We start from the raw sequence: 118,889 nt of genomic DNA, 5'->3' as shown, positions 1-118,889 counted from the left end.
CTGAAAAGGAAGCTGGTTTCCTCTGCCCAGTGTACATACCAATCCCAATACACCCCATTTCCTTAAACAGATCTTTAATGTGGGAAGACAGTTAAAAAAAAAAAAATCTCATCTCTATTGTGAGAATGGCAACTGGAGGTCATTGTTGTGAACACAAATCTGGGAACTCCAGGGTGGCATTTCTATAGCCACCTTCCTGTCTCAACCGGCAGGACATGGTTCTCCTTGCATATGTCACAGCTGGGGTTTTTGACCTGCTTCCAATTAGCAATGAGACTTGTAAGGTATCATGGAGCTGCTTGGTGAGAATTATCCCGCTGCCATTTGTCTGCATCAATGACCTTTAGGATCTCCTGCACCATGGAGAAGGGAATTTTTCATTGGCACGGTGAAGTGAGTCTTCCCTAACATTTTCCTCCAACGTAGCCATGGTATAGACCTAAACCTTTTTAATAAACCTTCCCACTGAGCTTAACTAAACTACACATCTGCTCTAAAAGGGGAATTCTGGTGACAGGGATCTGGCTGACATTAGTAGTTGGTACTTCAGAAAAGTCAGCCCAATACAGGCCACTAAAGTAACACAGATGACCAATTTTTCTGTTGTAATGGACTCTGTTCCTTCTGTCCTCACAAAAAAAGCAGCTGCAAAGAGGGCCTCCTTTCCTCCAAGGCAGTCATGACCTAGGGCAGGGACACAAATTCTATACATCTTCCAAGGGAGAGCCTAATCTTGTACCCTCATCTGCCTCACCCTCTAAGGGACAATGGTAGAATTTCTAGAGAAGCCTCTAGCCTTAGGACAGAGCTAGACTTGGGCAGCCCCAACTCTTACCCTATTCTTCACAGGGAGACCCTTGCAGGAGTCCTTGTGTTTTCCTAACCAGCAATCTCAAGAGGGAAAGAGCAGGGAATGTCCATAACAATGTCTATAATCTAGGGATTCACCTTGGAGCAAGTACCAAGCCAAAGGGATAGTGACCCGAGCTCCTGGAGGCATCTGTCTCTGGTACTCTAATCAAAATCAGCTTCCTGGTTTCTGGAAACCAAGATGATTTGACAGATGGCCATCTTCTTGGGATTTTTTTCTTATCCCCCTCAGTACCGGGGATCAAACCCAGGGCCTTCTTGCACATGCTAGTCAAGTCCTCTACCACTGACCTCTTGGGATTTTAGAAAATTCTGGAACATGGCTACTAAAGGTTCTCTATGCCTTTCCTTCCACTGCCCACCCTCTAATAGCACTCAAGTGAAAAATATTTTTGTTATTAAGAACAGGGAAGGCCACTAGATGGTAATGTCCAGAGATGCCTGCTTTATTTCTTACTAGGTGATTGCGTTTCAGGCTGGCAACATCAAATAGTCTAATCACCAACTAATTTTGTACTTCTGAACTACAAATAAACAATCCAATTTAGCAAGGAACACTGTCAACAGCTTATGGGTGGGTTGTGGGGTTTTCCAAATAAATTGTTTTGGTTGGCAGATGGCAGAGTTGAGTCAAGGGTAAGGCCTTGGACTGTTTAAAGGCTCTGACACCTGACTGAGATAGGCTAAACCCCTGTGAATCCCTGGGCCAAAGTCTCTCACCCCAAATGTTTCCCCTTTTGTGGCCAGTTCCACTCAAACAAAAGGGCAAGTTACCTAGTCTTAGCAAAGGGTACCCATGGCCTACTTTTAGTTGACACGCCCTCTGTCCTCCCTCCTGCCTGAGAACACAGCTTCTTCTGAAGGTTCTTAAAGACAAGCTAGATTTCTAGTAAATTCTTGCTTTTCAGTTCTGCTTTGAAAAGAAAAGGGAGTGACAGGAAAAGGATGCAGATGCCTCAGCAAAGATCCAGTGGCCTCAGGCACAGAGCTGGGCCAGAGATCTGTGCAGCTGAGCATGGCTCCTCTAAGAACTCAGGGCCAAGTTTCTTGGAAAGATATCAAGGAGAAAAATTCAAGAACAAAATTCCGAGAAAGTAGAAGCTGTCTGTATGAGCAGGCAAAAACCTGGAGAAGGTCAAGACCAAGGAAGAAAGAGATAAAAGGAAGGAATGCAAAACTCTAATCATATGGTAGGAGCTCAATAAAACTAAGCAATTATATGAATCATTATCTTAGCTACTTGTTTTCTCACCAAAAAAACCCCACACGCTTCGTTTCAGATTTGGGAGTCCCCTGCCCAAGAACCCACTGATAAGCTGCTGTTTCTCCCTCAGACCAAGAAAGACTATATCTACGTTCCCTATAAAAGGATACTCTCCCCAACAGCTCTGAGCTGATGTCCGCTGAGGCCACGCCCTTTCTCCGCTCCACCAGCATGTGCGTGTGCATGTGGAGCAGCTCCCTTCTGGCTGTTTTGTGTGTGTGCTGACTCCAGAGCCAGAACCCCAATTCGATGTCTCTGCATGCTTATTGTGCAGAATACCCTGAACAATCCTTCACCAAAAGCTAGTGACCTGGAGAGAGTGCTGCAGTCCCAGTTCTGGCCCGGTTATGCCATCCCTGTGAATGCCAGGCAGAATCTCCAAATATGGCAGATTCTGCTGCTGCTGTGAGGATGTGCACCCTTGGGTGCTAGTGAGGAGTTAATGCAGAAACAAGGCACCACAGAGAGGTTGGAAATTTGGGTTGTGTGATTTAGGACCTGCTGGAAAAGTCCAAGGGCAGAGGGGAAGAAGGGGAGGAGGAGGAGAATGAGTCTTAAATAAGGTCTCAAGAGGCTGGAGACCCACTAGATGGGCTCTGGCTTGAGCTTTTCTGCTAGGAAGTCATTCACAAAGGCCTCCACAATGGCAGGGGTGATCTCCTCCACGTCCATCACATACTTGGCCCGGGCTGACATGTCCAGAATGGTGAGCAAAGGGGCAGCTTCAGGCAGGTTGGTGTAATCTCGCAGGGAGTCAGTCATGTCATCCTGGAAGTCACCAGAGGGGAGAGAAAACCAGTAAGTTTTAAAAAGAAGTCCTCTGGGCCCCGTCTCCCCAGACTGCATGGAATGGGACAATTCCATCATCCTGAAGAGCAGGCTCCCCTCAAGGAGAGATGGGTTCTTAGCATAGGCAGCAGGAGACCGTGCCCTGTTGTGGGGAGACCACTTCAAAAAATTCCCTCAGATCCCCCAAACCACCAAGCAAATCATCTTTATTAGCATGAAAGCAACTCTGGTTATATCTTCTGCTTTTTAAAAATGTGATGTCTTTTGGTTGCTTATTTTTGCAAGCAACTCTCAATTACTTGCTAACTCTACTGTGGCTTATCTGAGGCCATCTGAACTTCAATTCTGGAAAGTTTTTAAACAGAAACAACTCACTACCCCCCAACCCATGGTTTCAAAGAAGGCAGGAGGCACATAGCTGGCCAACTCTAAACATAGCTTCGCAAGCACCAAGGTTACGCTGCTTCACTGTATTTGTTTGAGAAGGACATGGACACTTTCTTGTGCATTCCCAGCAGCTGTGCGGGTGAACTTCCCTCATATCAGATACTGCCTGGTTCAAATATAAAGGCAAACACAAATCCAAAGACAAGAAAAAGGTTTTGTCAGGGAGCAACCATTTAAGGTTACCTTTCATGACACTGACCCCCATGAGGTAGATAACAGTCAATGGACTTTACATACCCATCCTGAAGTCATTTCCCTACAAAATGCACAATATTCTAAACCCAATGAAAAAGACAGACACTGTTATGGTTTGGATATGAGGTGTCCCCCAAAAGCTCATGTATGAGACAACGCAAGAAGGTTTAGAGGAGAAATTATTGGATCACGAGAGCCTTAACCCAATTAGTGAATTAATTCCCTGATGGGATTAACTGGGTGGTAACTGAAGGTGGGTAGGGTGCAGCTAGAGGAGGTGGGCATTGGGGGCATGACTATGGGGTGTATATATTGTATCCGGCAAGTGGAGTCTCTCTATGCTTCTTGATCACCATGTGAACCACTTCCCTCTGCCACACTCTTCCACCATGATGTTCTGCCTCACCTTAAGCCCCATGGAATGGAGCCTGCTCTCTATGGATTGAGACCTCTGAAACCATGAGCCCCCGAAAAAACTTTACATCCTAAAATTTTTCTTGTTGGATCTTTTTAGTTAAAGTATCAAAAAAACTGACTAAAACAAACATTTTACAGAAAAGGGGCTTGGATTATTCTTGGTCTTAGATGGAGGTGAGCAGGAAGCATAAAGTTTATGACTCACTGATTTCTTTTTTTAATATTTATTTTTTAGTTGTACTTGGATGCAATACCTTTATTTTATTTATTTTTATGTGGTGCTGAGGATCGAACCCAGGGCTTTGCACATGCTAGGCGAGCACTCTACCGCTGAGCCACAACCCCAGCCCATGACTCACTGATTTCTAAGACAAAAATAAAATTCATGTATCCATGGCAAATCTTTAGGTAGACTATTAGTGAGATGATCTTTCCTGCCCCCTAAAACACCATGCACTTCCCAGCAATGCTGTATGATTCAATTTCTCAAGCACACTTCCCCCAATTCAGGCCCTTAATGTGAGTTAGTAAAAAGTCTTCATGATAAATAAAGGGAGACACCTGGACAAATAATTTATGTCTCATTCCCATTAGGAGGCCGTCACAAGCCAAGCGTTCCACTGCTTGCCCTCCCTGGATCCCTCCAATCAAACCACATGGATGAATTTTAATGTCCACCAGGGTTTCAGAGGGGATAACTTTTGCCTGCCACAGGGATATGATTGAGACAGAGTTCTGGGCTCAGTCAATGCTGGATGTTCCATCTTCCTCTGCCTGGCCCCCTTCCTTCCATGCTGCCTTGCTTCTGAGCCTAAGGACAGAGAACTGGAACCTGGAAAGCCCAAAAGGCCAGAAGCCCACGTGAAATGCACAGGAAGAACATGCAGCCAGGTGGGGACAAAAGCAGCAGATGACACAGATGCCTCTGTCCAGTTTTCCGGTCCAGGGAGCCTCCTCCCTCGGGGCATGAGCAGGCCCATTTGTCAGAACACATGGACAGAAAGAGGAAGAGCACTGTTCTTGGAGTCGCGGTAATCTCATTTCAGTTCCCTCCCTCTGCTACCTACTTCCTATGTGACCCTGGCAAGAACTTTCAGCCCAGGTCCTAGCCCCTGTCAAATGTATTTAACAAAATGGATTTGACAGAGGTTCCTAACACATGGAGCTTCTGTGAGGGTAAACCAAAGTCCAGCAACCCCAGCCCTGCTCAGAGAGAGCCCAGGGAGCAGTTTCAGGGCAGCCCTTCATCTGGCTGGAGCCTTACTTTCTTCCTCTGTGAGCCAGGACGATGATTATGTTCCCAGGCAGAGAGGTGAGGTACAAAGGAAACAAGCAGGTGAAGCACTTGGCCCAGTGCCTGGGTTTCCGCAAAGGCCCCTTTTCAGCCACTTTCTAAAGCCCCGCCCCACAGGGGCTCAGCCCTTTCTGTTCTGCACCCATCTTTTCTTTGGAGCCATTCTGTGGGGTTAGAGTTTAATAAATGCAGAGCAGCCTCGCTGGGCGCTTTGTGTGCAGCGCTAGTGAGCCCCAGGGCCTGTGAACCCTCTTTGTTCCTTTCCATCCCAGGGTTGGGCAGGGCAGGGCCACTTGAGCTGCCTGCGAGGGGCCCTCTAGGGCCTGCAGGGGCAGCTATTGAGGAAGTGATGAATGGGTGGCTCAGGGTGTCTGGCTGCTGCCTGTCTTCTCCAGCCTCTCCTGGGATCCAAACAGCGTGAAATGAGCGTGTGGGCTCCTACCAACTAGAGGTACAGATGGGTGAACGAAGGAGGCAGGGGTAGTCTAACCAAGTGTCAATGACTTTTTCAGGGGTCACCGGGGTGGGATGCCGTGAGCATGCGCAGAAGGGGATCCTGTGGGATAGACGCCTGCGCACCGCGCACGCGCACATGTCCATCTTACTGAACGCAGCGGCTAGCGGGTTGGAGGTTCCCTCCTCTCCAGGGCTCCCTTCTAACCCTGGGAAAAGTTCCCTGTTGGTCCAAACTGTGGGGGCCTTCAAGGGCCAGGCCTTGGTTGAAAGGGATTGGGGATGACAACAGTTTCCAAACTTGACCCTCTTCCTGGGCTGGCTGGTAACTAACTGTATTCCCAACTACGGCCAAAACCAGAATCCCAGTAAAGAGCTAAGCTCATTTTGCAGGCTGGTGCAGAGAACCTAAACCAATCCACACTTTATAAAGCACCCAGGGCATGGTTCTGACCAAGCACCACTGGAGAGAGGGTGGATCGTGAAAGTTTTTGGCGGCTGTTCTCCCCAGCAACCTGTGTGGCAGCGGCCCTGAGAGGGCTTGGTACTGTTGCAAAAAGGAGGGGAAAAGGAAGCAGCAGGGGTAGGAAATGGTTTTCCATGTCTAATGACATGTCTTTTCTTCCACATTGGTCTGTGGCATAATCAGCTTGGTCCCTGAGGTCCCCTCAAACTTCCTAGAGGCCACTATTACTCACATCCTAAAAGTCTCCAGCTAAGAGAGCCAGGGCCATATCCTCTCTCCACACTTACCTCCCCAGCCACAAAGAATAGAAGTGGTGCCTCCTCCTCTTTGGCTTTGTACTTGGCGATGATCTTCTCAGCTATTGGCTGAATCAGTTGTTTGGCTGCTTCGGATTCTCCATCATCCTCAGAATCTGTGATGGGGGGGAAAAAGAAACAACAAACTCTGGCTTGTCACCTACCACCCCCAAAGGCCTGGGGAGCTAGAGAAACACCCATCTAAACAGCCTCTGAATGGAAAAGAACCTCCTCTTAGACATAAATATAACTTTCCGTGTGCATGAGTGGGCCTACACACACGCACACACGTATGCACGCACACACACACACATGTACTAGCAGCAAAGCAGACTTGAACAGAGCTCTACCGCGCAGGGCTCACCAGGAACAACTAGCCTCACTGAGTGGCACAATGCCCCAGCCAGAAAATGCTTTTCACTGAATTCTTTTTTTTTTAAGCCTTTTTTTCCTTCTTATTTTTTATACCTTTATTTTATTAATTTATTTGTATGCGATGCTGAGGATCAAACCCAAGGTCTCTCGTGTACAAGGCGAGCGCTCTACCGCTGAGCCACAACCCCAGCTCCTTCACTGAATTCTTTAAAAGCTGGGTTTCCTCTAAGCCAGGACCTGAAGTATCTGGTAGTTTTCTTCTCAAAGAACCAGAAGCCATGACCTGAGACCTCCAGCTTCCCAGTGAAAATGGCAGAAGTGGTGGTCCAGTTGAGGTTGAGGACTGTGATTTCTTAGTGGTTTCATGGTGCTGGGGTGAGGATACCACAGCTGCTGTGATGCCACCTCCACAGCGAACAGCCAGACTCTCCTGGAAGGGGAAGACTGGCTACATGGGAGAACACAGACTGGAAGTGGCCATGTAGAGGGTCCCAGGGCTCAAGCTGCTGAAACCTGTAGCCAAGAGCAAAGGCAGCATCCCCAAGTGACAAAAGTAGGCTCCAGTGGTGGAGAGATTCCATTCATACATGCTATACCACATGATAAGTTTGTGGTGTGCAGAGAGAGCAGGACACACTCTGGATCTCCATTTAGTTTGCTTTGCCTCTCTATGACCCTTTCCACATTGCTGCAGATGGTCCTGAGGTTCCTAATTCTTCCTGGGTTCAGAATTGTTTTCTAACTGGCCACAGATGTTGTGTGTATGCCTGCAGCAGGCCCTTTTCCAAGGCCACCTCTCTCCAGGGGGGCACCATCCCCACAACTCAGACCCAGGCTACAAGTCAGTTGGCTTAAGAATTCCTTCAGGTCTGCTTATTGGCTTCCCTCCTGGGAGCCCCTAAACCAGACTTCAGAGAATTGGGAGGATGAGGAATATACTCCCTGACCCTTGGAAGCAGATATGGCACATCTCAGCCATGTCCTAATATGGCAGTTCATCTGAAGGGGAGCAACAAGTCCTTAGGCCGAGGGGAAGGTGGCTCTTGGCCAGCAGTTGCTTAGTTTGCAAAAGCGACCTGGGTCATCCCAAAAGGCTGCAGAGACCTCACGTGAATGTTTCTCTGCCTCTTGCCCAGGCTGAGCACAGCACCCAAATGAGAGTTGCAGTTGGCTACAGGGAAAAGAGAGAGCCAAGAACACTGCCCTGGGCTGGCTCTAACAGCCTCTGGCTGTTAGCAGTTCCTCAGAGCACAGAGGAACACAGAAGCAGGTGGGAGTGAGCCAGGCTCAAGGGGGCCCAGCCTCCTGCAGCTGCAGTGCAGACAGCCCCGCCTCTTTCTTAGGGGGTGGGAGTAGGGGCATCCTCCTGGCCTGACCTATTCTGCCCAGCTGGCAGCCCAAGCAGCTAGGGAGGAAGGCACAGCAGCCGGTCCTAGACCACCTCCCACAGGGGAAGAGCCATGAATAAATCATTGGGGTCAAAAGCAAGGCTGGTAGGGAGAGACAAAGGCCTGGGCTCAGCCTGGGGCAGCAAAGAGGCTTCAGGGACAGGCACCACCCCCAGTGAGATCCATTCTGGCCCATCTCCCTCTGTCCCGCCACTGAGCTCCATACCTACAAAAAGGACGAGGCAGGGCCCCTCGTTGAGCTGCACAGCGTTGGAGTCAGAGAGCTCCAGCACGGGTTTGGGGTGCCACGGAAACTCCCTGCAGTCCTCATCATTGAGCACCTCCACCCGTCCCTGCCGGGTGATCACCTCCCCCTGTGGGTCCAACACAATGAGCGTGGGGATGCCTGCAAGAGAGAGAGAGAGACAGGGTTCACACTAGCTTGGCCACTGGCCTGTGAGAGGAGGTGTGTCTGGAGACACAAGACAGTCTCAGAGTTAAGAATCTGGGTCCCCAAGCTGGAAAGCCTCAGGCCGAATCTGGGGTCAGCCACTAAATAGCTACAGAACTCCTGTGGTTCTGCCTGGAACCTCTCCATAAAACGCTGACAAGTCACTAGTCTGTCTGGGCCTCAGTGTCCTCAGCTGCAATGTGGTAAAGGTGTTGTAGTTCCTACCTTTTCTGGTTCCATCAAGAACATTTAAAGAATTAGGCACATGCCCTAGGGAGGAGCTCAGTGGTGGAGTGCTTCCCTGGCACACACAAGGCCCTGGGTTCAACCTCCAGCACCGCAAAACAGAGGCAAAAATATTAGTACAGGGTCTTGGCACATCAGAGCAGCTGATCATTGGTGGCATCCTAAAGTGATCCTAATGGCACAGGAGTCCTCCGCACGTGCAGGGAGTCTAAAGCTGACCAAGATGATGTAAGAACTCACACCCGCTCCCACATGGCACCCCTGCCATAGACGCACACGCGGCACTAAGCAACAGATGGAGCAGACTCCTCACATGGGAGGGGGTGGGGGGGATGGGGGGGTGGCGCACCACAGTGAGCAGGGGAGGAGCCTTTGGCCAAGGCTGTAGCCATACAAGTGAGGGAGGAAGAGAAGCCATACTGCCAGCCCTGGCCTTTTGTGGCCCCCACTCTCCAGTCCCAGCCCTGCTACCTGTGGAGGCTCTGATACATGGTCTGAGAGAGACAGTCCCCAGAGGGAGCAGGGCATGGGAGTCTTGGGCTGGAATAAGAAATGCATTTCAGGGGCTCTGGTTGTGGCTCAGTGGAACAGTGCTTGCCTAGCATGTAGGAGGCCCTGGGTTCGAGTCTCAACACCACATATAAATAAATAAAATAAAGGTCCATTTACAACTAAAATAAATATATGTATATTTTAAAAAAATAAATGTATTGCAGTTCATCGGCAACCACCACCACCACCCCCCGCCCCCCCCCCAACACACACACAAAGCCTCAAGTGAACACTTAGAGAAAACCCATCCTGAGTTACGGTCACCTCTAAGTTTGCCACTACCCCCATTCTCCTCCAGCCGGGGCTACCCCCACCAACCACAGAGCCAGCCTTGGCCCTGTCCTTTGGGGACATGTGTCTCTCCATTGGCAGTTGGTCCCCTCTCCTTTGGAGCTATCCAGGTGCCTCTCCTCCACGGCAGACCAGAGCTTGAATTTTATATGAAAGCCAGAGCAATTTAATATTTATAGATTGCAAAGTATTTGGTCAGTAATTTGCTCCACTGACATTTTACTTCTCTATGGGGGGAACACCGAAGTACCAGAAATGTGGCCTTCGTGCTTTGTAACCTGCGGCGGCAGCCAGCCCAGCGGGCATGCAGCGCTGGGCCCATCTTCAAAAGGAATAAACCAAACCATTATGTTCGTAACTATTAGAAGAAGTGGCTGGGTGTGTTAGGGGAGAGGTCCAGAGAGAAACGGGCTCCTGAGGACTGCCATTCCCATCACATCACACACACAAACAGCGGCTCCTCAGGGACTTTGAAGATGCACTGGTGATGAAGAGGACTCCTGAGCATGAGTCCAGGCATTTCCAGCCTCATACTGTTAGCTGTGCTTTCCCCTCGAGGCTGGGCCCCATGTCAGGTGTGTCTTCATCCCTGGGGATCAGGACCTGGACTTGAGTCAGAGGCCTGAAGGGGGGCCCAGGGCTGTGGGCTACTTGGGGCTAGCCAGCTACAGATGAGTCTTCCACTTTGCCACACTGCAATCTCAAAAAAGCTTTGGCTTTTAATCAAGCTAGTGTGTTTCTGAAATCAGGCGGTTATAAGCACTGGGTCACACCAGAGCTATCCACGGCTATGATTAGACACAGCAGCTGGCCAGTTCGTAGCCTGCACTCAAGATGCAGAGCTGGTCTGCGGAGCACAGGCAGGCACAGAGAATGGAGAAAGAAGGAGAAAAGGGAAGATTGCTGGTCAAGCAGGCCAATTCCCGGGTCAGAGCCTCAGACTCTCTGAGGGACTATGGTAAGGGGCCTTCTTTGTTATCATAGCCGCAGTCTCTTGGGTCCACACCCATGAGGATCAAAAGCACAGAGCTCCAGCTGGTTCCACCAAGGGCCAGATCCTCTGGGCCTGGGTCTCCCCACCTCTTCCCCTTGGCTATGCACAAGCAAAATCCCCTCTTCATGTTGGTAATTAGAGCACGAAAGCCTGTGTCTAAAAACCCTAGACAATGAGGTACACAGGAACAAGACAGTGTCAGGCATGTGACTGCAGTACATAAACAGAAACTCAGTAAAATATCTATAGTCAGATTCTGACCCAGAGAAACCCCTGTGTTTGGCACATGGATGGGGAAAAGTCCACGCCCACTGTGCCTGGCTGGTCCCCTTCAACTGACCCCTGGTTTTGGCCCTATAGCCAGAAGAGTGTGCTTTCCTCTGATGCTGAATCAGAGGTCTAGAAAAGGGAACTCGCCTGTATGGATGTCTGCTCTATGCCAGGCAGGACACAGATGCTACCTCACTTAATCATCATAACAGGTGACTGCAGGGAGCACCACTATCCCTGCCTTATGGATAGTCAAGTGGCCTACCACTGTCACCCAGCTAATCAGTGGTCTTGCTGGGACAGGAACCCTGTCTGCCTGTTGCAAAAGCTGCAGTTCTCTGTCAGGCCACTGCCTTTGCTGAGGATTCTTCTAGCACCTGAATGGGGACTCTCCTAACTAGGACCAGGAAGAGCCCCTGTAGAAGCAGCTTCGCGTACCACCTTCTTCCCTCCTGTCTTCCTTCCAAAGCAGTAGGGAAAGAGGCTGAAATTGCTTCTCCATCATGCAGTCCCTGAAGTAGGTTCTCTAAAGTCAAGACTTCTCAAGAGGAAGTAAGACAACACCTCAACAGGAACTTACAAGGAATGGCAAACTTCTAATTGATGGCATTAAACAAAACATCTTCCATACCATCAAGGAGCTTCTTGCAAGGGAATGAAAAATGGACATTAGCTAGGGCTTGTTGTTCCCAGCCTGGATGGCTGGAATGTTGAGGGAAATGACAGTTGAGACTCTAAGCAAGATCAGGCAAGTCCTTTAATTTCTTTGAGCCTCATTTCCACAGCTATCAAATGCAGATAATGGCATAATCCTGTCTTAATTGTTGTGGGGAGGAATAAACAAGATTTAAATGTAAAAATATTTCTAGCAGATTATCATGTATATAGTAAGTGCTCCATTAAGTATTGGCTATTACTGTAAATCAGTTCATTTTTTAAAACGCCATCTCTAAACTGATGATTTGAGAAGTGGAGGTGTAGAGGACTGGTGCCTTGTTCTACTGAAAGCAAAAAACCCTTAGGCTGGGCTGGGAAAGTTAGCTGAATAACAGAAGAGAGACAATGTCAATACTACAGCAAGAGTGCCAGGAATAGGATGTGAGAGCGATCTGGCTGCGACATCCGTCACCCCATTGATCACCAGGGTTGATTCGGCTGATCTGGCTGGCTAGGTGGGTGTCCCTTTCCTCCCTCACCACTCCATGTGCGTCCCTCCCAAAGCTGTGTACTCAGTCGAAGAGGACGACCTTCCCCTATAGAGGAGGACCGTTCTTCGGTCAAGGGTATATGAGTAGCTGCGCTCCCCTGCTAGAACCTCCAAACAAGCTCTCAAGAGTCCCAGGAACAGTGATGCCTGTCATGCATGGGGTTGGTGCTCTTTTATTTGTGTCAACTCAAACTTAAGTTTCAGGCTTAGAACAAACAGATTATCTTCCTAGAGAGGGCTCAGGTCCAAGCTCCTAGCCTTAGGGAGCTGGGCTGGACCTCAAGCGGTTCCTAAGGAGCCTTCCCATTATCTCCCTCAAATCACAGAGAAGCCTGTAATCCCAGTACTTGGGAAGCTGTGGCAGGAGGATGGCAAGTTTAAGGCCAGCCTCAGCAACTTCATGAGATCCTGTCTCAAAAAATATAAAGGGCTGGGGATGAAGATCAGTGGTAGAACACCTCAGTGTTCAATCCTCAGTACAACCAGGTGCGTGTGGGGGGAGAAACACAAAGAAGGAACAATGAGGCCTATGAAACCAGCTCATTCATTCCTCATGGGAGGAGCCTATTTGTGACTATTTAGAACAATCTTGAAGCTAAGTGTACTGAGACTATTTTTCTATTGCTAAAGAGATAGAGTTTGTGGAGGTGACGGGGCAAAAAAATTGAAATCATCCGGAACCTTGGGGAGAGGGAGAAAGACACACAGGATTGCAACCCAGGTTTCTTTGCATCTGGATGGCAGCATGACCTGAGGGTACTTGGAATAATTCCCCCAAGATTTCTTGGGGTTCGGAGGAGAAATCAACAGAAAAGCAGATGCTAAGACAGGAAGCATGGGTTAGGGCACATGGCAGGGAAAAATACTATGTGATCATGAAAACAGTCATTATAAAGACTGTAGCAACATGGAAATGGTTTGTAACATATTGTAAGGAAAACATGCTACCTGTACATTACAATTGCAAATAAGTACCTGTGTGTACTGACAGAGACCAAAAGAACTCAGAAAAGTGGAAACAGTTATGCTAGCAAGGCAGAAGAGTGGGCCAGATGAGCTGTATATATATTTGGGTTTTCTTTTTTGTTTTGTCATACTGGGGATCAAAACCAGGGCCTGGCACACACAAGGCAAGCTTAGGTTTTCTTATATGGTATCATGATGCATGGATTAACATAGAATGAAAAATCAGAACTGAAGGGCAGCAGGGTTGGATAAGAATGAAATACAAGCCCATGACTTAGCCATATCATTGACAGTTGTTTGCCAGATCCTTTTTCCTCTCCTCTTACTGGTTCCCCCAAACTTTCCCTTATTTAGAGAGCTAAGGAGGGGAAGAAAGCAGCTGGTTTGGGCGAAACTCAGAGAAACCCACAAGAGGTTCCAGGGATGGTTCTGAACATGCTTGAACTGGGCCAGCAGGTCCAAAAGCTGCTCAGGGAGGTGCCTGTGCCAGGAGACAGGCATGAACAATTCAGAAAAAAATCTAGAAACAACCAACTGCCCATTAGCAGTGGAGCAGATAAATCAACTGGTACATTCATATAATGGAACACTTTCCAGAACTGAAAATAAATGAACTAGATATAAAGGTCAACAGGAGTAAGTCTTGAAAACACACTGGTAAGTGAGAAAAGCAAGTTGCAAGACGATATTTCAGCATGACAGCATTTTAAGCATGCTCCTAAACGACACACCAAGCAAAACTATATATTATTCATGGATTCATATATATGCAGGAAAAATGTGGAAACAGCTTGTGAAGTTACACATTAAATGTATGGCAGTGTTTCCCCAGGGAAGAGGAAAGAGAAAGAAGGAGAATAAAAGGACCCTCCCCTTTGTCTGTAATGCTCCCATTCATTTGTGTTTTCTTTATATCACTTTCGGATGCTGCAGACTGAACACAGGGCCAGGAGCCCATTTGTTTATATTTTAAATACCTGAGCAAAAATGTCCATAGGGGGGTGGAGGCCCATGGGTGTTTATTACAGTATTCTCTGCCCTTACTTGCCTTTTTCTGTGTTCTCACAATTAAACACGACATACAAAATAGAACACCAAGGCCGCTGAGTAGTTTCCCGGGCTGCCCCCAACATGCTCTCAGCAGCTGACAGGGCCAGTTCTAGACAGGCCGCACCAGCCCTTTGAATACTGAGATTTAGCTTAAAAAAAAAAAAATCCCAGAATCGGCAGCTTGCCTTCTACTGATAGAAAAAAGAAAGAAAGAAAGAAAGAAATCTAAGTTCCAAATGTGTCCTTTTTATATCTACAGATTTTTGCTTCAAATCCATTTTTTTTAAAGGGCAAGAAAGAGGGCAAAAGGAAGGGAGAGAGGAGAAAGGAGGGAAATAGAAGGAAAGGAAAAAAGAAAGGGAGAAGAAAGAGTGGAGGAGAAGAAGGATGGAGCAAGAAAAAAAGAGAAACTGAAAACTCAATGCTAGGGCAGCAAAGGGCCCTCACCCTGTGGCCTCTCAGCCACTAGGCCAAAGCCGCTGGCCTGGTGGCCCTCCCCTCAGGCTGTTTGCTGGCCAGAGGCTATTCTGCCAGGGGCAGGGGTGGACAGGCATCTCTCGAGACCCTGCACAGCCCTTAGGCTGCCTGTCCTCCCAAAGGCTAGGGGCAAGGGACAGGGAGAGGGGAACAAAACCAGTTAGAGCCCCTAGCCCAAGAGAGAAGGGACACTAAGCCTCTGAGCTGCAAAGAACAGGGTGTTCTCTGACAGCCCAGGATTACTTAGACAATTGCTAATGGGATTTGCCCTTTGCCAAGTGTGTCTAAATGGTTTCCTTAGAAAGGCATTTTTAAACAGCTTATAAGGCCACAAACTCCCCAGTCTGCATAAAACCCTGGGAGTTGAGAGGCCCTAGACCCAGGGGAAGCCAGCTATGCCCATAATACAAAGGAAATGAATAGAAACTAAATGCCAGGTCCTCGGTGAGCTCAGGTAGCCCTGTGAAGACCACCAGTTCACACAGCCTGGGCTAGGTCCACAACACCCAAGACAGTCACAGCAACCAGTCAGCTGGCAGCGGCAAGGCATTTGTGCCATCCAACCAGGGGCAAACTCAACCAGCAAGGTAGCAAGACCCTGTCTTAAAATGAAATATAAAATGGGCTGGGGGTGTAGCCAGTTGTAAAGTCTCCTGGGTTCAATCCCCAGTACCAAAACAAAAACAGAAAGCATAATGGTAAGTGAAGAGAGAAAGAAGTGGAATGAGAGCCCCACGCACACAGGAAGAGTCACACAGGAAGCAGGCGCTCACCCAGGGACAGCCCTGTGTGATCTGCTGAAGACTGGACACTCACAGAGCCAGAAGCCTGCTACGAGTGTGTTTGTACATGTGTACACGCACGTGTGCATTTACATCTAAACATGAAGTTATAAGCACAGAGTTACACAAAAGCTCAGAAATATTCAGATTCAATAAAAAAAACCTGACAATTTTGTGATCCTAGAATAGAGTATGAAAGAAAACAGCTCCTTCAAGGCCGAAGGTATTCAGAGCTAGACTGCAGACCTGTAGGCATCCACAGAGGCCAAGCAACATCCAGTGGAGGGATGGTGCATCCTGTAGGGGGAGCTGCCAGCTTCTAAGACCAGAGAGAGCAGTGACACCAGTTAAACCAGGGCTCTGAAGGTGAGAGGAGCAACCTAATTGAGAGCAAGGACATGGCACTATAAACAGGCTGTGGGTTGGGCAGGAAAGCTGGTTACTTGCAAACTTGATGCACTGAGAAGATTCTTTCAAAGAGTTGGAATAATCTTAAGTGGGCATCTTTCAAACCTAGGAAGATCTAGAATTAAGTTTAGAAAATATCAAACTCATTTATGTTTTTATATATCAAAAAATCCAAGCACATTTAGTATATAATTCAAGATTTAGGGGCTGGGGATGTGGCTCAAGCGGTAGCGTGCTCGCCTGGCATGCGTGCGGCCCGGGTTCGATCCTCAGCAGCACCACATACCAACAAAGATGTTGTGTCCGCCGAGAACTAAAAAATAAATATTAAAAATTCTCTCTCTCTATCTGTCTCTCTCCTCTCTCACTCTCTCTTTAAAAAAAAAAAAAGATTTAGATTTAATTAAGAGAATGTGGTCTGTTATAGTAACAGGTTCATCCTAGGATTCCAAATATTAAAATACATTATCGAGAACTTGATGCAAACTTGTGTTTTGTTTTGTTTGGAAGTTGAACCTAGGGTGCTTAAACACTAAATCACCTCTCCAGTCCTTTATATTTTTTACTTTGTTTTTTATTTTGAGACAGAATCTCACTGAGTTGCTTAGGACCTTGCTAAGTTGCTGAGACTGACTTTGAACTTGTGATCCTCCTACCTCAGCCTCGTGAGCCAATGGAATTGTAGGAGTGAACTCTGCAGACTTGAGATTTTTAAGTTGGACCCTGTGACAGTAATTCTACATTTAAGATAACCTAAGAATCATCATATTTATGACTAATTTACTGGAGTGACTAGATGGACTCAAACACCAAAGAACATTTTGTTTGTCCTTCAATTAAATATTTTTAAGAGATTTAAGTATATAAATCAGTTAGAAATGTGTAAAGGAGTAAACTCGAAGTTTGTAAATGGGTTCAACAGATCCCTAACAAGAAGCTACTATAATTTCCTAAATATATACATATAATTAAAAATTCAAAAGCCAGGTGGAGTGACAAGTGCCTTCATCCCAGCCAGCTACTTAGGAGGCTGAGCCGGTAAGGTTACTTGAGCCCAGGAGTGCAAAACCAGCCTGAGCAACACAGCAAAACCCAAAATCAAGGGGGCGGAAGGGAAGTGGAGTCCTGACTGATAGGGCTGGTCCCTTGTGAGGAGAAGAGACATCAAAGCTCTCTTCTGCCATAAGGACACAGGGAGAAGCTGGCTATCTGCAAGGCAGGAAGAAAACTCTCACCAGGACACAAATCTACCATCATCTTATCTTGGTTCTCCAGCCTCAAGACTGTGAGAAATAAAGTCTTATTTAAGCTGCCCAGTGTGTGGTCTTTTGTCCTAGCAGCCCTAGCAGACTGAGCTAGTCGCTTAGTGGGTGATGATTGTTGTTGTTTTGTTTTGTTTTATGGCTAAGATAGATCCGAGTATATCATGAGGTGAAAAGGAGCTGGAGGAGGGGCTGGAGTGTGGCTCAGTAGTAGAGGACCTACCTACATGTGTGAGGCCCTGGGTTCAATCTCTAGCACTATACAAGCGGGGTGGGGAGAAAAAATGGAAGAGACGAAGAGCAAGAAACTAGAACAAAGGTGGAGGCTTGGAGAGTAAGGATGAGACTGCGAATGAGGAGAGGGGGTAGGGCTGTTCAGAGACATGGAACCTGATGAAGTTACAGGAAAGTTTCATGGCACAGGGGGACACTCGGGGAATTCAGGAGAGCTACCCATACTGCCACTAATACAGGTCTGCTGAGGAAAGGGGCTAGAAGAGAAAGAAGGGAAAAGATCGAGGGGAAGGATGTGATGGCTATGGGACCTCTGTTGGTGGTCACAGGTAAGTTTCCAGCTGGCTGCTCTGCATCCCTGGACCCCGGTCCAGCCTGTGCAGGGCTGTAGAGGCACGTTCTCAGCAGCCCTGCGGCCCACTTCAGGCTGCTTTGGTGACTAGTGGGATGAAAGCTTGCCTGAACTTGTACTTGTGAGAAGAAGGCTTCTGAATGGTAAGATCAATGTGAAACACTGCACAAGAACTTAATGACAACCTGTGCTTCACTGGGAAACCAGCTGCGTAAGCCTCATGGATGACAGACTCCCACCTGTCCCATCTCACATGCCCTTATGTAGGTGACAATGTGAGGCTGCGAGGAGCAGAAGCAGGGAGTATGGCCTCCTCCCCTCTCCATAGGGCAGGACTGTGTGAGGCTAGACAACCTGGCAGCAGAGCCCTGAGCTCCAGTGTGTCCATCAGAATTATCAGTGGATGACCTGACTATGAGATTTCTCTTCCAGTCTATAAATGTCAAAATGGTCAAGTCCAAGGATGCCTCAGGCTTTCTGTGATATTTCTGTGATACGGCCTCATCAGCCTTATCTCTGCTCTGCCCCAACAGCAAACCTCAGGCTTTCCTGAGGTATCAGTGTGGGGCAAAAAGTAAGCACATTACAAATATTTGTCCAAAGGTTTATTTTGACTTTTGTCTCTAATGTCCCAAACCCTTCATCTAACCCCACCTATTCTATAAGGCCCTGCTCTATAACTACCCTGTCCGGGAAGTCTTCCTGGATTAGTAGCTCTAAAGCCAGGGTTTCCTCTGAACCTTATTCTATTAAATGCTGCCGTGAGGAAACAAGGGGCAGGCAACACTGTGCCAGGGAGAAGTTAGAAGCCAGAGAATGAGGAATTAGGAGGTGGGGAGTTGGAAAAGTAGATATTTCCAAGCTGAAGAGAGATTATCACAGATGGCAGGGGATGGACATCATAGAGTCGGCAGACCAGAAAAAGGAAGGGTCCAATATGAGGCTGGGCTGCAAAGAACACTCATGGCTGGAGCTGGGTTCCAGAGGAATCTGACATTCTTTCAGTGTAGCTGTCTGGCTGCTGCTTGCCTAAGGACCAGGTCTTTCCAGATCAGCTTTGTGATCCTTACCTAAGGGTTCCTTGTAGTCTTGGACCACGTATGTACTTCTCATCCTTACGCTGCCAGGGCCTAAGACTGCACCAAATGAATGAGCCTCTGAAATTCATCCCTGTATTCTCTTCCTCCTCCACTGTGGCCACCTGCTTCCTGCCTATCTGAGCCACCCCTAACAACCATGGCTCCTATGTCCACAATATGTGCACGCTGACCACTGAGAATCAGAGGGAGAGTTCAGCTGAGTTTCTAGGGTCTAGCGCAAAAAAGAATTGTGGCCCATAATGAAATTTGAAGTATACAAAAGATCTTAAAATAAGTAAGTAAGTAACTAAGTAAATAAATAAATCCCAAAACCTGGGGCTGGAGTGTAGTTTAGAGGTAGAGAGTGTTTTTAGCATGCCCAAGACCCTGGGTTCAAATGCCAATCCCCAGTACCAAAAACCCAAATGAAACAGAATAAAACCAAAACTACCACCTGCTTAAGCTTAGCTTTTACTGGGTGCTCTAGGATAATTTCTTGAGAATAAATTCCTATAAGTGGGATTTATAAATCAAGGCTATCAAACTGCTTTAAAAAAGTAACTTAAGGGTACAAGTCATTTTCAAGGCTGTTGATATATATTGCCAAATTGCTCTCCAAATTTATATCCCTATAAATCTCTTGATTTATATCCCTACTAGCCATCTGCTATCTTTCCCTACACTGGGATTAGATTATCATTTTTAGGGGGTGGTTCTTTGCAAATGTGATAGATGCAAATTTAGTGTTCTCATCTGTAAATCATGAAATTATGCTGAATATTTTTCACATCCATACTGACAATGTATATAGGGTAAGTTGTCTGCTTCATATCTTATATTTTCTACTAAATTGTCTGTCTTTTAAAACTGGTATCTGGAGAAAGCGCTTCCTTTATGAAAGAATATGGATTCTTTGCCATACATGTTACTAATATTGTTGGTTGCCTTTGTTTCAACATTATTATATTCTAAAGTTTATCTTCTTTAGGTGATAAAATAAAAATTTTCCTTCTATTCCTCTCTGCGTTAGCCAACAAATATTTGTAATGTGCTTACCTTTTGCCCCACACTGAAATATTCCCATTTTACTGAACAAAGAGAGGTTAAGTAACCTGATCAAAGTCATTGTAGTGGGGCTGGGATGTTGGTGGCCTACAATAAGGTGGTGGTAATAAATGTGGGAAGAAATAAGACAGAAAACAATATCCTAGGAGAAGATCCAGAGTGCCCACACCTGGCAGGAGAAGGAAAATTGACAATCTTGGCCTATCTTTGAGATGCCTCTGGGAGAGTATATTCCAAGGCTCAACCACATCACAGAATCATATTTTTTGCCTACTAGTACACACACCCACACACATAGCTGGAAGGGGAAGAACAGAGGCCAGATTGTGGTTGAGGAGCCTCTGTTAGGGAGTCAGAGGAGGCCACACATGGGAGATACCTGCTGGTATGTACAGGCAATGGGGATTTGAAAAATCCCAGGGTTGTCCCATTATTACTGAAAGGCCAAGATGGAAAATCCATGGTTAGCAGAAGAGGCAGGGCACAGGTGCTCTTGGATAAGGCTCTAGGAGACAACAAAGTCTTGGTAACACTTAGGAAAGATTTGGGTCATACCCAACCTACTGGTGAGTCTCACTGTAGCCAGGGAAGGAGCACTTCAAGTCACAAGCCAGAATAGAGGCTGAGGCTCAGCCACGTGGAATGTGCTGGCTGTGCAGTTAAAAAAAGACAGTCACATCTCCATTTTAGGAAAATTGCAGAGTCACTTTGAGGGTGAAGAACTGAATCCTGCAGGCATAAAGAACAAAGCACAACCCCCATGTAATTTTGGGATGGGTGATGGGAATGGAACCTAGGGCCTGAAACATGCTAGACAAGCTTTCTGCCACTGAGCAACACAACCAACTCCTAGTTTAATTCTTACACTTGCCAAGTAAGTACTTCACTAAGAAAAAGTAAAGTACTGAACGAAGTATATTCGTTCTGCTGAAGAATGAGAAGGAGTTGTTAGTATAATAAAGAATAGAAATACAGTTTGTTTCTCTCACAGTCTTTTTTTGGGGGGCGGGGGTGGACACCATGAATTAAATTCAGAGGTGCTTAACCACTGAGCCACAGTCCTTTCAGTTTTTATTGTGAGAAAGGGTCTTGCTAAATTGCAGAGGCTGGCTCCTGTCTCAGCCTCCCAAGTTACTGGATTACCAGCACGTGCCACCATACCTGGCAAATAATCATTATTTCTGAAAATCACTATGATTAGTACCTGAAGTCCTGGTTCTAGACACTCTCAAGCAATTTCCTTACCCAAAAGGTTATTACCCACCACTCAGCCCCACCATGATGCTTCAGGAATTGTGAGAAGCGCTTTATGTATATTACATATTCATGCTCTAAACAATTTATCATTCCCACTTTTCAGAAGAGGAAACTGAAGCTCAAGAACTCTGAGTGTTGGAACTAAAGGTCACTCTCTGTCACACACTAGTCTGTTTGACAGTAAAACCTCATTGTTTTGGCCTTGTCATTTGGGAGCATGTGTTCCGCGGCCCACCTATGTTTGAAGCCACTATGTCAGAAAGTGAGAAGTAACTGTCTCACCAGGACAAGTACTTAAATCCACACCAAGTAATTTTTAAGATGGCGAAGAATATGAACATTCCTGGAAATAAAGGTTTGTTTTCTGCTAAAGGGAAAAGGATGTGCGCTGGGGCTGTAGCTCAGTGGTAGAACACTTGCCTAGCATATGTGAGTCCCTGGGTTTGATCCTCAGAACCATATAAAAATAAATAAATGGAATAAAGGCATTGTTAAAAAAAATCTTAAAAAAAAAAAAGGAAAGGGATGTGGTGAACTTAGAGGGCCAATGGGCCTTGGTTGCCATCTAAGGAGCCACATGGAGTAGGGGCCTGGGATGCCTACCTTGGATTCCATATAGCCGGTTCAGGCGCGACCTCCGGGCCTCATCAGTGTAGGGGACAGCAAGCCAGGGCATCTCACTGAAGTACTGTTTGAATGATTCTTCTGACCTGCAGAGAGACACCCATGGAGAACAAGGTCCTATTATCCAGAATACACCTCCATTCAGTCCTCCCCACCCATTACAGAGTTGTGCCTGAAGCCCCTATAGGGCTGGGGTTCATGACATCATGCTGCTTGGACACCAGGCAATGGGAATGTCTGGTTTTACCCATTCTGTGTTCACCAAGAAGCAAATGCCTCCACACAGCACAAACTGAAGCGCCATCCTGGCCACTGCAACATCCCCCTTGCTCGTATCCTACCAATTATGCTCATGCCTAGATGTTCATTTTCAACCCAGACAGGTCTTACTATTCCAGGGAGCTCAGACATACACAGCTATTGTATTCCCTGTGATATTTCTACTCTGCATAGGGAACCGTGATGTGTACAAGACCACAATTTAAAACAAAGCATACACCTGTGAGTCCACGTTTAAGAAATTCTAGGGAAGACAAAACTACTCAAGTGATAGTGGGTACATCCGAGGTTTCCTGGAGCTGGAATTTGGGGATGAGGACTGATTGATAAGAGCCACAAAGGAATCTTTTGAGTGATGGAGACATTCTGTATCTTAACTTTGACGATGCGATTATATAGGTAAATATATTTGGCAAAACTCACTGAATTGTGTACCTTAAAGGTATTCATTTTATTGTGTAGAAACTATACTTCAATAAAAGTATTGTTGCTTAAAGTTTTTTAAAAAGGCTCGGGCTGGGGATGTGGCTCAAGCGGTAGCGCGCCATGCCTGGCATGCGTGCGGCCCGGGTTCGATCCTCAGCACCACATACCAACAAAGATGTTGTGTCCGCCGAGAACTAAAAAAATAAATATTAAAAATTCTCTCTCTCTCTCTCTCTCCTCTCTCACTCTCTCTTTAAAAAAAAATAAATAAATAAAAAGGGACTGCTCCGCCTGACATGCCTTTAGGCTTGCCCCCACTCTACGCATTGAGACAGGGAGCTGTGGAGAGGAACCGTGGGCCATTAGGACAAGCATGGGATAGTGCGGTGCCAAGTTACATAACAATGTGCAAAAGGCCTTCCGCGTGCCATCCTGAGAGACAGAAGTGCCTGGGAACCCAGGCTGAACAGGGCTGGAATTCTGAGTTGAAGGAAGCTTGGTGATGCGAGACATGGGAAAGAGAAGCAGAGGAAATTGAGGCTAAAAGGACCTGAACTTGCTCTGTCTTTCTTGCTTTTGTGATTCAAACAGCCCCCAGACAGAGTGCATAACCGGGGCTAAGAAAATGACTGCATGTGCACCAAGACAGCCGTCACATCCCATCAGGCGCTGGCTCTCTTCCATCCTCCCCACTCTGTATCTTTTCCTCACAATCTAGAAAGCTGTTTGAACAAATTGGAAAACAAATCCAAATCCCAAATGGCCCAGGTCTGGATTGGGATGTGCCCCAGTGTTCACAGCAAGAAGAGGTTTTTCTCGGTTCCCTTCAGACAATTATAGGAGCAAATGTGAAATGTATCTATCTGGCCCTCTGCCAAAAGTGCCAGATATGCCTTCCCCAAGTGCTGCCTCCACTCCTACAGCAAGGAAGTAAGAAGTGTAAGGTGAAAGAAATGGATACTAACCACCTCAGGAAAGGGAAGCAGCACCACCCTGCACAGGCATGCCTCACCTGTCTGCGCTAACGAAGATGATCTCAAATTTCTGGCCGGCCTCCTTAATCTTCCGGTAGGATTCCACCAGCACCCGTGTGAGGCTTCGGCAGGGTGGGCACTGAAAGAAAAGAGCAGGACCTTGCTGTGCCATCAGAGGAGGACCCAAGTGGGATTGGGACACAAAAGAAGTGGAACTGAGCTTGCTCCTCTTCATGAACCAACATTCAGCACACAAGGGCCCCCTGCTCCGTAGTGAGCCAGCAGGCAGTGGTTAGAACAGTCCCCTTGGAAACCCTTAAAGGCTCATGTGAATGGGTTAAGGAGAATATTCTTTCAGATCAATCAAAAGAAGTCATTATGGGGGCTAGGGATTTAGCTCAGTGGTAAAGTGTTTACCTAGCTCGCACAAGGCCATGGGTTCTATAGCCAGCACTGAAAAAAAAATTTTTTTTAAAGTTAGTTTCTTGCTGCTATTATCATTTACAACTTTAAGCACTAATTGCATGCCAACACTGCATCAGGAGCAGGAGAAGACAAGAAGGCCAGAGATTTCCTGCCAGAGCAGACACCCCCAGATGCCAACCACAGCTAAGCTCAGTGGTGACATCAGCGCTCCTATTTGTCTGGACTTAGGGGGGGACCAACCACTCACCCAGTGTGCGGAGAAATAGACTCCCACGTGAGACCCCTCCAGGCTGCTGCTCTCCAGGGACTGCCCATTATTTCTAAGTAAGGGCCCTGCGATGACTTCCCTGAAGGGCTTAGGTCCCCACGGGAATTCCAGACCTGAAAAAGCAACAGATGGCAATGTTAAGACTCCTCCTTATGGTGAGGGGCCCAGGATCCATTGAGCTGCAGGCAGGACAACTTCACCATCAAATGCTATCTGTTAACACAGCCATGGGATATGCAACTCACAGGAAACAAAAGAACTCATCCACTACCTGTGGGGCAACAGCTCCCAAGCCTGCATGGGGCCACCTCTGGATACAGAAGCAAGGCTCAGGACAAAACTGAGCAGACTCCCCAGGTAATTCTGATGGTGGGGCAGGGCTGCGAATCCCTGCCTTAGGCGTTAACCACAAATTGATGCAATCTAAATCCTAGCATCTCAGGCATTCTCAATGCTGACCACATGTTAAAATCTACTGGGGAATTTAAAAATATAATGCTCCGGGGCCCCATCCCCAGAGAATCTGATTATATTGGTCTGGGTTGGAGCTAAAGGAACCAAGTGAGAATTTAAGTCTAATAAAAGGAAAGATTATAACCCACCCAACCCAGATGGTCAACATTCTGATAACACTTAAGGTCCCGGTGGAAGAGTAAATAATATGCTCTCAATTCTATAGAAAAATATGTTCTTACAGGGTGGTCTGTGGCCCACTGCCTCAAAATTGCCTGAGGGATCCAGGACTAGAGGGAGAAGTATAGACCAGTTTTAAAAAATGCAGGTGGCCAAGCCCACCCTGAAATAAAATGAAAATCTCTGGGGAGCCAGGCTTGGTGGTGCATGCCTATATTCCCAGTGACTCTGGAGGCTGAGGGAGGAGGATTGCAAATTCAAGGCCAGCCTCAACAATTTAGCACCCCCCCCCCTCCAAGGATGTGGCTCAGTGTCTAAGTGCTCCTGGGTTCAACCCTTCTAACCAAAATAAAACCAAAAACAAAACAAAAAAACCTCTTGATTCCAATCTTTGGGGTGTATGTGAGCATGTATATGTGTACGTGCAAGTGTGTTTAAATCTTCACTGCAACACAGATAGCAATGAAACCATGGTGAGAAAGGTTGAGCATCCCTAACCTGAAATTTTAAACTGAGTCCTTTTTTTTTTTTTTTTTGGTACTAGGGATTGAATCCAGGGGTGCTTAACCATTGAGCCACATCCCCAGCCCTTTTTGGTGTTTTATTCAAAGATGGTCCCACCGAGTTGCTTAGGGCCTTGCTATGTTGCTGAGGCTGGCTTTGAACTCTCGACCCTCCTGCCTCAGCCTCCAGAGCTGCTGGGATTATAGGCATGCGCCACCTTGTCCGGAGAGTCATTTTAGTGCTCAAAAAGTTTTAAGATTCCAGAGTATTTCAGAGTGTTGGACTAAGAATATTCAACTGGTAAAGTCTGTGCAAATATTTCAAAATATAAAAAATTCTGAAATCTGAAACATTTCTGCTCCCAAGCATTTCAGATGAGGGATACTCAATCTATCTTTAAATTGTGTGAGAGAGAGGGGCTGAGGTTGTGGCTCAGCGGTAGAGCTAGCACGTGCAAGGCACTGGGTTCAATCCTCAGCACCACACATAAAAGTAAATAAATAAAATAAAGGTATTGTGTCCATCTACCAAAAAAAAAAAAAATTGGGAGAGAGAAAGGCCCCTTTAGTCTGCCTCTGATTGTGAAGGTAACAGCTGCTGCTGAGAGAAGCACTGGAAAGCCGGGTGTGGTGGTGTAGGCCTGTTATCCTAGTTACTTGGGAGGCTGAGACAGGAGGGTGAAAAGTTAGAAGGTGGCATGGGCAACTTAGCGAGACCCTGTCTCAAAATAAAAAATAGAAATGACCAGGAAGGTAGCCATCCCCAGGGTGGCAAAAAAGAGAAAGGAAGGGAAGAAAAGAAAAGAAATAGCACAAGAGGTCAGTATCTTGGTTTTTGCTGCTTTTCAACAGCCTCCTTAGACTTCAAAGCTGAACTTTCTTTTCCAGATTCCAACTCCTTCAGCCCATGAATTAAAGTCCCCTAGAGGGACATTCTTATCCCTTTAAAAACCTTAACTATGACCTACAAAATACCATAATTTCATCAAGACAATGTTCTCTAGCCACTTACACATATTTACTAGCATTCTCTATACCAAGGAGGAGGGGGCTAGGGCAGGGGAAGGAGTGGGAGTCGAGTCATAAGTGCGGATAGACAGGCTGAAGCTTCACCTTCTGGGTCATCGCGGATCACCAGGAGCCCATTTCTGCACACAACCTTCCCAGTGGTGGCATCTAGGAATATTAGCGATGGAATGTTGGAAATTCGGTATTTGTTCCAAAGTTTAAGCTGTAAAAAGAAAAATAAAAGGTCGGGGTTAAATCCAAGCCAGATTAATTGCAGAGTTCTTTTGAGACCCTCGGGAGATGAGTGAGAAAATCACTAAAGTGTAAATAAAGAAATAACTGGGCTAAAGCAGGATGCTGGGCATAAAGGGACACTGACTACAATCCCCATGCTCCCGCGTGGTAGATACACAGCAGGAGAACCCAGACCCCTCCCAGGCTCAAGCTGTGACAGAGGATGATGGAGGACCAGGCTTCTCCTCTCCTGGCTCTCCCACAGGCACATTCTCTGAAACGCATGGTCATGAAGATGGATGACATGTGTTTGACACAATCAGACCTCCACCAGGTGGTTAAGCAAGGAAGCGAAGCTTCTCCACCCACCAGCAGCCAATCGATCCCCTGCTTTCCCATTCTGCGGTGTCCCCTTGGCCCCATGGAAGAGGGACATCTTTTCCAACAAGAGCAAGTGGTTCAAATATGCCCCTCATCCCCTCATCCCCTCACCAGACCTGCTGCTACAGATGTGTGCCATTTGGCCTACCACACACAGGGCAGCGATATCCCATACCAGCCCCAACCTACAGCTCTAGTTGCCACTCCAAACAACCTTGGGGCTGCTGGCAGACTGTTCACGTTGGCTGTGCAAACTGTCAGAAGCCCTGGGTCTAGGAGGGATGAAGCTGAGAAAACCTGAACATAACAGCCCAGGCGGGAAGCCAGATATGTGTGGCCCATGTTTGCTCACTGCCATGGGTGAGAACCGTTCTAGGTGGGCCTGGGTATTCTGAAACTTAACTGCCAAGCCCCCAAAGCAAGACCATTAAATAAAAATGTTGGGCTGGTAACACATCTCCAGAGAGGAAAAAAATGAAGGAAGATAGGAGGTTAACTGCTTGGGCACTGGAGGAACAGGACCCGGATGTGACACAGGATAACAGGCATCAGAAGGCAGACTGCAGGCAGCAGAGGGAAAGGCACATGTGGCCATGATTGTCCCCCCTCCCCAACGGAGTACTGGGGGTGACTGAACCCAGGGCCTTGCACATGCTAGGCAAGTGCTCTACCACTGAGCTCCCCAGCCCCCCACCAGTTCTTTTTAGTTTAATTTTGAGATGGGGTCTCGGTTAAGTTGCCCAGGCTGGCCTCAGTGTTGTGATCCTTCTGTCTTAGCCTCTGGGATTATAGGCGTGCCAAGAAACATTAGGCTTCCCTGTCCGTAAAAGACCCACATCTTGGCAGGAGAGGTTGTGGGACCCCACCTCAAACTGGGTGGGCCCTGCTTGCGGCTGCCTGTTTTTCCCAGCCCCACATTTCCGGTGGGTTCACAAAACAGCCTCTGCAGAGACAGTTTCAATGACTGATACTACATCATTCCGGAGAAACCTGATCCTGGGCTAACATTCTGAAGAGATTGGACAACAAGCAAGCATCCTGCCCCTGGGATCAGCTTCCTTAAGTTTGCTGTGCACGTATCCAGCCAGGAAGGTAGGGAGGAAAAAAGAAAAGAAGGAAGAAAGGGGGAAAAAGAGAGAAAAGCAAAGTTAAAATGACTGATGTTTTTGTTTTTTTGGTTTAAAAAGTAATTCGTGTGTGTGTGCGTGCGTGTGTGTGTGTGTGTGTGTGAGAGAGAGAGAGAGAGAGAGAGTCAGGGGGAATAATTTCTGGAAAAAACTGGGAAAGCCAGCAAAACACAAAAACAAAAGTAAAAAATGACCATGATTCACCATTTAGGAAAGTTTAGACATTTTACATTTCCACCAGTAGCCAATGAGACAGCCTACTTCCTAGTACCCTCACCAACATTATCACTGACAATAGTTTTCCAATTTTTATTCTTATTTTTAAAAATCTTTTAGTTATACATGGACACAATATCTTTATTTTTATTTTTTTTTTAATGTGGTGTTGAGGATCGAACCCAGGATCTCTCACTTGCGAGGTGAGCACTCTACCACTGAGCCACAATCCCAGCCCCAGTTTTCCAATTTTTTTTTTTAAGAGAGAGTGAGAGAGGAGAGAGAGAGAGAGAGAGAGAGAGAGAGAGAGAGAGAGAGAGAGAATTTTTTTATTTATTTTTTAGTTCTTGGCGGACACAACATCTTTGTTGGTATGTGGTGCTGAGGATCGAACCCGGGTCGCACCATGCCAGGCGAGCGCGCTACCTCTTGAGCCACATCCCCAGCCCCAGTTTTCCAATTTTTAAAAAAAATTTTTAAAAATTGTCAATGGACCTTTATTTTATGTATTTATATGTGGTGCTCAGACTTGAATTCAGTGCCTCACACATGCTAGGAAAGTGTTCTTCCACTGAGCTACAACCCCAGCCCTAGTTTTCCAATTTGAGGCTGGCCTTGAACTTGCGATTGATCCTGCCTCAGCCTCAGCCTCCTGAAGGCTGGGATTATAGGCATCCACTGCCACACCTGCTGAGAGGATATTTTAAAGGTAGGATAACATGTGTTGACTGGGATAATCTAGGAGAGAGAGAGAATAAAATTGAAGAGAAAGAGAATGGAAAGAACAAAGTCCGTGAATGGGCAAAGCAGTGTGATCTGGGTCATAAATGGGAAGGTGGGGTTGTAGAAACAGCCCATTTTAAAAATTTATACTCTGACTTCAAAGCAGTTTTTTTATCTGAATAGAAAGTCTTGCTATTTCTAAGTAAAGATACCTCTACTTTTTCTTTTCAATGGTCACACCATTTATTTCCTTTTTTTAAAGAACTATAATGGCTGGAACTTCCAGAACAGTGTTTAGTAGCCAGCATCTTTATCTTCCTACCTGACTATAATGCACATATCTCAACGATCTCACCAGCAAATATAATATTAGTCATTGGTTTGAGATAGATATTCTTTAACATGTTAAGAAAATATTCTTCCATAACTTTTTGACCAAAACTTGAATCAGGATTGTGTGACTATATTATGATGATGATCATGATGATGACAACGATGATGTCTAAATTGCTGAGACTAGCCTTGAATTTGCAATCCTCCTGCCTCAGCCTCCAGAGTCATCAGGCATACAGGCGTGTACCACCACAGCTGGCTTATTTTAACCTGTTGTAGTATTTTTCATTAGCAGCTCTTCTAAGGTTAAAGTATCCTTGCCTTCTTAGAAGAAATCCTCCTTGGTGTTGGTCCTGTGTATACTGTTAAGGACCATTAGGATCATATCTTTTCTGGGCATAGGGGTTCCCCCAAGCAAATGGCACCTTAAAACGAGACTCTTTTTGGGTTAACTAGACTGTTCCCTAAAGTAAACTCCAGCCTGTGAGCCTTAAAGAAATAGGACTGGATATAGGTCAGTGGTAGATCATGTGCTTAGGATGCATGAGGAGGTCGTGGGCCCCATCCTCAGCACCAAAAAACAAACTAACCAACAAAAATAATAACAAGAACCACCAAAAAAAGAATTGGTGGTGGGTCTTTGCTTCCTGGGCAGCCCAGCCTCTCTGACGCTCAGTAGAGATGTCCCACCCCAACAGAAGCTAGATAATGAGGAACTCAAATTACTCTGGGTTCTTCATGTAGAAAAAAAGAATTTTAACATCTTTCTCTGCCTTGCTGCAAACCACCACAGATATATCATTGCTCTCAGAATCCACCTTGAGGATCTAAGAATTTATAACTTCTGTGGCCCTCACTTTCCCTAGGGATCCTGTCCCCTTTCTTTCTCATGGGGACTCAGGAAGACAGCAGGTCTTGGCTTGTATTTTACACGGTCATCATTGGATCTTTGTTTCCAAGTAAAGGGCCACTGGTTTAGAGTAAAAAATAACAATTGCTTCTAAACTCGCCTGACACTGAAAAGTCAATCTTTTTATAGACTAGCCCATCATGGTCTAATTTTATACGATTGTGATTTATTTAGGAACTAGTGTCATTCATCAGTGAGCTGTATCTATCTGTGGATGGGCATGGACCATCTTTCTCAGGCTGTAGCATCAAGACTACTTGGTTCTAAAACAGTGTGGAAGGTTCAGGAATAATCATTCCAACCTTATTGATCTTGATACCTGAATCAGGATCTGATTCTTAGGCTTGAAAAGTCATCAGGCCTGTGCTGAGGGTTCCCTCATGCTGCCTGAAAATAAGCAAAGTCTGAGTTTAAAGAAATGAATTATTGTGCTGGGGCTGGGGCTGGGGCTCAGTGACAGAACACTTGCCTAGCATGTGTGAGGCACTGGGTTTGATCCTTAGCACCGCACACAAAAATAAATAAAATAAAGGCATGCTGGCCGTCTACAAATACAAAAAAAAAAAAAAAAATTTTTAAAGAATATAAGAAATGAATTCTTTGTGTCTTCATGTGCTTGATACCTCAAATGTTCCAAAAAAGCCTCTGAAGATAACCTTTTTGGGTCACTTGAGGATAAAAGCTAAGGGTCTTTTCACCAGGGAAAATACACATACCAAAAAAGTCTGTGTGTAATTTCACAGAGCTCATGAATCCCTTAAAGCCTGTTAGCAGAACCTGCCTGATCATGGGAGGTCTATGGGCCCCAGATAAAGATTCCCTTGTCTTAAGGGTTTATTTCAGTGCAGACCTTGACCTTATCTCCATGGGGAGAACTACATTATTGATTCATCTTTATTCCTGCCATTAAAATCTCCTCCAACAGAATTTCTCATAAAACTTGGAATGGAATCACCATTTGACCAGCTATCTCACTTCTTGGTTTATACCCAAAGGACTTAAAATCATCATATTACAGTGACGCAGCCACATCAATGTATAGCAGTTCAACTCACAAGAGCTAAACTATGGAACCAACCTAGGTGCCCTTCAACAAATGAATGGATAAAGAAACTGTGGTATATATACACAGTGGAATATTACACAGCCTTAAAGAAGAGTGAAATAATGGCATTTACAGGTGAATTGATGGAGCTGGAGAATATCATGCTAAGTGAAATAAACCAATCCCAAAAAACCAAAGGCTGAATGTTTTCTCTGATATGTGGATGCTAATTCACAATGGGCAGGGGGGTTATGGAAGACTAGAGGTACTTTAGGTAGGGAGGAAGGAGGGAAGGGGAGTAGGTATGGGGGTAGGAAGGATAGGAGAATGAATCAGACATTGTTACCCTATGTACATATATGACTATATAACTGGTGGGATTGTCCACATTGTGTATAACCAGAAGAATGAGAAATTATTTATACTCCATTATATATAATGCATCAAAGTGCATTCAACTGTCATGTATAACTTACTAAAACACATTTTTAAAAATTAAAATTAATTAATTTTTTAAAAAGACATTGTCCCAGGGGCTGGGATTGTGGCTCAGCGATAGAGCGCTTGCCTAGCGCATGTAGGGCCCTAGGTTCAATCCTTAGCACTACATAAAAAATAAATAAAAATAAATTGTGTCCAACTACAACTAAAAAATAAATATCTTAAAAAAAAGACATTGTCCTGGATACAAAATTTTAAAAAAATCTCCAATAGAATCAGCATTTATAACTTATCTTACTATGTAGGATAATGGAGTTATGAACAGCAGATGATAAAAGCCCATTATCCTGCTGCTGCTGGAGTCTTCGACTCCTTCAGCACTGATTAAAGCTTAAGGAATCTAACCCACCTTTGTCTTCAAGGTGAGCACTCCCAAACCACTCAGGGCTGAAGGCTAACTGCACTTTTTTAAAAAGCATTCCCAAGAAATAAGTTCAAGTTTGCTTTTGGTTTGGGGGGTTGATTTTTGGTTTTGTTTTTCCTTCATTTTGTTTTTACTGTGTTTTGCAGCACTGAGGACTAGAACCCAGGGCCTTCTGCATGCAGTGCAAACAGTAGGCAAAAGCCCCATCACTGAGCTACACTGCCAGCCATTTTCTTAGAGCATTTAATCATCAGTGCTTCATCCTCTTACAAGTGCTTCCCAGGGAGAAAATACGGTAATGTAGAAAAAGAAACTGGCTTCGGAGAGGCTGGGCTGACATCTTGGCCCTGCACCTTATTAAATGTCAGCAGAGGACATGGGAACAGGCTCTGGGCAGGTCAGGTCTTGCTGTGAGCACAGTCATGCCCACACTGCAAGATGAATATGAGACTGGAAGGAGGTGAAGTGTGTTAGAGACACTCGAAAAGCACTGCCACACAGGGGACGAATCATTAATACTGGAATCTGATTTATGCTTATTACCCCCTTGTCTTGTCAGCATCCTCTTCAAAAAATGTTTCCCTGTCAACTTTATTTTACAGTTAATCAATCAACTGTATAGTTACTAGGCTGTAAATGAAACTACTCAGAGAATGGGGATTTCCTTCTACAGCAAATGATATTTTGCCACAAGAACTGTCTACAGCATAGAGCGATTAGGTCCTGTTTATGTGATTGGTTTGCCAGTCTCCTCCTTTCTTTACATGCCCTGCCCACTCTCATGTCTAGATTTCTGATTTAATTTATTCTTGTATTTACTTTTGAGACAGGTTCTCACTATGTTTCTCAGGCTGATCATGAACTTCTGGGGCTCTAGGGAATTCCTGCCACAGCCCCCTGAGTAGCTGAGACCCGATAGGCACGTGCCACCAAGCCGGGCTGGAAAAAAACTTTTTTTTAATTACCTCTGTGGATTTTGCTTTTCACACTACTTAAGGGATCCCTGGCACTGCATCTGATTCTGAAAGGAATTCCTACTTGGATGACGAAGTGTGAAATACAGTCCAGTCTGGTGCAAAGGAGCGTGGGAGGAAGAAGGAGCTGAGTCAGGCGCCTCCTTGCCCTGCTGTCTTTGAACCAGGAGATTGGATTGGGGGCAAGAGCTCACATTCCACTGTGTGTCAAGAGATTTTTTTTTTAAAGGTCAGTGGCGACTTGAGCACTTAAAAAGCTACACTGACTGTCACTGCTGCTATTGGGAGAGCCCAAGTGACTTTTACATCCAATATTTGAGCTCTCTTCAGAGACTGTTCTGGGGGGAAAAAATCCACTCACAGTTCATTTCGATGACATCTTCAACCCTCTTCTTCCATAGCTACCCAAATGTCAAGTGACTCCAACATAATATGCCACAGCAAAACCCAACACCCAGAAATGTAAGTATTCCTCAGGAGTTCGATAAATTCAGAAGCAAGGCAACAAAGATGAAATAGGAAAGAAACAAAGAGGAGACAATATGAGCTCGACTTGGCAGAAATCAAAAAGGATGACAGAATGAGCTATCCAGTTACTTGAAAGTTCCTGTTCCTGGGCTTGACGGCTGGCTCCGCCTCTGGATCCAAGGCTGTGGTTGGAACTATCATCCTAGGAGCACTAGCCAGAAATGCTTTTATAGTGACCCAGAAAACAATCAAGCGAATATCACAAGGGACAGAATTGGGAACTGGTAAACTGTAAAAATGCAAATGAGAAAAACCAGCTAAACTGAAACCCTGGAGGGATCAGTCAGCACCCGCAGATACCACAGGGAAATACAACCTGGTGATTTCTGAGAAGTCCCAGCTCACAGGGCAACACAGGACCCGCCTCTCAAGCTACAGATTGCATCTTGCACTTGACCTAGGGGCTAAGCTTTTAGTTCTCAGCAGCTGCTGCAAATCTGTGGGGTGAAGCCAAAGCTAACACAGATGGAAGATTAATCAGCAAACTCCTTGCCCAGGTCAGCTGAACCTTCTCAGGCACTTTGCTCCTGGCCCTTCCACCCTGTGCTGACCACAATCAAGACCACCTTTTCTATGAGCAGCATAAAAAACAGATCCAGAGAAGTGTCCCCATCTTTCCTAACCAAACATGACCAAATCCTATTGTAAATACAGTCTGAGAGAAAAAAATTCCACTTGTCCCCACCCCCAGTGTCAAGGGAATATATACCCTGAGTGTTACTTAGCATAAGCTAAGACTGCTTGGGCCTAAGTCGGCTCCAGACACTTAGTAGTTGATTTTAAGCAAGCTACCTTACTTCTCTCTTGGTTCCTCCATCTGTAAAATGGGGGTAACGGAACCTACACCTCACTGGGCCATTGTGAAGATTAGAGGAGTTATATTAAATGTTTAAGAATAAGGCCTGACACAGACTAGGTACAATATGACATATATGTTAGTTGCTATTATTACCAGCAATTATAATTATTGTTACTGGTATCCCAGCACCATCTACTAAGTGCTCCCATAGGAGTTTGTCCTCATATCTCGAGTTCAGACCCAATTTTTGACCCCTTTGCTCTTGAGGCATGATTCCAAGTGTGTGATTTGGCCTATTATTGTCATTTTCACAGCCTGGTAGAGCAGTTGGCCCAGCACAGTGCTCAGCATGTTATGCATTCAACAAGTGATGGGTGAATGAATAGAGGAAGGAAAGAATAGAAGGAAAGGAGGGAGGGAGGGAGGGAACATTGTCCTGGGTCAGTTAGACTGACTAAGCAATCAAGTTCAGTTTTCTAAATGGCTTCTTCACTACCAAGTCTCCTCCTAGTTCCTTAGGGGCCCAGAATTTATTTATTTCTTTAATTCCCTCTTTCCCCCACCTCCCACCTTCCTCTCCAGCTTTTAGCAGTACTGGGAACTTGATGGCTGGCTCCATCTCTGGGAACTGGACCCAGAGGCTCACAACCACTGAGCTTCATACACTCCCAGTTCTTTTTTAATTTAATTTTTATTTAAAAATTTTTTTTGTAATTGTAGATGGACAGAATGCCTTTATTTTTATGTGGTGCTAAGGATTGAACCCAGTGCCTCACACATGCCAGGCAAGTGCTCTACCACTGAGCTACAGCCCCAATCCTCCTTTTTATTTTTTGAGACAGGGTCTTGCTAATCTGCTGAGACTGGCCTTCAACTTGTGATCCTGCTGCCTTGGTCTCCCAAGTTGCTGAAATTACAGGTGTGTGCCACCATGCTGGGCCAGAACGTTCTTTAAATTGCAGAATAAAGGATTCAATACAGTTGTTCTTCTCTTTTAATCTGATGGTGCCTTTGACCTCTGTGTGCTACTCACTTTCCCATCTTTCCTTTGCCCAGAGTTGTCACAAAACAAACCATGTGAGGCCAAGAAAAAGATGCAGGTGGGCTGGGCCCAGCCAGTCAGAACCACTACCAGCCTATGAGAATTCAAAGAGCTCCTAATGGATTTGCAATGATGACACCGGATTTTTATAGCTCGTTCAGACCTACGCCCCCAAGGGTCACAAGACTGTGAGGTTTAGAATATAACATGTCTACTCTGCTTCCTGCAGACATCAGGCATTAAACATGCCATAAGCCCTTCTTCTGGGTCCTCTCTGCTACTGTATTAAAAAGAAAAGACTGGGTGGATGAGACATTAAACATTTATTCTTCATTCCTTTAAGTCACAGTGAGTTTTCTAACTGATTTACAGTTGACTTGGATAAGCTGTGCAATCCAATAGGGCTTTATTAAATTGTGATTTACTTAATACACTCTAATCAAAGTGCTGCGTGGAGGCAGGGAAGGTTCAGGTATGTGGGTGGTGAAACACCGTGCCTGCCTTCAGGACCCACAGAGTTTATAAGTGGAAGATGGTTAAAAAGATCAATTTTGTTTTGTCTATTTTACCAGAGCAAATAAAAATATGGAGCTACAACTATACACACACAGGCACAATATAAGGCAGAGCTGCCAATTGCCAGAAGAGGCAAACAAAGAGGGCAGGAAGGGAGACTGGCTCCATTCTAGTGTGGTGACTGTGCCAGGAAGGGCTCTGCATGCTGAACCAACACTCTGCCCGTTTCCAACCATATGACCACCTGAATTCTAAACAGGGGCAGCCGCCAGGACCAACAGCTCAGCACAGAGTTTGGTCCTCCTTCAGCCAAACAGTTAGTCGGTGCTCTGCTGGATGGCAGTGTGCTGTTGTCAAGTGGTCAGGAATGTGGTTCTGGAGCCCGACGGCCTGGGCTCAAATCCTGACTGTACTGTATACCAGCTGAGTGACCTGAAGCCAGTTACATCACCTCTCAGGGCCTCAGTTTCCTCATGAGTAAAATGAGGATAACAGCACTACCTCACACGGTCAGTGTGAGAACTAACTGGGCAAACGTGCAACATTTAGAGTACTGTTTGGTACACAATAAGTGTTCGATAAATGCCAGAAATAACGATGATATGGGGCTGGGAGTGTAGCTCTGTGGTAGAGTGCTTGTCTAGCATGCAAGGGGCCCTGGGTTCAATCCCCAACACTGCAAAAAGAAAGGAAAGAAAAAAAAAAGAAGAAAACAAAACAGGAAGACGATGATCCCTCAAGAAAATATCTCCATTTCTCCTTGGCCATAAGTGGAAAAATATGATGTCCCATATCATCTTTATTTAGGCCCCTTGTCCAGCTACACATTCCCATTTCCAAGGGAAATGACCTCTGGGGCCTTGTGTCCAAGTGGAACTCGTCTAGATAGAGATACCAGAAGACAACCCTGCTCACCTCAGCCTGGTGTGTAGGGACTTCTTCTTAAGGCCTTGCTGTGCTTGCAAGGTACTCTTTTACAACAGAAATCATTTTGCTGCTAGTGCAAGAGACAGAGATCTGATAGGCTACTTTTGTCCCCTTGTCCAAGGTGGATGTCTAACCTCCGCAGCTGCCAGCCTTCCCCACACCTCACTGGTTCATACAAGCTTCCATCTTCATGTGTCCCTCCAAAGTACTCACAGATGCCCTGATGACTCCCAGGATAAAGGGCTGCACACTATGCCTCCCGGATTGAACACAAAACCACCACTGTCCCCTAAGGCCTTGCTTCAAGAGGATCACTGTGTTCTGGCAGCCCCCAATCCTCCACTGTATGGAGGCAGGAAGTAGAGGGCAGGGGTGAGAGCACAGGCCATGGGCGATGGCTCTGGTCGGAATCCTGGGCTCTGACATTTTGGGCAAATGCCTTACCCTCCCCAAGCCTCACACTCTTCAGCTGCATCTGGTACCATGGTCCCCACCTCCTAGATTATTGGAGACTTATTGATACAAAGGTAGTGTTTAGACCTGTCCCTGGCACACAGTGGGCACCACAGTGCCTTTGCACACTTTAGATCAGGGAGCCCGTGCTAGGGCAATGAGTGCTGCTGGCTGCAAGAGCACTGAGGACACAGCATTTGACTATGGTGCCATTGGTACCTTGGCAGGGGGTGGGGGTCAGCATAATCCACCCAAAGAAAAACAAACTATTCTGAGAGACTTACTGTCAGAGGGTAAGGAAAGGAAGGGGAACGCTGAGGAGTCTCCTTCCCCAGCTCCGGCTTTGAGAGGGGCAAAAGCACAAACAGGACAAAACTACAATCCTTCCAACATGGCCCTGAGTTCATCCCAGAGAGGCAGATTCTTTCTGAGCTGGTATCCAGTCCAAGGATCCTTCTTTCTCAAAATAAGAGCTAGGCTGAGCATGATGGCATACCATTCCCAGTGACTTGGGAGGCTGAGGCAGGAGAATTTCAAGTTTAAGGCCAGCCTGAGATATTTAGTGAGACCCTGTCTCAAAATAAAAAATAAAAAGGGATAGGGATGTAGTTCAGTGGTAAAGTACCCCTGGGTTCAATCCCCAGTACACAAAGACACACACACACACACACACACAAATTAGCTAAAACTCCATTAAGATGCAGTCCCTAGTTCTAACTACAACCCCCTAAAATACAGGGGTTACCTGAACCATGCAGGCAGACTCAAGGAGGTAGAAAATGAAGCAGTGCTTCATGAGGCTTGGAGGCTGTCAGCTTTATGACCCTGGTGGTGAAGGCCACAGTGGGATACTGCTGAGGATGGAGTGTGAACATGGGAAAGAGGCTGTATTCCAAGTGCAACCAGCATTAGACGCCAAGAAGAAGGAACTAAAGAAACTAAGGCATTTCTGAGACCTGGGCCCTCCTGGCCTCCTTCTCGGGAGTCACAAGAAAAGCAACTAGGCCACTAAACTTCCTTTCAGAAAACAACACCTTCACCTTCAGACTGGCTCCCAGCAACAAGAACAATTAAACATTATGAGATGTTAAGGCCGGTGGGCAATGTCTACAAATACAAAGATAGACGTGTACAAGGTTTCTTCCCACATTTCCAAAAGTGCAGAAATACAAAACCTCTCTGAATTACTCCAGTACACGGCTGGCTTGGAGAGCCCCAGGTCCCCAACACTTGGAATTCGTTATCGTTTGTAACCCCCATTAAGGAGATTCATTTACTAAGCCATGTGACTTCCTGCCTAAATGACTCAATGAGCCGGGAGATGAGCAGTTTGTTGGGAGTACAAAGCAGCATATGGCTGCCAGGTTCTTCCCGGCCAGCACCGCAGATGAGGGAAAGGCTGCCGGGTTTCCCCACGCTGCAGTTCTCACAAGCTGACGGAAGGATTTCCTATAGCCCATCTGGTATCAAAACCTCCACTGGGCAGAGTGGTTTGGAAAAGAGAGGGGGTGGCTTGTAATAACAGACTGTAGAGGGGGGAAGCTCTCAAGAAGTGGCTTGCAGTTTTCATATGAGAGGGGGAGAAGGAGCCACAGTCGAGTGAGTCTGAAATCTGAGAGACGTGTCCCAGCCCCAAAGGCAATAACTTCTACTGGGGGATAGGGTTTCTGTGCCTTATGTCGCTGGTCACTGTGGATTCTTCTGCAGTTATAAGCGGGAAAGAGTTCAAGTTTGCCCAAGTTCATTCTAAATAGTGCTGTTCCTCCTCCCCTCCACTGGGTACTGCTGAACCCAGGGGCACACTACCACTGAGCTGTATCCCCAGCCCTTTTTACTAAAGGTTTCCCTAAGTTACTGAGGTTGGCCTTGAACTTGTAGCCCTCCTGCCTAGGCCTCCGGAGTCCCTGGGATGACAGGTATGCACCAGTGTACCACGCTGAGTTGCGCCTTTTTGCTTGAACACTGGGACCTTGATCTAAAATCCTTTTTGAGAGATGTGTTACCAAACAAGCTCAACCCAGAATGCCAAGGTCATTTCAATTCTGAGTGTTTTCACACCAGATCTTTATAGGACTTTCAAGGTTAAAACAAAACAGAAAGGCAGAAAGGAAGCCTAGGAATGATGAAGGGAGAGTGCCATGCCTTGTAGATTCAGGGGGATCTGCTGGAAAATGTGCTTGTCCAGGCAGCAGTATGGCCCACCTTGACTCTCCTTAGTTGAAAGGCGGTAGATGCTACCAATTTACCCCAACCAACCTATACGCCATGGCTCAGTCCTACATATAAGGTAATTAAATTTGGGAACTGCCTACAGCTGATGAAGGAGCTTGCAAGAAATGCGCCAACAAGTTTTCTCTGTCGTTTTTTTTTTTTTTTTTAATAGGAAAAGAAAATAATACCAAGAAACTCAAGAAACTTTTTTCATCTAAAAACAGACACTCCCACCCCAAAACAGTATTAATGCAAGTTCCCTAGGACAGGACCACAGGGCTTCCCTAGCCTTGTCAGTTCTGGCTGAGCAGGCGAGCCATGGCTCCAATGTTCCACCAACTCTCAAACTCAGCACTTGAAGGACACGCCCAGCATGGCCTCTCTGCTCGCCATAGAACCCCCAGTCCCTGGTGCTGCAGTGAAAAGGTCCAATGAGAAAAAGGCCAAAGGAATGAACCACAGAGACAGGGGAGTTTCTAGATGGATTCCACCAGGTGGAGGGCAAGGCAGCATTCCACCCTTCCAGAATCCTGCGGTCATCATCCTTATAGGCCTTACAGGTGGTGGGTCCTCGGTGGACGCCCTGATGATGCCCTCAGGCCGACAGAATCTGCTTGCTCTACCAGCGCCTGGGGAGTGAGCAAGCCTCTGTTGCGTTTTCACACATTCATCCTCCTTCCTCAACAGCCACTTGGTAAGTTGCTATCCAGAAAAGAAATCAGGCAAATAGTCTCCAAACACTGTGCAGCTTCCAGTAGATCCGGAATGTGATTGCGTAACGCCTACTAAACCAAATGCCATAAATTACAAATCAGCAGGCTGAGCTTTTCCATGTCCACTCTCCAGAATGAAAATAAGAGCAGGAAATGTGGTTTGGGAGAGTGGCAGCAATGTTTATCACTTCAGCGCCATCCGTACCTGTTCCACTGTGCAGCCATTAGCACTCAGCACAGCACTCTTTCCAATTTCCTACTTGGTGGTTATTTCATCGGGGTTTTTGTACCAGAGCCCCTACCCCGCCCTCCCCGCATAGAAAGTTCTGTTTCTTGGCAGAACTTTCTGAGCGCCCAGTTATCAACCCCTTGTTACCACTTTCCTGCTTCAGGAAGTCCCCACTGAGCCTGGGCCAAATGACAAGGAGAGGAAAGGAAACATTTACAATGATGTGAGAAATTCCCAGTCTGGAAAAAAAAAAAGATCAAAGAGGATAGTCATGAGGGAGCCTGGCACATGAAGGCCCTCCATGAATTGGACTGGATTGGTCCAAGACAAGTAGTGTCACCTCACTGGAAATCCAGCAAACCAGGAGCCTCCTCAGCTCTGAAAACAGCATCAGCCATGCTGCGAGGGGCCAGCTGTGTCCTGAGTGAAAGGAATCCCATCCCGTACTAAGGAGCTGAGATTGCCACGTACTAAGATGCCTTTATATAGAAATGGACTGTGGCTTGCAGTCCCCTCCACCAGCTCTTGAAATGAAAGGATTCCACAGCACAATGAAATAAGTAACAGCAGGGAGAAAGAGAGAGGGAGGTAAATTGTTTGGAAAGCAGAAGACAGGGTGGAAAAGATGAAATTCAAGACAGATGTGTGAGAGCCACAAACACATGTCCTTAAATTTAAGCATCCAAGTGATTTATGTAGAATAAGGGGAAAAAAGAACTACATTTCAATATAGAAATATAGCTAAATAAAGCTGTTATAAAACAGGTGAGTGGAGAATCCAAGATGAAACGCTAGTAATCAAGCAGAGATTCTCTGAGGTCCCTGTCACTCTCAACAGGATGTCAACCACCAACGATTTATTTTCAATTACTGAGTAGTGATTTTTTATCTCCAAAAGGTACTGCTACTGTATAACACTGGCAAAATGTGACAAACAGTAGCATTTACCAGGTTCCTGCCTAGCCCTTAAGAGAAAATAAAGCAGGAAATTTAGATGGGTGTTTCCACTGAAACACAAAAGTCCAAGGCTCTAGCCGGAAAGACATTTATTTTTACAGTGCAGTATTAATATGTGTTGTTTCACTTCTAAACAGCTAAGCTCAAAGGGGCCACTACACAATTGGTTCCAAATGCCTCACACTGAGAAAAAACACAGGCCGCCTGCTTCGCTGGTTTAAATGCTCTCAGTTTGAAACTTTGGAAGGTGATAAGAAAGAGGAAAACGGCAGAAATGCCCCCCGCCATGCTAGGATGCGGCTAGAGAAATGGGGTGAAGAAGAGTCCAAGGACATAACATAAGGGGTGGGAGGATGACTGAGTTTTCCTGGATAGGTCAAGTGCCACATTTCAGGACAGTGCTCAGCAAAACATCAGGATCCAAGAATGTGCCTGGTCATTGTCATTAATAGGCATTTAATGAATATCCCAAGCCCACCAAGTGTTTGTATTCGCCTTCAGGGAGGAAGACTTTGGTAAATACCCAAACCTGCTTCCTCTTTGGTCAGTCCACCTGGGTTGCTGTCTCTGCCCCACCTGCATCCCCTACAAAAATGAGCCTAGGGCGATGCTTCCTCCATGGGCTCCAGTCTTAGATGACAGGTGATCAGAGCAGGTATGAACACTCGACACTAAGACCAATCACACTCTTTACTGGGAATTGGACTTGGAGTCAGTCAGATCAGATGTACAAGTATGTTACCAGAGGGCGCCATATTAATCCTGCCAGCCCTTGGGGTGGCTAGAGGCCCCTCTCCCTGCAAGTTCTTGGCCTCTGCAGGCTAGTTTTATCCCTGAAAACAAAAAATGATTATTTCCTAAGTGTGACAGGGATGTCAACAAGGTAGAGGGTGCTGAGGGTGAAGGTGGAGACCAAGCACTCAGTAAAGGGCGGGAAAAGGAGTAGTGTTGTTGGTCCAAGGACAAACAGAGCTGAGAGAGACAGGGAAACAGAGGAGGGGCAGTGTAAAGACACCAGAGAGACAGAGGTCAGAAAGAAGCAAATAAGAGAAACTGTGTAGCCCCGAAGAGGATGGGAGAGTCTTGCTTCTGAAATTCCACTTCTGGTCCCAGCTGTACTCCATTTCCTGAAGTTGGATGTCCATGGGATTAATGACTGTACTCTGAGAATCTGACCAAATCTAGTTATGCCAGCTTGAGTGAATATCTGTTCCTTGTAAACAACTCCTAACTAAGACAGATGTGTGGGTATGTCTGTGCACGGAGTATCCATGCTTACCATGAAACTCTTCCTGCTTAAAACATGAGCAAATAATAAAGAAAAATTACATGACACTCTGAATCTTTTCAAATTCCTTCCTCATAGACAGCAGCCCCTCTTATCTGCAGGGGATATGTTCTAAGACCCTTCTCCCAGTAGATGCCTGAAACCAAGGACAGTACCAAACTTTATATATACTGTTTTTTAATATATACATACATAAATTTAATGCCTTTTCCATCTTAATGAAGCACTCATCATGATACAACATGATACAACATGATACACTCATCCATGATACAATAATCCAGCTGATAATAAAGGCAGCTACAAAGTGACTAATGGGAGGGTAGCATATACAATGTGGATACATGGGCAAAAGAATGATTCACATTTCACGTGGAATGGAGTTGGAGACAGTGCAAGATTTCATTACATTATTCAGAACAAAACTCAATTTAAAACTTACAAATTATTTATTTCTATAACTATCCATGCAATATTCTCAAATTTTAGCTACCTAAAACCATAGAAAACAGAAGTTCAGATAAAGGAGGAACTACTGTGTCACTCTTCTATCCTCATCACAGAACCCTGGGGTCACAAGAAGGAAACTCTTTCTCATGCTAGGGATGCACAGATTGGTGCAAGACAACTTGCCTAAGATGACAGAACAAATTAGTCCCAGGGCCTCTTTTCTCCCTGCCAACCACCAGTCCTGGAAATTAGTACTTCTTAAATATAAACCTAAAATATAGCATATATTTCATATGCATGCAGATATGAGATAAATCAATCTGCTTCTCTGGCTTATGAGTCCAAGGAAAGTGGTTGTGAACAAACTGCCAAATTCACCAAGAAAAGCCACTTTTAGTGAGTTCCCATAATGCACCTCTCTCACCAGAAGGCTTTGCACTCTCTACCTCCAGGGGTGCCCCTGAACTCAATCAGTAAGGAAGAAATTCTGAGGTTTCCTTCACAGACAAGATGAATGGCTACTTTAAAAAAAAAAAAATCAAAATCCCATGTCTTCTACAGCACATTCCAAGAGTATTTTTTTCCTGTTGTTGAAATTTGAATCCAGGGCCTTGCACCCCCAGTCTAGCACATCCCTGAAGTAAGACAGCACATAGGATATTCAGCAGCAGACACAGCAAGTTTCCCAACTTTAGTGTTAAATACAGATCACAGACACTACTAGACCAGGTGTGCCAGCACTTTCCTGTGTGCTGGTTTCTGAAAGCCACTGGTGTCACAGGACTTAAATGGCAGGGTGTACTTTGCAAGACTGCAATGAGACTTTCTCCTCTAGAACAGAAGTGTCCCAGTGAATCAGACCTTGAATATGCCACTAATGGCTTGCTTAGGAAACTTGAACTGCTGAGGCCTTCTGAACAGTAACCACACACAAATGAGTTCTCCATAAGGAGCCCGGACTTTCTGGGACAGGCTGGCCATTTTAAAGAGCACAATAATCCTATCAACTTTTAGCAGAACCGAACTGTTAAATGTCAACACATTTCAAACTGGTCTCCAGACCACCCATAGAAGAGTCTTGTGTCCAAAAGCAGGGAAATTCAGTTGAGTAGCTGGGTTCCGGCATGTTTGAGCCCTCTTCTTGGCTAAGCAACAGTAAGACCCAGCGTTCGCCTGGCTGAGATGAGGTGGCCAGCAGAAGGGCTGAGGCAAGCTCTGTCTGCTCCCCCACCAGCAGCCTCAGGCTGCAGAGGAGAAAACGCTCAGAAAGCAAGTAGGGAGCAAAAAGGGAGGATGGGGGTCACTATGGAGGCCCACCACATCCCCCAGTCACCATGAAGGCAGGCTGGCTGGAGGGCAGAATGGTGAAGCTGGCCATGCTGTGATGCCACTTCACTTCCCTGAGAAAGTTACTTGCCTGCTAGGCTTGCTGTGAGGATTCAACCAGAGGCGAAATCCAGATGACTTCTTCTATGACCATATTAACCCAACTCTGTCATTCACCTATACCACAAATCTGTGCCCCCAGCTCTGCTCTTACAAATTCTGCTTTAAATACTTACTATATATTTTTTTTTTGAAAAGAAATTTTACACCGCTATAAAGAATTGTTTTCCCTAAATAGAGGGTGTCAAAATAAAAATAAGAAAGACCAAATAATGGGCAGAGTGCTTGCCTACCCCTGGGTTCAATCCTGGGTACTACTGGGGGGAAAGACCAAACAATGATTAAACATGATCTAGCCTTCCTGCCTGAAGACTCTGGAGTCTGCTTTCTCTATTGAAAAGGAGGTTGGCAAATTTTCCCAAGGTTTAAAGATGGAGCACTGCATCAAAACTTTCTTCTGATAAAACCAGAGACTTGGAAATGGAGAATGGAAAAAAACATGATGTAGCTCAGTCAGGGGCGCCAATCTCAGTAACAGTCCGGACACCTTACATTCCTGAGGCTCTGTGCCAACGGAGGCAGTGGTGAGAAAAGGGAACAGGAACCCAGAGAGCAGGCTTACACCTGGACAGCAACCAGCAGGCTCTTTGCCAAGGAGATGCTGCTGGCTCAGTGTGAGTTTTCCTGCCATCTGTGCATCCCAGCCCCTCCTCCCCACAAGCCCCATCACAGGGAACCCGCCTCAGCCATGGCCAGGGGTGTCACCCTCATGGAACATCATAAACTCACCACTGACAAGAAAGTAGGCTGCTCTTTGCCCAGGATCCCTCCTGCCAATAGCTGTGTCTTGCTCCCCGAACTCATCTTAGTTGTCTCTCTAACCTTTCTACCCCCAGATAAAGTCATAAGGGATATGTTGACAGACTTATATCTGAATGTCTGCACTGATGTCCAGAAAATTTGAACTGGGGGGACCCACTTGCTTTCCTTACCTGGCTCCCAGAGCTGAGAGTTAAGAGTTATCTTTGAATCTGGGGTTGGGGTCCCTGAAAGTGTGAAGCAGAAAGTAGGGATGATGCAGAAAGAAGAAGGGAGGGACCGATCACTGTCTGCTCCCTGAGGCAGCCCTGGCCAAAGAATGGGAGTAAATGCCCATGAATAGCTGGGATTATGCTCATGCCAAACCAAATATACCCACTCTTTCAAAGGATGCCTGCAGTTGTCTCCAGCACAAATTGCAAATTGTAAGAAAAGAGTTTCAACAACAATATTTAATGCAGTTATTTCTGCAGGAACCATCTATATCAGAATCTCCTGGGCTGATGCAGATTTCTGGACCCCACCAAATCTGATTGCCTGGGGATGAGGCTTGAAAAATATAAAGTATAAGAGAGTTCCCCGGTAACTATCATGCCTATTGACATTTGAGCCACATAAGCACTTTCCCACATGGTGCCCCTTCATAAATATGCTTCCCACTCCCAGGTATGTAGATCTCAGGTCTGACATACCTTCCTTAGGGGGGAGACTTCTCTGCCCACTGCCTGCTCTCAAGTCCTGACCAGGTCACTCACTAGATGTACAAGTTCTGCTATATTTCTGTCATAGGGCTTATCCCAATTTCCATCATAAACTGTATTTGTGTGACTTGTCAAATAATGTGTCTTCCCCACTGGAGTTAGGTGAGGGCAGGGGATCCTTTGCTCACGGGTGTACCCCAGCTTCCAACACAGTGTCTGGCACTAAGAAGGCTTGTGGTAAAAATAAAGGCTTGTGCCAAGCACAGTGGCACATGCCTGTAATCCCAGCAACTCAGGAGGCTGAGGCAGGAGGATGGCAAATTCAAAGCCAACCTCAGCAAAAGTAAGGCGCTAAGCAACTCAGGGGGACCCTGTCTCTAAAAAACATCTAAAATAGGGCTGGGGATGTGGCTCAGTGGTCCAGTAGCCCTGAGTTCAATCCCTGGTACCAAATAACAACAACAACAATAATAATGGTTTGTGCAGGTTCTTGAAATTTCTCGTAATGGCAGGTACTGGGAAGGGAGACCTTGCTGTTGATATTTTTTAGTTACACAGATTTTGAATGTTCTCATCTGCTCACCCTGGTAGAGTTTTAAGAGTTTAAAATGTTTCATATACTAACAGAATAAGAAAGAGGCAGCCCCTCAATCTCCTGGGTCTGATTTTGCCTAATGAGCTACAGGACACCTATGCTCAGGGTAATGAGCAGAAAGAAGGGTCTGCTCTCTACTCAATCAGAGATATCTTCTCAAAGGCTACTAAGAACTTGCCTGCTACTTCGGGATTTAAACATGGGTAAAATGTTCCCCAGATCCCATAAGTTCTACTTATAAATATATTTGTTGAAAAGTTTTGTTTGAATTAGTACAGCTCAATCGTGCTCTCTCTCTCTCCCTCCTTCCCTCCTCCCTCCCTCCCTCCCTCCCTCTCTCTAAAAATATGCCCCAGAAGGAAGCAATCCTTCCATTCTTCAACAAGTATAGGCCTGGTCCCATCTGATCCACCTCCATTTCTGGCAGCCGAATACCCACAAATGTTTAGCTCTGCCATGGGATATGTAGAATAAATTAAGTTTAGGGGGAAAAATCATAAAACAAGCCTTTGCGTCTCAAGACTCTGTGTACCTTGGCAGGGGGAATGTGTGTGTTACAACAAATCCTATCCAGCGTGCCAGAGAACTCAATCAAAACCAGAGAAACGATTCCTGTCATAGGAGACGGGCTGCTCCAGAGCAGCCCTCTAGGGGAGATGGAGATAAGGAGCCCAATCACGCCTTGCATCTGCCAAAATTCTTCTCCATGATGGCTAAGGCAAGAAAAGACCTAAAACCCCAAATAAAAGGAGATGGTCATCCCAAAGTCAGGGCTTGTGCATAGACAAAACAAACATAAAACCCCAGTAGAAAGCCTTCTCACTGAGGTCTTGCCTCTGGAACTCTGATTGAATGTATTCTAGGGGGATAAGAATCTTAAATCACTGTAGGTCAAGCTCTAGAATGGCTCTTAAAGCATGGCTCCACTAGTCTCGCTAAGTGCAGTCTTTCACTAGAAATTCCCATTTCCATGGCTGAGCTTGCTCTGCATCTGGATGGCCAGTCCATCTGAATGCAACTAGACTTAACTAGTCTACAAAGCTTATTATCCACTTATTATCCACAGGAGAGAGAGACTTGACTAGTGAGACTGGCTTACCCTTGGTCAAAGAGGGACCAGATAGTACCGAGTTTTTCAGGTCAATGTTTTATAGGGAGACAGGCCACCTTATTCCCTGTGGTACTTTTTACCACTCTGGAGAAATCCACTAGAAACATCAGATTACCTGTGGCTTTTGTGGACCTTTGCTTTCTCAGGCAGGGAAAGGTCACAGGCCACAGGCATGAACTCACTCGGGCTGCTGAGGGGCATTCAGAGCCTGTGTTGTGTAAGTCTAGACAGTCACAATCAAATGCTATCCCCAGGGAGCAGATTCAGATTAAAACAGGCTTCCATTCTGGTCTCCTCTGAAATTTGTTCCTAGTGATCTAATAACTGGAGCTCCTTTTAGATGAGCTGAGCACTTGCTACTCAACAACAACAACAAACCGAGAAGGTCTTCTTTTACTATACATGATGCAACTTAGGGGACATAAGAACTTGCTAATTAACTGATGTCCAAAGGCTATTAGCTTTGGGAGTGATAGTACAGCTACTCCCAGGTTAAAGTTAATACTTTTTGTTAATGCTTCTCAGTTTTCGTTTGCTTTTAATTAATTTGTAAATTAAGAAACAATTCCAAATGATAAGCTATTTCCTTAATTACCATCACAAATAGTTTATCTTAGAGAGCTTACCAGGTTCCAGGATCAAAACTGGGTAGGTAAAGGATGTGGTGAGGGTTTTCTTGCTTGGTCAAGGTGAGAGAAGTGAGAGAAGCCACATTTGGGGAAGAATGCTTTAAGAATATGCTCCCAGCTTGGTGCAATAATGTACACTTGTAATTACAGTTACCTGGGAAGCTGATGTGAGAGGATTGCAAGTTCAAGGCAAGTCTGGGCAACTGAACAAGACCCTGCCTCAAAATAAGATGAAAAGGGCTGGTGCTGCAGCTCAGTGGTATGGTGTTTGCCTAGTATTTATGAGGCTCTGGGTTCAATCCCCTGGACCTAATAATAATAATAATAATAATAATAATAATAAAAGAATATGCTTCCAGATCATCTATAATATATGCATACTTTAAGGTGGAACTACAGGGGGTTGAATATCATACTAACCACTCCTGAAAGCAGTCTTACTAAATTTCTCTTTGGTGGAATGCCATCAGAGCCCATCAATGGTTATCTTAAAAAAATTACAAAAAATTATGTTATTGACGGCATCACTCTATAGACCATACAAATTCCTTTGTATGTAGGTTTCTGGAAGAAATATCCATGCTTATTTCATTTTATCTTGCAGATACTGGGAACTGTGAAACAGATAGGTTTCCTTTTCTTTCCCACTGACTACTAGGAAGCTGTTATGGTTTAGATCTGGAATGTTCCCTAAAGGCTGTTCTGTTAAAGACTTGGTCTCAGTTTTGGTGTCGTAGGGAGGTGATAGAAATTTTAAGGGGTAGAACCTAGTGGGAGGTTCTAAGCCAATGGTGGTGTGACCCTGGAAGGGTTTTTTCCTCTCTTGTGAGTCCTGGTCATGAAGTGAGTGGCTCTACCCACCACACACTCCCCACCATGATGGGCCTAAACACAATGGGACCTACCAGCACGGACGGAAACTTCCAAAACTGAACCAAAATAAATCTTTTCTCTTTACAAGTTGACTTATAAGGTGTTCCCCGCCCCCTACCTACTCTCTACACCGGATCTCAAGTGTTTGTTATAGGAACAGAAACTCATGCAAAATTTTACTTCTATGTAGTAGGTGTATGTGTCACATGATCTTCTGGCTACTTCTATTTTTGTCTTTGTAATCTTATTTCATTTCTCCTAGTTCCTTTTTTTTTGGCTTAACTTCAATTTATTTTATCCTGAACACTTTATGCTCCCTTGTAAGTCAGCTTTTTTGAACATGGATTGGAACAGGTAGGCGCATATTCTATTTCTAGAGGAAACCTTAGTGCGCTTGACCTGAAATAAGGCTTCCCCCATCTGATCCCCAGCACCCGCAACAAATATCAAACTACCGTCAGTAGGCTATACTATAATCCCAGCTACTTGAGACCAAGGTGCAGGCAGGTGGACCATAAGGTCAATGCCAGCTTGGACAATTTAGTTACAAATAAAAATAAAAAATGCAAAGGGCTGAGATGTAGAACACCTTGGGTTCAATCTCCGGTATCACAAAACAATAACAATAATAAATTACTGTGAAACTCCTACTTTTCAAGGATATTCTAAAAACATTGAGCATAAAAGCAGTGGCTAAATCAACAGTTACTGCCTTTCCAAATACTGCCAGGGTCATCAAAATATGGCACTGGACAATGCTCTTCTTATGTGGAATTATTTCTCTAAACCTAATGGAGAGATTTTTTAGGTGGCACAAGTTGTTTAAAAAAAATTATATATATATATATATATATTTTTTTTTTTTTTATTTTGGTTCAGATGGACACAACACAATGCATTTTATTTTTATGTGGTGCTGAGGATTGAACCTGGTCCCGCCCGTGCCAGGCGAGCGCTCTACCGATGAGCCACAATCCCAGCCCCACGAGTTCTTAACTGAATAAAACAGTGGGGATCTTGGTCCCTTTGTAATTTTCTTTTGGTCCTTGAAATTACTTTAGGGGAAACTTCTTAGTCTGATGTCAATGAATGATTAGCATTTCTCTAATACCTGTTCATCTTCCTTTAAATTTAAGCAAATTTATGAATCTTGATTTTAAAAATGAGTGTATTTAAAGAACAATGTTAAGTAAACAATGGCACAGTTGTCATCCTTCCATGACAAAAATCACAAAGGTGACACTGGAATGATGGAGCTATGGAAAATATAGGTGCAGTGAAGACTTTAAGCTCCCCTCTCTGTCCCATACCCACCCATAAGCAGGCAGGGGCTGGAATCTCTGAGTCTATCTACTCTACTTTGAGTGCCCTGACATGAACGAAATGGACACCTTGTCCTCCGAGGAAGAACTGATGAAATGATCAGGTTTAAAAGCTACCTCAACTTTTAATTTAAACTTGGGAGAGGTTTTGTTTTTTGTTTTTTTAGAAAAGGTTTATTTTGGCTCAGGTTTAGAGATTTCAGAGCCTGATAAGTTGGCCTGTTTCTCAGAGCCTGTGACAGCCCATCCTTGTGGGAGCCTGGGGAGGAGCCAAACCCTTCACCTCATGGCCAAGAAGTAAAAGAGAGAGAAAGGAAGGAACCAGGGTCCCATGATCCTCTTCAAGGGCACAGGAAGAGTATTTTGCCAAGAAAATTTGCCACTCAAGACATAAACCAGGTTATTTCAGGAAATACTTTCAGATCTAGTTTCCTTTCCACTTACAGTTTTAAAATGAAGTCTTCTTACTCTGACCTCAAAACTGTATTTAATGGAACCTATTAGATGTATCTGTCCAAGCTGACTAATAGTTGAAAGTTGTCATTTGGAAATGGGATAAAGAGTCACTCCCTAAATACACCAAAGGAGTTAAGACCAGAAATACTGGAGAGATTCCTCCAGAGGTCATTTGGAGTTTAGGGGAATTTTTCGTTTGGGTTTTCTCCTAGTTTTAATTGCTTATAAGAGCTCCTAAATGTCAAGTAAAGCACAACAACAACAAATGTGAAAAGTTAACTTCCCCAAGATGTTTATTCAAAAGAAAAAAAAAATTGGTTCTCTGCAACTCTTCTGCAGGAGGGGATTAAAACTAGATAATATTCTGTATGAAAAAGAAAGGAAAACCCAAATTACTCCAGTACAAAATAACAGCTGCACCAAACAGCCCGCCAGAGAAGGAACTTATCTGCTTAGTCACAATCTGTTTCACGGATCCCAGATCTGCTGGGGCCAAATCACAGTCAGTCCCACTCCTGTCAGAAGTGATTAAATGGGCCATCAAAATCAAACTCAGACTGCTTCTTTCTACTTGAAAGGCCTGCCCCTCTGCTCCTCCCAGTCATCCTTTAATGATCCTCCCACAGGGTACTTTGCTTTTTTCACAGATTACTAAGCAACAGACAAAACTAAGCAAATTAACAGAGTGAGGGAAGATAAGGAATTCCACTCTGTTCCTGACACGTTTCCTCTGGTCACGGCTAACCCCAAGACCCAGAGCCTTAGACCATTCCTGTGTGTACAGAAAGGATAGGGTCCAACCCAGATAGGCACTGGTCGCTTTGACAATAAAGAAGGCAAAAGATAAATAAGAAACTAATGAAAGGGTTATTTCTTTCAACAGAATTGTGACTGTTTTATACAGACTGACTTCAGAACTTCATAAACATTTTATTCATTAGAAGAATAAAAATAACAAAAAGTATGAGGGAAAAGGCAAATCCTAAAGCCAAGTGGGAACAGAAACATATGAACCGAACCGTATACGGCAATTATTACGTACCTTCCAATAAAGAGTAGTTCAAGTGATTTTGGGGTACAATTCTGACTATCCATTCTTCCTGGGATATACTCAAAGGACAAAAAGAACTAAAAGAAATCTTGAATTTTTCATAGTAGCTTTGTTGTTGGCAGGATATGAGGGTCGGACAAGGTTCTTGTCATGGGACAAGAGGAACACAACACAAAATGGGATGCTGGTTCTGAATTAAAAATCTCTGGATAAAGTTAAGATTTTTAAAAATATTTAGATTTTTTTTTGATACTGGGGATTGAATAGCCACATCCCCAGCCCTATTTTGTATATTTATTTAGAGACAGGGTCTCACTGAATTGCTTAGCACCTCGCTTTTGCTGAGGCTGGCTTTGAACTTGAAATCCTCCTGCCTCAGCCTCCTGAACTGCTGGGATTATAGGCATGTGCCATGGTATCTGGCAAAATATTTAGATCTCTTAGCTCTTTCTACTGAAACTTCCCAGAGCAGTGACATACTTATCAGTGAGCACACTTCGTGCCCGTATTTTGGTTTCTAAATACCATTTCTCCATCAAAAGTAGGCAGGTTTTCTTAATGAAAGAGCTGATTCCAAGATTGGGGACAGGACAAGCTCAACCTGCACATCTCACCCTACACCAGAAAAGCAAGGAAATAATGAAGACAGTTGGGAACAAGTTAAAAGGACTCAAGATCCATTCTGAAAAAGGCTCCCATTTACCAATTTTAGGTTATTAGAACATTAAAATATAATGAAGTTGATCTACTAAAGCAATTGAACTTTTTTTTTTTTTTGAGAGAGAGAGAGAATATCTTTTTTGTAGATGGACACAACACAATGCCTTTATTTTTAATGTGGTGCTGAGAATCGAACCCGGGTCCCGCCCGTGCTAGGGGAGCGCTCTACCGCTGAGCCACAATCCCAGCCCTGCAATTGAATTTTTAAATATGAGTCCAAAGTGATACTAAAAAAAGAAGGGAGTACAAGGGGCTCTTGGTTTTGTTTTGTAAAAGAATGACAGCTGGTAAATATGAAGAGGGGCAAGAATTTTAAGATCAATGTCCCACAATAATCCATGTAAAAACATATTTGGGCAAGGATCATTAACATAGCAATTAATGCTAAAACCACTGAGCAATAAGTTATTAGGAATAGAATATTCATACAGTCCAAAGTATCATACTGTTTATTTCTTATCCATGACAAAGGAGAAAATACCTTTATGAAACAGAGAAATCTGGCAGACATTACCTTGACCAAGTCTTTCAACTATACATCATCAATAATGGGATAGAAAAATTATGTGCCTCATGGTGAGACACAATATCACCTTTTAGTATTCTGGACAATTATTTGACCTGAATCTAATCACAATGGAACAATTTAACAAATTCAGATTCTAGAAAATTCTACAAGACAACTGACCTACACTCTTTGTGGATCATTGTTAAATTTCATGGGTATGGGGCTGAGGATATAGTTCAGTTAGTAGAATGCTTGCCTCACATGCACAGGCCCTGAGTTCAATCCCTGGCACCACAAAAAAAAAAAAAAAAAAAAAAAAGTCATGGATACAAAAAAGGATATTGTTCTTAAAGGGAATACCTTGTTCTTAGGGGACACACTGCAATGTTTAGGAGTACAATGTCATAATATGTACAAAATATTTCCAAAAAGTTTTAGGGAAAAAATAGACCCATCATTTATACATGTGTATAGATTTATGACAGAGGTTCATACTGTATGTTCCCCAGACCAGTAGCAGAAACCTCTGAGAACTAAAGTAGCAAAATGTTTACTACTAATATATTTAGGCTAGGGAAGTATAATGGGTACTCATTGTATGGGTTTGAAATTGTCCCCGAAACTGGCAGAAAAAGTGGTGCACACCTATAATCCCAGCGGCTCAGGAGGCTGAGGCAGGAGAATGGCAAGTTCAAAGCCAGCCTCAACAACTTATCAAGGCCCTAAGCAACTTAATGAAAGCCTGTTTCAAAATAAAATATAAAAAAGGAGCCCAGCGTGGTGGTGCACACCTGTAATTCCAGTAGCTCGGGAGGCTGAGGCAGGAGGATTGAGTTCAAAGCCAGACTCAGCAAAAGCTGTCTGTAACTAAAATACTCTGTTTCTAAATAAAATACAAAATAGGGCTGGGGATGTGGCTCAGGGTTAAGCGCTCCTGGGTTCAATTCCCAATACAAAAAAAAAAAAAGAAAAAGGAAATTTCCCAAAATGAAAAGTTGGCAGTGGAAGAGTAAATTTTAATTCATTTTCCTTCTCAGGGAATCAAAACCTTGGTTTCTCTTCAAATTGCTGAGTTTGCGAAAGTGTAAGAGGGTTGGGGATGTGGCTCAGTGGTATAGTGCTAGCCTTGTATACACAAAGCCCTGGGTTTGATTCTCAGTATCACCACCATAAAAAAAACTTTAAGGGAGTGAATGCTACATTAGCTCTATCTATGTTCTTCAGTTGAAGTACAATGTGGGATAGGACATCAACATCAATCTCAAAAGTATTAGATCAAGTAGGGGTCAACTGTATGGAAGGAAATAAAACAGGAATAGACTGGGTCCTACCCATAGAAACTGCTGCCTCTGCTGTACAGGCTGGTTTTCCCTGATAAATATTGGTTAGACCAAGATGAGCAGGAAGATTTTTAGGAATATATCTTGCATTTCTCCCCCTCCAGACAATTCTCTGGTTAAATGTCACAAAGGACCTTTAACCAGACTTCTACCCAGAGATCATTCTAAGCTTAATTGTAATGGAAACCATAATTACCCATCTCTTACTTGGAGGCCCTTCTAATCAATGGGCCTCCTAAGGAATGTGTTTGGCACAGAAGGAGTGAAGAGGAGGATGCAGAGTTTGCTCAGCAGCTATGAAATCTCCAGGAAATGTTAAGTGACCCAGGGATTGTTCTGTCTGTTGTTCAGGAAGGGTCAGAAGCCCTGACCTCATTCAACACTGTTGAAAAGAAAAGAACCTAGAAATTTAAGAGCTGATTCTGGCATTTACTCCCTACTCAGGAAGCCAGGCTTCTGCATCTCAGAACTAGAATCACTCCTGGATTTATAAAACATCATGCAATGGGGTTAACCAGATCATTCTGTCCTCATTTAATGAGAATACCTAGGTCCCCAGAAGTCCTGTCTTTCCAAATGTCATTCATGTTCCACATCTTGGACTGCCTTGCAGTTGTCAAGCATTTGTTTATATCATTCCATTTTAGGGACCAATATTTTCCAGGCAAAGGAAACGGCCAGCATTTTAAGCTGGCTGTCAGAAGCTGGTGTAATACATTTTCTTTTTCTTATGTATTACTCTTTTTTTTTAAATTTTTTTTTGGTAGTTGTAGAGTAATACATTTTCTATAAACCAACCCCACTGTTTCCTGCAAGAAGGACCTTGGCAATGTCTCAAGGTTAACAACATATCATCCTTTGGCCTAGCAACTGCAATTGGAGAATGTTATTGTACAGGGCTGAGGATGTAGCTCAGTGGTGGAGCACTTGCCTACCAAGTGCAAGGCCCTTGGTTTAATCCCCATTAGCCCAAATAAATAAATAAAGTTATTCTACAGATATGCATGCATAACTGTGCAAGAAAACTTATTGTTGCATTACTTGAAATAGCAAAAGACCAAGGAAAGGATGAAATATCCATTGCTAGGGGACTGGATAAGTATATTATACTACATACGCTCAATGAAATACGCTGTAAGTGTTACAAAGACTGAAGCGGGTCAGTGTGTGGTGATGGGGAAAGATCAGTAAGATACGGTAATAAACTTTTTTTAACATCAAGGGTGTTTTTGGAAAGGACAGACATTACTCATAGGCACATATACATGTTTATAAATGCAGAGAGAAGGATATTCCAGAAGGATGTGTAAGAAACTTAAGAGTGATTATATCTGAGGAACTGAACCTTGTTATTTCCTTCAGTACAGCTTAGATTTTTTAACCATGTGCATGTAGTTCTGCTTTTATAATTAAAGAAAAAAAGGTGAGGACCTCTTCTTTCAGAAAAGTTCTGGCAGCCTCCGAGGCTGCGTGATCTCAGCCCCGGCACCATCAAGTGAAGACTGTTTCACTGAATCAGCAATTAAGCGGCTGGATGTGAGCTAATCTGGTTTGCTATCTCAGAATACATATTCTTAGTGAAACAAATGATTTGAGCATGGGTCAGGGCAAAGCCAACATTCAAATACTGCTTCACTGCAAACCCTCAGCTGGGGCAGCCTCAGGCTGCAGTCAGAACATTTGAGTGGAAACATTTTTACAGGAAAGAAAACTGATGCCAGCTTGGTCAGCAAGTTCCCGGGGTGCTCCAGGGAATTCTTTCCAGTCCCTTCAAGTTATGCTCAGAGCAGGGTTTGCACCGTGACCAAAGCATGCACCGTGACCAAAGCATACTCTCCTTTCCTTGAGGGAAAAGTCCAGCAAAATTACACAGATAAGTGACCTAAGGGTTTTTCTCCAAGTCTGGGAGAACTGCAGTTTGGGTTTCTGAATAATCGAAATGGGTGATTCATAAGACTAAGAGAGTTTTAACAGGGAGATTGAAAAGTCTAAACAAATGGATCAGCAGCCAATTAATCAGCAAAGGACATGCAGACTCTTGTCAAAATGTAAGCGAACGTCCCACAGGACTGTCTGCCTGGTCAGTAGTGACCTGCAGTTCTAGGAACCTGACCTATACTGAAGAATACAGTGGGGACATTTGTATGCTCTGGGCACAGCCTGAAGGGCTTCCCAACTGGACCCTTGCAACAGCTTCAGAGTGGTCTCCTGCCTCCACTCCTGAGACCTCTTACCTCTAAACTATTCCAATGAACTCACTTCTCCCTTTATCCTTTGCATACACAAATGACTCTACGTAAATAGCTCTTCTCTGACCTGTTTCCTCCGCCCTCAAAAGCTGATGAGAATCTCTGGGAAACCTCCGTGATCTCATCTCCTCAAATTCTCACCCAGCCATCAGAGTAAGGGAGCTTCTCCTTCACCTCCCCAAGATCAGGCAGAGACATGGTGGCTCAGTGGTAGTGCAGGTCTTGCACCAGGCCCACCATCTCCATGTTGGTAGGAGAAAATGAGCAGAGAAAGGAAAATGTCAGGAAGGACAAAAGAAAAAAGATGTGCTAGGCATGGTGGCATATACCTATAATCTCAGCAACTCGGGAAGGCTGAGATAGGAGGGTCCCAAGTCTGAGGCCAGCCTCAGCAACTTAGCATGATCCTGTCTGAAAATAAAAAATAAAAAGTTCTGGGGCTGTAGCTTAGTGGTAGAGAGCCCCTGGGTCCAACTCTGTCTAGTACCACCAAAAGAAGGGAGAGAGAAAGAGGAAAACAGTCCTTTTTCTTAATCATGGCAGTCAGCATAAGGTCCAGAACCACACAGAGGCCCAACCTGCCAATATTTCACAAGGCCAAAATAAAAGGTCTTTCAAGGCTGTTTCAATCATTCCAAAAGCAAGGAGGTAGCCAGGCTCAGTGACGCATGCCTATAATCTGAGAGGCTCAGGAGACTGAGGCAGAAGGATCGAGGTGAATTCAAAGCCAGCCTCAGCAAAAACAAGGCACTAAGCAACTCAGTGAGACCCTGTCTCTAAATAAGATGCAAAATAGGGCTGGGGATGTGGCTCAGTGGTTAAGTGCCCCTGAGTTCAATCCCTAGTACTCCCCTGCAAAAATGTAACCAGGAGAAAGGAGGTGTTCATGGTAGATGGTACCCCATGATCTGGCCCGTATTAAGTTTGACTTCTTCATAGTTGAACTTCTAGATTTGGAGAACTGCATCCACCAAACTGTTCCTTTGCCACCATATCTTTTCCATGTCATTATTTGTTAACTTCCCAGCACACATCTGCTGCTTTTTAAAAGGCAAGCAGACTTGAAGCACCAGTGGTTTCATCAAAGGCCAGAATGCCTTAAGGAGGCACCAGAACAGACACTGGTGGCTGTTCCTGTGGCTCCTGATATTGACCCTGGAGGGACTCACCTGACTCATACTCTGTGATCAGGGGGCTCTGGGCAAGCAGCTCTGATTCTGGAGGGCTTCCTGGTAAATCTCTATTCTGATGCCACAAGAGCTACAGACCTATCCTGATTATAAGATGGTGGGAGGGCTCTAAGGTACCTGTGCCACCAACAGGACATCTGCTCAAAGTATTCTAGCCAAAGTTCATATCCCTCTCATAGCCATGGTTTTTTGTTTTGTTTTGTTTTGTTTTTGTTTTTTAGTTGTAGATAGATACAATACCTTTATTTGTTTTTACGTGGTGCTGAGGATCGAACCCAGTGCCTCATGCATACTATGCAACAGCTCTACCTCTGAGCTATAACCCTGGCCCAATAGGTAGAATCTTGACATTGTTTTTTATTTCTTCAATTCTCTTGTACTCCATGGATAACTGATAAGCTACCAATTCTCAAAGTGTCTCTAGGGACCAATTTTCCACCTTTTCTTTATCTCAGCCTAACTGCCAACCCACTGGCTTAATGTCAAAGGTGTCATGTGGGAGGGCTCTGGGGAAGACTTTAGGAAAGGCAGGATGGTGCTGGGTACTGGCACTTGCTTTAAGCCAGTGATTCTCAACTGGAGTGATTTAACTTCCCAGGGGATATTTGGCAACATCTGGGGACATTTTTGGTTGTCACAACTGGAGATGAGGTATTGCTGGCCCATAGTAGGTAGGTGTCAGGGATTCTATTAAACACTCTATACAGCATGGGACAGCCCCCCACAAATAAAATTATCTGGCTCAAAATATCAACAGTGTGAGGCTGAGAAATCTTGCTATAAGCCTTTGCCGGAATTCCTTCCATTTCCATTCAGCCCCCAATCACTTCCTAATTCTGATTCTCTAGCACAGAAATAAAGAAATGGATTAGCGGGCTGGAGATGTGGCTCAGCGGTAGCGCGCTCGCCTGGCATGCGTGCGGCCCGGGTTCGATCCCCAGCACCACATACCAACAGAGATGTTGTGTCCGCCGAGAACTAAAAAATAAATATTAAAAATTCAAAAAAAAAAAAAAAAAAAAAGAAATGGATTAGCAAAAACAAAGGGAAAGTGAACTCAGAAGGAGCCTGTTCTTATGTATGAGTAAAGGGGAAAGCACCTTGAACTTACTGTGCAATTTGGGGGATTTGTGGGCAGTTTATTTTAATCATCTCATTTGTATTATCTGTAGGAACATCTCGAGGTGGGAAGGGCCAGATTGAAGGAAGAACCCTATTTCCATGTTATTCTGAGCAAGTGGCTTAGAGTCACCCATGCTCTCAGGACTATGTGTCTTGATTTTAATCATGGTGATCTTACAGCTCTAGATATGGAACTGTGCTTTTAACCAAGAGTAGTATATACCTATCAGACATCTGAAGCTCCAATGTGAAAGACTAGCTAGTATTAATGTCACTTGAAGGGAAGTTTATAAATTTTTTATTTTTGGAACTTATAAATCATAGCACATACATTTGCTTTGGATAAGCTTCTGTGATTGAAAAAAGTTGACAATACACAAGCTTATTGGGAATTACATGTTTTGTCCCTTCCTGACCTAACTGTATCTCATTGCTGATGAACACTTAAGTTACTCCTAAGTTTATAAAATGTTTTTATGAATGACATGTCACAAAGCAACTGTGGTGCTATTTGCTTTATAGAGAGACTTGAGGGGTGTGGGCATGGGGGAAGACTGTCAAAATTTGGACATGCCTATAGAAGTATGTTATGCATGGAATTTCATATACCATGTGTGGTGTGGCAAAAAAATAAAATAAAATACAATTTTTTTTTTAAAGTTGAGGGCTGTGGTTCTAATAGAGAACAAAGAAAGCCTGAAGTAATACCAGCTGTGAGTGGAAGGACCAGGGATGGAAGAGAGTTCTAATACTGAGTTCTGGTCTTTTAGTCAAGCTGCCAACACTCACAAGGCCAAGATATCAAACCCTATAACCAGAGAATGAGGGGGGGGGGGAAGCAGGGAGAGTCTTGCAGAGGAGAGAGATCCTGGAGATAGCGTCAGATACCACAGGTTGAGGACTAGATCCCCAAGTCTGATCCCCCACCCTAGATGCCCAGGTTGCTTTACCTGTGCTTTGGACTGTGTTTTACCAGTTATAAATTGGGGATGCCACAAACCCTCCTCCTTGGATTCAGTTCATTTGCTTCAGTGGCTCACAGAATTCAGGGAGAAAGGGGAAGGAGAAGGAGGAGGAAGAGGAAGAGGAGGAGGGGAGAAGATGGAGATGGCAGCAGCACTATAAAGAAGTCAGCAAGTATGAAAATACCAAAGCAGTAAGAGGAAATTAAACACTGGAGGACACACACTGGGTTAGCTGGAGGGACACAGAGCTGTGGATAAGAAATGCAGGTACCCAGATAAATAGACTCCCAAGGTGAAGGCTAAGAAGGGGCTATTGAAATTTTGAATGAGAGTGGGGCCTAACAAAAATGGTACTCAAGGAAGGCAATACAGGTTGTAACAATATTCAGAACTCTTTGTTTTTGTTGGCCATTCTGGGGATCAAACCCAGGGAGGACCTCATTCATGCCAGGCAAGTGCTCTACCACTGAGCTACACCCCCAGGTAAAGTTCTTGATCACATCTCATTTTGGCCTTTTATTTCATGCTATATGCCTTCTTCTCTAAATGTGTTTTGGTTGTGTATGTCTCTCCACCAACAGAGAAAGCATCTTGAAGGTAGGAAATAAGAGTTGTATCCTCTGAAATCATCTCTTCAGCCCAGAATCCCTTTGGCTTGGGAAACCCAACAGCACTTACAATTAGTATTATTCTTTGATTATTTCTTTGTACCACAAAATTGTCTTTGCTTCTCATTTACATGGAATAATAATTCCAGCCTTCCGCACATTATATGTCATCAAAACCAGTTCTTAAACAAACATATACAACAATTGGATATGTGAATAGTGACTGTATTTTTTAAACAGCCAAATTTATCAATCATTACTGGGTTCCTTATATATGTGAAGCACTGTGCTAAAATCTGGGAATATAAAGATAACTGATACGTGGCCTTGCTTTTAATGAGGGCCTGAGCATGTAAGGAAGATTCATGGACATAAACTACTAAGATACAGAATAACAGAAGAACAATAAACTAGCATTAAGAGGAAACCAGCTAATATACAGAAAATGCTTAGAACAATGCCTGAGGCTCATACTCTGTGCCCCATAAACATTAGCTATTTTTACTATTTAATCCTATTGCGAGTCAGAACAGGAGAAGAGCAAAGAAGCAGTGACACCTGAGCTGCTTTTGGAAGTGTGAACTATATTTCATCAGAACTAGATTTGATCAGGCAGGAGTGAGATGGGGAAGGCACTCAAGACAGATCAAAAGGCAGATAAAGCCCAGTACATTTGTGGAACTGTAAGCTTTTCAAGGACTACAGATCAGAAAGTCTTGGAGGCTGTTAGGGAGATTAGGGGCACTACAGGAGATGGTGAGTCTAACTAGAACAACTCTTATTCATGACATCATTGATGGGACTATTGAAAATGAGACCCAAACCTAGAACACCTGGGCTGAACCCTGGGCGCACAATCTGGAGGGAGATACAGATAGAGAATTAACAATAATACAGGAGACAGGTAGGACACAGATATGGACAGCCAGTGATGACTGTACTATAAAGTAACATCTGAAGGGACAAGGTACACAGCTTACATTTTAGCACAGCCTCATCATAGAAGAAAAGGGCATCCCTGGTAGAGGAACCATCCCCCATAAAGGATCTCAGAGGCAAGATGTTGATGGTGTGTTTGGAGACCTCTGGAGCAGATCAATGTGGCTGGGTATACAGTGCAAAGGTGAGAGTGCAGGAGAACATGCTAGAAGGCCAGGTGGGGCTCAGTGGTGGGAGGTCTTGAAGTCACCCCAAGGAGTCTGGATTTAATCCATCATCACTGAAGGTCTGTTATGTAGGACAGCATCACAAACAATTGGTACTGTAGAAAGATTGCTGGGGAGTTCAGTAGAGGAGGTATGACTAGAGGCTGGTGGATTCATTAAGGGACTATTGAAATGACCATGTCCTGACCTAATTAGATTCAGAGAAGATGGTGGGTAGAGGGAGATGAGTTGAGAAACAATGTGACTTGTAGCTTGGGTAAATGTGGCAGTGTGACACTTATCAGAATTAACCAAGCCTTTAAAAACATGTAGAAAAGTTAAAAGCTCAAATATTTCTGGAATGTATGAATGAATTAATGAGTGAATGGAAAGATAGGGAAGGAAAAGGAAAGAACAAAGTGGTTAAAAAAATGGTGGATGATGGGCTGGGGACGTGGCTCAAGCGGTAGCGCGCTTGCCTGGCATGCGTGCGGCCCAGGTTCGATCCTCAGCACCACATACAAAGATGTTGTGTCCGCGAACTAAAAAATAAATATTAAAAAAATTCTCTCTCTCTCTCTCTCTCTCTCTCTCTCTCTCTCTCTCTCTCCCCCCCCCCTCACTCTCTTAAAAAAAAAAAAACACATGTATAAAAAAAAATGGTGGATGATGGATAAAATTAATTTGGTTTTGAACCAGGGAACTTGAGGTCTCTCTGGCAAGCAGGTAAGGACATGGTTGGGACTGATAAGTAGGGATGTCCAACATGAAAACTTCATATGACTGTGTCATTATTTGCTGGACTTTCTTTGCCTTTCCACATCTTGGAAGAGTTAGCCAGGAGGATGGGCTCTTTCTGGCCTCCAGCAGGGGGCAGCAAAAAGAATGGTTCAGAGGAAAACTGGTAAGTAAATGGGTTCAAGCCAAAAGCTCTAGAAACTTCTCTCACAGGTATGGAATCCAACCACAATGCCCACTGTGGTGAAGCACTGTATTGGTCCAAGAAGAAAGTGATGAACAAAAGAACACTGAGACCAAGTCGTCCTGCAAAAACAATCTGTGAGTTACAATTTACTTGGTTAAGAACGGAAACTCTGCTTTTATTTCAAGCAAATCTTCTACAAGTTCAAAGGTAAGGTTTCATTGGAAGAATTTATAAAAATAGTAAGATTATAATAATTTTTAAAAGAAATGATTCTTTTAATGAAAAAAAAAGTCTTAATCTTATTCCAGGACAACAAGGTCCCTGAAGATAACACATCCTGAGCAGATCATTCTTTTGGCAGGTAGGAGAGGGAGACTGTCTCTTTATTTCCTCAAATACAAAATAAAAGAATTTAATTAAACAACTTTGAACTAACTACCAGAGCTGAGGTTTATGATAAGGCTATGATTAGGGACACATAAAAGGATAAAACATCTTAATAAGTACTTCTTTGTTGCCTGTTTGAGCCTTTCTTAGTAAACTAATGAGTTACACTTTTCCTGGAGAGAAAATCTTGGAAATGACCCATTTCCCCAACAGGACAGCATTTCCTGTAATTCACATGTGGTAGAGTTAAAAAGGATTGTTTGAACCTAGCTGAGCTAGGCCAGGGAAAAAACTGAAAATAAGTATTTATTTTTCTGATTAAAGCAAAACAATCAGACTCAAAATAAAGAGGCCATTGAAAACCCACAGAATCTCCCAAGTGGCCGTGAATGGCATGCCCAAAGACCCTGCTCAACAGGAAAAGAAGTAAGAAAAAGAGGAAAAGGGCAACCTGCTCTAAGGGGGCTGATCTGGAACTCTGTCATAAAAATTCCTTATACATGTTTAGAAGCAGAGAATCCTTTCAGTCCCAAGAACAGGCTGACCATGAAAGACACTACTGCCACCTACAACCAGGTAGGGACTGGGTCTGATAATAGCATAATTATCAGAAATGAGGCCCTCCTCCTCAAATCCCACGGTCTGGGCTGGAGTGCCAAGAGGCTGGTCAGACCAGACTCTGGTGGTTACTGTCCATGTGAGCTCCCCGCTGCCTTTCTGCTCCCTCGATGCCCAGGGGTTCATCCCCAACCTTTGCTCCAGGAGTGCACACTAAAAGCAATCAGAAAGCACTACATGTTGGGTCAGGAGCTAAGACAAAGAGCAACCAGTGAGGATCTGAATTACTGACTGCTTTATGCTTAGATGGTCGTGAGAAGTCTTCCTGGAAAAAAATAAGATCAAAAGTTGGTCTGATAAGCAAACCAGGAAGGAGCATGAGGGAACTTTGCAGAAAGACGGAAATTTCTGTAACTTGTTTTGAATACTGCAACAGTTGTCCAAACACACTGAACTGGGCACTAAGAACCATGATTTGGGGCTGAGGATGTAGCTCAGTGGTAGCTAGTCTATCATGACTAGGCCCTGTGTTTTTTCCCTTTTCTGTGAAAGGGAAACATTTTTTAAAAGGAACTGTGCATTTTATCCTATTATATATACACCTCAAAAAATGTACATACAAGAGAAAAAAGAAATCATTTGTTCCTCCATCTAGAGGTAGGTAATTGAGAATTCCAGAGTGAGGATAGAGTACCTGCCTGCTGGGTGTGTCTACTTTCTCACAAGGGACTTCCTCTCCCATCCCTGTCTTTCTCTGCTATTGTTCCCTATCTCAGTGAATGGAACCACCCAGCTTCCCAAGCCAGAAACTGGGATTCCTTCCACATTCTTTCCTTTTCTTCACTTCTCCATCACTTCCTGGACAGTTCCGGAATCTACTCCTCATCTCCACCCCACTGGGACAACCAGAGTCTGGATCCAGGTTGCTATACTTGGCTCTCAACTATTTCCAGTCTGACTCCCTTCCAATCTGTCCTGATACAAAAACCAAAGCCCCTGTACTATCATCTTCCTGCTGCTCTAGATCACCCTCTGGATAAAGACCGAATTCAGCAAGAGGAGCAAAGGCAGTCTGGTACCTTCGTGCATCAAGCAACTCTGCTGCAGCTGCCTAGTGCGCCCCCTACTTCCTTCCCCAGTACCATTCCCTCCCACAGCCACCTGCACACCTGTTCACCTGGTAAGCCTTCTTTACAATTTTGATCAAGCATCACCTATTCTTAGAAGTCTCTCCTCTATGTGCCTCTCCTCTGCCCTCTGCCTTCCTCCCTCCTCTTACACTGATACAGAGCTTATATGCTTACAAGATGGCTTACTATGACAGGGCCAGGCTCCCAGTACAAGCATTTCACATGTGTCAGCTCATTTAATAGCAATTACCACTCTGCATAGTAATGACTGGGTTTCTGTTTGTCTCCCAGGCAAAATTGTAAGTAGGGACTATTTTGTTCAACTTTCCCCTTAATTATTCAGGCTCTGGGAAAATACATATACTAATTTAACATATATTTTTTGAATGAGTGAATGTCACATAGCTTAAGGCACAAAATGGGATGTATTTCATTATATTTCAACAAGCAAAAGGAACCACCCAGAACAGGCTAGGTGCTGAGGTTTTAATCTGGCAGGCTTTGGCAAAACCCAGCTATAAACCAGGTGTAGTGGTGCTTGCCTGTAATTCCAGTGGCTCAGGAAACTAAGGCAGGAGGATTGCAAGTTCAAAGCTAGCCTCAGCAATTTAGCCAGACCCTAAGCAACTCAGTGAGACCCTGTCTCTAAATAAAATATTTAAAAAGGGCTGGGGATGTCACTCAGTGGTTAAGTGCTCCGGGGTTCAATCCCAGTACCAAAAACAAACAAACAAAAAAACATCCAAACAGCTGTATTCAAATTATTTCCTGGGATAAGTCACTCAGATATCACAATTGCCTAAATCTCTTCTCCACACACTTCTCACAAGCACCTCTTACCATACACCTTGCATTGTCCTGACCTCTCGTGCATAATCACATTTAGTTCCCCTAATAGCCCTTTAGTGGGGCATCATCAATGCCCAATCTGACACGAGAAAACAATTCAGAGAGACTAAGTAACCAGAGTACCGAATGGCACAGAACAGAAGGCTGCTCTTACACTGAAAAGCTGCGTCCTCCCATCTGAGCACACTGCTTCCCAAGACAAAATGGAACACCTTCTTACTGCTTCCGGCGTTTTCTGAGTCACTGTTATCTCTACTTCATGCAGAATGGGAAAGTGCTATGGTTTGAATTTGCCCCTCAAATTTCATGTGTTAAAAACTTAATCCCCAAATTCATATTTTGGTGGTGTTTGGAAGTGGGGCTTTTAAAAGGTAACTGGGATTAGATAAAGCCATCAGAGCGGGGCCCCTTTGACAGGACTTGTGGCTTTCTAAAAGGGCCTAGGCTGACCTACTTGTTTTGTCTTGCTATGTGGGATGTCCCTCACCAGATGCTAAGCAGATGCTGGTGCCATATCCTTGGACTTCCCAGCCTCCAGGACCCTGAGCCAAATAAACTTCCAGCCAAATAAACTTATAAATTACTTGGCCTCAGGTATTTTGCTATTATGACAGAAAATGGACTAAGATTGAAATTAAAACTCATGAGACTCAGGCCTTGCTGAGGACTGTCAAAGAGTGAGCACAGGAGGCAGAGGCGGGGCCCACACAGCCAGTCACCTGGCAAAGGATAGAGCTGCCAATGATGGAACAGCAGACCCAGCTCCTATGCCCCAGCACTTGACTCCAAAAGCTACACTTTTACCTGCTCAAACCCATCCTATGATAAAGAGTTAAAATGAATAGCGAAGAACTGGGTTTACTGTTCAGAATTTACAGAGAATTAGAGAAAGAATCCCCAATTTATAGTCATTTTTTTTTAAAACTGGGAATTGAATCCAGGGAAGCTTAACCACTGAGCCACATCCCTAGTCCCTCTGATTTTTCATTTTGAGACAGGGTCTAAGTTGCTTAGGACCTTGCTAAATTGCTGAGGCTGGCTTTGAACTTGTGATCCTCCTGCCTCCACCTCTTGAGTAGCTGGGATTACAAGCAGGTGCCACCCCATCCAGCTGATAGGTTTATAGTCTTTACTGGCTCTGAATTGAGAAATCAGAAATCTTAAAAACCAAACCCTTCAGCAAGTCAAGAAAACAAGACTGACAAGAGAATGTGCTATATGAGGACAGCCCTAAGGGACAGGCATGTATTGGAGGAAATTCTGAGCAGAGAAATTTCAAGGCACCAGGATCTAGAAGACACCTGCGGGAAGCTGTCAGCTGAAGGTGAATCTGTCAACCCCTGAGGACATGCAGAGGTGATCAGCTTGCAGCCTTCTAAGAGGTGAGGTGAAGGGGAGGGCTGTGTGATGGAACTAAAGTCACAAGGAAAACAGCCTGCACAACCCATGAGAGTGTGAGGCCACGGATGCCACTGAACAGAAGGCAATAGGGGCATGAAGATCAGGCCAAGGAATATAGGAGAAACTGGTGGTCACAGCTCTCCTAGGAGCAGAGTGAAAGATCTGTAACTGGTAGGCCTCTTCCTCCACATTTGTGTTAGACCCACTAATCCACAGAATTGAAAGCTTCCCTTATTTATTTATTTATTTAGACACGGTCTTGCTAAATTGCCCAGGCTGGCTTTCAACATGCAATCCTCCTGCCTCAGCCTCCCCAAGTAGCTGGGATTATAGGCCAGCACCATCACAACTAGTAAACAAACAAGACACTTCCATTTTTAAATAGAAAGGAGCAAAACTCCCACCTCAGATTTGTTTTCTATCTTTCTTTCCCATTTCTTCTTTCCCACACCAACACAACCAAGAACTATGCCAATTAGGATTGGGAGGTAAAGACTGGAAGAAAAAGATAAAGGAGACTGACTGGCTGGCACTCATTCTTGGCTTCTGAGATGGAGAAACACCTCCACTGCCCATGCCTCCCTCTTCTCCCCCTGATTACCCCAGGCAGAAGCTGTTCCTCGCTGGCTGTTGTATAAGTAGTCTTTGTTCTTGGAGTTGAACCAGCACAGGCCTCAAATTTCCATTACATCCATAGCTCTAAACTCCTCCTACTCCACCTTTGTGACCTCAGGCTAAGAAAGAAAAGAGCTGGCCATCAACTCCCTAGCTGAAGCTCTCACACCTCCTCTTAAGACAGACTGCCCTTAGGGAGACCCTCTGCTATGCTGGCCACCAAGCCAGGACGACTCAGGGATGAGGAGGCAGAAAGGTCCAAATATAACTGGCCAGGAAAGCTCACTTGGGAAATACTTACAGAGGAGCTACCCCACAGAAATGAGGAGAGCAAAGCCACGAGATAGGGGGCGTTACTGTGGAAATAGTACCTCTAAAGGCAGACTCAGTGTGCTGGGGGTATGACGGCAGGGCATGATCAGCAAAATGCAGAGAATGCTGGGGCTCACGCAAACGAGTTGTGGAAGTGTGTCTGGCAGGGTCCAGGGTAAAGACAATGTTTCTGGGGGGTCGGAGACAGGACAGTCACTGGAGAGGGCAGGTGAGCAGGGAACAGGTCCTTATTCTCTCATCCATCTGCCTTTTGAAATAAAACTTGGTTCTTAATTTGGTTTTCTAGCTACTTAATTTACAGGAAAATTCAGTATCCTGGGTTCATATACTAGAAAAGCAATGGACCACCCCTTGTGAATAACAACCTAAATGGAGCTGATGTCTGACCCAAGTTTCTCAGCACTGCTGGATGACCCTGTAAAACGAGTTTCAAGAATATGAACAGTTTTTAAGCATTTATATTCCAATTATTAATCAAAACTCTAGGAAATCAGAGACAGTTTGGAACTTTCCCCCAGATATTTAGCTGAGGACACAGAAGAAAAATTGAGGTGTGTATGAAAGATGAGTCTGGCTGAGGGTGTTCTCTGGGGAGAGTCCTGTCAATTAGGGATAAGAGAGACATCTAAGACTAAGCACTGTGTCAGGTCTCCTGAGTGGGATGAAAAGGTACAAGGGAGAGAGTTCTAGGAACAGGGTTTTATTCAGGATGACATGTCCCATAATGATCATGACCCCCCCCTCCCCCCCGCCAGTGCTACATGAAACCCAGGGCCTTGTGCATTGCTAGGCAAGAGTGCCACCACTGAGCTACACCCCTAACCCTGGGTATTTTTAATTAGAGCAGGAAGTAACCTCTAAAAAGGGTTAAGGGTTGGGAGTCCGTTCACCTATTTCCAGCCTTCCATTTCTCCTATTCATTTCTTAGGAACCAACCCTGGAAGTCAGTGGCTGTTTCCTTCTTTTTTTACACATGCCTGATGTGAAGAAAAAGTTCCATGCTGACCTGGGAACTACAATACTTGCTTTTGATGCTCTTGGACAATTCCAAACAAAGGTCCACATATAGCTCAAAACCCTGGCAAAGAACAACTTGAAAGGCAGAAAGAGGCTGGGCAAAGTGGACCCCATTAGAAGTCAAGGGCTCTAAAGTTAGGACCCATCCCATCCGAGCATTTCTCAACCAAAGCAGCTTCCAGGCCCCTAGTGTCAGGCAGGCTGATCTCAGTCAGAAAAACTATGCAAGGCTATGTGCTCATACAGAATCTCTCCAACATTATTCTTGGCTCTGTTAACATTGCTTTGGCTTTAAAAAGTCAATAAATAAAGCAAGCAGAAGGTCCCCTAACATCCAGGCTGGACTAAAGGGTTTGGCCTTTACCGAGCCAAAGGGAATATTTAGTCCAAGGAGATATAGTCTGTTGGATACCTGACACTTTCACATGACTTTTTTCCTTGGGAGGCCAGCAGTGCCCAGGGAGGCTTTGCTACATGAGAATCAATGTTGCTAAGCTACCAGAAGACACTGTGGCGAAGCAACAGCCAGAGACTCCAGGGGAAACAAACACACAAACACACAAACACACACACACACACACACACACACACACACACACAAGAAAGGGAAGAAGGGACAGGAAATAAAACCCCAACTGAAGCCAGGCATGGACACACACCTATAATCTCAGCGACTCTGGAGGCTGAGGCAGGAGGATAAGATGTTGGAGGCCAGCCAGGATAACTTAATAAGACCCTATCTCAACATTTTTAAAAGGAGGTGGTATGTAGCTCAGTAGTAAAGCACCCCTAGATTCAATCCCTAGTAAAGCCCCCAACTCCAAAAAAACCTTCAAGTGAACAAGGCTCTGAAGGGAAACTTTTAGTCTTAGTTCTGGAAGGCATGAGAACCTTTTCCAATAATCCTGAAATGGTGTGATATAGAGAAGGTACAGAAATAACAGCTCTTGGGCTGAGGGTGCAGCTCAGTGATAAAGTACTTGCCCAGTGTGCGCAAGGCCCTGGGTTTGATCCCCAGCACTAGAAAACAAACAGAAGTAAATTTTCATCTTACTCTCTGAATGCTTTAAATCCTAACGTAATCTATTATTTATTCTAACATTTTGCCTGGCAATCTGGACCACAACAACTAAATTCTTATTTAGTAGAAACTCAATAAAAACATGCTAGTTGACTAGTCAGTGCTCTCCCAAAGAAGGAAGCACAGTCATGAAGGGTTGGCATAGGTGCTGGGGGTGGGGGTGGGGGGCACCCAGGGAGGATGTGTCCTGCGTTAACAGGGCAGTGTCTGAATTAATGAATGTGATCCAGGAAGTGGCCATTCACATGCTTTTGTCACCAAAGTCAACAAGGATGCCCTCTTCTGTACCACCTATGTAGAGATTTTCTAAATCCCAAGCATTTTCATTCCTTTATTCCTTCCACTAAAATCCCACAGCTTACTTCTCCCACATGAAGAGGCCAAGGAAAGAATCCATTTTATTTGTCAGAATTAGCCATAAGGTAAACAAACACAGAGAAAGCGTGTGCTGGCCAATTAAACAGGAATGCAGGCTCTGGCAGCTCCATGACCCGATTTTTCCATTCATTTGATGTGAGTGAACCACCCTTGCTGAGTTGGCCTCTATGGTCTATGGCTTTGGGGGGAGGGAGAAAGAGGAGGAAAAGAGGAAGAAAGAGAGAGAGAGGCTTTCCATGTGTTTCTATAAGCCTACTCCACATCCCTCTTCCTAAGAGGAAAAAAGAAAACTCTCTTCTTTCCTAATTCCCATTCAATAGAAAGAATGTAGAGTGGGAAGAACTTGGGCTTCGGTGTTTGAGACCTGTGTTTAAACCCTTGTTCTGTGACATCCACTAGCCATGGATGTTCAGAGTAAGAATACAGAACCTTTCCAAGCCTTTGATCCCTCACCCACAAATCAGCAATGTCTACAACCATAATGGGTGACAGAGGACACTAGTGGAGATCATTCACATGGTCAGAATGCATGTGTTCAGTAAATATTCCTTTCCTTTCAACTTCAGCTCATACTATACTTAAAGGATGTAGAACAAGTACCTGAGTAGGTACAGAAATGGTGAGCAGGGTGGAATTTAGGAGTTTTAAATGCAACAAACAGAATAACCTACATTTTACAACAAAGCTGGGGACAGGCCAGCAAGACTTAAAAAAAAAAATCAAACAAAACAGAAAAACTTCAATACAACTATAGAGTGCTTTTAGGTCTTTAGACAACTGCTAATGAATTGTTATAATGAAAATATATTGTGGAGATGTCAGACACCTTTCTAGAAGCAACAAAATTTCAGATTCATAATAACAAAAAACATGGGCTAGGGTTCTGGCTCAGCACAAGAGCACTTGCCTAGCACAGGTGAGGCACTGGGTTCAATCCTCAGCACCACATTAAAAATAAATAAATAAATAAAGGCATTGTGTCCATCTACAAGTTAAAAAATATATATTAAAAAATAATAACAACAACAAAAACCAGAAAGTTGGGAGTTTTTCTAAATCGTAGAGCACAACAAGCAGAGCACTGTACCCTTGTGGTTAACAGATTGGTCAGGAAGCAGGTTCTAATCTCACTCCACCATCCACCAGCTAGGTGACCCCAGGCTTCTCAGGAGGATTAAATGAGAAGATAAGAGCATTAAGCACCATTCCCTGCACATGGTGAATGCTTAAAAGTGATGCAGTTTCTGCTGTTGCAACACTGAAAAGCTCTGAGCCCAGATACCTGTAATACAGATCCTGCATTTCAAGAGCAAAGGAAGACTGTAGGAAGATAGAGATAAAAGGAAAACAAAGAAGGATTAATCCTTTAGGGCTGCAGAATGCAAAATAAGGGTGGTTCCTGGGGTTTTAATTTAAGGCCAGGAATATTTCAGAGTCCAGTGAGGAGCAAGGTACCAGAATGCTTTGTCTTCACTCTTCCTAAACATGCCTTACAAAACATAATCCCACTCACAAAGAACACACTGGAACATGGCCAGTGCATGATCTCTCTCACTAAGCTAAATGCCCCAAACCCAAACTTATGAAGACATTCAATTCAAAACAACAAAAGTAGACACCTCATGTGTAAAGTATCTTAATTAAATAGTGTCAAACATGCCAATGTGAACTCAGTGTCTGGACCTACTTATTATGAAATAAGCTTGATTAAGAACAAATTCCTTTTAAGATGAGGAAAGAACCCAGCAACTCTTAGGCATATCAAATGCTGTTCTCAATTATCCTTTTTTTCTGTGAACTTCACAAAGTACCAGCAGGTGGGAGATAATTAAAGTTTTCATAAAACTTGTTTTACATGCCTCAGTTGGAACCTTTGTTCTGCAAAGCTTTTCCCTCTCCAGCCCAAAGATGCACCTAAAAAGGAAGATTTAAAAAAAAAAAAAATTTCTGGCTTATATTTTGGGTCTTACAACTTCAGACAGATGAGGGTAGAGGAGGTAATTTATGAAAAGGACTACTTCTCTTGATTCATATTTACATTTTATAAGGGAGTGAGTTTGGTTTGGGGTTCTCTTCCCATGCCCATCAGGGGAATAGAATCCTTACTCCCACTTGATAAGATTTAGGAGCAATGAGAGATCCATAGGACTGATGCTTGCTGCACTCCCAACCCCAACTTCAGGAGCCGTCAGATTGCAAGAAGTGCTGACTTGGAAAAAACGTATTTTCCCTTATAAATCTCTTTCACAGCAGTCCTCGGACAGCTTACCACGCCACTCACACACTTGGCATCCACATGAGCTACCCTGTTCTTCGTGGGCAGTTTTTAATGAATCATGTCTTGCCTCTATTGCAACACTGGCATCACAAAAGCTAACAGTCGTGCACTGCAGAGATCAACTCCTGAAGATACCCTATCTACACAGAGATAAGAAGGCCAATTGTTTTTCTTTTCAGAAAAGGGAACTGAGGCAGTAAAAAACACCTCTGAGGCTTAAAAACAGGGGACCCCAAACACAGGGACCCAAACTCAAGACTAGGGCTTTTAGTTTTAGATGGATCAGAGACTGCATTTCACTGGACACTAACCTAAGCTAACCTCATGGTACACAACCTACTAATTATAATTTTGCACCTTTCTATTGCACTCAGACTCAGGGGCGTCTGAATTAGGAGGGTGAGAGTTAAAGGAATGTGTGTAGGTTCTGTCACTTTTTCCTCAATCCAGGGGCTCTCTTTTGCCTGAGGCAGACTTTCCAGCCCTGGAGCCTCACATCCCTTATTTCTACCTCAACACACATGCAACCCCCTGAGTAACTGCCTGTACAACAAGGTCTTGCAATGTTGGCACCACGGACATTGTTGTGGGGGCTGCCTTGTACAAGACAGAATGCTTAACAGCATCTCTGGCTTCTATCCAGGAAATGCCAGTAACACCTACCTAGTTGTAACAATCAAAAATGTCTCCAGAAGCACAGGAGATTTTTAGGGCCATACTACTATTCTGTGTGATACTATCATGGTGGATACATGTCATCATCTGTATTAGCTTTCCATTGCTATAACAAAATAAAATAATCAACTTAAAAAGAGGAAAGGTTGGGCTGGGGCTGTAGCTCAGTAGTAGAGCACTTATCTCACACATATGAGGCACTGGGTTCAATCCCAGCACCACATAAAAATAAATAAAGATGTTTTTTAAAAAAGAGGAAAGGTTTATGCATGGTAGTACACACCTGTAATCCCAGCTGCTTGGGAGGCTGAGGCAGGAAGATTGCAAGTTCAAAGCCAGCCCCAGCAGCTTAGTCAGGCCCTAAGCAACATATCGAGACCCTGTCTCTAAATAGATTTTTTAAAGGGGGCTGAGGATGTGGCTCAGTGGTTAAGTGCTCCTGCATTCAATCCTCAATACAAAAAAAAAAAAAAGAAAGGAAGAAGGGGAAGTGTCCCCCAGCCCCCCCCCAAGGACACATCCCCATGACCATAAGACCTCCACTAGGCCCCACTGCTTAAAGGTTCCAATATCTACCACTAGTGCCAAGGTGGGGACTAAACCTTTAACACATGGGCCTTTTGGGGGGGGATTTGAGATCCAAACTATAAGCCTGGGAATGTGGTTCAGAGGTAGAGTGCTTGCCTAGTATGTGTAAAGCCCTGGGTTCAATTCCTAGCACCAAAAAGAAAAAATATATATACATACATACATACATACATGAGTGTATACACAGGGGGATGGGGATATAACTCAGTTGGTAGAAACCTGCCTAGCATGCATAAGGGTTTATCATATTTGGGTTCAATACCAAGTATCACCAAAAAAAAAAAAAACATTCAAACTACACCATTATGCCCTCAAAACCAACAACATGTTGGGTACAAAGAATGGGTCCCAACTAAACTATGGTTTGAAGTTTATAATAATGTGTCAGTATTGGCTCATCAGTCCTAATAAATGTATCACACTAATTCAGATGGTATCAATAGGGCAAGCTGGGAGGCAGATCTCTCTGCACCTTCTGCTCCATTTCCCTGAAAATCTAAAACTGCTTTAAAAAAGATTAAATCTATCAATTTTTTTTAAGTCTCCAGACATTGCACTACATCTCTGTATGGCAAAATTGTTCCCCAAAAATTAATGCTTTGGAGGGAAGGTAGCCTGCATGCACGGGCCAAGCACCTGGCAGCAAAACGGTCTGATTACTTCCTCAAGTTCATCAATACGGTTGCATCAAGCCACATTTCTGGATGGAGGGTGGAAGAGGTGAGCCTTCTGAGTATACATGGATTGCCTAAATTCTTCCTGAGGATAAACTCAAAGGGAGGAAGTGAGGAAAGGCAGCACCTTAACCCTACATTCAGTCTTTGGTAAGAAAACCTTCCTTAGTTTTCACTTTATTGAGGATTAGTTCCACAGCCCAGAAGCCTGAGATAAGGAAAGGAAAGGAAAGCTTTAGGCTTCAAAAGAAGTCCACGGAAGGGTCCGAACACCCCACCCCAAACTGGTCTTCCTGGCCGCCACCTTCACAGCTCTGCCTCTTGTGTACTGAGCCATCTACAGACTCTGGCAAAGACAGAGTGAGCAGGGTCTCAGGACACTAGCTCCTGCTCTGGGGAACCTGTATGAGCATACCACCTTCTGCATGACTGAGGGGGACTACGATAGTTCAAATGCCTCTGGAGGCAGAAGAATGCATGCACAAGTGAGCTAGGTGTAGCAAACCCAGGTCCCCCGGCAGTCAACAGGGCACCTTAGAGGTTTCCCTGAATCCTGCCTCTCACTTTTGCTCATGGCCTGATTTCATTTCCTTCACCTATACCCTTTATAATTCATCTTCTTCAAAGGAGGAAGAAAAGATGCTTGCTGAAGAAGCAGAAAAATGAGAGATGAATACACATAAATCAGGAGAAACGCTCTAATAGAGGATGACTACCATGGCACAGCGAGGGATGAGGACAAAACAGAAATAAACAACATGTAATGCTGCTACGATGATATTTCACAGCTTAGAAAGATATAATCATTCCCAAGGTCTTCAAATTTTCTCAACATTGTCAGTATCTTCCAAGGAACCTTAATTGTTCCTGTACCTCCTCCAGTTGTTGGAGGGTTAAGTTGGCTGATGTATCTATAGCTCTAAACATGGGGCCAGGCACACAGCACATACCAACCAGACTGTTTCAGGTATTATCTTTATTTGTATTCCAAATTCACTTTAAACTAAAATCTAAACAGTCATTAAAACTACACCCCCCCACACACATGCACACACCTCTCATCTCACTACTGCTAGCCTAGGGAAGTGTTGCTGGAATTGATATTTATTTTCATAGAGAAAGCTGTTCCTCATAATAGAACCTTCTCATCTAGCTCTAAACTCCCTTATACCATCAATTAACAGATAGTTGTACCTCTCCAGGCCTCTAGGACAATAGGAAGGGCCCCGAAGTCCTGACCACCAGCAAGTGGCCACTGCCCATCTCATCTTCTCATCTTACTGGATACACATCACACAGAGTACTCTTTCTTTCTTTTTTTCAAACTGGTTCCTTTTTAGGCTTGACAGTTTAAAGTATACCTCTCATGGAGAGGTCCCTGTAGCAGATAAACATAGGATCAGTAATGGAAACTCCAGCCTTCCCAACAATAGTGCCACTGTCACACACGTGTAAGCTTTCGTGAAAGCCAGGGATTGGCAACCCCAGGCTGCCATGCCCAGGAAAATTATTTCCTGTGGGAGAAAGAAAACAACCTTCGGCTCCTGGCAGGTCCCAGGCAAGTCCAAGCCAGGCTCACTGGAGAATGTGAATGCTCTGACTTTGGAAAGGGAGGCAGTGGGGAGGGCTGTTCCCACCTGTGAATGCTGCAGTGGGATGGAAATCAAAGCTGGGGATATAGCAGCGTGGTAGAGCACTTGCCTGGTATGTGCAAGGCCCTGGGTTTGATCCCAGAAGCAAGGAGGAGAGGTGGGAGACGGGAGACACCACAGTAGCATCCAAGCCTGGCTTTTTCAACCTTGCATAGCGGACAATCAATTAGCAAGACAGATGGTTTGGTTGGGGGCAGGGGAGGAAACTCAATTTCTTCTTGAAAGCACCTTGCAGGGTTGAATGCATTTTTATCCCATCAATCAGATGTAGAAAGGCAATCACTTAAATTTAATAAGAGAAGGAAAATGCTAGGCAGCTTCATTGACATCCTGCATGTTCTGTTATTACTGAAAGGAAATAGAGAAATTATAGACAGCATAACCTATTAGCTTCCTAATGCCTAGTCCCTTGGTGATCAGCAAAGACTTCTTCAATACAGTGAGCTCTTCAACTCAGTGTTCAATGAATTCTTGGTTCACTGTTATTTAGGGGTGAGCTGACACTGTGTACCTAGATGTCTCCTATATTGAGCTGGCTGGGCAATATTTAATTTTCAATAACTACCTACCTATTGGTGTACATTTCCTCCCTCCTGGCTCTTTGCCTTTGTTCCTACTCAGAATGCCACTCCAAGAGGGCTCTTCCCCTCATTCAGGACTCAGGATTTCTCAAACTCAGCGCTAGGAAGCTGGATCTTTTTTGTGGTGTGTGTGTGGGGGGGCAGGCATCGTGCACTGCAGGATGTTTTATTTCCTTATTTGAAAATTTTTCATGTATATTTTAAGGTATGTATCATGATGTTTTGATATACATATGAACAGTTAAGATGGGTACTAGAGCAAATTAACACATCTACTATCTCTCAGTTAATTTTTTTTTTTTGCAGGACACTTAAAATCTACTCTTATAGCAAATATCACAAATACAACAAAATATTCTTTTTTAAAAAATATTTTTTAGTTGTTGATGGACCTTTATTTTATTTATTTGTATGTGGTACTGAGAATCAAGCATGCTAGGCAAGCGCACTACCACTGAGCCCCAGCCCCAGCAACAAAATATTTTCAACTACACTCCTTGGTCATATGTTTTAGCTCTAGATTTATTCATCTGCAGGACATTTCACAGCCTCTGTTTTCTAACTGTGCTCCCCCAATCTGGACAAAGAACCCCTTACGTGCAAAACTGCCTCCAATTGAGAACTGCTGTCCCAGTTCTGCACATTGTGTTCCTTTGGGAACATATTGGTCTTCACTTCCTGCTGCCTGGGATACTTTGGGTTCTATGTTTGCCTCCTAACTCCTACTCTGTGGTTAGGAACCTGTGTGGTTGTCACCTCCTCGGAAAATATGACTCTGAACCCCAGAACCCTATCCCCCCACCAAAGAAAGCGGGGCTGGGATGCCTCCTCTGCACCCATCCCAATCTGTGCATGCTTATCTTATGATGTCACAGATTGTCACTACTTCCTTCTCTTAATAGCACATCCATCCATTAACTCCACAAATACGGAAATGCTGGGTATGGAATAAGGCCATAGACTTGGGTTCCTGCCCTCAGGGCTTACACTGTAGTGCGGGAGGACAGACAATAAAAATAATAAATAAGAATAAGAACTAGAAAGAAAATATAGTTTCCCACCCTCCCCAAGGAGACTTAGCTCCTTGAGGGCAAAGACAACTTTGTCATTACTGTAGCTCCAGGAATTAACACTGAGTTTAAAAACCAAAACCAGGGCTGGGGGTGTAGCTTAGGGGTTGAGCACTTGTCCAGCATGTGAGGCCCTGGCTTCCATCCCCATCACCACAAAAAGACCAAACCAAAATCTTGGTATTTTCTTCCTTTCTCCCCAGGCATGTCATTTTCTACTCTCTTTTATAAAGATGTAGTAGGTATAGGGTTCTCTCACCAGCCAGCTTCTAGAAGAGGGGATCTAGCTCAATTTCTAAATCTTAGAGAGTACATCAGAGGATTTTTGCTAACATAAATGATATCCTCAAACTACAGTTTTTAACACTAAAATTTCATTAATGATATAGCTGAAAAGTCTGTGAAGACAGCATTTTACACAAACTGAAGCTTGGGAAGGGTGACTTGCCCAATGTCACAGGGCCAAATAAATGGAAGCCTAGGGGCTGGGGTTGTGGCTCAGTGGTATGGCACCTGCCTTAGCATATGTGAAGCACTGAGTTTGATCCTCAGCACTACATAAAAATAAATAAATAAATAAAATAAAGGTATTGTGTCCATATGCAAAAAAAAAAAAATTTTTTAATTGAAGCCAAACTCCAGGACCTATATTCTTCTTCCCTGCAGATAACTGTCTCTTGTAAGAAGACAGATGCACATTAGGTAAAGATATCAGGAGGAAAATCTCTCTCCTCCCTGAAGGCTGTTGGCAAACCATAGCCAGCATTTAGAATTCTCCTTGGGTGGGAAAGGAAAGGTGGTGAATTTATTTATAAGCAAAATGAATCTGATAGCTCAGAGAGAAGAAAAATGAATGACATTAATTTTTCAACTTGCCACTGGGACTGAGCCTCAATGATAGCACTTTTTAGCCAAGCCAAAAATCACTCAAAAGCTAACGCCTACTAAGAAGGCAGCCAACAATGTTTGCCTTTCTTTTAAAGCAAAGAAAGATTTGTAATATTCAAAACCTCTGCCGGGCATGATACACACCTGTTATCCCAGCAACTCAAGAGTCTGAGACAGGAGGAGCAAGTTGGAAATCAGCCTAGGCAATTCAGTAAGACCCTGTCTCAAAATAAAATGAAAAGGGCTGGGAATATAGCTCAGAGGTGGAGAGCCCCACTGGGTTCAATCCCCAGTATGCGGGGTGGGGGGGTGGGGGTGGGGGTCAGGCTCATTCTGCTGAGATGTTAAAAAGGATCCAACCTGCTGGGTTGGAGGCATCTTCTGAGAGGCAGATGGACCAGCTCCAACTTTAGGAAAAGACATATCTGCATTCTAATTTGCATCCACTTAACCTCTCTAAGCCTCAATAGCACCATCTGTAAAATGCAGGGAATTGATGGGGATGATATCTAAATTAAATGGGACAGAAGTACCTGGCACAGAGTCTTTTCTTTCTGCACTTTATTACAGAGAAGAACCTCAACCTGGGAAGTGGGAACTCCCAGCTCTGCCCAGACTCAAAGTGACTCTGTACTTTAGCTGCCCCAGCTGTGGCATCCTCACTGGTAAAATATGAGAAGTCACAGGATTAAAGGACATATCCCCCAGGGAAATCAACGCAACGCCTCTCAAGTTTTACATACCCCAAAACTGTTGACTGAAGCTGAATTGACTACTTTATTCTATAAACACTCAGCATGAAAACTTCACCCTCATTTTGCTGTTTAAACATGACCAGATGCAGCTGCATCAGACTGTAGGATTGGGGATATAGCTCAGTCGGTAGAGTGCTTGCTTGCACTAGGCCCTGGGTTCGATCCCTAGCAACACATACACACACACACACACACAAAAAAAAAAAAAAAAAAAAAAAAACCACATCAAACTGTACATTGCTGGATGGCAGTGCCATGCAGCGGTTTCAGGGCCCCACAGACATCTCCCCAAAATACCCTCAGGGTGTTTGTCCCAGCTGGTTAGTCAGGGTTGAACCTGAAACCAGGAAAAAGTATTTCTACTAAATACCCACCTCTCACAATCTGACCTATCATTCCCAGCTCCCACACTGCAACGGAAAAATATCTATAACCCATTCCTAATATAAACATTAGCTCTCTTTCTTAGAAATCATAAAGGCCATAGGAAAAAAAATTAACATCACAGTAGGTTGATATCCATGAAAGTGATACTTCAAGCAGAAGACACCACAGTATCTCTCTGAATGCCAAAAATCATGGTGAAGGCCCTCAGGATATGTAGAGGCAGATGTGTTTTTCCCAAAAATCTGAGCTACTCCACCTGCCTCTCAGAAGATGCTTCCAATCTGGCAGGAGGAAAAAAAAAAAAGATGGCACAAGCAAAGATGCTGCCTCCTTGGGCTGTCTGTCTTCCCTGCCCCTTCCCCCAAAGAGGTAAGCAGAAAAGCTATGTAGAGGCAACTGTCAGGCAATGGCAAAGCCATGGCTTTCCTGGCTTTTTAAAAATCTTCCCTCTAAACCAGTACAAAAAGAAGTGAGGGAGAAAGGGAAAGGTCATGGAAAACAATGCCACCAGGTCCCCTCTTCTACCATTCTATCACATTCCACCCAAAACATCTCAATACAAGGAATGACTCCAGTAACAACAGCAATAAAAGCATTTCACAGTTACTATGTACTTGTGTCTTCGTTTTGCTCCAGGTTTTCTGTGCATTAGCTCATTTAGTACCCAGGATAAGTTTTAACAAATTATTATTCCCCATTTTCCAGATGGAACACTGGAGTTCAGAGAGGCTAAGGAAATTGCCCTATTGGCTGGGAATGTAGCTCAGTGGTAGAGCACTTGCCAAGTTATGTGTAAGACCCAGGGTTCAATCCCTAGCACCACCAAAAAGAAAAAAAACAACCACCTCCCTGAAGTCACACAGCTCATGTTATGATTTGGATGTAACGTATCCCCCAAAAGCTCCTATGCTAATGCAGAAATATTAAGAATATTCAGGAAAAAATGACTAGACTATGAAAGCCATAGTCTCATCTATCCATTCTAATTTGAATGGACTAATGGGTGGGAATTACAGGCCGATGGTATGGCTGCAGGATGTGAGATGTGGGTCACAGGGGTGTGCCTTAGAAGGGTTTGTTTTCCCTGTGGCCCCTTCCCTTTCTCTCTCTGCTTCCTGGCCACCATGAATGGAGCTGTGCTCCTCTACCACACCCTTCCCCATGATGTTCGGCCTGAACATTGGCCCAAAACAATGGACTTGGCCAACCATGGACTAAACCTCTGGAATTCTGAGCCAAAATAAATTTTCCTCCTCTAAGTTGTTCTTGTTGGGTATTTTGGTCACAGCAATGAAAAACTGATTAACACAGCCCATAAGTGGCTTGGCAGGATTTGAACCCTAGTTCTAACTCTACAGCTAAAGAGCCTCACATCTGCCTTAACTCACAGATTAGAATAACTCCCTCCAGGAGCAACCCCCTCAGAAGACCACTGACAACAGGTTCTTAATAACATTCACATTCCTTTGTGGGAAAAAGTCAGTAGTCTATGGACAAGGAGGAGTTAAGCCTACATGGACAAACTCAGAACTCCAAGCTTTGTGGGCTGAAGTCAGACTTGTAGCATTAACTTTAACGTAAATTTTTTTGGAGGTGATTCATGTAGAACTCCTGCCAAGAATTTTAATAATTAGACTGAATTAGTTCAAACTCTGTCTGTACATGCCTAACAACATCTGCTGGCCTGACAGTTATCCTGGAAGCCCTGCCAAGCCCAGGGAAGGGCAAGCTGGGCCTTGAGAACTCTCAGGCTCTGTGTGCGGCTCCTCAGTGGAGAAAGGCACCTGCCAGATTCCATCTGGTTCACACTTCAGCCTTCCACCTGGCTAACTCCTGGCCCTGTTTTATCCTACTCCACAGGGAAAAAAGGCAGGGACACACAAATTAACAGAGGCACATAAAAGAAAAACATTTCCCAAGTCTCCTTTATTACCCAGACCTGAGTGTATTGAAGTGTTTTCCTACTGTGGTCACTTTCAGCCTTTTCCCTCTGGCCAGCACATTCCCATAAGTAACAGGGACTTGTCCACATGGCTGTATTTCTTTAAGGATAGGGGAAGAATCCAAATCTTTGCCCCCTCCCCAAGAAGCACAATCATCAAGGATGGGGTCCTAAACAATTTGGCAAAGCCCTTTGAGGAATCTGTTTTCTATCTTTCTTCCTCTCTCTGGGTCACATAGAAGCAAACACACAGATACACACATACAATCAAACTCTATATATACAACATTGTGGATTTAACAAGAATCCCCAAACACATACATTGACAATGCATCAAATCTTTCCTGTAATGCTGTGTCATTCGAGCCACAGAAATTACACTAAAAGTATAAAGAATTGAGCTGGAGATTTTAGCTTAGTTGCAGAGAGCTTGCCTAGCATCTATGAGGCTGGGGGTTTCATCCTTAGCACTATGAAGGGTTAAAAAAAAGAGAGAGAGAGAGAGAGAGAGAGCACGAGCCTTTTTTTTTTTTTTTTTAAAGAAAAATGTTTTCCATGCTGGGATTGTGGCTCAGCTGTAGTGCACTTGCCTTGCATGTGTGAGGCATTGGGTTTGATTCTCAGCAACACATATTAATAAAAAAATAAAGATCTATCGAATTGCCAAGATCATTGTAATGTCATATGTGGCTAATAAATAAATAAAGATCTATCAACAACTAAAAATATTTTTAAAAAAAAAGAAAAGAAAAATGTTTTCTGTTCTCACTTGCCCATTTACCAGTAAACTGCTCCAGGAAAGTAACTGAAACTTCTTGAGATTCTTGTAAAGGAACATTAAGAAATGCCAAGAAAACCTCCCTCACAGAACTGTTGTAAAGATCATATGTAATAATGCATATGAAAGTGTTAGGTACAGGCTATGTACATGCTAATTATTGTTATTACAGCTACTTTAGGATAATAGATCATCCTTTCAGATCAATAGCTTTTTTTCTCTTCGAGTCTATAAATATTTTGCAAACACCTGACTTTCCTTCCCAGAGGCAGAAAAATAGTAAGAAATGCACAATGATAATTGCAAGTCCTTTTCCATATCAGAAGCTAATTTCTACCTTACAAGAAAAATCTCACCATAATTTCCAAGTGATATTTAGGTTGTTTTATTGGATAGATGCTTGGTTTAAATGACTACCTTGTTTTAATAATACCTCATTGAGGCTGAGAATGTAGTTTAGTGGTAAAGCACCTGACTATCATGTGCAAGGCCCTGGGGTTGATCCCCAGCGCCACAAAATAAATAAATAAATAAATTTAAGACCCATCACTGGTCCTGGTCAACAAGTCTTGCTTCCAAGAGACTCTCATAATTCAAAAAATGTGATCTGAACTAGCAAACAGAGATGAGGAAGGTCATCTACTTCTTCCTTACCTGCCTCACCTGTTCCCCTTCTTTTAGTCTCAGGCTCTTTTAAGATATTTGAAGAATTATCTACAAATTTAGGTGACTGTTTCTGTCTGCAATATTTTAGGATTAAGAAGAGAACTAATGTCTAAATATTTCTTGATAGCTGAACAAAAGACCTGCTTTACCCTCCTCCCCATCTGCTACGGTAATGGAGACAATAATGCAAGCTTTGAGCAGCTAAGTGAGTAGTAATTATTTTATGAAGATACATATATATCTTCACAAGTGCAACTGCTATTAGATGAAGGATCAATGAAACCTGAGGTTAAAAAGACATCCGTGGTACACACCTACAATCCCAGATACTCGGGAGGCTGTGGCAGAAAGATCACAAATTTGAGGTCAATCTGGGAAGCTTAGAATGACTCTGTCACAAAACAAAGTTTTTAAAAGGGCTAGGGATGTAACTTGGTGGGAAAGCACCCTTGAGTTCAATCCCCAGTACCACAAAGCGGGGCGGGGAGGGGATGATAAATATCCCCTTGTACAAAAAACTGGCAACCAAGACCAGTGCTTTAATAAATATGCCCCCCTGCCAGTAATCTATTTATTCACAAGAACCTATCTCAAAATCTTTTGTGTTAAAGAATAATGAATTAAATGATAAAAAAACCTTCAGTTTTGTTTTTCAATTTTAATCTCATAAGGCATAGCAAAATCTGAAATTCCAAATGCTCATAAACGCAAATATTACATGACTGTCCTCCCTGAAATTCTACAATTTTCCACTGTTCAGCATGAAACAGATTAGAAGATTTAGTATTCATATTTCAGTGATACCAAACAGAAGTTATTGGTGTGCTTTTAGAATAAACTCTCAATATAACATTTTGACAGACCTGTACTGATTAGAAAAACAATAAAGCCATTGAGACCCCGGTCTGACATTTGACTACACACAAAAGCCAGCATTTCTTTATTTATGCTGTAGTTTCACAGGGATGAAAAATGGAGGTTTGATAGTTTGTGTTCCAAAGGAAATGAATCTTAAAGAACTACTGTGAGTGATGCTTATGAACTGGACTAATGGGAAACAGCATGCAACAGATGACATATGTCTTAAGAAATGTTAGCAAGTGATATCCCCTCTAATATCCACATCTATCCACAACAGACATTGCATAAGAATAATCATCCTGAAATATTTCTAACATAAAGGCAGTTTATTTGTCAAGAGAAAAAATCTGAAGTGTCATTTTACCTTTTCACAGCAAAGATTTCATTAAGACTTACAAAAGCAATTGTTTTTCTTCTAAAAATTCCAATTCTGGGTTGCAGCGACATGGCACGCCTTCTAAATCAAACAACCCATGACTCAAATTCTGATATTTATAAATGGCATAGAGAGATGATAAAATGTTTTCCAAATGCTGTGGGAATTTCTTTAAAGCTCCCAAAACACGATAATGTCTGTTTTTTGTTTTTTAAAGAATTTATCATCGGTTCCAAGTTAGAATGCAGTTACTACAAATACTCAGAACTGATGATTTAAAAAAAAAAAACTTTCTACATACAGCATTATTGCTTCGATGAACTAGTGCCAACAGATGTGGTCAGTATTGTTTCCAGATTCCTCAGGCAATTGTACTCCTCGTTATGGTCAATCCAATCCTGCTTGTTCTTGATTGCTTAATTCTCAGTCATCTGCAAACTCAAATTGTCTTTTTAAAGTGAAAATGTAGGCACACCTGGGCTGTTCTGATTAGCAATAGAACAAGCAATGTGGGCACAGTGTGCAAACTTTCTCACATAGGGCTTCTTAACTCAAAATAGACCACAGAAAGAAAGACACCCCCTCCCATCTTCACAAAGAAACCTTGGAGAGGACAGTTTCCATTTTCTGAGGGATGATAGACTATAAAAAAAAAGATTCTTTTTTGCTCTACCTTATCTTTAATTTTTTTTTTAAAGTCTCTGCTGATTAGCTCCATTCTGTTGATTCTCTCAAAGGACTCCAAGTTCCCACAGTACATATGTATTCAATTTTATTGCTTTGCACTTGATATACTGCTTTGTAACTGTTCAAGGCATTTTTTAGTGAACATTATGTTTCTGTCTCCCAAACTATACTCTAAGCTTCTTAACAATAAAAACCATGCCCTGCCTTTCCCCTGGTATTTCTTTTTTTTAACTATGACTGCATTAAACCTATAAATTAATTTTGAAGAAATGACATCTTTACAATATTTCACATTTCCAGTTAGGAACAGTCTGTTTCTCCATTAATGCATGTTTTCTTTTCTTTTTTTTTTTTTTAAGTCTAACCAAAGTTTTGTACTTTTTTTCCAACTATAAAAATGAAACAAGCACATAGTGAAGAATTTAAACTGAATCTTTCTCCCTTCTCAGATCCAAGTATGACCCTCAGAGGTAATCTCCTTTATCAGTTTCTTACATAGCTGTTCATATGCATGAATATCATCCACCCACCCATCACTTTTAAAAAGCTGAGCCAGTTATCAATTTATCACCTCTTAGTTGGCAAAGGAAAAAAAATATTTTAAGGGCATGGATCCATCTTCATAGAACAGAAAATACAGACAATGAAAGGATAATGTAAACAGATGCTAAATAAATGTAAACACACTATGCCCAGTACTATCTACAAGTCTTTTTAATGGTCCCCAAAGATTTTATTAAGTGGAAAGACAATAGTTTACCTAACTAACTAGTCTTTTACTTACAGACACTTAGATTATTTCACATTTTATTTCAACTGCAGGTATTGATACAATAAACACCTTTGAACATTCTAGATCCATGAACTTTGCTATAAGAAAACTTTGTTTATATTCGTAAAATCTGTTGGATAAACTCCCAGAAATTGGACTGGTAGGTCAAAGATTAGATACATTTTCAATTTTGATTGGCATTGCCAAAGAAACTGAGTCAGCTTACATTCATTCAAACCACTTGAGAGCCCGCTTCTCCACACACTTGCTAACACCATGCTCTTTCTGCCAGTCTCCTAGTGACACATTGTACTTCATCATTCACACTTCTTTCCTTGTAAGTGGAACCAGATCTTTTCTTGTTTATAAATATGTTTACGTTTCTTGCTCTGTTCAAAGTCTTTATCCAAATTGATTTTAAAAGCTATTTATGCTTTCGGGGGGGGGGGATGACCCCTTTTATCTGTCACATGTATTAAAAATGTTTTCCCAGTCTATGGTTTATCATTTGACTTGGTTTTTGGTATTTTGAACAACAAAGGATTTTAAAAATCAGAATCATCTCTTTTATTGTCACCAATAAGCTCTAGCTTAATTTTCTAAACATAAATACAGTTGTCTCTTGGTATTCACATTGCATGGAGCCCAAGATTCCCCACAGATATCCAAATCTGTGAATGCTCAAATTCCTTACATAAAATGGCATTGCGTTTTCATATAACCTCCTCATATCCTCCCATTGACTTTAAATCATCTCTAGATTATTTATAACTAAAACAATGTAAATGCTACATAAATAGGTGTTGTATTGTTTAGGGAATAACTAGAAAATAGTTTATACATGTTTGGTACAGACCACCACTCTTTTTCCAAATATTTTTTATTTAGAGTTAGTGGAATCCAAGGATGCAGAATCCATGGATTTGGAGCAACAACCATATATGTTAACTGCCTGTCAGCAAAGATGAAGTTAAAACAGGTCAACAAAAATTTTCCCTGATTACAAACTATGGAAGAACAAATAGCTGTTAACCAAACTACTGTCAGCACCCAGTGGCATAGCTCATCAAAAGAGCACCTACAGACCCTCGGAATGGCACATTTTCTTGTGTTTGGGAAGTTCATAGGCTTGTCAGTTTTCTAGAGTCCAGTAATCCTGTTTGCCTGTAGTAAAAGAGGCCGTGGCTTAGCTGATTCATAACAAAAGTGATTACAGATAAAGATTTTGGCCATTGCCCTGCTACCAGACACACTTCAACATGACAAGCCAGCTCGATGAGCTAAGAAAGGAGATTTGATCAATGTACCAGAGATATTAGGGACCAACCTGAGCCCAAGGAAGAAAATGATACCCAGCCAGGCTCTCCAATACTGTTACACCCCCAGGCAATGAACAGATGACAGATGTTCTCAGAGGACTTTTCTTTCCTGGCACCTCTCCCTTCTTATCCTTTCCAGTAAAAGAGCAGGCACAATTAAGTAGAAAAAGCATTTTAAAATATTTTTTTCTTTTTACCTACTCTGACATAAAGTCACTTACATTTCGACAAGATGTGTATTTGCTATAATGGTGTATCCTCCCAAATTCAGGGAAGACTTCAAATACATTCTATATGTTCTTGGTACAAAAACATTGATACCAAATAATGTCTGGGCAGATGGGATAACTGAAAAACCGTAGTGACCAATGTCCACCACAAAAGATTCTTCTGGTGGGGGTAGGGAAGTGATTAATTTACCTACTTATTTAACAAGCATTTTTTGAGTACCTGCTACCTATCTTAATCTGTAGACAAGAGTCCATGCCTTCTACAAGTAGTCTAGTGAGAGACTGAAATACAGAAGACAGTGATTGCAGTAACCTCCTTTAAGTTTTTTCATTAGAGGATTTTCGAGTGCTAATGAAAAACATAAGGAGTAACCAAAAGTCAGGGCAGAAAAAACTGGGTATGGTAAGTATGGACTACTCCAGTGGGAAACCTGGAAATAAAAAGGAGAGTGACAGGGCAGGATATAAAGGATTTGTTAAGGGAGAGAGAAGATTAATGTGTACTGGGGATTGAACCCAGGGCCTCACACATGCTAGGCAAGCACTCTACCACTAAGCTACATCCCCAGCCTTTTTTGTATTTTATTGTGAGACAAAGTCTCACCAAGTTGCCCAGGATGGCCTTGAACTTGGGATTCTTCTGGCTCAGCCTCCATAGTAGCTAGGATCACAAGACAGGGAAGTTTTTGTTTTTTTTTAAGAGAGAGAGAGAGAGAGAGAGAGAATTTTTTAATATTTACTTTTTAGTTTTCGGTGGACACTACATCTTTATTTTATTTTTATATGGTGCTGAGGATCAAACCTAGTGCCTGGTGAGCGAGTTACCGCTTGAGCCACATCCCCAGCCCCCAGGGAAGATTTTTAAAGAGGGAGGTGAGATGGAAGAAGAAAGTTCAAAGACAAACACAGCAGTCTGTCTTCAGTTGAACAAGCAAGATCCCCAGAAAAGAAAGGAATATATACAATTTATCAAATGTTTATTAAATGCTACCTTGTGCCAAACGCTGTGGCACATGACTAGAATCCCAGCAACTCGGAAGGCTGAGGCAGGAGGATCACAGTTCAAAGCCAAACTCAGCAACTTAGGGAGACCTGGTCTCAAAATTAAAAAAAAAAAAAAAACATGGGTGGGGATGTTTGGGGATGTGGCTCAGTGGTTAAGCACCCCTGGGTTCAATCTCTGGTGACAAATAAATAATGCTACTTTGTGTGGCACTGGACCAGGTAGAGGCAACTTTGTAAAGATGAGTAACAAAGACTTGTTTGTAAACTTGCAGGAGCTCACAATCCACTGAGCCAGGTACTTAATGAAACATGCAATTTAAGAGCAAGAGAGTATGTATTTTGAGATGATAGGAACAAGGTACTGTTAGGTTCATGGGAAGTGCAGCTAAGCCACATTTGGTGCATCTAAGCCTGCTTCGCAAGTTCTCAGAACTTCCTGGAGCAACTGATGATAAGATTTATGGAATCAACAGACAGGTTCAGGAAAGAAAGAAAATAGAAAGAGTTTTCATAGTTTTCTAAAATATTAAAGGGTGTGGGATGGCAGAAAGGAATTTGTAGTGGAAAATTTTAGAGTCGAAGACAAGTGAGATTTCCATATTCAGAGTACAAAAAGGTAAAATTCTGAATGTTCTCTAGGAATTGTTCCTAAGAAAAAAGAGAAGTTGAAAGGGGGCTGGGGTTATAGCTCAGTGGTGAAGTGCTTGCCTAGCATGTGAAGCCCTGGGGCCCATCCCCAGAACCACCAAAAATAAAAATAAAAAAGAGGTGAGCATGAATTAGTAAGTAGTAGAACAATCACCAGCATTGGTGCAGAAACAGGGAAAGTGTATAACAAGGATGCCAGGGCTGGAAATTTGGCATGGCAATAGATCAACAAGGCAAGGGTGACAGATTACGAGACCAGGAAGTGAAACACAAGTTGGTGACCACTTACAGGGTCAAAGCTGGTCTTCCACGATTTCCCTTTTCCCACAAGTCTTTTTTTCCCCCACCCACAGGCCCTAGAGTTTTGGCCTTCAGCAATCAGTTCTGTGTTTTATTTCTATGCTCAGTTTCCAACCTCATTTTATTTTATTTTATTTATTTATTTTTTTGTGGTGCTCGGGTTTGAACCCAGGGTCTTGTGCATGCTAGGCAAGCACTCTACCAACTGAGCTATATCCCCAGCCCTCCAACCTCATTTTAAAAAAGCACTTCTTGAAAGGCAAAGATTGGGAGAAAAAGACTGAAGCTCTAAGAGCTCCTGTCTAGCTGCCAAAGCATTGTTTTAGTCAAATGTCAAATGAAAAGGGAGAAACAGAATAATGATTTTATTTGAATTGCTTCCAAAGAAAAGTAACCTCCAGCAAAACTTTAGGCCCACTTTGCTGGAAATCCTGGCAGGGCAACAACAGAAATGGAAGCAGAAAATTGCATCTTCTAGAAAGCACGGTATCAAGTAGGAAAAACCACAAGGAGCAATAAGCTTTGAGGTCCCCGTAGCTCAGGATCCATTTTATCCTTTTCTACTTTTTCCCTGCTGAAAATGAAATTACTTAAAACACCATTTTCCTTTGTAGAGAACTTTTGGAAATGACTAAAGGTCAAATATCTTGTTTTAAGTAAAATTAGTGTATTAAATTTCAAGTTTACTGAACTAAAAAAACAGACAATGAAAATAAATATAAATATATTCTAACACTTTAAAATTAAAGAGGAATGGAGTGCAGCTCTGTGATCCAGTATGTGTAATCCCTGGGTTTAATCCCCAGCCTCACCACCACTACTACTACTACTAACAATAATAATAATAATTATTATTATAGGAGATTTCAGGATATGGTTAAATGACAGTGCTTCCTGGTGAAATGTGAAATTGCACCCCAGCTGGATTAGCTACTGTAAATACTCAAGGAATCCAAGTGTTAGTGTTCAGGGGTACCTGCAAAGTACTAAGAACTTTAACGTTATGCTCATAAATTATAGCAGCCAACAGGCCTCTAGGCTGGTTAACACTTAAACCTCTTCCTTAGAACTTTTCAAACCAAGTGGAAGGCAGATATTTTCAGTGGTCTTTATCTATCTTCATTCATTAATCACCTTTATTAGACACTCCTGTGTGTCCTGTTCTGTTAAACATGTTGGAGTTACAAATCAAATATAGACTTTGCCTCCAGCAAAACTCCTTGTTCTCGTGTGAACAAAGCGATGAAGTGTTCCATGTCTGACTCTGGGTCTTTGCTTATGAACCTAAAGCTAAGCCACAGGTGCCACACTGTCATCTGTGGCAACTGTCCCAGATACTCCTGGTTCCTTCTCAACCTGTCCCCACCCTTTGATCAAGCTGCAGTCTCATTCTTGAGTCTGTCTTCATTTCTAGCCTCTCTGAAAAGGTCCTGAGGTTTAAGAGTTCTTTGGCTTCACTTCCAACTCTCCCTCAAGGACTTGGCTCAGACTCACCTCACCGTTTTATCCCAATTCAGAAGGACTTTCCCACTCTGTCCAACGTCCTGGAAGCAAACTCTGGGTTCCAGCTCTACAAAGTACATTACTGGTGCAACAGAGTAGACAGGGTGGGACTCTCATTCCCCCCGAAGGAACAGCATGCTAGTAAAGAAAAATAATATGCTTTACAGTCAGTTTTGTTGACAAGAACCCCTAATGGATAATAAAACATTTATTGAGCTCTTTATGAAAAGCTCATGGCCCAGGACAGGACCTGGCACATTATAGAAACTCAAATATTTGTAGTATAAGTGAAATATAATTTAATATAAAAAACAAGGTTATGTGTCTAAATCAGAAAAAAAAAAACCCTATAAGAAGATGGACCAAACACAAATCATCAGAAAATTCACAATCTCCTTTTCTAAAACAACATAGCCTTTTCTTTCTATAATCAAAGAAATGAGGCTGTGCTGGGCCTGGTCTCTTGTGCCAGAAACAGAGCCACCAAACCTGGAGCTAACGAGTCTGGTCTTGATTAAGGTTATTTTCCTTCATAACATTCAGTTTGGAGGGAAAAGGAAATAATGCAGTGAAGATGGGCTCCCAGAGTCCTAACCCAGAAGAACTAAGATGCTGTGATGAGACTCAACAACACACCTTGGGCGCCTCCAGTTCCTTCTGACCCTCCTTGATTCCCCACAGCCTCTCCCCCTCCCTCTCACTGCGTCACAGGTGGGCTTCTGCTCTCGGCCATCTTGCCCCATTCTCAAAAAGCCCACTATCATCTGCTCGGAGAGGCCATGAATGCCATCTCATGCCAAGTCCATTGCTGTGTTCTCAGTCCGCTCTGAGCCTGAAACCACTGCTCTTATTTGAAAGTCCTTCTGAATTGGGATGAAATGGTGAGGTGGTTCTTCAGTGTTTGGGATGTGCCCTTCTTGGTCTCTAACACCAACTCGTCTAACTGATCCTAAATGCTGGGGTTGCTGGTGCCACCTGTGGCTTTCTTCTTCTCTCCCAAGGTGAGCTCACCTGCTCCCACAACCTGGCAAATGCCTGGGATGCTCACTGGTCTCACTGCCCACCCAGCCTCTCTCAGGGCTCTCTCTGCCTGCAGTCTCCACTAGTTACCTAAGAGACCCTCAAAGTCAACATTCCTAATCTGGAGGTTATTCCTTTCCTCAAACCTGATTCTTGCCTTCTCTAGTCTTTATACTCATGGTAGGGATTAGAGGCAGGGCCCTTGTCATATCTGTCCAGTTTATATCCCAGGGGGGTGCTTTTATACCATCTAGCACAGAAAAAAGAAAACAAGCACAAGCATTTAGTGGGTGTTCAGGCTTTTACCACTGATACCACCTCATTTAATTTAAGAACTCTCAGGTAGGTACTAATGAGCTCCACCTTACAGGTGAGTGAGGCTGGCCAGCAGCTCAATATCTGCTCCTGAATGATAAGCTGACTTTATTTATGAATAATTAAGATTACAGCCTTTAACAAGATGCTCAATAAGGCCACGGCTTTAGGGAGACAAAAGCTCCTGGCCATTCCTATCAGAACTTGAAGCCTTGACATGCCCTGGCAACTCCTTCCAAGAGGTTTTCGGGTTCCTGAATGGAGCATGCCCAGGACATCCCTACCTTTTGCTGTCTCCCACCTAGAAGCCAGGTTCCTGCCTCATTGGAGGCCTCTGTTGTACCTTGCAACCTCCATGCTAATTATTCCTTCATAGACCAGCTACGGCCAAAAACTCTGTTCACAAAATATTTCCTCAGAATTCTACCATTAAAAGCTCATTTGAATGAAATGGATACAGAAAATATGAAGGAAAAAAACCTAAAAAATTGAATATAACAATAATCACACAATAGCTATAATTTTTGTTAACTAATCACCTGCCCCAAAAGACACTGGGATCAGACAGTTTCATAGGTAATTTCTTTCAGATATCTAAGGAACCAATAATTACCATGTTACTTAAACCATTCCAAAACCCAGAAAATGGATGGTGTTTGTTTGTTTGTTTTTAATTGTTGTTTTAATTCTTTCCTATGTTTTTTGAAATTCTACAGTGAGAATGTATTACTTTTATAATTAGAAAGAAATACTAACCCTATTCAATTTACTGGGGTTCTTATACTCAGTTGCATTTTCAAATATATTTTTATTTTAACTGACATATAATAGTACATATTTAAGGATTTAAAATAAGGAAATAATTATGAATCTATATAAAGTTTTAGCTAAAGGATATCTGAGCAAAAATCATGAAATAATTCATTGATTCACTGTGTACCCTACAATATGCTATACAGCATGTCAGACACTAGGGATAAAATGGTGAGCCCAATACCCATGCCAGCTATCTTCATGGAGTTTACACTCTCAGGAGGAGAAAGACACCATATTGTCCCCAAAACACATATAATTAGAAACTCTGATAACTGGTATGAAAGAACTAGATAGGACACAATACTGGAAAGAAAACCTTATCTGGGTCAGGAATGGCGGAATACCAGGAGCTGTTTAAATGAATAATATTTTAAATGAATATTTGATGAATGACAAAGGATTATATTCATGTAAAGTAAATGAAAAGTACACAATAATTTGTATAGCTTAGTCCTGCCTCCGAGTTTTAGTATTGCTATAGTTTGGATCATGTGTTAAAAGCTCGGTTCCCAAAGAAGTGCCATTAGGTGGTAGTGGAACCTTTCAGAAGTAAGTCTTAGAGATGTCTTAGATAGAAAGGCGGGGGGCAGTCCCCTCAAAGGGGACTGTAGGACCACTGTCTCTTTCTCTCTTTGCTTCCCAGTCTCTATGGGGTGGGCAGCTTCTTCCACCACACACTGCCACCATGATGTACTTGGGCCTTGTTACAGATGCAAAATCAACAGGGTCAGTTGACTAGGGACTGAAATCTCTAAAATCATGGGCAAAAACAAGCCTATCCTCTTTTCAAGTACGTTTATTTCAGGTATTTGTTACCATAACAGAAAGCTGACTAGCACAATTATATTTACATAGAAAAATGACTGGAAGGATATACAAACACAGTAAAATGCAAAATATCTACAGGGGGAGATTTATGACTCCCCTATTCTTTGCTTTTCTGTATTTTTCAAATTCTCTAAAATAAAATTTAATATGCTATTCTTTGTGAAAGCTTCGTTTTTAAATTTTTTATTGTGGTAAATTATACATAAAATTTATCGTCTTCACGATTTTTTAAGCACACAGTTCAGTGGCATAGAGCACATTCTCACTGTTCTGAAACTACCACAATATCATCTCCAGAAGAACATTTTCATTTTCCCAAATGGAAACTGTGCTCATTAAACAGCAACTCCTCATTTCCCTGCTTCACCAGGCCCCTGGCAACCCCCAAACCTCACTTGATTTTAAAATGCAAACATTCAAAGACCAAGCCTCATTCACACCTTAGGTGTAAATTACTTTCATCTGCTAAACTCCTATCACTCAAAAAAGACTGCCTGAGCAAAGCAGGCAGGATCCACAGTTATATAGAGCCAAAGACAGTCTAAGTGGTAATTTTGACTTTAAATGAGATATGGAAGGGCTCCTTTGAAGTTTGGCAGGAGCCTTGGGAGCAGTCAGGGTATTCAGGTATAAGGACCCACCCACCCTAAGCCTTTGCTTTCAGTTCAATACTGATTGTCTCTGGCAGCTATGAGGGAAAAAAAGGTGGGGGAGGGCCTGGGGTTCAAAAAGCAGAGGGGTGTCTGGGGTGCAGCTCAGCAGTAAAGTGCTTGCCTAGCATGTGTGAGGCCCTGGGTTCAATCCCCAGCAACTCAAAAAGAGAGAGAAAGGATGATAAAAAGAGGGACACTTAACTTAAACACCAATGAATGAGGCCTCCCCAACCCAAAGCCAGGAATTTCCTCCACAACCCTCCGGACAGCTGGCTGTGCAGCACCTGCCTGCACACGTCCAACAACAGGAATACAGAGCCTGACATTCCAGAGAAGCACATCCAGACAGCTTCACAGACCACTCCCCCCACACACAACCCATAAATACGGACATGGTTGTGGAGGGTTCTGGCTTTTTCTGATTTTTGTGTTTTGGGTTTGGTTTGTTTGTTTGGTCGGTCTTACCTCTCATTACAAGTCAATCCCCTTTAACTCTTTCTAGAACTGTCTCCCTGGAACAGTGCCCCAGCTCAAGCCACTGCTTAAGCATTCACGACATCCTTGCCCCCCCCCCCCCCCCCCGCCCAGAGTACAAATGAGGTGGACTCTTTCCCAACACAGCAAAATCCATCATTCTAGTTTTCAATGTCTCCAAAACTCCCTTTTTCTGGCTAAGATCTACCACTATGAGGGATATCTTTAATTTTCCTTCCCTAACATTGTGAATACTAGAGCTGATTCTCTTTTCAAAAAATATTATTAGAAACTCTGATAACTGATAATTTCTTTTGGGGGGGGCCTGGTGGCACACACCCGTAACTCCAGTGACTTGGAAGGCTAAGGCAGGAGGATCCTAAATTCAAAGCCAAGTCTCACCAACTTAGTGAGACTGAGACTGGTATATTCAAAGGGGAGGCGGGGGTGAGGATGTAATTCAGCTTTAGCTCAGCAGTAGAGTTCAACAGGGGTTCTATTCCTAGTACCCCCACACCTACCAAATTCTTTAAAAAAGCCATTTTTCACAAAGTTTTAATGACTCAAGAGTTATAATAGAACTACGATTCAAATCTGTCTCAACAAAATGACAAATGACTACCTGTCAGGAACCTTCAGGATTGCTTGGGGCTCTAAAAAGTCAAGACAGTGTTACATCCAAATTGGCAAATTCCAAGCAGCTACAGTCTATTTGCACTCTATTTTTCCTCCTCTCTCTCTATTAACAGCGGTATCCCACATATCCTTGGGATTTGTAGAACATGGTTCTGGATAATGAAAAGGTCTACTGATAAGGGACTTCTGCCCATCTCCTACCCAATGCAGCAGCAAAACTGTTTACAACAACCCCAGGAGGCAAGTGCTTGATGTATAAGAGGTGGAAAGGGGAAGAGGTGGAAGAAGCAAGGCACTTAGGGATGTCTGGTCAAGGCAGGCTCCCAGAGGCAGAGAACAAAGGGCAAAAAGGAGACAGGCTAAAAGGAAGGAGAGGGTAAGATTATTTCATAATAATGTCTAGAGCATGTGGGAGGCTCTTGGTTCACTCCCTACCACCAAAAAAATAAATAACACCTACAGACAGCCCTGCCCACACCCTCACCAGCTGTCCTCTAACTGAACACTCTGCATCTAGTGTAATGCAACAAAAGAATCTCACCAACCCCATCCGCTTGTGTTAAGGACGTCAACTTCCCTGAGAAGCTGGACTGGTGGTAATTAAAAAACAGAAGAGAGGATAAACACCAGAGGTAGAGGAAAATCACAGATTATAAGCTTGAAGTTGACTCTGGCCAAAAGTTTGGAAGAATTATTATATTCACAGGACTGGGATAAGGAACTAATGAGGATGCAGATGAAGGTGCTCTGCAAATGAAGTGCTGGACCAAGGTGTCACTATTAAAGACCTTGCTATGAGCCCAGAGTATAGGAAGTATGTGTGGTTGGGGGTCTTAATGATTCATCACCACTTATTTAAAATATGACATCCAAATAGCTTATCTTATTCTAAAAAGAAGGACAGTTTGGGGGAAGAGCAATATTCCTAACATATCTGACTTTAAAAGGAAAGCCTGCCATGAGATTTTCCACACAATCACTGTGGATAAGATAGAGAAGGATGGGCTAGATAAGGTAGACCAGGAGCTAGCTGAACCTAAAGATCAGATTATCAGATGAATATTAACAGAGGGAAGTTTCCCACTGTGTTCTAAAGGGAATGCATTCTGGCCATGTTCAGCTCAACATTAATCTTAATGTTCTGGGGGGGGGGGGGAAGCATAGGGCAAATCATTCACATGTGCAGACATTGCAAAACTAAGAAATAAGCAAATAAACACTAAAATTAGCCATGCAACGATCAGAATAGGTTTTTTTTTTTTGAAATTTTTTTGTAGTTGTAGATGGACAGCATGCCTTTGTTTATTTTAATGTGGTGCTGAGAATTGAACCCAATACCTCACACATATTAGGCAAGTGCTCTGCCACTGAGCCCCAGCCTCAGCCCCTGATCAGAATAATTTTTATGGATGATCTGCAATGTATTCTTAATTTTCACACAGGAAAGCAGAGGTCTTACACTAGTGAACTGTGTATGTGCTTTGTTTGGCTTGCCCAATGTTAAGAAAAAAATTGACCTGACTAAAATCATGTAAAAAATTAACTGATTTCACATAAAAATTCAGATTTTGAGTGTAAAAAATCAGAAGACATGATGGCACTGGGACGGTGAACATACGCTTTAAACTGCCCCTCTTTGGGAATAAGAAGTTAGTTGGCTGTCACTTTTTAAAGAAGTAGTGCTGAGTCATTAAGATCCCCCAACACAAGCATTTCCCATACTCTGTGTTCATAAGCAAGGTCTTTCATGGTAAAACCTTGTCCACCTTCATCTGCTTCCTTCCTATCACAGTCCTGTAAATTCAGTCATTCTTCCAAATTCTTGGCTAGAGTCAACTTCAAGCCTGCAATATGTGTTTTCCTCTACCTCTGGTGTTTATCCTCTCTTCTCTTTCTTAATTACCACCAGTCCAGCTTTTCAGAGAAGTTACCTTTTCTAATACAAGCCAATGAGGTTGGTCACAAATGCTTTGTTGGTTACAAAGGCTTGGCCCTCATTTTATACGTGTGAGAATACACACATACACCACTACCCTCATTCACTTCACCTATCCAACCCTCTACTGGCATTTGAGTTGGTGATTTCTGCAGCAAGATCTTGATTCACATTATTCAACATATCCAATTGGCCATAAATTGAAATTGACCATCAAACTTCAGCTCAGTTTTCTCTCACTTTTAGTTTTCACAGGTTTTGCTCTTAAAAGATTCAATATCTCATCACAACTTAATAATGACAACCTGTGTACACAGAGCAGGATGCTCTTCCAATGTGCCATCTTATCCTTCCGTTTGTTTATCCTCCCCAAATTCCAGGAAGGTTGAGCTTATTGTATGCTGCATAAGAGAGATCAACTCTCTAACTGGAAACAAAGCCAGGATTTCAACTCAGGATTTGGGCTAAATCTTGGTCTAGCATTTCCCACCCTACCACATACCTTTCAACCCCCTGAAAACAGCTCTGATTCCAGGCTGATCCAACAGGAAGAGAGGATGAAATTCAGATTGCAAAGCAGCTGGGCTGCTCTGGAAAGAGGACGGCTTTTTAGAATCCTTGCTTTATTTCCGTTTTTAATCATCTAAAAAAAAACTGTAGTAGTGTTTCATCCAAAGACAGCTGATTCTCATTTACACTTAACCTGTGCTGAACTCACACACTAAATTTTAAAGCTCTGCTCTCAAAAATGCATTTTGTTCTTTAAGATCTCCTTGGTAACACTCCTAATTGGTATGTGGGCTACAAAAATATAAAGAAAAGGATTGGAACCAATCAGTAACTGGAGTTAGAATAAAAAATACAATTGGAAATTTAACTTGGAAAAGAACTCAAGTAAAGGTCCAGGATGACAGCTGCGTAGCAGACCCAGAGAACAACCTGATCAGAATGGAGGACTGGAAAGTCCCAAGAAAGATTAAAAAAAAAAAAGGCGAGTCTCAGTAAAATCCCTGAATGGATCAGAAGTTCTAGAGAAAAAACTGACGACACAGTCAAATAATATATAATGGAGGAAAAGCATTAGAAATTTCAGGCAAAGTCAGTGAGATACACCTGTAATTGGGAAGCTGAGGAAGATTAAAAGTTTGAGACCAGCCTAGGAAACTTAGCAAGATCCTGCCTCAAAAAAAAACATTTGAAAAGGGTCTGGGGATGTAGCTCAGTGATAAAATGCTTGCACAACATGCATGGAAGACCCTCAGTTCCATCCCCAAGAGGGAGGGAGGGAGGAAACTAACTTCAGGAAAAGCAAAAGGCTGTATTAAAAAGGTAATCATAAGGGGCTGGGGTTGTACCTCAGCAGTAGAGCACTTACCTAGCACAGGCGAGGCCCTGGGTTTGATCCTCAGCACCACATAAAAATAAATATATTAATAAATAAAAGTATTATGCCCAACTAAAAAATAAAATATTTTTTAAAAATGTAATCATAATATGTCACCTGAATTTGCCATGAACTTGATGTGTGTATGTGTGTTGCTGGGGACTGAACCCAGGGCCTTGCATATGCTAGGAAAGTGCTCTACCACTGAGCTACACCCCAGCTCCTACTGTGAACCATATTTACAGAACAATGCCACTACTGATTGAATGGCTGATTTTCAACTATACACATAGCATGATTTCAAAGCATGAATCAGTTATGTAACAGAATATAAATATGACCAAACTTGACAAAGTCAAAGGAAAGATCCTCCCTTCCCCCCAAGAAAAGGAGAAAGGAGAAAAACATGAGAGTTGAAGGGCAGGATAGAGAGAAATTAACATTCTCAACTTACAAAAAGTCATTATTGAAGGACAAGAACTAAAGGCAAAAGCATGGTATTTAAAATTAAAGGTGGGGGCTGGGGATGTGGCTCAAGTGGTAGCATGCTCGCCTGGCATGCATGCGGCCCGGGTTCGATCCTCAGCACCACATACAAACAAAGATGTTGTGTCCGCTGAAAACTAAAAAATAAATATTGAAATTCTCTCTCTCTCTCTCTCTCTCTCTCTCTCTCTTTAAAAAAAATTAAATTAAAGGTGTAGGGCTAGGAATGAATCTCAGTGGTAGTGGGATTACCTAGTATGCTCAAGGTCTTGGGATCAAAACCCAGAATTGGGAGGAAAAAAAAAAGGAAAACCATAAATTGTGATATAGTCATATCAAGAGGACAAGAATTGAGTTTAAGTGAGCTTGACTGTCATCAATCTTAGCAGAAAAACAACAAATAATACTGAAAAAGAATTGACACAGAAATAGCAGGAGGAATATTTATTAGAGACATGGAATTAATTTCCAAGATACATATTATCTTAAAAAACAAAAAGTCACAACACTTAAAAGTGATAGCTTTTAATAATGAAAAGAAACAGAAAGATCATACTTCATTATAAGTCTATATACACCATTTCATTTTGTTTTCCCATAGCTATATTATTTAATTTAACATTTTCATCTGGGTGCAATTGGTATGCACTTCTACTTCCAACTGTCAGGAGGCTGAAGCAAGAGGATCCTTTGAGCCCAGGAGTTTGACAAACCAGCATGGGCAACATGGTGAGACACCATCTTAAAAAAACAAACAATTAAAATATATTTTCAATCTAGTTGGGGGCCTAGGAAAAAAATGAAAAAAAGATCATCTGAAAAGTTTGTCTACCTAAAAGACACATCAAAATCAGCATGGGGGGCTGGGGATGTGGCTCAAGCAGTAGCGCGCTCCCTTGGCATGGGTACGGCCCGGGTTCGATCCTCAGCACCACATACAAACAAAGATGTTGTGTCTGCCGAAAACTAAAATGTAAATAAAATACTTAAAAAAAAAAGAAATCAGCATGGTACTGGTTCTGAGTAGTGGTTCTTAGTCTGTTCCCTGGACCAATAGCAGCACCTAAGAACTAGTTAGAACTATAATTTCTTGGGCTCGGCCCAGACTCCCAACTCTGAAACTCTGGGATGAGGCCCAGGAATCTGCATCTTAACAAGTCTTTCAAGGGAATATTTTTTTGTGGGGGAGAGGTAGTGCCAGGGATCAAACTCAGGACTTCAGGAATGTTAAGCACCAGGTTCTACCTCCAAGCTACACCACAAGCCTTCCAAGGTGATTCTGATGCAGACCCAGTTTCAAAACCACAAGTTTTAGTCAGGCTTGGTGGCACATGCCTGTAAATCCCAGCAGCACAGGAGGCTGAGGTAGGAGGATCAAGAGTTCAAAGTCAGCCTCAGCTAAGCAACTCACTGAGACCCTGTCTCTAAATAAAAATTTTTAAAAGGCTGGGGATGTGGCTCAGTGGTCAAGTGCCCCTGAGTTCAATCCCTAGTACTCCAAAAAACACACACACTAAAAACAAAACAAAACAAAACAAAAAACCCACAAGTCTTGAACATAACAGAACTGTTAAGGCAGTTTCTGGTGTTCTCAGCTAAGTGTTAACTACACATTAAGGCAGTCTCAGGTGAAGGCCTGAGCCTCTTCTAAGAAAATATTTATTTGAAAGGAATCTTTAGAGCTGGTTCCTAAGGGTTGGGGCTGGGGAAGGTGACCGCTGCCCTGGGTGAGTTCTAGTGGGGCCCAGCAGAAAGGCCCATCGGAAAGAGGCTCTGGGAGGTACCCAACTGCCACAGCCCATCAGCGGGCAGTGCGTGGGCTGGTGACCATTCGCCAAGCAGCTGAATGGGTTCAAAGTGCCCAGTTGTGGCTGGCTTTGCGTAAGTCATCTGCTATTATAAGGAAGCAAGAGGTACTTCACTTCTGGCCTCTGACATTAGGAATAGAGGTCTCAAATGTCCTTTGACTATTCCTGACTTAAAATAGATTGAAGCAGGAATGGCAAGCAATATTTTATATCCTATGTACACTCTGATGGGCTCCAGGGGCTTCAGGGCATATGCTTTGCCATCTTCTCTCTCCTGCTTCTGTTTGGAGGGAGTGCTAACTAAGAGGAGCGTCCTCACCTTGAGTCAGAGTTCCAGGAAAGCAGAAAACATCTCAAGACTGCCATCATTTTCCTCTCCAGAGAGAATGGCAGGCTTGGCAACCAGAAAGGCCTCAGGGTCCTTCTCAACATTCAGCTCACAAGGCAACTTACTAATCCATCAATGTTGGCTGGCAAGATGGAATTTATCCTAACCAACTTAGTATACCCAAGCACTCTGTCATCAGCAGAGGACCCAATGACACAGTGCCTAGCATCTCTTGGTAGGAACAGGTGACTTGTCATCCATGATTTATTCCTTCCTAGGTAACAAATTTCGTAAGTTTATTGTCAACTACATGAACCAGGCCTCCCTTTCTTTTCTCTAAACAGTCTTGTTAGAAATTTAGGTCCAGAAGTTGGTAAGCTTAACATCCTTAACATGAGAAATCAAGTCTGAAGTTCCAGAAACTGATGTAGAACTGGTCTCAGTACCCCCTGAACATAAAGTGAGCAATCTAAATTTTCTGTCTACTCTCTTTCTCCAAAGTGCTTATTGTACAAGTTGAAAAGCAAAATGAAAAATACAAATTAACACAGATCAGTGACAAATTTTTGAAGCCAGGCATGGTGGCATGCGCCTGTAATCTCAGCAGCTCCAGAGGCTGAAACAAGAGGATTTTGCGTTCAAAGCCAGCCTCAGCAACTTAGTGAGGCACTTACCAACTCAATAATACCTGTCTCTGAATAAAATACAAAATAGGGCTGGGGATGTGGCTTAGTTGTCAAGTGCCCGAGTTCAAGCCCCAGTACCCCAAATTAAAAAATAAAAAGTATATGTATTTTTTAAAAGAAAATACCACTAGAGTTTCCAAAGAAAGGGGTCATTCAGAGAGCTGAAGAGGACTTTATGGAGGTCATAGTTAGGTTTGGAGAGGCAGAGCACAGGGGCAAGGCATTCTAGGTTGGTAGAACAATCTGAGCAAGCAAGAGGCAAACAGAAGGGAGCCCTGTGTTGTCTCTGTGAGTAGAGGGCTCGCCCGCTAGGAATGCCTGCTGGAGAGTGACAGAAACTAGATTTGGTGCAATAGCATGGCACCCCCATGGAGGGGCTTAGTGCCATTGAAATATTGCTCCTGTATGTCCTGTGAAAGTTAGCCTTTTGTTGCTGTGACCAAAATACCTGACATGGACAACTTAGAGCAGGCAAATTTGATTTGAGCTCACTATTTCAGAGATTTAGTCCATGATAGGCCAACTCCATTACTCTAGGCCCAAGAGGAGGCAGAACATCATGGCAGAAGGGTGTGGTGGAGAAGCACTGCTCCATTGTGGTGACCAGGAAGCAGAGAGAGGGGAAGGGACTTCAGGGAAAATGAACCCCACCAGGGCATGCCCCCAGGAACCCACCTCCTCCAGCCACACCCTGTGTGCCTAGCGTTATCACCCAATCAGTCCATTCATACTGGGGTGGACTGATTACATAACCTCTGAATATTCATGCATTAACACAGGACTTCTGGCAGGGGGGACAAACCAAACAGGCCCTTTTGAGAAGGATTACTCTCCTGGCAAAAGGGATGAAGCCTGGGGAGCTACACCTGAGGAAAAAGACCTGTTTCCCCTTATTAAGGTCCTTTCTAGGTTCAATAACCAGTGGTCATTAGTCTCCCCCTCTCTGCCACACACAGACAAGAATTCAGACCACCCTCCTGCTGCCCCTGTCTCAGCCATCCTACTAAACATGGTCTGGCTACTGTACCCAGCAATGTAAGATGTCAGGGGAATCACTGAGGGGCTCTATGATGACAGCCCTGGTTAGTTTTAGGTGTCACCTTGACTGGAGTAAGAAATACCTAGAGAATTGGTAAAGCATTATTTCCAGGTGTGTCTATGTGGGTATTTTCAGGGGAGACTGGCATATCGGAGTTGGTAGACTGAGTGGGGAAGATCTGCCCTCAGGGTGGGTAGGTACCATCCAATTGGTAGGGGAGTGGGTAGAAGAAAAAAGCAGAAAAAAATTCACTCACTCTCTCTCTCCTGAGACACACTCTTTCCTCCTGCCCTTTGGACACTGGAACTCTAGACTCTCCAGCCTCTGGACTCCATGACTTACAATAGTGGCCCCCACCAGGTTCTCTTTGGCCTTAGACTGAAATTTACAGCATCAGCTTCCCCAGTTCTGAGGGTTTAGGGCTTGGACTACCTGTGTCCCAGGGTCTCCAACTTGCAGATGGCCTGTTGTGGGACTTCTCAGGCTGTATAACTGAGCAAGCCAATTCCCTTCATACATTCCTTCTCACCTACCTATCTATCGCCTATTGATTCTCTCTCTCTCTCTCTAGAGAAACATAATAAAACGACTCATTCACACAGTGAATTTTGATGGAGTCAGCCCACCTGTTTTGAATCCCAGCTGCATCACTTACCAATTTGTAATCTTATAATAATTACTTAACCTCCCAGTGCCTCAGTTTCTGCCATCTATAAAATGGCTAATCTCATAGGTTATGTAGACTACATGTACATTACATGTAGTAAGAGTTCATTAAATGTAGCTGTTATCAGTAGATATTATCCACATATTTACTATACTGGATCTAAGATTATTTTTGTGTATTATTTATTTCAACCCAGCTCACCAGTTGCTTAGAATGCCTAAACATTCTCAACTGCATCTGAATCTATATAACCAGCTGATTTTCCCACAAAATTTTGGAGCTAAAAAGAACATAGGAATTATGTAGTCCAATAACTCCTTCTTTTAAGGATGAGAAAATTAAGAACTGAAAAGATTATTTATCAAAATTTTCCTCCTTTATAACCTGCTTAAGTTCAATCTGCACCACCACTTTGATAGTTCCTTCCCCACTAACTTAATATCTGCAGCCTAAATCCATTAGGAGGACTAAAAATTCACCTGGTTTCAAATCCTCAAATGTTCCAAACTACAAGATCATTTAGTGCCTCATCCCCGATGGTACTAGGACCAAGAAATAATACAACCAACCACATACTAGCTATTCTGGCTTTTGGGTCTGTTCTGTACTCCAGGTTTGCAATTACCGTTTACAGAAGCCCATGTTTGGGTCTCCGCACAGAACCTCGACCTGGTGAGCGTGTACCGTAAGACGGAAGCAAGGCCTGTGGGAGAAGAGCTTGGCCAAGGGAGAAAATCTGATTAATAAAAAGATAAGCAGCCAAGAAATAAATTAAATGACAGCTCACAGAGAAAGCACAAAAGGCAAGAGGGGGAGAGACTTGATGCCCACATTGCAAAAGGGACAGAAATGCTTTAAGGAGAAGGATGGGGGAAGGGTAAGAAGTGATTTTCTAATATTAGACTCACCACATGCTAAATTCCCAAATCCCAGCCAAAATGAGGGCCCCTCTGCTGCCTCTGAGTCCCAGGGCAGCCTTCTGCTTGGACACACTTTTTGCATCAGGACTATGCACGGATGCCAGAGCAAATCCCATCCATCCCCACTCCTCACTGCGATGCAAAATCACTCACAGGGCTTATCTTGAAATTCCCCCTTTCATCTGTGCCTCCCACTAACTTAAAACAATGCCTTTAAAAAATACTCAAGACCCCTACAGTAAATCCACATCCCCATTATTCATAAAGCTCTTACCAGAAAGCTGTTTATCTAGAGCTCTGCGTGGTCAGTTTTAGAAAATATACCTTCATTTAAGCTTTTTTATAAAATAAATAAATAAAAGCTTCCACAATACCAGAACACTGTCAATTTGGACAGAAGTCACAGATTCCAAGACAAGCAGCCAAGGTCCTCAAGCAAAAACATGCCTTGCCTTTTCTTAATTGAAAAAGAAACAGATGGGGGAGGTGGAGGTGCATTCCCCACTATGCAATTTAATAATTGACACAACGGACTCCAACTTTGATTACATTTGTCTTTTTTTTTTTTTTTTTTGCACTGGGGATTGAACCCACTTTCTAGGCAAACTCTTTAAAACTGAGCTACATCCCCAGTCCTTCAATTAATTTTTAAATTAGTCATTTTATTTTGAACTTTATGATTATAAAAGTCATGAATGCAGACTAGGGAAAAGAAAGGAAGCACCATAAGAGGAAAACCAGGGGTCACTGCTGGAAAAGTCTTTGAATTGGTGACTTACGGTCAATAAAATCTCACATCTGGCCAAATTCCAATCCAAGTAAGAACATTCTCCCAGCCTGGTTCCCGGCGGCTCTCCAGCTGGACAGACCACTCATGCGCTGTCACTCATCACTTAATCGTCTCACTGGGCCTTTAAGACGGCCACAGGACTCCACCCCGATTCCTAAGTTTGTGGCGATTCTCTGGCAAAAGCCACCACCTTTCCTATATTATGTGGTCTGTGAGGCAGCCAGAAATGCCCTGGTCTTATGAGTACAGAGAGGTGGGGTCCCCACTGGGCTACCATGACGACGGGGCACGCACAAAGCCAAGGCTATTTTGTGAGGAGCCAACCAAGATAGGTTTGGGGAAGGGCAGCTCTTAGAAACTCAATGAAATTGGGCCACAGTGTGACTTGAAAGACTTGGAAAGTCCCCAGCCTCCCGGCCAAGGCGGAATAAGAAGGAACCTCATAACAAAAAGTGATAGTGCTTGAAGGAGACCTTGTAAGGCTGCAGGAAAAGGACAAAACACCAGCCCAGAACCCGCTGCAGTGAGCTGGCCCTCGGCAGATGAACTATGCACTCCCTCCACCAATATGTACCTATGGAGCACCTGCTGGGTCTGAGACCCTGAGCTCTGGAGAACACAACCGTGAGCCACAGAAAGAGCTACCTGGACAGAGTTCTGGGACAGACTGCTGTTGACGCGGGTATTGCAAGTTCTAGTCCATCAGAACAAAGGCACCCTTCATTCCATGCCACAATATACCACGCCAGCTACGTCCTTCAAACTTAACTGAAATATAACCTGTAACCCTGCTGCCGTGAGGTCACACTATTCTCGGTCCCGCTCTTGCGATGTGAATCAACCATCTTCAGTGGTGTGGCTGGAGCCGGTCAGTATCACTAGAATCCCACTCACAGTCAAGCTACAGCTGAAGTCACACAACCAAGCCTCAACACTGTGTAAGTACTAGTCACCAGAGGGCCTGGTTAATACGATCTTCTTCCATTACACCCCAAAGTTCCTCTAGGACAAACCTTTTGGTTTTTTGCTTTGTCTTCTTTCTCCCCCTAAGTGGAAGAGCTGCCCCTGTAGCTTAGGTACTTTGGCAAGTGACAGTACCTATGGCAGGTATAGCTCTTTTTAATGCCTTTATTTTATTTGTTTATTTTTATGTGGTGCTGAGGATCAAACCCAGTGCCTCAAGCATACTAGGCAAGCGCTCTGCTGCTGAGCCCCAGCCCCAGCCCCCAAGTGCAGCTCTTATATGCTATCTGTGTACCACGTGTAACCAGGACCAGCAGTGGCCCCAGGTAAATTCTCTCCTGTGAATGGACATGCTACTTGCTGGATGGCATGGCCCAATAATTCCCTCTTTCCACATCTTCCAGTCCCCAAAGCAACCTGAGGCCAGGATACGGCTGCAGGAAAAATGGACCTGGATGAAAGGCACAGGCAGGGGAGAAGCAGGGAGCAGCAGAGGTGTGTTAGCCTGAATCCATCCTGGGGTACCAAATCCTGACTGTGCAAAGAATAAGAAGAAAAGGATGCTGCAGACACCTGGCCAACACAGAGGACAAAACATCAGTCAGGCGTCAGTGCTGTCAGTAGAACCAGTGTTCAGACCCTGTGGCTTTATGGTAGATTTTTTTTTTAACTTGCAAGTAAATATGAAATACTTTACACAGGCACTGCAGTTAAATCACATTTGTTCGTGTGAACTTATTTTCACTGAAAGAAGTAAAATTCTATAAAATTGGGAGTGTTCCGGAAAATGCAAGACTCGAGTTCAACAATATTCACTGGCAGAAAAGGGAGAGAAAACAGCTTTGGCAGATGGCTTTAGCCAGGCCCTCTCCTGAAGAGTGTTCACACATTATTGGGGCCTGCTTGTGTGTTAATTCCCAGTTGGAATGAGAGTGGCATGTCAGTGACATACACACACCAGCAGACACACCAGCCATTCTTTGGAGGACAACTGACATAAACAGGAGTGGGAACTTTCCTTCTGGTAGCTATAAGCTAATCTTTGAAGGTCATTATGAGAATTAAGTGAGCTAATATTTATAAGCACTTAAAATAGCGATTGCTATGTAAGGTTTTTTTTGTTTATTTGTTTTGGTTCCAGGGATTAAACTCAGCAGCACTTAACCACTGAACCATGTCCCCAACCCTTTTTTATATGTTTTTTAAAGACAGAGTCTTGCTGAGTTACTTAGGGCCTCACTAAGTTGCTGAGGCTGACTCTGAACTCACGATACTCCTACCTCAGCCTCCCCAGCCTCTAGGATTACACGCCTGACATTATATGTTTTTTTTTTTTTAGTTGTAGATGGACACAATATCTTTATTTATTTATATTGATGTTGGGGATCAAACCCAGTGCCTCACGCGTGCTAGGCAAGCTCTCTGCCCCTGAGCCACAACTCCTGCCCTATGTAAGTTTTTTAAAAAGAAAAAAATAAATAAACTTTTTAAATGTTATCATTTGCTGGGGACTGAACCTAGCATGCTAGCATGCATTCTACCACTGAACTAACGCTCCCAACCCCTGCAAAACATTTTTAACCAAAATTTGTTGTGACTCCGGAAGCCCGAAGTTGATAAGGACACTCTCTATGGCTTCCTGGGGCTCCCACCCCAGAGGAAAGAAGGAGCCCAGAGCTCCAGTCACACGGGGTTATCTGGCTGGGAAGGTTTGCTGTGTCACTGTCTTCTGGGCGACAGCCTGCCTTAGGTTCTCTTAGGTTCTTTGATATTTGGGTAGCTGGTCAAGTATCCTAAACTTTATATTTAGGGCTGACTTTCATTGAATGCTCCTTGCTAGCTGGGTGTGAAGTTTAATTAGAGCTCTCTAGGCTTGTGCTGGGTGAACAGTAAAAGAAAGCTTGAGGTTAATCAAGATTACACATAATTTTAAAAACTGAACTAAAAGAAGGTAACTAGGCAAAGTAATGGATAGATTTATTTATTATTTATTGACTGTAGTAATCACTTCGTTAAGTATATCAAAACAGTAAGTTGTTGGGTATGATGGCAAAAGCCTGTAATCCCAGTGACTCAGAAGGCTGAGGCAGGAAGACTGAAAATTCAAGGATAGCCTCAGCAATTTAGCAGGACCCTATCTCAAAACTTAAAAAAAAAAAAAAAAGGATTAGGGGTGCAGTTTAGTGGCAAAACACCCTGGGTTCAATCCCTAGTACCAAAAAGAAAACAAGCAAAAAAAAAAATTATGTTGTACACCTTCAATACATACAATAAAAATAGGTTAAAAATGAGATAGGCATGGTGGTGCATGTCTGTAATCCCAGTGGCTCAGGAGGCTGAGTGAGGCAGGAGGATTACAAATTCAGAGTCAGCCTCAGCAACTCAGTGAGACCCTGTCTCTAAGTAAAATACATAAAGGACTGGGGATGTGGCCCAGGGCCCAGTGGTTAAGCACCTCAAAGTTTCAATCCTTGGTACCCCGAGAGAGAGAGAGAGAGAGAGAGAGAGAGAGAGAGAGAGAGAGAGAGAGAGAAGATATCTGAACAATAACTGGGTATTTCATTATAGTAAAGATTTGTTAATTTGAAAATTTGGAGGTATTTCTTCAAATCCTTACCTTGCGTATCTTTTATAGGTATACATTAAATATTTATGGCTGAAATGACATGATGTCTAGGATTTGCTTCAAAACCTGAGATGGGAAATAGGATACGGGAAGGTATAGATGAAACAAAGATGCTATGAGTGATCTTGTCTGCAGGTGGATGACAGTACACGGGTGCTGATGATATTATTACATCTACTTTTGTATGTATAGATTGAGCATCTCTATTCTGAAATCTGAAATCCTAAATTTCCTAAGTATCTCCTTTTGGGGACTGGCAAATTTTCAGATTTTGAAACATTTTGAATTTTGGATTTTCATATTAAAGATACTTAACAATACTCCAAGATCTAAAAAGCTTTGAAATCTGAAATACTTCTGCTCCTAAGCATTTCAGATAGGAGATACTTGAACAATATTTCAAATTTTCTATAACAAGAAAAAATTTTTGTTGTTGTTGTTTAAAGAAAAAAAAAAAGTTGGAGAGAATAATGACTAAAAAGAAAAGCCCGGTGGGGCTGGGGTTGTGACTCAGTGGCAGAACACTTGCCTAGCACATGTGAGGTGCTGGATTCAATTCTCAGCATATTAAAATAAACAAATAAAATAAAGGCAGGGTGTTCATCTACAACTACAAAAATAAAAATTAAAAATAACCGGAAAAAAAAGAGCCTGGATTTTCCAACAGGAAAATGGTCAAAACAAACAGAAGGAATCAACTTCCAACATGGACCCAACAAACCTGCTTTCAAGAACCTGGGAAATAAGGATACCCCAAGTTCATGAGACGGTGATAACTATGCAGTGAATACTAAAGGAGAGTAAGGGGAAATGTGGGTGTCGGATGAGAAGGAAAACTGACTATTCTTCCTAATCAAGAAGAACCTACTTTTCCCCAGGGTTACTGCTAATTCGAGCACATTTCCTTCTGAACATGTCCACAAAGTTACTGGGGTCTCCCCCCCAGCTCTCCCCAACAAACACACTCACACCAGACAATTTCACTCTCCTCTGCACGGATTCCAGAGAGGTATCCTGGAGACAGACATCAAAGGAATGAGAGCTGGCAGCCCACAACAGGTCACACTGTGGGGGGAGCACGAGGAACCACATGAAAAGCAGAGAATTCACAGGGTGTTTTATTATTATTATTATTATTATTATTTAAAGAGCTCGAAATGTCTCACATTTTAGTTTGAGTTTAAGGACAGCTACCTCTTGGGGAATGGCTTTGAAGTCATATAGCCCAAAGCAGCACTTAGTGGCAGGCCAGCAAGGGAAGAAAAACACTGCACCCAGCAGAAAAAGCAAGAGGGATCCATGCTAGCTTATGGGTTGGTCTCGTCACTATGGAATAACCCAAAAGATTTATGCTTGGAATAAGGGCAGGAAGGAAAGAAAAGGAACCACTGTTAGAAAGAAAGAGCAGAGCTGAGACCAGATCGAAAAGGCTACCAGGCTAGACTTGTAATTGCCCTGCAGGGCGGCAGCTGCAGTCTATAGAGGGTAAATGATAGAACCCCAGTGGAACCCTACTAATGCCCCTTTGCTTGGACGGGACCAAGTGCTGGAGGAGTAGAATGACTGAGAGGAGGAACACACACTTCAGACTGTCCTATGGCTCTAGAAAGCAGTACTATAAAAGTGCAGGATGGGAGATCCCAGGGCAATGAAGTAGTATCTACAGGTGGGCAGCAAGAGCTTGCCCTGATGTGTGTGACAAACAGGTATTAAGTGGCCACAGTCAGAGCTTATAGCTAGTGTGAAGGCTAGGCCAAAGAAAAAGCCCTAAGCATAAACTGACCCCATCTCAGCAGCTCCCTCAAACACAGAAGAAAGAGAACACAGATGTTCCCTGCTAGGACAGCCTCTTTCTCGCTCCCCGCAGGACACTGAGGAGCTGAACTAGAGACATAAATTTATACTAACAAAGTCAAGATCTAAAAGGAGAGTCTGTTAGAAACAAGACAGGGGAAAACCAAGCAGAAAGGATGTGCCCTATCTATGGGCAAATCCAGTACCTGACAAACTTTCTTCATTCAAGGACAAATGAACAATGCAGAATATGAAGCTGCCAGAAACAGTTTGCAATACCACAGCAAAATATTGCACTTAAGATACAAATAGTACACCATCAGAAACAGAAGAAAAATTTGGAAAATGTATGCTTGTTTGTAGGCCAAAATGTTGAAGGAAAAAAAAAAAAGCAGGCCAGCACAATGGGGCACACCTGAATTCCAGCTCCTTGTGAGGCTCATGCAGGATTGCAAGTTCAAGGCCAGCCTGGGCAACTTGGCCAGACTGTCTCAAAGTAAACAAATTTTTAAATTTGTGAATGTAGCTCAGTGATGGAGCTACATTCTCAGTATCTGCCCCACCACCATTAAAAAAAAAAAAAAAAAAAGGATGCAAACATAAACCAAATAAAGTGAGGAACTATTATAGAGAAACTAATAAAAATGCAATTGCAGGGTCTGAGGCTTGTAGCTCAGTGGTAGAGCGGCTTGCCTAGCATGCACAAGGCCCCAGGTTGAGACACAGCACTGCCAAAAATAAAAAATAAAACCACAACAGAACTAATCCTTGAAAGGAATACTGATTTAAAAAAAAAAGAAATTAAAATGATGAAAAAGACAGGGCTGGGAATGTGGCTCAAGCGGTAGCGCGCTCGCCTAGCATGCGTGGGGCCCGGGTCCGATCCTCAGCACCACATACAAACAAAGATGTTGTGTCCACCGAAAACTATAAAATAAATATTAAAATTCTCTCTCTCTTTCTCTCTCTTTAAAAAAAATAAAAAATGAGAAAATAAAATGATGAAAAAGAAGATGAAATTGAGAACCAATGACAGGCATATAAGAACTAAGGAGATAACAAATCTTTGATGCAGCAATTCTTCTCCTAAAAATTTATCCTAAGAGAACAACCAAAGTCAAACCCAAAGCATATGTAAAAAAGTTTATAACAGCACTGATTATTATAGCAAAGTTTGAAACCAGCCTCAATGTCCCATAATAGGGAATTGTTAAATAAATTATGGCACATGTATACAGCAGAATACTGTGCAGCTATTAGAGACCATCTTTTAGAAGAGCATATTCTTAAACACCAAAATTCCAAGACACACATGTATGTGCACACACAGAAAACAATAAGGCTGCTTGTAAAATAAGAACACCAATTACTTCTAAGCAGGGTTTGAGGAGGGTTTACGGGTGACTCTTCCTCTATATATTTTTTTGTATATTTCCAATTTTCCACAATGATATTATTATTATTATTATTATTATTACTATTTTGGTACCAGGGATTGAACCTAAAAGGGCTTTACCATTGAGTCACATCCCAGCCCTTTTTAATTTTTATTTTGAGACAGGGTCTCGCTAGGTGGCTGAGGCTGGCTTTGAACTTGCAATCCTTCTGCCAAATGGCTGGGATTACAGGCATTCCCCACCACGCCTAGCTCCAATATTACTTTTTTTTTGTATCAGAAATTGAACCCAGGATTGGATTCTCAACTACTGACCCACATCCCCCGCCCTTTTTTATATTATATTTAGAGACAAGGTCTCAATGAGTTGCTTAGGGCCTTGCTAAGTCTGGCTTTGAACTCACAATCCTACTGCCTCAGCCTCCAGAGCCACTGAGATTATAACAACGTTACTCTTATATCAAAGTCACTGTACTGTCATGTATAACTAATTAAAACAAATTTTAAAAAAAGAGAGAAAGATACCCCAATTCGTTTTTACAAAAGAAGGAAACAATTGCAGGGACTTCCTCAAAATGCAGGTCTTCTGAAAATCAACATCACGGAGGTAAAAGGCAGCACCAAGCCCCTCACCACTCAAGATTGGTCCCTTACAGCTTGTCTCATTTGATAATAACCCAGCAGACTTTTCAGAACCCTGGAAAACAGGATTCCATGGCACAGCTGTAAATTCACCATGTGTGTTTGTCTCCTCAGATTTACTACCAGGTCAGCAGGCACTAGACCCCATCTTCCCTTCCCTGTTCCAACATACTTCACTGCTTTAAAATAACCTGTCAATTTCAAAAGGTAAATATTAGGGTTAGCTCCTTCTCAGGCATCATAATTCTCCCTTGACTAAAATGTTTGTGAGTTTTAAACATCTGAACTGAGGTATTTGTTCCACATGAAGTTACCCAGTGAACAACTGACTCCCTGCTCTGGATTAACTATCCAAGTTCAAGGACCTCCCAGAAAAATACTGGAAAGTGAAAGAAAGCTCCACAGAGATTGACTGGCCCCTGATTCTGAGATCACAACAGGACAGTCAAAAGGATTCCCAGGCAAGATTTCAAGTAATCACAGCCCACTCCTACATGCCTGCTCTCCACAGTTTGTACACTTTCTAAGTTACTTTGTCCAACTTTCAGACACTGATCATAACTAACACGGCTGAGGATGTAGCTCAGTAGTAGAATGTGTGTTTAGCATGCACAAGGCCCTAGGTTTAATCCCCAGCATATTAGAAACAGAGAGAGAGAGAGAGAGAGAGAGAGAGAGAGAGAGAGAGAGAGACACTAGTACTTTGTCAATAAATCCTAGAAATTTCTTCAAAGAACATTAACAAATTTGTTTATTTATTTTTATACCTTTATTTTAATTTATTCATTTATTTTTATGTGGTGCTGAGGATCGAACCCAGGGCCTCGCACGTGCTAGGCAAGCATTCTATTGCTGAGCCACAACCTGGCACAAAACATTAACAAATTTAAATTAACTGCCCCCCCAAAAAAGAATTCATGCCAGTCCTATTTTATAAACATGGGGGGTGGGGGAATGAGGTTATAAAAGGGAAATCAGAGATTCATAAAAATCACAACCCTGGAAAAAGCCTTAAAATTCATTCAGGTCAATATCCTATCAACATTATCTGTTAGATAAGCAAAATGTAGTTTACACATACAGTGGAATATTAATCAGCCTTAAGAGAATTCTTCAGGGGGCATGGTGGTGCACGCTCATAATCCCAGAAACTCTGGAGGCTGAGGCAGGAGGATTGCAAGTTCAAGGCCAGCCTGGGCAACTTAATGAGACCTTATATCAAAATAAAAAATAAAAAGGACATAGTTCAGTGATAGAGTATCCCTGAGTTCAACCCCCAGTACTGAATTCCCCCACAAAAAGGAAGGGAATTCTAACATATGCTATAAAAGAGGTAAACCTTGTAGACATTATGCTAAGTGAAATAAGCCAGACACAAATACTGGTTTCATTGCTATGAGTCTTAGAGAAGTCAAATTCATCTCAGCAAAGAGTAGAATGGTGGTTGCTACGCCTAGCGGGAGGAGAAAAATAGGAAGTCATTGCTTAATAGCTACAAGATTCTATCTGGGAAGATGAAAAAGTTCCAGAAATGATGGTGGTGATGAACACAGAACAATGTGAATAGACTTTAATACCACTGAACTGTGCACACAAAAACTGTTAAGATGGTAAATTCTGTCACATATATTTTACCATGATTTTTTACTTATTCGCTTACATTGTTTATTTATTTGCTATTCTAGGGATTGAACCCAGGGTCTCAGCTGAGCACAGTGACTATAATCCTAGTGGCTGGGGAAGCTGAGGCAGGAGGATTGCAAGTTCAAAGCCAGCCTCAGCAACTTAGTGAGGCCTTAAGCAACTCAGCAAGACCCTGTCTCTAAATAAAATATAAAAAAGGGCTGGGGATATGCCTCAGTGGTTAAGTGCCCCTGGGTTCAATCCCTGGTACCAAAAAAAAAAAAAAAAGAGAGAGAGAGAGAGAGAGAGAGAGAGAGAGAATTGAACCAAGAACCAAGGGTCTTGGGGGCTGGAGTTGTGGTTAGTGGTAGATCACTCACCTAGCTCATGTGAAGCCCTGGGTTCAATCCTCAGCACCACATAAAAATAAATAAAGGTATTGTGTCCAACTACAACTAAAAATAATTAAAAAACAAACAACAACAACAACAACAAAAAACAAGGGTCTTGCTCTTGCTAACCAACCTCTTCACCAATGAGCTACATCCCTCCAGGCTGGCCCCAAACTTGCAATCCTCCTATGTATGTGACTGCATTCAGCTCTACCATCATTTTTCAAAAATAACCTTTTCAAAAAAGTGTCTTAGTTCATCAATTCTTCATATGTATCACAGGCTACATAACTCGCTTAAGCTTCCCATAAGAAAGCCTTGGGATCAACCTGGGTAACTCATGTTCCTATCTCATCCACATTAGCCCCAAACTGCATGGGGATCAAATGAACTTCTGACTTCAAAGCTTAAAGTCAGGGCTGGGGTAGAGTGCTTGCTTAACATGCACAAGGCCCTGGGTTCAATCCTCAGCATCACAAAAAAAAAAAAAAAAAAAAAAAAAAAAGCTTAAAGTCTACACAGATATAGATTTTGGAGGCACAAGGCTGCTTCCAAAAAGTTCTTCTCTATCGGCAGCCTCGCTCTGCATTCACTCACGTGTGGCTTTCCTCACCTGGACACTGGACACTGCTTCAGCCAGGGATCCTGCTTGGAGCAACAGGAGGGCTCCTTCCATTGAAAAGATGGCAAAGGGCCAAAAGTGTGGTAGATTAGTTTGTTTGTTGCAAATAGCTGAAGCCCACCATGGCCCAGTTCTGAAAAATCCCTCTGCAAGTTAACCAGCTGGGTGAGAGTAAGAGTGGGCAGGGAGACCCCTTCTCTCATTTTCACTTCAAAAACACCAACATTTGTCTTGGGATTCTCAGTGAACTCCTATTCCTCACTTTTAGAAATGAAACCGACAGAAAAGTCCAGAATAGCTTGGGCAGAGGTCAACATTTTTAAAATGACAGCCCATGCAGTCAGTGTTCTCTTTCAGGCGTTGGATAGTATTATTACCTGTTTTTAAATTTTCCCCACTGCGGCCCTTTCAAAGGTTGGATAGTAGAAAATTCACTAAAAGGGATGTCAGTGCTGGGCAAGGTGGTGCACTCCTGTCACATTCCCAACTCGGGAGGCTGAGACTGAAGGATCACGAGTTCAAGGCCAGCCTTAGCAATATAGCATTTCAAGACTCTCAGCAACTTAGCAAGACCCTGTCTCAAAATAAGAAGCGTTGGGGATATAGCTCAGTGGCAAAGTGCCTCCAGGTTCAATCCCCAGCACCAAAAGGAAGAGGGGAAAAAAAGGGATGTCAGCTTCCAGAAAAGTGAAAGACAGCACATTTCCTATGTTTCAAAAGCGCACACCAGTCGTGTAGAAATTCCCCATGAATTTGAGTCACAGTAGGTGTTGAAGCTTGCTGCCCTGTCATCTGCTCTATAGTCCCAAGTGGGTCTTTAAAGGAACCTTGGGGAATAAATAATTTACCAAATTAAATTTAGAAGTCAAACCCTGAAAAGTCAGTGGCTATCAAGTATATGGTTGTTTTCATATATTTAACCCCAATATAACGAACAGGGGGCCAACAGAAGGGCCTACCAGTAGACCACTGTGGCAACATCCTGCACAGCCATCAGTGGTGTCTGGGGCAACCCTCTCCTACTTGCCACTGCTGCACTCTCCCTCTCTGTGAATCTTGTCAATTCTACCCTTTCACAAAAATGCTAATTTTTCTGAGATGAGCGGCCAATCAGCAGTTCCCTTGGGTTAGGCCAGAAAACCACAGGATGAAAATGTCCTTGGGGTCCTGGGATCTTGGCTGTTTTCACCCTGTTGGCTGCTCAAAGGGCTCTTTCTTTGCTATCAGAGATACTCCCTGGGGTAGGGAGAGATGGTGTGTGTATATATGTGTGTTGGGGAATTCTAGGGGCTTGAAACTCCATAAGGCCATTGTGTTAGTCCATTTTATATTGCCATGACAAAATACCTGAAGCTGGGTACTTTATAAAGAAAAGGCTTAATTAGTTCACAGTTTCAGAGGCTGAAAGTTCAAGATCAAGCAGACCTATCTGTTCAGACAACACAGCAGAGAAGCAAAAGAGAAATAGTCACACACAGAAGCAGCCAAGGGTGTGGGGTAGTCTCACTTTTTAAGAACCTACTCTCATTTGGACAGACCAACATTAATTCCTTCCCAAGAAGATGTTCCCATGATCTAATCAACTTCCAGAAGGTCCCACCTCTTAAAGGTCCTACCACCTCTAAATTCATTCACATTGGAGACCAAGTCAGCAGCACACGGATCTTTGAGAGACATCTAAACCACAGCAGTCATCTTTAGAGAACTAAGGTATTTGAACCACTTTTCAGAACTCCCTTTTGCAAGAGTCTGCGGTTGGTATACTCAACACCCTAGCTCACCTTATCCCCAGTAACACACTGGCTGACAAACCCTTGCCAAAAAACAGAGTCCAGATGTACCTAACACCATGCTCCCACCATGTACAGTGGTACACGGAAGGAAAGGAGAGGCTCTGGAGGGAGATCAGCAGACCAGGTCTCGTCTATAAAATGGGAGTAATGATGCCAACTTCAGAGCATCCTTGTGAGAACTGAATAAGGCAGTATACATAAAGGACCTTTTATCTCAGTGCCTGCACACAGAAAGGGGCTGCGAAGGGAGGGCCTCCAACTTCTTTAAATGACAGCCTCGGTCAGTTATTAGGCAGATCAGCACAGCTCAGGATTTGATCAGGCTCAAATCCTCCCTGGAACACTGGGCAGCATGACTAGGAAAACCAATCAGCCCAGCAGTGCCTCACTCAAGGGGCTGTGTGAGACTAACACACTGCAAAGCACTTAGCTGACACAGGGCACGCCCAATCAATGAGAGCTGCAGTCTGATGCTGCTGATTATTATGTTTATTTATTCTTCTGTCCTCTCATTTATGTGACCCATTCCAGATCAAGAAACGCTAGAGATATAGTAGTGACTTAAAAAGTATATTTACAAAGATAATCATCAGGACCATTCAAGTTCACAAATGAGGATGGGACTCAAGGGTGCTTATTCGAGATGGACTCTGTGTGAATGACTGGCCAGGAGATTGTACCTACTCACTTTCCTGAAGATTATGGGCAGACATAATGGGATCCTAGGCATTTAACTGACTTGCTATAATTATGCATATAATTATACACTGCCAGGCACTATGCTCTTTGCTGGGACATAATCATAAGCAGGCAGAGTGGGGATATGTTTTTTTTAAAAGCTCCCCAGGACACTCTATCAGCCAGGGTTGAAAATCACCACTTGGCGTTTCACTT

General features: G+C 43.3%; 1 protein-coding gene across 1 annotated transcript; it reads right to left on the bottom strand.

The window, feature by feature from the left end:
• Nucleotides 1-389: 389 nt before the first annotated feature.
• Nucleotides 390-110,798, bottom strand: LOC144251702 (nucleoredoxin-like; the record flags this gene model as incomplete). The annotated part of the gene is made up of 9 exons (XM_077794474.1): nt 390-2,902; nt 6,483-6,607; nt 8,481-8,660; nt 21,801-21,907; nt 23,539-23,639; nt 24,174-24,307; nt 26,444-26,561; nt 106,134-106,213; nt 110,618-110,798. Coding segments are annotated over 9 exons (1,209 nt in total), but the record flags the coding sequence as incomplete, so codon positions are not given.
• Nucleotides 110,799-118,889: the final 8,091 nt, after the last annotated feature.

This window comes from Urocitellus parryii, unplaced genomic scaffold (genome assembly GCF_045843805.1).
Source record: "Urocitellus parryii isolate mUroPar1 unplaced genomic scaffold, mUroPar1.hap1 Scaffold_152, whole genome shotgun sequence".
Taxonomy (NCBI): Eukaryota; Metazoa; Chordata; class Mammalia; order Rodentia; family Sciuridae; genus Urocitellus; species Urocitellus parryii.
The sequence above is the reverse complement of the archived record's forward strand: the minus strand, read 5'-3'. Positions and strand labels throughout refer to the sequence as shown.